The sequence below is a fragment of the Pituophis catenifer genome, unplaced genomic scaffold (assembly GCF_029215685.1).
Source record: "Pituophis catenifer annectens isolate HBS135680 unplaced genomic scaffold, rPitCat1.0.hap2 SCAF_7, whole genome shotgun sequence".
Classification (NCBI taxonomy): domain Eukaryota; kingdom Metazoa; phylum Chordata; class Lepidosauria; order Squamata; family Colubridae; genus Pituophis; species Pituophis catenifer.
Genome location: NW_027256887.1, coordinates 44,115,623 through 44,259,801, shown reverse-complemented (window position 1 = coordinate 44,259,801; position 144,179 = coordinate 44,115,623). Strand labels below are relative to the sequence as shown.

The 144,179-nt window shown below is 39.3% G+C and overlaps 3 protein-coding genes across 6 annotated transcripts; all 3 read right to left on the bottom strand.

Annotated features, from left to right (window-relative positions):
* Window positions 1–21,663: 21,663 nt before the first annotated feature.
* SLC35E3 (solute carrier family 35 member E3) lies at window positions 21,664–28,257 on the bottom strand. Its single transcript, XM_070947495.1, has 5 exons — window positions 27,709–28,257; window positions 26,624–26,734; window positions 24,348–24,506; window positions 23,161–23,243; window positions 21,664–22,099 (listed from the first exon to the last, which is right to left on the bottom strand). Exons 1-5 carry the CDS (start codon window positions 28,099–28,101, stop codon window positions 21,913–21,915), a joined length of 933 nt encoding a protein of 310 aa, XP_070803596.1. The 5' UTR covers window positions 28,102–28,257; the 3' UTR covers window positions 21,664–21,912.
* A 1,623-nt stretch (window positions 28,258–29,880) lies between these two features.
* Window positions 29,881–61,641, bottom strand: NUP107 (nucleoporin 107). The gene is made up of 28 exons (XM_070946676.1): window positions 61,584–61,641; window positions 60,116–60,192; window positions 59,420–59,506; window positions 59,091–59,206; window positions 57,035–57,167; window positions 56,178–56,281; window positions 55,169–55,296; window positions 54,122–54,170; window positions 53,624–53,695; window positions 47,040–47,128; window positions 44,980–45,058; window positions 44,043–44,156; window positions 42,314–42,404; window positions 41,477–41,553; window positions 36,520–36,579; window positions 35,749–35,894; window positions 35,617–35,665; window positions 34,940–35,009; window positions 34,264–34,382; window positions 33,919–33,957; window positions 33,455–33,605; window positions 32,925–33,031; window positions 32,350–32,452; window positions 32,099–32,259; window positions 31,548–31,673; window positions 31,229–31,342; window positions 30,615–30,782; window positions 29,881–30,227 (listed from the first exon to the last, which is right to left on the bottom strand). The coding sequence occupies exons 1-28, from the start codon at window positions 61,589–61,591 to the stop codon at window positions 30,120–30,122; spliced, it is 2,745 nt and encodes a 914-aa protein (XP_070802777.1). The 5' UTR covers window positions 61,592–61,641; the 3' UTR covers window positions 29,881–30,119.
* A 6,111-nt stretch (window positions 61,642–67,752) lies between these two features.
* RAP1B (RAP1B, member of RAS oncogene family) lies at window positions 67,753–107,237 on the bottom strand. 4 transcript variants are annotated; one of them, XM_070947121.1, is made up of 10 exons: window positions 106,869–107,050; window positions 98,090–98,136; window positions 96,930–96,983; window positions 89,945–90,027; window positions 79,143–79,211; window positions 78,648–78,704; window positions 76,842–76,982; window positions 74,508–74,651; window positions 73,376–73,491; window positions 67,753–69,061 (listed from the first exon to the last, which is right to left on the bottom strand). In XM_070947121.1, the coding sequence occupies exons 4-9, from the start codon at window positions 89,999–90,001 to the stop codon at window positions 73,405–73,407; spliced, it is 555 nt and encodes a 184-aa protein (XP_070803222.1). In that variant the 5' UTR covers window positions 90,002–90,027; window positions 96,930–96,983; window positions 98,090–98,136; window positions 106,869–107,050; the 3' UTR covers window positions 67,753–69,061; window positions 73,376–73,404. The 4 variants fall into 4 exon arrangements, with proteins under 4 accessions (XP_070803222.1, XP_070803223.1, XP_070803221.1 ...); XM_070947122.1 differs by lacking the exons at window positions 96,930–96,983; window positions 98,090–98,136; window positions 106,869–107,050 and adding an exon at window positions 107,187–107,237; XM_070947120.1 differs by lacking the exons at window positions 96,930–96,983; window positions 98,090–98,136 and having other exon boundaries at window positions 106,869–107,049.
* Between the last annotated feature and the right edge of the window lie 36,942 nt (window positions 107,238–144,179).

Below are 144,179 nucleotides of genomic sequence, written 5' to 3'. Positions count from 1 at the left end.
GGTCTCCCTCGCTGGGGTGGCGCAGACCAACCTCGCCGGAGTGTTGCAGGATTCCCTCCTCCGGGTGTCCCTAGTCTACTGTCAGGCGGTGTTGGAGGTCTCCCTCGCTGGGGTGGCGCAGGCCAACCCTGCCGGAACGTTGCAGGACTCCCTCTTCTGGATGTTCCCGGTCTACTGTCTTGTTGCGATGACGGTCTTCTTCGCTGGGGAGTCGCCGGCCAGTCTCGCTGTGGTGTTGCGGTTCACCCCCTTCAGGATGTCGCCGGTCTACTCCCAGGGAACATCGCTGGCTCGTCTCGCTGGATCGTTGTCAGCCTACCTTGACAGGGTGTTGCAGGCCTGCCTCGTCAGGGTGTTGCAGGCCTACCTCGATGGGGTGTTGCAGGTCTACCTCGATGGAGTGTTCAAGGTCTACCTCGTCGGGTTGGTTTCATCCTATTTCCCTCCACCTTTTCCGGAGCTGGTCGATGTGACGTCTACAGACCTGTCTGTCTTCCAGCTCCACTCTGTAGGACTTTGGGCCGGTTATGCTTTCTATCTTCCCCTTCAGCCATTTCGGAGAACCGTGAAAGTTGAGGGCAAATATCGGATCTCCTATGGCGAAGGCACAAAATGGGCGGCTGGCGGTTGTTGGCACCTCTGGGTTGTACTGGGGGTGCAGCCGGTCCAGGGGTGACCGTAGTCTTCTGCCCATCAATAGTTCTGCTGGGCTCCTGCAGGTGGTGGCGTGCGGCATGATGTGCTGGGTGAGGAGAAAGTTGTCGATTCTTTCTTGCCAGTCGCCCGTGCCCATTTTGGTGAGTGCCTCCTTGGTGAGCCTCACCATTCTCTTCACCTGTCCATTTCCAGCCAGTCTGTAGGGCGCTGAGAGGGCATGACGGATGCCCAGTCCAGCCAGGAACTCTTCCATGGGTTTGGACATAAGTTGGGGACCGTTGTCGGAGACCAGGATATCTGGCAGCCCATGGGTTGTGAACAGCCGCCGGAGTGCCCTGATTGTTGCTTCTGACGTGGTGGATGCCATGGGAACTATCTCTAGCCACTTTGAAAACGCGTCCACAACTATCAAGAGGTACTTCCCTTGCATCGGGCCCGCAAAGTCAATATGGATTCTTACCCAGGGGCTGCTTGGTATCTCCCACTCTGACGGTTGGGCATGGGGAGGCGCGGGACGTACCTCTTGGCACGGGTCACATCTGGAGACCCATTCTTCGATGTCCTTGTCCAGGGATGGCCACCAGACATAACTCCGTGCCAGCCCCTTCATCCGCACGATGCCCGGGTGCCCGTTGTGGAGGGTTTCCAGCATCTTCCGTTGCAGGGCACTGGGAATCAGCACTCTGTCTCCCCATAGAAGGCAGCCATTCATGGTGGACAGCTCCTGCTGCTTCCTGATGAATGGACTGAATTTCTCTGCCGTCTTCTCCGTTGGCCAGCCCCGCAGGACCCATGATTTAACTTGTTTGAGGTTGGGTCCTTTTGGGTATGGGCTGCCATGTCTGCAGAGGTTACTGGGCAGGCTTTGTGGTCATCAATGCGGAAGAGCCCAAGTGTGGGGGCTGGGTCTTCCACTGGTTCTTTAGATGGGCATCTGCTTAAGGCATCTGCGTTTCCTATGGACTTGCCGGGTTTGTGGACCAGTCTGTAGGAATATCTGGCTAGGAAAATCGCCCATCTCGTCATTCTGGGTGACATGAATGTCGGAGTCGGTCTATCACCCGCGAGTAGTCCCAGCAGAGGCTTGTGGTCCATGATGATGGTGAAGCTTCTGCCGTAGAGGTATTTGTGGAAGCACTTGATGCCTGCGACGATGGCCAAGGCTTCCTTGTCCAGCTGGCTGTAGTTTCTTTCTGCGCTGGACATTGTCTTTGAAAAATAGGCGATAGGTGCTTCAGAGCCATTCGGAAGTTCATGGCTAAGCACCGCTCCGACTCCATAGGGTGATGCGTCGCAGGTCAGCCTCAGGGGAAGCGTCTCATGGTACTGCATGAGTACGCTGTCCGAAGAGAGCAGTCTTTTAATGGCTCTGAATGCTGCTTCCTCTTCTTCCTCCCATTTCCAGGGAGCCGCTTTCCCCAGCAGGCGATGGAGTGGCTCAGCAGTCGTGGCTTTCTGTTTTAGGAAAACACTATAAAAGTTGAGTAATCCTAAGAAAGCCTGAAGCTCCGCTTTGTTTTTGGGGCTGGGAGCTTCATGAATGGCCTTAACTTTATTTTTGGTGGGGTGGATGCCTGTGCCATCAATGAGATAGCCCAGGAACTCAACCTCCTGGACTCCAATGATGCACTTGTCTCTCCTGACTCTTAAACCCTTCGCCTTGAACCGCTGCAGGACAAGCCTGAGCCGCTCAATTAGTTGGGCTTTCGAGTTCCCAGAGATCAAGACATTGTCGAAGTATGGCACCACCCCTGGAATGCCTTGGAGAAGGCGTTCCATCATTGATTGGAAGATGCCTGGGGCTGCGCTGACTCCAAATTGGAGGCGGTTACATTTAAATGCGCCCCTATGGGTGACAATTGTTTGAGCCTCAGCCATTTTTTCATCCACTGGCAGTTGCTGGTAAGCCTGGGCCAGGTCCAGTTTAGCGAATATTGACCCACTCCCAAGTGAATGCAACAGATGTTGCACCACTAGAACCGGGTATGCGCTCTGCTGCAACGCCTTATTTATTGAACATTTGTAGTTGGTGCAGATGCGCACAGATCCATCATGCTTCAGTGGGGTCACAATGGGGGTCTCCCATGTCACATGATCGATCAGTTCCAATACACCCTGGGCAATTAATTTGTCCAGCTGGGCATCTACCTTGGGCCGCAAGGCAAATGGAACCCGGCGAGGCTTGAGTCTAATTGGTGTGATTGTTTTGTCTAAATTGAAAGAGATGGGTTTTCCCACAAATTTTCCCAGCTTACCATCTAAGACTTCCTTGAACTCTTCGATGAGATTGTCGAGCTCATCCTGGCGAATTTGATGGATCCCTCCAATTGAGAGCCCTAGTGGCTTGAAGCACTCCTCAACCAACAGGTTCGGGCAGCTGTGCTCCACGATGGTGATGGGCAGGTTGCCATGGAACTTGTGATAGGAGATCTGAAGAGAGGTTCTTCCCAGGACTCCTATGGGATTCCCTCCAAAATCCATGAGCCTCGATCGCAGGGGTTTCAGATCCTTCTTGCTGAAGCCAGGTTTCAATTGCTTCAGCTGATGCCAGTCCATTATGGAGTAGATCGATCCCGAGTCTACCTCCATTGAGCATGGCGTCCCTTCCATGTGCACGGTCACATGGAATTTGGTGGCACTGTCATCGTTGGTGTGAGTGATGGTCATCTGATGGTCTGCCCCGCTCCTGAAGAATTCGTCTTCACCCCGTCTGGGTTGGAAAGAGGACCGTTTGGATGATCTTTGGTGATCTTTCCAAATTTCACGGTTCCAGTGCTTGGGCGGTTCTGGGGCCGGGTCTGCGGTTCTGCAGGCTTCTGTGATGTGCTCCCTCTTCAGGCAGTGTCTGCAGGTGGCATCTTTCCATCGGCAAGTGGCCCTTGCATGGTCTCTTCTGCAGCTGCCGCAGCGCTCTCCCCAGTCGCCATTTTGCACGGTTTCCTGCCTTGGGGGTCTGGAGACCTTGTGGATAGCCATTTCCTCATTGGACTCGGATGCAGCAGTGGAGTCATCAGTGGAACTTTGGGGAGCCTTCTCTATCTTGTGGACTGCTTTAGCTTTCATCATTGCGGCCTCCGCTTTTTCCAAAGTCTCTGCAGCCGTGGCTTCCTCAACGACTTCTTTGAGTGTTATTTCCTTTCTGCTCAGAAACTTCTTTTGCAGAGCCATGTCTTTCATGCCAAATACAATGCGGTCCCTAATGGCATTATCCACATTGTCAAATTCGCAATTGGCTGCGATTTGGCATAGGGCTGCCACAAAATCTTTGATCGGTTCTCCGTCCCACTGGTTCCTTTGTTGAAAGGTGAAGCGGTTGGTGATTGGGGTGCCCGTTGGGGCATAGTGTTCTTGGAGTACATCTTGCAGGTCGGTCCAAGACATTTCCTCAATGTCCCTTGGGGCCACGAGATCGATGGCCATCTCCAGTACCTCGGAGCCGCAGTGAGCCAGGAACAGGGCTCTTTTACAGTCGTCGTTCAGGTCCTGGTAGTTGTTACCCCTCAGGAATTGGCGAAAACGGACCATGTAGGATCTCCATTTCTCCTTCCCGAGGTTGAATGGGGCGAGTGATACAAGCGGAGCTTGCGGCGATGCCATGCTTCTGTTGGCTTCGGTTCAGTGACTTCAGCTCAATATTAGCTCTCTAATCGGTTGGCGCTGCGCCCCGAAAGTTGTCGCTGTGGTTCTTTTTGTGTCCTTCGTCGCCAGTGTTAGATCAGGCACAGGAAAAGAAGACACGACCAGTGTGGTCCATTCAGCACTTTTATTTAATGAGAACAAGACTGGCGGCTGAGTTGCCGGAGCTCTCCTTTTAAGCGCTCCCGACAAGTCGCACCACCCAGAGACAGCATTTTGAATTTCCTGCCAGAGGATTAGCCAATCCCCGGCGGATGTCCTTATAAGGACATAACATTAGTTCTTCTGCAAATTAAATATCTTTCACATATCTGCTGTGCTACTGTATAGATCCCTATACATCCATATTTTTGCAAAAAGGTGTCACATAGTGCTTGTGTTCCCCAATGACTTCCTTGATGTAGGATTGCCAGTAAAAACAAACAGTGATCTGTTTGTTTAACATCTGCCTGCCATCAGGTAACAACATCCATTCACCTTTCTCAGTTTGCTTATCTCCTATTTGTTCCAATTGTTCTTGTTCCTTAGTGTTAAACACTGGAACTTATTTTGGTTCTTCCAATTGAGGTACCAAACGCAGCATTTGAATAGCTCCTCAGTTAGCGGTGCTGCTTTGGCTTCTGAGTCAGCTAGAGAATTACCTCTTCCTTCATAAGAAGTCAATTTTTGATGTCCTTCTACATGAACTACTGCTATTGCTTCTGGTAATAACAAACTCTCGAGGGTTTCTACAATGAGTTCACTATGCACTAAATCTTTCTCTTTTGTATTGATAGAGTCCTCTTTCTGCCCAAATCTTTCCAAATATTTGCATGACTCCAAATGCATATTTTGAATCTGTGTAAATGGTGCCCTATTCATCCTTTAAGAGCTTTAAAGCTTGATTTAGAGCATAATGCTCAAAAGTGAGCTGACCAGACTACTGGTAGCCGCCTTGCTTCCACTAGAGAATTGTTATCCCCATCCACAATAGCATATCCATTAGGTCTTTTTCTTTCAATCACTCTAGATGACCGATTAATAAATAAATTGTATCCCTGATTAAGAGAAGTTTCTTTAAGGTCTTCTCATACCTTAGTTTGCAAGTCAATAATTTCAGCACATTGTTGTTCAGGTTCCACATTAGAATCAGTGTTTCCACTCAAAAACTGAGCTGGATTTACTGAGTTGTCTACTACTAAAACTAAATCATCTCTTTCCATCAGTATTGCTTCATAGCACAGGATTCTTGCATCTGTTAGCTACCTCCCTGCTCTCTGATTCAATTCTGACTGGACTTGGTATGGAATGCCAACTATAAAGGCTCCTTCAAAAGTCAATTTTCTGCTTTCTTCTACCAGTATTGCAGAGGCAGCTATTGACTGAATACAGTTTGGCCACCCACAACATATTGGATCTTACAATTTGGATAGATAAGCCAATTTTTTTCCTCCCCACTTGTGAGTCAACACTCCTAATGCTGTTCCTTTATCTACATTTACAAATAAATGGAAAGGCTTTTCTAGAGAGGGTAGGGCTAATACTGGAGCAGTAATTAGTTCCTGCTTAAGGGACTGTATTAGGCCCTTCTCTTGTTCTGTCCAATGTAAACTTTTCTGGCTCTTTATCAAATAATTTAGCATATAGGTCTTTAGTGAGGGTCGCATAGGAATTGATCCATGAATGGCAATATCCTACTAAACCCAAGAATTTTCTCAAGTCCTTTTTGGGTTTTGGCAAGGTTTGTGAAGTTATTCCTTGTATTCTTTTTGAACTGATTCTTCTTTTCCCTTCACTTACTAAATGACCTAAATATTTTACTTCCTTTTCTACATATTGCAATTTTGTTCTTGAAGACTCTAAGTCCTTGTTCTTCCAGAAAGTTCAATAGTTTATCCGTGGCTTTCTTAACCTCAAGTCTCTTTTTACCTGATATTAATAAATCATCCACATATTGTATCAATTTAGTTTCTACTTCAGGGTGGAACTGTTCAAGTACTTGTTCCAAAACTTGTCCAAATAAATTTGGTGATTCTGTAAAACCTTGGGGAACAACAGTCCATCTATATTGTTGTTTTCTATGTGTATCTCGATGCTCCCACTCAAATGCAAACATGTTTCTAGGTTCTTTATCTAAGTGGCAGATCAATAACACTAAACCAAGCATGGTCATGTGGTATGGTACTTAAAAGAGTATAGGGATTCAGAATCACAGGATGTCTGACTTCTACAATGGTATTTAGTTTTCTAAAGTCCAGAATCAATCTGAAAGAACCATCTGGTTTTCGGACTGGCAGTAGAGGCATATTAAATGGAGACATATAGGGTTCCAAAAGCCCATCCCTTAAGAGTCCATCTATCACTGGTTGTAACCTCTTCTTCCCTCTAGTGAGATATTGTACTGTCTTTGTCTAATGGTTTCTCCTTCCTTTTTCAATTTTATTTTCAAGGGGGGGATTTTTAATCCACCTGTATTTCCTTCACAAACTCATACTTGTGGATCTATATCTTTTTCATCTTCTGCTAATGTAACTATCTTGGCATTCCTATATGTACAAGGTGATGTGTTTTCTACTTTTATCTCCAATCCAAATAATATGATCGCATCTCTGCCTAACAGACAGGTATGAGCCTCAGGTACATACAGAGGCTTTACTTCTATAATGTCTTTCTCTGGTATTTTCATTTTAACTGGTTCAAATTCTTTTACTTGAAAACTTTCTCCTTTGACACCAGTTACAATAGTAGTTTGATCAGAAAATTTAAGCCCTTGAAGTATGCAACTTAGAGATGTTCTAGCTGCCCCTGTGTCTACTAAAAATGCTACAGATTTTTGATAAGATCCTACTTGTACATTTATCAAGAGCTCTTGGTGGGATTTTAAGGTCAACGGCCCCTAATCTTCTAGTTCTATGAGTGAGTAGACCTCATCCTCTTTCTTCAGTGTAGGACAATCTCTTTGAAAGTGTCCTCCAGCCCACAGGCATAACATTTGAGTCTTGGTCTAGGGAATTCTCCACCACAACCCATTCCCCAAGTGTATGGAATGCCTCTGCCTCTTGCTGCATTTCCCCTTACACTTTGTGTAAGAATGAATCCTCTTCCTTGTCCTACACTTTGGGAGGTCTCCTCTTTCTCTGTTTTCCTTGTTCCATTGTATTAACTATGATTTTTGCTTTCTGCTTCTTTCTCATCTTCCCTTCTCACATACACTTTTTGAGCTTCTTTTAAAAGGTCAGGTATGGACCTATCAGCCCGGCTTTCTGTTTTCTGTATCTTTTTCTATATGTCAGGCCATGACTTAGTTACAAAGTTAAATTGGGGTATTTTAAATTTTTGGGGTTTTAAACTGGCCAAATCTATTTAATTATTATTTTAAATTTTAATCATTGTTGTGTCTTGTGTTTTTAAATTGGCTGTACACCGCCCTGAGTCCTTTGGGAGAAGGGCGGTATAGAAATAAAATAATAATAATAATAATAATAATAATAATAATAATAATAATAATAATTATTATTATTATTATTATTATTATTATTATTATTAAATTTCAGGAATCCTTCTCCTGTGTGAGTGTCTGGGTCTATGCCTGTGTCAGCGTTCCAGAAAACCCCCAACTCCCAGTAAAGATACAGAAGCAGGCATTTTCCAAAGTTCTCTTTACTCGAATAGGTAAACTGGCAAATCTGGGAAATCCCGAATCTGAAAAGCCCGGGCTTTCCTTCAGTAATTAAAAACTCCCCAAACCATCCCCTTTCTCCCCAATCGATCACATGCTCCAATCAAACTCCATTCCCCCTCGACCCAGCTCCTGACCATTCCTCCTCCAGATGCTGGATCGCCCTGACCTTGACCGATAGGAAGAATGCTATTATGTCTACTAATTCCCCTCTCCTAAATCCCCCCTCCTACTTTCCCACACATGAGGAGGTGGCAGCATTGAAGCTTCCGGCCTAATATGGCTTCCAAGGCTGACAGCCTGAGTATTTTCTCATGATCTTTTAGTATCTGCAGGAATGCAGTTGGTGTTTCTTCCTTGCCTTGGTATATTTCGAAGGCTTTGCTCCAATTTTGGTTCTTAGGTACAGCCTCCTTTATTCCTTCAATTGTAATCTCTCTAAAGTCTTCCATGTGTTTCCTATCCTGCTCATTGTTACTCTGCCAATTAGGTTTCTAGAGAGGAAACTTCTGTTCTCCAGTAGGTTTATTAATATCCCCACCAGCAGGATGTTTCCGATCCCAATAACTCATGGCAGCCCTCCTAATTATAAATTAATTAATTAATTAATTAATACTCTCTCTTCTCTAATGAACAAGATATTCATAATAGAGTGTAACTCATGCCAATTATATATATATTGGGTCCTAGGAAAATGTCTAATTGTTCTGGTAAGTGGAGATTCCACATAAATTACGCAAGGTAATCCATGTCCATCTGATCCAATAGGTCTGTGATGGCGATCCTATGGCACACGTACCACAGGTGGCACGCAGACCCCTTTCTGTGGGCATAAGAGCTGTCGCTCCAGCTCAGCTACACTGCACATGCACATGCGCCCCCCCCCCAGCCAGCTGATTTTCAGGTCTCTGCCGCACATATGTGGGGTGCGGGGTGCATACAGGAGACTTGTACACATGCGCGCAGGGGAGGTGGGGGGGTCACAGACACATGTGCAGGGGGGAGTATGGGTGTGTGTGTGTGCAATGGCCCCCCATGACCTGTTTTTGATCCCAGGAGGCTGCAGGGAGGCCTGCTAGACCCAAAATGAGGCACGGAGGGTCTTGTGCACATGCCTAGGGGGCAGGAGGAGCCCGGGGGGTTGTGCATGTGTGCATAGGGGATGGTTGCACACCCATAGCACACAGGGAGGGGTATCACATGTGCATTACATTATGGGTGCTGGCACACATGCATGCCCGCTATCATGCACACCTGCACTTTCAGCATGCGATGACAAAAAGGTTAGCCATCACTGCAATAGCCACTTCCCTTAAGGGGAATATGGAGTCCTCTGTGACCACTTTCCTTTATCTGAAATCTCTATCTTCCCTTCCACAAGGGATAGGGAACTGGATTAGGTCTTTCTCACATTGTTCAATCTCTCTCTGCAACTTTGGATATAGTTTCTCCTGAGTGTCCCTTACAGGTTTTTCCACACTCTAGGCTTCCATTATCCTGTCCTGTTGCTGGACTTCTGCCTGTCCAAGACTCATGTTAGATTCCTGGTCTTGTCCCTCGGCATTTACCATCATGTCTAGGGGTACTTGTGGATTATATGGTGGTGGCAGATGATCCAGGGGGTCCCACTTCTTTAAAGTTACATAGTTTCCCTCTGTGTTACTATCTTTATTCTCTCTCACTACAAATGTGCTACCAGGAATCCAGCAAGACGCATAATCTGACTCTTCCTAAGAATGCATTCTGCCATTAACATATATATTTAAGGCTTGGGACAGCCAGTCTTCATAACTGCTATACTTTGGCCAGAAGACTGCACTCCCCTTAATGGGATACACTGGCCACTCGAAGTAGCAATATTGTATCATTCTTCTCTTATCCTTATTTCTGGTCCTGCAGTTGTATTTCCAGTTTTTTAACATTACCTCTAAAGCAGTAGTCACCAACCGGTGGTCCGTGGACCACTGGTGGTCCGTGAGAAAATTTTGGTGATCCGTGGTGCACCCAGGTGGAGGAGCTGCTCCAGGATGAGCAATGGCCAGTCCTGTGACTAGAACTCTGGAATATGGGACTGGCCAGGCATGGTGGGGCTGTAAATCTCCACTGTAGAGGGAGGTTCGTGCAACTTGCAACTTTGCAGTGCAGCCTTCGCCAGCCGGAATGAGGTAATGGTGCAAGGGGGGGCTGGAGGTGCTGGTGGGCCAAAGCAACGGGTGGCGGCAACCCAGGGCTGTTTCTTCCCCCTGCTGTAGCTTCCTGTCAGCTGAACCCAGCAGTGTCTGTCCCCACCCCTTGCCCTCCCTTCCCAGTCACTCCTCGCCTGGCCTGAGAAGGGAAGGGCGGGGATGGAAATTTGCTCCATATTCCAGAGCAGGAGCGAAGCTTCATCCCTTGCTGGATCTCGTGGCAGTTTCTTCCAGCCCTTGTTGATGCTCCACGCACTTTGGTTTCTCGGGGAGACGCTTGACTTCCTCTCAGCCCCAAGACACTGGCTGGCCCATGAGATGAGAGGGAGAAAGAGAATGAGAGAGAGAGAGAATGAAAGAGAGAAAATGAGAAAGAGTGGGAGAGAGAAAGCAAGCAAGCGGGAGAGAGATGAGAGAAAAAAGGGGAGACAGAATGAGAATGAGAGAGAGAGAGAGAGAATGAGAGAAAGTAGGAGAGAGAGAATTAGAATGAGAGAGAGAGAGAATGAGGGAGAATCAGAATCAGACAGAGAGCAAGAGACAGTCCAGGTGCTTCAGCAAGCAGTGCGCTGGATTCGTATTAGTGGTCCGTGGGATTTAAAATTATGAACTTGGTCCCTGAGGTCCAAAAGGTTGGGGACCCCTGCTGTAAAGGACTTTCTGGAGGAATGTTTGAATGGACTGGGAACTCGGTTCCCTTTTTGCTTTTGTCTGGTTTATTCCCTCTGTTTCCCATGTTAGACACCACACTTTCTCTGATTTTAATCTAAACATTTGCTTCTCTCGCGAGATAACAGAACTGCAGATCCGGACTTCATCTCACTTTGTACTTCAAGTACGTCTTATACAATCATCAATCAGGTCTCACAGACACAGAGAAATTTTCCAACTGCCAGGGTAAAACTTAAAAGCCCTCTGGTTCTTACCCTGGTCCATGCACGGAGTTTGCCCAGTTGAATTATAGGATTGTCTAGGTGTCCACCTCTTAGAGAATTTGTTGCCTTTGCTGCTTGAAAGTCTCATCTCTGTCACTCACAGGATACCACGGGCGAAGGTAACAGCGACCCCAGAGTTCCGAAGGACCGCTGAACTCAACGAAACATGTCTTCCTCACCTAATCCTGATGCCTCCTTGGATCCTAGTGCCATTTTTATCCCAGACAAGCCCCCAAGACTGTGATAAACAGTTCATGTTCGCATATGGAATTACCTGAGACAATAATTTGAAAGTATCAAAGAACTTTATTAACGTATTTGCAAACACGGGTGCACAGAAAATGGACATGTGTCATGGTACATGTTAGCCCTTTTATCCCCTTGCACAAACCCATTTTCTCCCCTCCCCTTTGCCTGTTTAAAACATGCAGCTTGTTTCTGTCCCCAAAGGCCCCCCAAACACCCCTTTGCTTTTTGTTTTTTAGCATTGCATTCCTGTTGAAGTGCTCATTCTATTTCCCCCCTTCGCTTTTCCTGTTCCTTCACAGTTTTAACCTACTTAAGCTATATTGCTCCTCTTGTTCCCTGCTTGCGGTTACAGCTGGCACTTTTGTGGTTTGACATTTAGCTTATTACCTATAATATATTTTTAAAAAGTTTACAGTTTTTCTGTTTACATGCATTTTATGCTAAACACTTTAGAAACAATACATACTCCATTTTGTTTTACATATAGTGATTATATGATTATATATTTATATATATATATATCAGAAGGAAAATATGTTAAAAAAACAAAAAGAAGAATTGAGGGAGATTTGGTCACAAATAAGGTAAAGTACTTGGGGATTCAACTAACAACAAGATGCAGTTCTCTTAAAGAAAATAATTACAATAAGCAACAGATAGGACAAGATTTGGTGAAACGGGGAAATTTGCAGTTATCTTTGATTGATAGAATTGCAACTATTAAGATGAATATTTTACCTAGACTCTTATATCTTTTTCAGACAATTCCTATAAAGCTGGGTAAGGAATTATTTGCAGATTTAAATAAAATGGTTTTGAAATATTTTTGGCAGAGAAAAAAGGCAAGGATAAAACTCAAACTGTTACAAGATGCTAAGATGAGGGGTGGTTTTGGTTTACCGAATTTTGCATTATACTATCAAGCGGTTTGTTTAATGTGGATTAAAGCATGGGTAACATTGAAAAACACTAGATTATTAAATTTGGAGGGACATGATTTGTTGATGGGATGGCATGCTTTCTTATGGTATAAAAGAACTAAAATTCAGGGGTATTTTAGAAGACATCAGATACATGAAGCTCTGTTTTTGACGTGGGAGAGGATTAAAAAATACCATTATTTGAAGATTCCAGTCTGGGTATCTACAATTGAAGCTTTTTCTTATCCAGTGGTATTTAGAGGGGAACAAATTGTTAGATATAGTGAATTATTGGATGAAAAGGGTGAACTTAAATTGAAGTAAGATTTAGAAGACTAGGGAATTAAGATGGATTGGTTCTCATACATGCAAATACTTTCCAGATATCGAGAAGATTTCAAACAAGAAGGTATTTGTAGTGTTTTGACTGGTTTAGACAAGATATTAATGGGTTCTGATGACCATGTAATTAAAAAGCTATATGGATATTTACTTGAAGTAAAATTGGAAGAAGAACAAGTTAAAGAATCAATGATACCATAGGGGAAAAATTTTGGTTATAGTATTGATTTAGAGAAATGGCAAAAATTGTGGTCACATAACTATAAAATGACAATGTCGACAGCATATAAAGAGAATTTGTATAAGATGTTTTACAGGTGGCATTCACCCCCGACGAGGATAGCCAGAATGTTCAAGAATAAATCAGAGAAATGTTGGAAGTGTCATCAAACTCCAGGATCTTATTACCAGATGTGGTGGACATGCGTGGAAGCAAGGAGATTTTGGACTAAGATACATACATAGTTAGAAAAAATGACAAAGAGACATATTGACTTTAAACCAGAGATATTTTTATTAGGGATTTTACCACAAACATTTAATAAAGAATTACAATACTTAATTGTGAACATTTTAACAGCAGCCAGAATTATATTTGCCAAAAACTGGAAAGGAGAGAAAATAATTACTGATGAAGAAATTATTAAGAAAATGTTGGATTGTGCTGAAATGAGTAGATTGACATTTGAAATAAGAGAACAGGAAGATAAACAATATTATTTGATATGGGAGATATTTTATCAATGGTTTGACAAAAAAGTATGGAGATGAGATAGCATATATGAAATGAAATTTTGATGAAATGTTTAAATATTTATCTTCTGTTCAAGTAAAGAATAATTGTTATATGATGAGATTTGGAAAATTGTAAGCACAAAATGATTTTAACCGATTGAGATGCTGTCTATAATTGTTTGAAAGGATGATATTTTTAAGTTGTTTCTTATTTTAATTTAAAATAGAACTTTTTTTCAAAAAAAGAAGAAGGAAAATGTTGGAAGAAACATCCTTCTAGGTTCTGCTCCAAGTGGGGAAAACAGACACTGGAAACATGGAGACTGCTTGGAAAGATGGTTTAATGGTGGACAGGATCAGGTGAACAGAAAAGGGCAGATACAGTAAATCCTCCGGTTTTTATGCTCTCTCTGGCTCTGCATTTCTTGGGGCCCCGAAAGAGTATCCTGATTGGTTGTCAGACTCCCAGGGGGTGGGGGCCTTGCTGGCTGATGGTCACATGTCCTTCCATGTCACATGTGGTGAGTTTCTGCTGCTATTGTGTGGGCTAATCCTATCTTTGGCAATTCCTACTATGGCTCTGCCTGAAGGAGGCAGATCTTTGTTATGTAGAATAGACTGGCCCAGGCCTTACTGGCCCATTGACAAAGGGTGGGGGGCAGGAAGGTGGGAGCTGCTTTGTCTGTAAAATATGCTTCTCATATTTCTCATCCAGGGAAATATAATATTCTGCCTTTTTCATCTTTCCTAAAATATTTCACTCTTCCAGGAAAGGGGTGGGTGCTAACTTCCTACAAAAATCCATCTGGAGAAAGGCACTGGAAACAAAATGGACACTGGAGGCTGATTGGAAAGAAAGGTTCTCTTTATTGATAAAGCAGAATCACCAACCACATGTGATTCTGGTTAGCTGACAAAATGCAGCTGAGAGTGGGTGGGTTCTATACCTTCTTTGGGCATACCTTCTTTAGTATTTGAGCATCCTGTTCTTGTGCAAGAACATGTCCTTTAATATTCTATTGATTGTTGTCAGATTCCTATGCGATCATGAATGGCTCTATAGGCAAAAGAGGAAATGCAAATCCTAGGTGCTTGTCTGACCTAATTTTGTCAAACTTTTATTTGTTGCTGTCTTGAGCCAGTCTTTCTGAATTGATTACCAAATCTGCATTTCTAAAAGCAAGCCTCCTCAGTTTCTGCCTGGGGCAGGGAAATTGGGGCTGGTTTCTGCCTCCCTTAAGGTTTTTCTGTTTCTCATTTAGGGAATTATTTTATCTTCCCTTTTTAATATTTTGCAAAATATTTCATTCTTCCGGTGAGAGGGGGGTTAGGTGAGACAGAGAGTGTGAGCGAGCAAGCAAGAGAACAATCCAATTGGGTCTAAAGCTCCGTAACTGTTGCTGCAGCAAGACAGAGAGAGAGAGGAGGGGGGCACACAAATTCTGTGTTTGTGTATGTGTGTATGAGAGAGCGTGTGATACTTGCTTTAGTCAGGGCACGCAAGCTCCTGGCAACAGGGAGGGGGGGAAAGCCAACTGAGCAGCCCTTTTTCTCTTCGTCTTTCCCACTCAAGAAGTGGCAGGCCCTGTGGGACAGCAGAGCCTCTCATTTCTTCTATAGTGCGGCAAACTCCAGCTTCAGTTGGGGCATTTAAGCTGCTGGCTTAAGCAGCAGCGGGCTCCACGGGACAGGGTCTCATTCCTGCCCCGGTGCAGCGAACTCTGGCAGGATGGATGTGAGTGTGAAGGGCCTGGCCCTGCAGTGCTTCCTTGCTCAATTGAAGGCTTCATTCAGCCTTCAAAAAGTAAGGCTGGGACATGCAAGCGAGCAGCATACCAGGACCACGGATGGCGTTGGCTCCTCCACCCGGCCACTTCCAATTCCATGGCCAGCTTTACTGTTTGAAGGCTGAATGAAGCCTTCAACTGAGCGAGGAAGCACTGCAGGGCCAGGCCCTTCACACTTCAACGCCACCAGCGGCACTGCTCAACTGAACGAGTAAAGAAGCTCAGGGCAATGGGAAAAGGGGGCTGGCCCTGCCAAACCTCGCACACCCACCCTGGGGATCAGGCTCAGAAAAAGCCAAAGAGCCCTCGCCAAAGACGTTTGTCCATCAGCTGTCAACCCATGCACCTTTGCTGCACTTTGGCTGAGCCCGGCCGCTTGCTTGAAGAGAATATCCCTGCTTGTGCGTGCCCTCCTGGCCCCACAACAGCTGGCCAGGGGGTTGTGTGAGAAGAAGAAAGCCGCCGCAGTTCGTGCTCACTCCTCAGCTGCGGGTCTGTCCCCCTTTCCATCGTACCCAGATCCCGGATCCCAGTCCCACCCTGCCAGCCCTAGTGTTAGCGAGGATGGTGTCAGCAACAGCCGTGTTGGGCCAATGTCTTGAGGTGTAGCAGTGTATGCCCACAAAGAAGGCTCTGTGTGCCATCTCTGGCACGCATGCCATAGGTTTGCTGTCATGGCACTAGACCAAACTGGCTCTCATAGACCAAACTAAACTGTGGAGGAATGGTATTTTGTTATTTATTCAGGATCTTTTTGCTTGCCTTTCCTAGAGTAAACCCTGTGCTTATATTCTACAAAGTAGCAATCTATAATTATATAACTGATATACTCTGATAAATTAAACTGGGACATCTTTGATAGGTTTTATGTAGAATGCTGTGTAATTTACAGTCCTATAGATATCAGATAGGAATACTACCTATAGCTGTCAAATCTTCCATTCTCCTTGCTGAGTTGACAGTAATTCCTATGAGGTCTATTTCCCACCAGTAATGTATACCAGCCATGACCCAACAACTAATCATAGAACACTTTCCCCCTGCATTCAAAGTTTATAGGAGGTAAAGAAAGTATCTAATGACAGAAGCAAGCATGTGTTAAATATAACCTGAAAATCCAGTGCATGTCCACTTTTTATCAAATATGCTCTCTGATATGGGATTGATTTCACAGTCCTTTATCTGAATAAAATAATCCAACTGAGATCTACATATGTGGGTCTGATCGGAATAAATTGTAGGGGTGACTCAAACATGATATTGCATTCCTTATTTATCCCTTTTTATTTGTTGTAACTTCACTTTTACAAGTTCTATTGTATCACATTTTATGTTTTCTTCTGTTTCCTTTTGTATTTTGATATGGCCTATTGGGCTAATCAGTAACAACAAAGCTTGGGAATGATTTAGGTAGAAATCCATCTGTGAACTGTTGAGTTTAACTTGGTTATGAAACAGAGGTTTCTTCCAAAGATAACATGGTCTGGACAGAACATACATCAGTGGCCCACAAGAGTAAACTTGGTTTCCCACCTTCTCCCTTATAGAGGTTATTGAGATATCAGGAATGCCATCTCCCATGTAAAATTTTTAATTTGGACCAGTACGATTAGTTAAAATGGAGAGATTTAAAACTGAAGTAGAGGTAGATTTTGGCTAGGGAAGGATGAGCTCTTTGAGGAACTCACGTACTTGTAGATGGTTTCAAAAGTTGGTATCTCTTGACTATCCAGGAAGAAAACTCCCAATGGTGCTAGTATTAAGGGAAATGGCCCATAATTGAAAGCTACTGTAAGGGAAGACACACCCATTCTTTTCATTTAAAATATTATTTTCATCATCCTAATATTTGGTCAGTAAAATTACTTTTAGTAACCACTGCCTTGAACAGTAATATTAAATATATAATTATCTATGTAAGGGTCAGACATAATTATGAAAGTGGACAATTGCAGGAATATTTGTATCAACACAATCATGTTTTCCTTAAATATGACCTTTTTTTCAGCATAACAGTATTCCATTGAAGTATTTTGAAAAATAAAGAGTATTAAAAATATATAACTTAATCTGCTGCATATTAGGGGGAGATATTCTAGATATTAAACAGGTGAAACTGTTTCAGTTTTCTAAAAAAAGCAAAGAAGAGTTCAGAGGCAAGACTAATAAAGAACTACTTTATTCATAAAAAACAAGTATCTTGCATTAAAAAACATTGCCATTCTGTTTTATACAAAGTCATAAATATATTTTATGATGATATATTCTATTTCTGACAATAAAAAGACTCCCACACAGTGCAGACTGCCATCTACACCATTCTACTAATACTTTGTACGTTTTTTGTGTATTATAATTACAGTATATTAATAAGCGGATTAAAAATTATTAAGTCTCTAGATATTAGTGGATTATAGCTCCAGTTATTCTTAAAACCCTGTAAGTCTAACAAGTGGTGGAATCCAATAGCATGTAGAGACCTACAAATTCCTCATCTATGATTATTTTACAAATGCAATAAATGTTACAGCTGAATGAGATGTGGAGTTACCATTTTGCTCTCTAAAAGACTTGAGGAAAGAATATATTGAGCTTGGATGGATAAAGATACTCTAAATTATTGTTACTCTCTTCAAGACATAGGATGCAAGGACTTGAAATTTTAAAATTGTATTTACATTTCAGAAAATACTCTGCAGAACACAAAATTGCTTTGTAATACACAATGACACTGTACTGGACATGTTGTTTTGAACATTACCTCTAGCAGGCTGTTTTGAAAAATAACTATAGCTATCAAATGTTGCATTTAAAGTATTCTTCAGTCTGAATAATAGCTAAGATCCAGCTAATCATTATATAAAATAGTCGAGCTTTCATAATGCTGAGAGAAAGTACAAGGATGATTTACTGAATAAATTTGGTTTTGAAGATATCAAATACTTTTAGAACAGCAAATGAAATTGAGGGCATGTTCTATGCTATTACTTTTGTGCATCTGGACAAATGCTCCCCTTTAAAAAAATGATCCACTTAAGGCAGCTTATAAAATATTTCTGAAAGCATATTAGATTTATATTCTTCATGACACTTCAGAGACATTTTATTGGAGGAGATAGATTCAGTTTTTTGCTCATTATCACAGCTTCCTAAAGTGATATGGACAAAAAATGTACAGATAATACATTAAAAGTTCTATTTTATAGCATATTTTATAAGAAAACAAAGCAAAAAGCAAACCCCAAAACACTGTAATGTCTTTATTCTAATATAATGATCAAATGTATTTTTGCAATAAAAGTGAACTCCCTTCCAAAATGAATACTTTTGAAAGCATACTGTAAAATGCCAACTTTGAATTTCAGGTTCATAGGAGCCAGTTTGATGTAGTGGTTAAGGCACCAGAACCAGGAAACTGGGAGTGAAAACCATCCAGGTGTCTTTAGGTCAGTCACACACTCTCAGCCCAACTTTCCTCATAGATTTGTTGTGGGAAAAATAGGAGAAGGAAAGAGTATTAGTTATATTTATCAGCTTCAGTTATTTATAGAAACAATAAAGATGGGATAAAAACAAACCTAAATCTTTTACTGGAGCTAGGTATCTACTTGTAACAGAAGAGCAAAGACACTGTTCCTCATCTGCTTTTAGGTTTGTTCTTTGTAAAAATAGAAATTGCCAGGGGGCGAATAGATGGTATGTACACAAGGACGTAATACAGACAAACATGCCCAATAGAGTCAGTAAGAGATTAAGGTGCTGGACTAGGACTGATCCAGCATGACCTTCAATGGACAAGCAAATTGATTCAGACTGATTTTTATATACACTCACAAAAGTAATATAAGCCTATAAGGTTAATTTCTAACATAAATGTATACAATTAAGAAACAACTACATCTTCCTGTAACAAACAGTACAAATGAATCAAAAGTGCAAAATACAGACTATGCTTGCATTTTCAGAAATTTAGAAGTCGTTACATTAGTGTATAGTATGGTGAGGTTTTAATAATTTTTGCAGCTTTGGATTCCAAAAAGTACATTAATCAGACAATAAGTTTAATGAGTACATAAAACCAGCTACGGATCTTGAATCATAGTGTAAATATATTGGTCCAGTTCATCTCACATTTTGCATTCCCTTCTAGAATTTGGCCAAACAGTAAATTATTACAGTTGATCAATTCTGTACTGGGTACTTTCAATTAGAACTACAGTTAATATTTGGAATATTCAGATAACTATTTTAAAATTAAAGATTCATTAGGAAAGTGACTTCTGTTCCTTTCCTTAGAAAAGTCTTTTCCCTAATACATTTTTAAAGATTTATATATACCCCCTCACACACGCACGCACGCGCACACACACACACACACACACACACACACACACACACACACACACACACACATTCAAGGCAGCAAACATACCTAATTCTCAGGTCTCCATTTTCCCCACAACAAGGGAGAATGAGTTCCAAAGTCACCCAGCTGACCTTCATGCCTAAGGCAAAACCAGGGATATTAGTCTTGTGGTTTCTAGCCTCAGGCCTTAACCACTACATAGTTCTTGACTTATGACCACAACTGAGCCCAAAATTTCCATTGCTAAACAAGACAGTTGTTAAGTGAGTTTTCCCCTTTTTATGACTCTTTTAGCCACAGTTGCTAAGCGAATCATTGTAGCTGTTAAGTGAATCACATGGTTGTTAAGTGAACCCAGTTTTTCGCAATAATTTTGCTTGTTGGATGCCAGCTGGGAAGTTTACAAACAGTGACCCCAGGACAGTGCAACTGTTAAAAAGTCATTTTTTTCACTGTTGTTGTAACTTCAAACGGTCATTAAATGAATGGTTGTAAGTCAAGGACTACCTGTAGATGAGACTGGCTCTCAAAAATAGAACATAACACGTTTCAATATATAAAGCAATAACAACAAGATTGTCCCAGACTACACTTTTATTATAGCATTGTTATCTTTTTGTTAAACTTCTGCTGTTCCATTACAGTACTTTGCCCTTAGGGCTGGTCGCAGAGACCTTGTAGTATCCCCCTGCCTGTTTCCAACCCTCATTTCCTTCCTTGGATTTCTGCTGGTCAAGGGCCTGCTTCCCATCCTGCCGGGCCCTATATCCTCCTCCTTACTTACCTTTTACGAGGTAAGTAGCCCTGCAGAACGTGATGGAATACTGCAGAACTTGGGGAGCACAGCAGGCTGCTCTGTTGCTGGGCCACGCAGTGCCATCCTGGAAGCAGCCTGTCCTCTTTCCCTAACCTAAGATCAGAGATCTTTGAAAAGTGTGTGATGGTGACATGAAGTGGGAAGGAAGGTGTGGCACTTGATGGGATGGGAAGCAGGCCCAAGGCCTGCAGAGACGCTGAGAGGAGGAAACAGAGTTCAGGATGTCTTGGGGGCCCGGGGGGGGGGGAGGACCTGTACTAGGCCTTCCAGAGCCTCCCCTGCCACCCCGAGGGACATCATGATCTATTGAACAACCACATCTGGGAAAGCAAGGATGAAGGGGTTGTAAGTGAGTCACTTCCTTTAACTGCTGTTATGACTTCCAACCATAATAAGCAGTCTCTATTATGGTCAAGAGTACAGAAGTATTCTATACAGTGCTGATAGCATAGAATCTGGTAACATGACAAAGCCATAGCTAATCATAATCCAACTAAATTGAACTAATCGATAATTTCAAGTTGATATAACTACAGTTTAAAACATAAGGATACATTTGGGTGAGGCTGATTAATACCCTATCTTGGTATAACCATGGTTATCTTTACATCCAAGTTAATATTCAGTTAGAATTTATTCTTAACTAGGGGTTAAGGGGATGATGTTGATTTTAAAAAATCCCCATAATGCTTTGGAAGTTCTGTCCTAAATATGTTTAAATCATAGCAGAAATATATACGAGTTGCAAGAAAGTTTACAAATCAAGTTGCAAGTAACACTACATCTGCACTGGCCAAAATAATTAGAAAAGAAACCTCTTGTATAAATTACTGAATCTTGAACAAAGTAAAAAGAAAACACTTTCAAACTACAGGAGCCAGCCTGCACCGAGTTAGGTAATACTTATAAACTTAGAAAACTTAACAACTTGTAAAATTCTCAGTCTTAATAATTTTGGAGTACCAGTATTTTGCTCAACTGTGAATGTTAATTATAATTAAATATACATTAAAATTTAAAATATGCAGAAAAAATATAACAATGCATGTGGCTATTAGAAATTAAAAATCCAGAAAAAACAATTTGGTTTCTCAGTATTTACCAGATCAAGAAACTTCAATGTTCACTTGATTACAACATAGGAGTCTCTTTTAATACTGACATAATCATAAGGACGATTAATTTTCTAGCAAAAAACACTGTATCTGTCTGAATGAGTCCATTTGGTATAAATAGGACAGTTCACAATGATTGCACTGTAATTACAAACAGCCCTTTAAAGAAACAAATTGTGCATACATACATGTGTATACACACACACACACAGAGAGAGAGAGAGAGAGAGAGAATCTGGGTATGTCAACATGAACAGACACCAATCATCTACCAGTCTTCTTTACTGTGTTTTTTTTCTACTGAGTCCTGTGACCCCCCCCCCCCTCAATGTAATCCAATCCATACCCCAACTGGGCAGAGTAGAAGGAGGCAGTGCATGGCAGCTATAGGAGAGAATACCTGCTCTGCTGGGAGATGGACAATTTTAGATTCCTCCATAGACAGTGCATTGCTTTTGGAATCAGTGCATATTAAAGCAATTCATTTGTTACCAATAAAAATACTTAATTTACGGACGTTGAACCAGCTTGCTTTTGTTCCCATCTTGCTCACTAAGTTTGAAGTGTGTGTAAGCTAGAATGCCAAACAATGTGCATGTAATTCCAAGGCCTTGATTAATTGATAAAGGATCCTTAAATAAGAGATATCCTCCCATGAGGGTGATGCAGAATTTGAAGTGTCCAAACATATTGTATCTATATAACCGTGTTAAGGAACATCATAATTAATCCAAATTCAATAATTAATCCAAAATAAACAAACACTAAATCCTATGCCAGGTTTGGCTTCTTAAGTCCTACTCTTGTAAATGTAAGCTAGGTCACATCCCTCAAGAATAATTGGAACTCTGCTTCATTAATACAGGTTATAGTAATAGAATCTTGAAAGCCCAATAGCATTTTCCTTCCTCTTTCTTATTCTCAAGCAAGTTAAAAGTGGAATCAGTTTCATTTAAGTTTTCCTCTTCTCCTGAGCTTAAATAATATTTTTGTTACTGCTAGTGTATACTTTTGCTAGGCTCATGTCCATAGTTCCTTATTGTGTACAATGGTTCTTAAAATTGCCTAAAACTGAAAGCGAGGTTTTCTCTTGTATTTGTTAATTCATTTTTGGCTTTAAGGAAAACTTCTCTCACTGTTAACAATACAGGTAGTCCTTGACTTAATGACCACAATTTCGAGTCCAAAATTTATGTTGTTAAGTAAGAGGTTTATACAACCTCTCCTGCCATAGTTGTTAAGTGAATCCACTGCAGCTGTTAAGTTAGTAACATGGTTATTAAGTGACTCTGGTTTCCCAACTGTCTTTGCTTGTCAGAAAGTTACATAAGGGGTTCACATCACCCCGAGACATTGCTGAGAATTGAGAAATTTTGATCATATGATTATGGGGATGCTGCAATGATCATAAGTATGAAAAATGGTCATAAGTCACTTTTTCACAGTAACTTTGAACAGTCACTAAACGAACTGTTGTAAGTCGAGGACTGCCTGTGTTCATTTTATATATTTTTTCAATAAAAGATTCATCATTATTTTACTGCTACTATAGAAAGTAAATCCAAAAATTGGAGATGAGTTATTCTCTCATAAAATGATGCAAACAGACTTGTTGAAAGATCCTAAAACATAGTGTTTAAGTCCAATACAATATGATTCTACAGTTTCTGAAAATTTTACCTAAAAGATTTTATTTTTGACTAACCTGATGTTTCTGATTTGTACAGTTTATTACCAGTGTAATACAGTAAGGATACGTCACTGGTGAAGTATTCCCAATAATCCAATAAATAGACAAGTTCACCATAAATGCTATTATTCCAGAGACCAGTACCATAGACTGTGAATTAGAAAAAAAAAAGCACTTACAAATCACTGCAAATGATTTTTAATAGACAATATCCTCTATAAAGTGACAGATGGTTGCAAATGGTATCCTGTTCATTGCCTTTCTGAACATTTTACATTCACAGTAAGAACTACAGCCTGTGTTTATAAACACAATTGGATCTGATTTCTTATCCTTAGCTTTTTCTACTTTGAATTATTATTCCCTTTGATAAATGTTAAAAATCTGGAAGCATTTTTCCTTGATCATTTAATTGCAAGCTGAAATATGGAGCATAAACTTAACAAAACTATATAAAAAGGGTTTATTAGATTTACATTTCACAATACCTATTTCCAGCAATATCTCAAGTACCATCTCCTAAGCAGTTTTATTTATGATTGAAATGTGTTTGAATATTAGTAGCTTGGCTTGGTGGTTAGGCTGTTGGTTAGAGCTCCGAGCTTGGCAATTTGGTTGCAAATATTTTGTCACCATTTAAGGAGGCATCATCAGTGTATTTTGAATTATTTATCATTTACTGAATTTATAAACTATGCCTTTTGATTACATCATGCATGGAGTGATATATAATAAAAGCACGAATTAAAAGTTATGCTCCCAAAACTTTTATTATGAAGCTGGCAAAGAGTCAAAAATAATCAAAATTCAGGGCAAGAGAAGAACCAAGGAATACCCCAAGCCAACCTCTCTAACCAAGACAATGTAAATGAATCACTCAAGACTGGCTTGTTTGATTTCAGCAAGATTATTTCATTGTCTGCCTTCAGACAAATACCTGAAGAAGTTTGAAAAGCAATATACTGTATGCAGTTATTATTAGTCGGACTAATTTATGTTATGTTATGTCTATAAAGTGAAGATTATTTTAAAAAATAATTCAGTATTGGGTTGACCTTTTCATGCAGTCCTTCAGTTGTAATATCTCACATTTGAAAATTCAGTGGCTAGCAACTAAATAACGGGAAACACTGATTCAATAAAGAACTTCCAAATTTAGGATTATATTTGCCTATATTTGAATAGGAATGTTGTTTGTTAAATTTTAAGAGCATTTAGAAGAAATAGAATGAAGAAGAAAAATAAACAATTTACCACAGCAGAGACTGTCCAGGGGCCAAAAATTCCACCTTCTCCAAAGACTGGTTCAAAGAAGGGTACAACGCACAGCAACATGCCACATGACATTGGTGCTTGATAGTATAGTAGCTGCATAGAATTTACCTGTAGTTCATGTTGTTTTGTTCCTACCCACTGAAACAAAGAAAAATATATTAATAGCCCACATGTCTAACCTTGACATAAATAAATTACAATATGCCTACTAAAATACTGCATTGGTATGTACTTTAAGAAAAGCATGTATAGCTCAACCCTTTTTATTCCAATTGCACAAGGCAGCTGAAGAATCTGAAAGAAAAGACAATCAGTTTCTTCTGTTTATCCTGATACAATGGCATAAATATCAGTGTCTAGATCACAGATTCCTTAAAATACCCAAAAAAAATAAAAAATAAAAAAATGAAACAGAATAAAATATTTCAAAAGCAGAGACGCATCTTAATATGCAAGCTTGCTAGCAGTTACATATTATGGAGAAAACATGAGCTAAAACTTTTGAACTTGAAGTTGATACAAGCTAAAAACTGCACAGTATGGGTAAATTGAGGAAGCAAGTAAATATTCCAGCTATGAACTTCATGGATAGTTCTAGAGTAAATTTCCCCAGTGTGGGCATCTTCTATATAAGGATTTCAGCTGCCAATATTTTTAATAATAATCATGCTGGCTGAACAACTCTAGGAGTTATATCAGCTTGGGAGGAAGCAGGGCAGTGGTACAGGTGGAAGACTCCCAGGTTACATTGTCAATGTAAGGACCAATAGCCTGAAGACCATGGAATGTGCAGCGAAAAAGGACCGTGAGGCATAGCATGTTTTGTTGCTGGATGACACAGAACAGGCACCGGTGGCTCCCTGGGCGAAGGTGGTAGCTGTTCAGGAGGCATTGTTCAGTGTGGTGCAAAATGGGAGGAAGTGGAAGAATGAGAGCTTGCCAGAGATGCAGTGCATGCCCTGCAGCTTGTGTTGGACACGCTCCTGGAAAATCAAGCTTGCAAGGTTGCATTGGAAGCTGTTGGCCTGTTGCTGGGTGGAGAAAGCAGCGGCCTATGGGTACTACCTGTAGTCTTATTGCTCCCAAAGTCAATAGAAAGTCAACAATAAGACAAGTAAAAACTTCTAAAAACAATCACTTACTGTTTTGCTTAATTATCTTTAATTAAAACATTTTAAACTTTAAAATATCAGTTATTTGTATTTGCCTTGAGAAAACTCAATTTAAAATGTATGTTTAGTGATAAAACTTCTACTTACTCTTTGAGAAGTCTTTTCAACTCCCTTCCCATTCTAAAAAGAAGAAATGTCACCTATCTCTCACCAAAAAATTATTATGGGAAAAATAATGCATATAAACTTGGATGAATGCCTGCTCACCCAATCACTACAACAGAACCAACACAAGCTATGAAATGGAACTACCAACCATCAAGTAGTAAACAACAGCCTAATCAAGGAATTCCCAAGGAGAAAACACCACCACTATCAACACTGACAGGGCAAGCTACTATATATAAACAGAGAGCAAACCCCATTTCCTCCTAGCTTTGGTGATGTTACCTAATTGGGTAACGAAAGGTTTGGAAGCAAATAACCAAACTCAGAGAATACCAAGGACTCCATAGTTCATCTCTGAGCTACCTATATTCTTTTCTATTGAAACTGGGATGAACCACTATCAAGACTGTTCAAAACTGTTCAAATGATTAATAGGCTATTCACAGACAAAATAATTGATATTACAATGCAGTAGCTTCATGCAAGAAAATTTTTTCATTCCTATGCACAGTTTATTGTTGAGTACAAAACAGAATAAGCAAGTTTCTCATCGCTGTAGATCAATACACAATCCTACAATATTTTTAAAAAACTGGCCATTCTTCATGAATTAACTCTTCAAATAACTATTTAAAATATTAATAATATTACAAGTATTTTGAACAAAACTCCTTATTAATCTAAGACAGCATCATCCATGGTCAAAAGCCATGGCCAAAAACAACTTGGCACCAGGTTGGGACGCCAAGAGTGCATATGGCAGCCTTCTGCAAATACGATTTATATATTTGTGCATAGAGTTTTTCCAACAGAAAATAGCTTTTCCTACAGTTAAATGAGACGAAACTACAGTTTAAATAACAAGAAACTATGTAGAACAAATATGTTCTACTCAGAAGACTGGAAATTAATACAGAATAGATTACATAAAATATTATTCTGAGTTTGCATTTAAAAAAACCATATTTAACTTACCACTTGATAAAGAGATGTTACTATAACACCAAGAGCAGCAAATATCATCCCAAGTAAACTAAATTTCACATCATAATAAGAATTTAAAAAAACACCTAAAGTGATAGGAATCTGTGAAAGAAAGAAAGAAAAAAACATTTGATGCCTAAGTATTTCAGTATTATTTCTTAGTACTGAAACAATCTTCATAAACTTTTTGGTTTCCGAATGATTAGAATTTCTACAGCCTCTAACCTGTACAAATAAGACCGGAGGCTAGCAGGCGCTATATCCCTAGCTTTTCATAACATCTTGTCTGACAAATTTTAAAACAGCATATATTTTTTGGTTTTGTGATTGAACCTGATATATATCTTGCAATTTTAGGATGAAAAGGGGGCATTTACATTTTATAGTTTTGAGTCAAAGCCCCTAAACAGCTAGTCACAATCAACTCTGGACATTCATTATTTTACATTTTTATATATACATTAATGTACAATACAATGAACTCAGCCAGTACAGCAGCCTTCACCAATTCTTTACCTTTGGGCACGTTGGCTTTCATAATAATAAGCACCCTGTTATTAAGACCAGCTGCCTGCAATTACTGCAGGTTCGAATCTTGCCAGGCTCAAGGTTGACTCAGCCTTCCATCCTTTCTAAGGTAGGTAAATTGAGGACCCAGTTGTGGGGGCAATAAGCTGACTTTGTATAAATATACAAAAGGATGAAGGCTATTGCTTAACGCATTGTAAGCCGCCCTGAGTCTCTGGAGAAGGGTGGCATATAAATCAAATAAAAAAAAAAATCCCTACTCAGCACATCCATACTATCTAGAAATTATAGAGACACTAATCCATCAAATCTAGGAGCCATCATACCTGGAAAAGCAATTGCCTAAATCAATTATTTTTAACCAGCCTTCATAATCAACCAAAAAGGCCATTCTGTCTACAGTGGACGCTATTTCTGACAATGCTTCACTTCCAGCTCAATTTCTCCTTGCTCAAAGATTGCAGCCCATTGCTTCGGGAACCGTCAGCACGCGCAAGGGAGCTTCCTTTGGCTTCGGCCCACCCGTCACACCCTGCCCTGCTTCTCACCAAAGTGAGCTTGATGCGGGTGGCAAAGGTCTTGCCGTAGGCCACACTCTGGATGAGCACGATGACCGGCGTGGTCATGGCCTTGGCCAGCTGGTAAGTGCCGACCGTGTTGTTCTGCAGAGAGAGGTTGGTGAAGACCACGAAGCCACAGAAGCTGAGCGCAAGGGAGAGGATCTGGCGCGGCCTCAGGCTTTTGGGGGCGAAGACGCCCAGCGACTGGCACACATACAGCCCCAGCCAGGTGACGGCAAAATGCACCAGCGTGAGGCTGAGGTTGGGGAAGCCCATTCGCACGTACAGCCATTTGTTCAGGAAGACGATGCAAATAGACGCCGCCAAGTTTACTAGCAGCCCCGCCGCCAACCGGCCGCGCTCTGGAAGCCACCCCTCCATGCTCGAGCTTCTTCCCAGTTCCACGTCCACTTCCTGGGGAGCAGCAGCAGAAGCAGCCGCCGCTCCCGGGCAAACAGCTGGCACAACGGCCGCCACGGCCTCTTCCTTGCCCGCCCACGTGACTCGGGCGCAGGAACTTCCGCTGCCGCGGGAGCCCGGTCCTTCCCCGGCAGAAACCCACCCGGGAAGGGTCCCCTCGCCTTTCTGGGCCGGCTGCCCGCTCTGGGCTCCTTGTTGGGCGGGCTGATGTCATCGTGGCTCAGCGTGAGCTGCCGGCAAATGCAGGCCAGTCTCGACGCCGGTTGGCTTCTTCGGCTTCTTCGGGTGTTTTGGGAATGGTGAGAAGTTCAGTCCAACCCGGCGCCGGGTGAGAGAAGTCTGCCTGTAGGGTGTAGGAGAGAGGATGTTTTTCGGAGCCACTGTAATGGCAGCGGCGCAAGTCCACCCAAAAGCCTGGAACCGGCTAGTTGGAAGGGATCTTGGAGGTCATCTAGTCCAACCCCCTTGCTCACGTAGACGTCCTGTACTAGGGAATCGAACCGCCGACCTTTCTGATCGACAAGCACAATGTCTTAGCCACTGAGCCACCTAGGATAATTCTATCTCCTTTTGCGCTGAATTGACACGTGTTTTGTGACTGAGCCAGTGGTGCAAACACAGCCAGAAAGAATCAGCCCAACGATTTCAGAGACATGGCACAAGGCAAGATAGGTTCAGTTCCTGGGGACTTTATGAATACATAAAACTTCTTTCAGAAATATTTCCTCACCTGGGGGAAAAAAAAGATTGACCATAGGCAAGTAAAAAAGCAGTTGGAGCAGGAGTGACTTTGGACTTCCCCAGTGACTTTCTTTTGGGGAGTTGGCAAGGAATGAAACGAGTTTGTCAAATTTCAATCCCAAGAGAGTAATAGGACCCAGCCATAACTATGCTAAATTAAACTCCTGACCAGCCAATTGGGTATATTGATCAGAGTGGCAAGAAAGGTATCAGGGATATCAGTTCTTATCGTATTCTTGGGCAGATGGAGAACAAATGTACACACTCTTTCCTGTGACAACACACAAAATATTGGAAGATAGCTATCGTGTCTCACCTTAGTCTACTATTCTTTAAACTAAATATATTCAGTTCTTTTAATTGTTCTTCAAAGGATTTAGCCTTCAAGCCATTTGTTGCTCTTGTCTGTAGTCTTTCCAATTCCTCAGCATCCTTTTTATTTGTTTTTTATTTTTTATTTGTTTATTTATTTGTTATTTTTATTTGTTGCAACCAAACATGCTTTGTCAATGATTGCAAACCCAGTTCCCTGGGTCGTTAAGCAGGTAGGGTGAAAAAGCTGCCTGTTGAAGATTCAGTTCCATTCCTGCAGAAGGCTACTGAAGGGATTCCCCTACCCTCCACACAGGGAGGGAAAATTCTTCAGGGGACTGCTGGAAATCTTCAGGATTCAACTCTGTTCCTGCAGCCAAAAGGGATATCCTTTGTGGGACTGCAGACAATTGGTGATAAATGTTTGCCAAATGCCCAAAATGTGGTCATATGACTGCAGAGGGCCCCCTGTGGTATGATGTTTTAGAAAGTTCAGAAATGTTTTATAGGCCGTACAGCACTTTTCTGATGCTGTTGTTAACTTTGGTAATTAAACAACAAGCTCTAAATTGAGGACTATCTATAATACTTCTTTGTTACATCTATTGGCCACTTCACAGTCTGGCAGGTTTACTGATGCAAACTACTTCCAACATTTAAGCAATATAAACCTCATTACAAATTAAATTGTTGTTTACAATTTTATTGAGAAAAATACAAAGTTTTATCCATGCAATTCTTTATTTTATATGTTTAAAAAAAAAATCCAAACTGCTGTACGCCTATGCCAATAAAATATTTAAATATTTCCATATAAAACAATGGAGGTTGAATCCCAATATTCTCTATTTCATGGAGGCCAAGAATCTGGGATCCAAACCTTATATTTGTTTGTATCACTAGTTTTATTTGAATTAAGACTGCAATTAAGACTGAATTTCATATCCAAGGGGATCAAGACCTTGATCCAGAAGCATGAGGGAAGACTCTCTCAACTTCTGTAAGAGCTTCTGGAGTTCCTCCTTGGAAAATATCTGCAGGATAGGAAATAAAAATGAAAGCAAAATCACAATCTGAGATAGAATATCCAATCTTCTTTGCCTGGAAAGCTGGTGACCAAAGAGAAATTTATTTTAATGAAGTATTCATTCCGCTTCTTAATTCTCTGGATTCTGTAACAACCAGCATGGTAATTAAATTCATTTTTGTGGTTAGCCTACCAATATCCTAAGTATTCAATTGCTTAATTATATTTCACATTTTATTAAAAATTGGAAAAGCTAGCTTATTCATACTTTTTAATAGTTTGACTCCAATCTTTGGAATTTTCTATGCAATACCATAGTGAAATTAAAGAAATGTAAACTACCGCATTTTAGAGACAAACAGAACATTAAAAAACAATCCAAAGAGTATATTACCATATATAGTTTGTGCCTATCTGAAGCAATCAAGTCAGCAAGTCTTAAGTCTTCCTGATACTGTCCAGTGCTGTACAAGACTGTATGAAGGAGGAAGCACAACACTGGCAAGCAGAGTTTTCGCAGCATGATCATCTGATGAGAACGCTCAGGGTCATCTTCAGCATCCTTGATTAAAAAGTATAGACATGTATTAAGTCAAAGTCCTATATACAATCTTAACTCTCTTTACTCCAACCTTTGAAAACCCACCACTCTCAAATAGAGAAAAAGTGGGTAAATGTTGTGCAATTCTTCCAATTCTAACCCACAAAAACTAACCTTGCTAAAGGGCTATTAAATTTGGCCCTTCATTATAATGTAAGATAGTAGAAGATAATTTTAAACCAGAGTATATGTGATCTTGCAATTTCATTTCTGTTTAAGTGTAGGCACTATTTACATGGTTAGTTTGTGTAATTATGTAATTATGATTAGAATCTAGGAGTCAGTCCAGAAGAAGTAAACTCTGAACACTACATAGCAGCATTCTAGTGCTTTTATTCTATTATTATGTAGGACTAGCTTTAAATGTTTATTTAAAGCTAAGTTATAGCTTAATTATATTAACCAACCTCTCTGACATCAACCATCCATCCTCCATCGATAAACAATAAGACATTATACATTTTTTCTTTTACATCAGCTGTAAGAGCATCTAAAAGACCTTTCCAGATGCCATAATCTATCTGAAAAAAGATAACAAGAAAAAAAGGTATGAGCCAAAACAGCATCCACACAAAAAAGTCAAAATCCTAATATAAATTTCTAGCTATGGCTAGCCTGAAATATATTGATAAATTATTCACACTTTATTTGTATGGCTAAGGTATTTATGAGTAAGATTTACACTTCAATATATTATGAACAAGTCATTTTTTCATATATATTTACCTCATATTTTTTCTCTTTAAGTTCATGGGCAACTTTTTCTGTGAAACTTGCTTGTGAAAGCTGACTTGGCTTCTGTGGAACTGAATTCATGTGTTTAAACCACTCATTAAAAGCTTCATGGGCTTCCTATATTGAGTTGGAAGTATATAGTTATTATCAAATGCATAAATCTAGAAATATGTAGGTTATGCATTTATGAATTCTCTGTCCTTGAATATATTTAAACAAATATTTTGAGCATCTAGCTAGCTCAGAGACCCTTTGCTCCCTCTTCATTAGTTGATAAGAATAGAGAACTAAACCTATCTAACTGTTCAACTTATTTTTTTAAAAAAGAGCAGAAATGACTCAGTTTGGCTTAATCTGAAATAAGATTCAATCTCAGAATGTAATAAGGTTTTACTACTGCCTCTGACCTCTGGATTAGCTTGTTTGTTAAAATAAACTATATGTTTAACACTGTATATTTTTCACACCTAATATTAGAGCACTGACATATTTTTGGAATTAGGAGACAGGGTGCCCTCTTTCGAACTTCGTCACATTCTTACCAAGTATGCTCTAATACATAAATGCTCTCTAATAGCATTGTCATCTTCAGCCGGAAGTGGACTCTCCATTCCTTGTTCTTCCCATTGATTGTATATTTCAGCTATAGAGTCTTGTGGAATCTTTATAAATACTTCTGTGGCTGCTTCATGCTTCTTAGATGCTATAAAATATTATTTAAGAACATAAATTGCTTTCAGATTCAATATGCTTTATCTATTTATTTATTTCAAAATCATGAATACTGCAGTACCCAAGAATTTCCTCATTATAGCATTGCTTTGCTTAAGTGCTTCAGCTCTCTGAGCAGGATCAAATACTAGCCAATCAATGACATCAATCTTCAAGCGATCATCCTGGGGGGAAAAAATCCTGTGTTAATATCTAGGGTAATCAAATTAGCTTTTAAGACTAGAAAAGATTTGCTGGTTACAGTCTACAGATTTTAATTGCGCATTATTGGAGAATCACAAGTTTCTGGCATATTTAGAGTTAACTACAATTTATATTAAATTATATATTTGAGTTTTCAGCATTTTTTGAATTTTCAAGAACAGTGTATAACTGTAGAATTAGGATTGCTATTTTGAGCCATTCAAACATTTAAAAGAAGTACTTGCCAATAGATTGGAACACAGACATGCAAAGAATTCCAATGAATTATTATAGCAATTGTAACTTTTGCAATTATTTTTATTGACCAGAAGCTGTTGGAAGAAAAATAAAACAAAGTACTTTTCATATAGGAACAGCTTCTGCAGCTGATAAAAGTAGGCAGAATATGCTGGTTAGTGTTAGAGGCAGAGCACATGAAATACCACCACTCACCTCTGTTGTGCCTGTCTCTATTGCAAGATCATGGTGGAAGAACTCACTAGTGTCTTTTTTGCAAATATTTTCAACCACTGTTTTTGTTATAGTTGCAATGTCCAAACCTATTTTGGAAAAAAAAATCCCAAGGATTATATACCAAGAGGAGGAGATATTTATAACATCTGTATGGATAAGAAATGGCATTAAACAAAAACATTGAAACTGGCTGAGTAGCAGTTTTCTACGAGGTGAAACTAAAATAACTTTAAATGGAAATATTGTCTTTATTGCATTTACCCTGGTAATTTCTTGAAGGCAAAATTTCATTGCGGATCTTTTAACCAAGTAGGCATTATGGCACATTAAATAAGTAATATTATAAAAATCATATCCACTATTAACATTTCAAGCTACGACTAGCTAAATTTTGCATACTCTGTTTAGACCTATTATAATCATACACATCCACTTACAAATAGTTGCCAACCAGGGAAAGAGTTAAATGTTCCCTAAGAACATATCCAATTCAGCACATTTTTTCTAACCTGCTTCCTTGGCAAGCTCCAGACAGTGGTGCCGTTGTTCAGTGTCTATGACATCTTCCAAGAATGCAGCATACTGAGCAACAGCTACCTCTTGAGGCAGGTGGCTGACATAAAATGCTATGAGAGCAGTGTGCTTCTCACATACTAACCACTGGAAAAGAAAACAAATGGCATTTTGGGAGACAATATAAATATTGCTATAATATCTACTATAAAATATGATGATATAACAACACAATACAGATAGACACACATGCATATGTATTTACACTTACTTGAGAGGGAGAGTTCATAGCAATGCATCAATATACCTGTGCCATTAAAATCTAATAATGCCTTCTTTCAACTAATTTGATGATATCCTCTATATGTAAAAAGGGTAATAAATGTGCAATTATACAAAAGAGGTAACATCTTTGCTCTTTATTAATGTTTCCATTTGTGCAAGTAATGAAATAATTTACCTGAATGTAGGCCTTTAAAACATCAATTGATATTTCCTCCTATATGGAAAAACAAATGTTTTAATAAAATTGCCTAATTATTTTAAAATATAACCTTAACCTTAATATATTATAATAATATGTAATTAATATTAAAACTCTCATTTTGCTACCTTTTTAATGGATCTGAATGTACTTTTTGCAACCAGTTCTCATATTTTAAGACACATCACTGGGACAGGAATAGTAACTTTTCATGATCACATTTAACATTTAGAAAGTTCTGTTTGTTAGCTGTGATTCTCTAGTTCTAATTTTTTTGATAATTTGTATACTTATTAAAGCTGAATAAATAAATTCATTTACTTTGGTTTGAAGCCCCAAAGTACGGAAAAATAAAATGAGATGAGTCATGAACCGAAGCAGATGCCCAGGAAGCATATTTCTGCCTTTGGAAAGCCATTTGTAAAATTCATTCATAAGACCTGAAAAATAAAAGCAATAAATATAAAATAATTACACTTGCCCATCACAGAACTAAATAAGCTAAGTTTTCCCCATTAGCTCCTTTATTTCTCTGGGATATATCCCACAGTATTCTCAGCCAAGTTTATCTTTGGAGAACAGGAAAATGTATTTCCAAAAAAAGCAGAAGGCTGAAGCCCTCTGCATTTTTATTTTCTCTGTGCTTTAGTTAAGCAGTTAAATAAAGATGTTGGTGATTGGCACTTTAAAATATGCAAACTAATTTTAATTTTAAAAAATCTTATGGGCGCCCAGGATGTCTGGAAGCACCAAGTTACATATCTTTGCTGTAAAGGCAACACAGTCACAAGTGACCCTCTTATGTATCAACTGCATCCCACTCCCCACCCAGCTATAAACATTTGAAATTACAGACTTTTCTTTCTCACCCAACTTTTTTGAAGAGAATAAGTAACTAAATTCTTAAAGCCTTGTAAGTATGGTTATTCTATAAAAAAGTAGCACTACTAAAACACAGAGAACTGAGGAATGAAAAAAGACCTAGTGCAAAACTTACCATCCACATCTCCTAGGATAACAAACTTTTGAATCATGTGATAGTGCTCTTGAGTCTCTTCCAAAACTCTCTGAAAAACAATTTTTGTATTTATGAAGTCATTAACATATAATCATAGAAAATTATTTGTAATCAGGATATTTAGGCATATTTGAAAAAGATTATTATTTTGCAGCATACTTATGCTGAAGGGCATTTCTGTGCAGTAATAAGGTACATTTACTGGCTGATTCATATTTCATTATAAATTCATCAGTTGATTTACTTGTTCTTTTTTAATGATGTGTAATAATCTATATGATCAAATTTGATGTGCAAGCTTACTCAAAACACAGTTTAAATATCCTGGTTTAAAAGTATATGTGAACACATCCATTGCATAAATGATAATAGATAAAACAATATGGTGTGGTCACTGCATCAGATTTTTTTAAAATTAGTGTAATTTTTTTGACTAATAAAATTATGCTATTGCAAATTAAGACTAGGACAATCCAATGTGTTTGTTCATGGTTCAGTAAACTGTGTCCAGTCTTTTTCCCAAGTAAATGAATACATCATTACAACTTTATCTTGAAGCTTGCCCCTAAGAACCCTACAGGACTTGGTTATGAGAAAATACATATAAGAGTAAGCTATAATATACTCCTTTAATTTTGAAAAAGCCTCAGATTTACCTTTTTGTCTGTTGCTTGAAGTTCTTCAAATACTTTTTCTAAAGTCCAACTTCAAATAATGAAGAAAAAATGGCAGTTAGCATCGCCTTCAAAATTTCATAGCAGCTATTGAACAAACAAAAAGCAACTCACTTTGTTTCCAAATATTCTCTGGGGAGTTCTTCCTTCTCCTCTGTATACATTACAGATGAACGAATTTCCTGTTCAACAAGTGTGTCTACCATGACCCTGAAGTATGCCCAAACAGCATCTTCCCAGGTATCGCAAACTGGAAGAAGCTTTAAAGTCACAAAGAAAGCAAAACAAAAGCCCCAACAAATTAAAGTTTTGGAGAAAATATAATATTAAAACAACCCAAGCTAGCCCTACTTTAGCTATGAATTACTGACACACACACAATGAGAATGAATTGCAGCTAACTTTGATTTTAACATCTTTCTACATAAGCATGACTAGAGAGAAGCACCTGGAAATTCTTGGCAACTACAGTTAATTTTTTTAAGTAGGCTCCATTTTTCTGTAGTTTATGGGGGTGTGAGTAGTCTTGGGAGGCCTAGAGCAGGCAATCCTGAGCCTGTGTAGGCTTCTCAGAGACCCGCCCCCCCCTGCACCCTGTTCTTTGTTAAATGACTCTCCTGTTTGCTTAATATTTTCATCAGAGAGAGCAAGGACTGGGGTCATTAAGTGAGGAGGTTTTGCTTAATGACTGTCATGACATGCAACTGCAATGGGCAGGCTCCATCTTGAGGACTACTTGTATGGGCTTACTTATAAGCTTCAGAAGCTACAACTATGCTAATTTTTATTTGTAGAATCTCTGGCTTGCAATTCCATTATATGCCTCAGAATGATAGCAAAATGTTCAACACTTCCAACAGTTACTGAAAAAAACCCGTGTCATACCTGTTTGAGATTCCCACTAAGTGCCGCATAGATTGCTCTCTCATACTTGTCAAACTGTTCCTAAAAATATTCAATTCAGAAATATTTTTGATGTAATTATATTTAAGAAATGTAATATATATTATTACTAAAGCATGACATTCAGACACATCTGAAGCAATCAAAACAATAAAATACCATAAGCTGTTTCTGCGGGTAAGACAGCATAAGAGGATGCATTTGTCCTGCCAAAATATGAAACCCCTAAGATTGGGGCTTGCATGAAAAAAAAATGAAGCAAGACCAAGTAAAGACTGAAATTCAAGGCAATATGCATAAATTCTATTCCATCCACTTGTCTTGTGAAAACTTAGATGGTTAAATTAATTAAAATTAAATTTAATTAAATTTAATTTAAATTAATTAATTTGATTAAAGTTAATCCCCCTCAACTGTCCCTCTCTCCTTTATCAGATCTAGGTCTATTACGACCACTCAGCGTTAACTTGCAATCTTAGATCGACCTGCAGCTTTATTTACCACCTATTCCCCAAGATTACCCTGATTATTTAACCCTAAATACTTTGTCCAGTGGCTCTGCCTTACTTTTTTGATCTAATCCTCGGCCATTGCTGGTATCAGGACTGGAGGAGATACAGACATCGAGAGTCTTGGATTATGGGGAGATAGACCACCTTCTCTTTGTTTGTTTCAAATGGTTTGGTCGCTGTGAGAGGATGACCCTTTGAAACCTCTACCCACACTTCCTTTGGATGGACTTACTACAACCACAAGACTTCCCATCGTCGTGAGAGGGCGATGATGTTCCGATGTATTGACATTTGTAACATACTGGTCTTCCTTTAACATCTATTTCCTCCCTTATTTTAAATTACCTGTCTTAACCATCTCTAACACTCTTAGAAGAAAATGATCCTTCATCTCCTTCAACTCGCTCCTATCTTTGATGTATTCAACTGCGGAGCTCCTTTCACTGCGAGATTCCCCCCTCTCGCATGTCTGGCCCTCTCAGTTATCAAGGGCCGCCCTTGAGGACGGGTTTTGGAGCCCCAAGAGGTGGTTTGCAAAAAACCGACGGCTTTAGGGGTTTTTAGATAAATCTTTAAGTTCTATTTTAAGGGGTTCTGGGAGGGATTGTGGGAATGGATCTGGGGGGATCCATATATCCACTGAAAGGGGTAATGGGTCTGATGATCACGGTGGGGAGGATGGGGACAGAAATCTGACAAGGATGCAGGGGGATGAAGCGATGGGCATTTGTATAGTAAGTGGGAGGGGCAGATATGACGGCTGCAGGGGGCCATATTATGTTTCGGGAGTGCGCACTCGATGTTTATGAGCGATTGCCCACTCCGACCCCCAAAGCACTGCTCGTTTCCCGGGTTGTTCAGAGTCTCAGACCCTGGGTCTACGGCTGATGTTGTGTAATGCCAGGTCAGTGGTAAATAAAGCCCCCCTCATTCATGATCTTATTTCAGAGGGGGGTGCTGACCTGGCAGGGATTACGGAGACCTGGTTAGGCCAGGAGGGAGGAGTTCTCGTGGAAATGTGCCCGCCAGGTTTCCGTGCATTCCATCAGCCAAGGACTCAGGGAAGGGGTGGGGGAGTGGCATCAATCATTAGAGAAAGTCTTTGCCTGAGGGAGGCCACTGTTCCTCAGATAGCCGGATGTGAGTCCCTCCTTGTGAAGTGGGGTCAGGGGATTCAGATGGGCCTACTGATTGCGTACCTGGCTCCCTGCCACGTAACAGCGGTCCTGCCTGAGCTGCTCGACATTATAGCCGGGTTGGCGGTGGAAACCCCCAGACTTATTGTTATAGGGGATTTTAACCTGCCATCCGCTGGTGAGATGTCGGAGACGGCTCGGGAGTTCATGGCTTCCATGACGGCCATGGACCTGACCCAGGTAGTTCAAGGCCCCACCCACTTGGGGAATCACACTCTGGACTTGATTTTTGTCTCTGATCAGTGGCTAAATGATCTAAGAATAGGGGATATAGACATCAAGCCCTTGTCATGGTCTGATCATTCTCTCCTTCACATGGACTTTCAAGTCACTTCCACCCACCACAGGGAGACGGAACCAACCAAATGGTTCCGTCCGTCCCAGGCATCTGATGGACCCCGAAAGGAGGAGCTTGGGCCATTTCCTGAGACTCTGGCTCACGACTCAACTGAGGACCTGGTGGTCGCCTGGGACAGGGCGGCTACTGGGGCCTTGGACCGCGTCGTGCCTTTGCGGCCTCTGACCCGATGCCGATCTCGTCTAGCTCCTTGGTTTTCTGAGGAGCTGAAAGAGATGAAGTGTCGGAAAAGATGCCTGGAGAGCGATTGGAGGACAAGCCGATCTGAATCTGACCGAACACAGGTGAGATCTTATATTAAGACCTACCTAGTGGCGATAAGAGTGGCGAAGTCTAGCTACTTCTCCGCTCTTATTGCATCTGCAGAGAACCGCCCAGCTGCGCTGTTTAGGGTGACCCGCTCCCTACTTCAGGTGGGGGTACAGGAAGATCCCTTAAAAGGTCGAGCTGAGGATTTTGTACAATTCCTGCATGATAAAGTCGCTCAGATTCAGGAAGGCCTGGACTCCGATTGGGTAGATCCAGGGGAGGAGATGGGGGCAGGTCTTGAGAGTGTTATCTGGGAAGAGTTTGACTCTGTGACTCCTGAGGACATGGACAGGATTCTGGGCAAGCTTAACGTTGCCACATGTTTATTGGACCCGTATCCCTCCTGGTTGGTATTGGCCTCCTGGGAGGTTACACGAGGCTGGCTCCAGGGGATTATAAATGCTTCTCTGAGTGAGGGTGTCTTTCCCGTTGCCTTGAAAGAGGCGGTTGTGAAGCCCCTCCTCAAGAAGCCTTCCTTGGACCCGGCTATATTATCAAATTATCGTCCAGTCTCCAATCTTCGCTTTGTTGCGAAGGTTGTTGAGAGTGTGGTGGCGCGACAATTACCCCGATACCTGGATGAAGTTGTCTATCTGGATCCGTTCCAGTCGGGCTTCAGGTCACGATACAGCACGGAAATGGCATTGGTCGTGTTGGTGGATGATCTCTGGAGGGCTCGGGACAGAGGTTGCTCCTCTATCCTGGTCCTATTAGATCTCTCAGCGGCTTTTGATACCATCGACCATGGTATCTTACTACACCGGCTGGAGGGGTTAGGAATAGGGGGCACCGTGCTTCGGTGGTTCTTCTCTTTCCTCTCTGACCGTTCGCAGTTTGTGTTGGCAGGGGGGCAGAGGTCGACCTCGAGGCACCTTATTTGTGGGGTGCCGCAAGGGTCAGTCCTCTCACCCCTTCTGTTCAACATTTATGTAAAACCGCTAGGCGAGATCATCCGTGGTTTCGGGGTGAGTGTTCATCAGTATGCCGATGACACACAGCTATACATCTCCACCCCAGACCACCCCAATGATGCCTTTGCTGTGATGTCCCGTTGCCTGGAGGCCGTGCGGATCTGGATGGGGAGAAACAAGCTCAGACTCAACCCCTCCAAGACCGAGTGGCTGTGGCTTCCGGCGTCCCAGTATAGTCAGCTGGTACCATCACTGACAATAAGGGATGAGATCTTGCTCCCCACAGAGAGGGCCCGCAACTTGGGTGTCCTCCTGGATTCACGGCTATCTTTAGAAGATCATTTGACGGCTGTGGCCAGGGGTGCCTTTTATCAGGTTCGCCTGATCCGCCAGTTGCGTCCCTTTCTGGATCGGGACGCCTTGCGCACAGTCACTCATGCCCTAGTTACCTCCCGTATGGACTACTGTAATGCTCTCTACATGGGGCTCCCCTTGAAAAGCACCCGGAGGCTCCAACTGGTCCAGAAAATAGCTGCGCGGGTGATTATGGGCGCAGCTCATTACGCCCATGTAACACCTCTCCTACGCGAGCTGCACTGGCTCCCGGTGGTCTTCCGGGTGCGATTCAAGGTGTTAGTTATCACCTTTAAAGCGCTCCATGGCTTAGGACCTGGGTACCTACGAGACCGTCTTTTGCCACCAATAGCCTCCCACCGACCAGTTCGTTCTCACAGGGAGGACTACTGAGGGTACCGTCAGTCAAATTATGCCGACTGGCGACTCCCAGGGGGAGGGCCTTCTCTGTGAGGGCTCCAACCCTTTGGAATGAACTGCCCCCGGAGATACGGAATATCCCTGATCTCCGTGCTTTCCGCCGTGCCCTCAAGACCCTGATGTTTCAACAGGTGGGGCTAAACATATGAACATGTGAATGATTTTTTTTTTTTAAATGTTATCTAATTCTGGGTTTTATTTAATTGACCAAACTAAGTAATAATTTTAATTAGCAATTTTATGATGTTTGTGTGTCTATATTTTTCTTGACTGTACACCGCCTTGAGTCCTACGGGAGAAAGGCGGTATAGAAATTAAATAAATAAATAAATAAATAAATAAATAAACAAACAATTACTGTGCCAATGCCAATGTAGTGAATTAACATTGTACTGATATTGAAGAGAATGGAGCTGATGCTCAGGCTGATGCTCATTAGTGAAATATTGCAATGGATTAAAGCTTCATCTAGTCATTAGGTTTCCCCAAAATGGAGAGAACTACCAATCTCCAAGAGAAGTTGCATACATCTATGTACTCTGCCATCACCTGCTGCTCTCCATCCTAGGAAACCAGCACGCATAATAAACCATACAATTCCTTATTAAGATTATATTTAATTTTGCAGTATTTTATTCAGAGTTCCGGGAGCTGCATACAACTGGGGAAAAATGATTGGAAGAAGATACTCCACAGGAGGAGAACATGCAACATTTAGTTAATAGAATGTTTGAATCCTGGGTTGAGATGTTCCAAGTATTGCAGAAGGCATGCTAAAAATACTCTTACGTTCACATAATTATAAAAGACATACTGATAATATGCTTATGCTGCTACTGGCAATATTAGAAATGAATAGTAGATTTGTAAGTTTCTTACCTTTTCTGCAAGTCGCCAGCAACTGATTTTCCAAATGCATCTGTATGGGTTTCCTTCTACTGGCTCTAGCTCTTGCCCTATTTGTAAGAGGTAATTTTATGAAGTGATGTAGCATGAAGCAGGGATAAGAAGGAGTGCATTCTGAAAAAGCAAGTTGTCTCCATCACCGAAAAATTCATGTCATTTCATATAAGAAAGCTCCGGGACAATACAGCTGTAATAGTTCTCTAGTCAAATCATCTCAGTTTTTGCACTGAAATCTCTCTACTAGTAGAACATTTAATTTAACAGGTAATCTGGTAGTATGATTAAATCATAGTCTATGGTTACATTCCAATTCTTAGTTAAATGAGCCTACCTCTTAATTTTTATTCTTTAAAATCACAGATTTTCATTTTAGATGCAATAACAAAGTGAGGTTTCACCAAACTAGGAAAGTGTTCCCTAAATTAAATGTAAAAGGAGGGAACTAGAAGGTGTATAGCTAATTATGGATCCTTCAAATTGTTACTATTAAATTTGAAGCAGGCAGTTCCTGGAAATTGTGATAAATCTTTTAAGAAACATTGCAAATAAGAAATCTGGACCCTTTATATCAAATTCGGAGATAAATATAGATTGACTCTTATTTCTATTATAATTAAGGACTTAACTTTATATTTGTTAACTATATTTTATGAATATGTACTTGGATGAACTGAAATAAATACTTTTTTCCTTTCCAAGTGCACAGTTGTAGAAACAGCTAAGGGCAAACATGTTAAAATAAAGAAACAAAACAGTGAACCTTGTCATTCTTTGTTCTATATGTGCTTAAGTCATTTTTCATTTCAATACCTCCATTCATGTTAGGATCATGGTACAGTTTCCATCCTTCAAGTGTTGCAGCTCTCCAGGCCTGGCCACACCTTTTGCAGAGTCTTTGGGCCTGCCAATGACATAAAATTATTCAATTCTACAGATAATTCTGTTGTATTGCAAAGTGATCTCGACTATATGTCTGAATGGTCATCTATTTGGCAACTTCAAATTTCGATTAATAAATGCTCTGTCTTACATATTGGTAAACATAATCAGAATATCAAGTATAAGCTAGGTGGCAATGATCTAGCAGATAGCCCTCACTTTGTTAAGGACCTAGGTGTACTTATCTCTGACTATTTATGCTCCAAAGCTCACTCTAACAGCGTTGCTAAAAAAGCATTAAGAGTTGTAAATTTAATTTTGCAAAGCTTTTTTTATGGAAACATTGTATTGCTAATTAGAGCTTATAAAACTTATGCTAGACCAATTTTAGAGTATTGTTCAACTGTTTGGAATCCCCACCATATATCTATTATCAGTACAATCAAGCGGGTTCAGAAGTACTTCACGAGAAAAGTCTTGCACTCTTCTGAACACAATAGAATTCGTTAAACTACTAGGCTTGAAATTCTCTGTTTGGATAACTCAGAACTGCGTCGCTTGCGGTCAGACCTAGGTATTGCATATACAATTATATGTTGTAATGTTTTACCTGTAAATGACTTTTTCTGTTTTAATCACAATAATATTTGACTGTAAAAAAATATGATTTCTGTAATAGTAGTCAAAGTCTGGAATGCTCTACCTGATTCAGTTGTCTCAGCTACAAATCAGTCACAAATGGACTTCCCTGGACCTTACTTCATACTTAAGTGGTCAGTAGAAGTGCACAAGTGCAGTAACGTGCCTATCGTCCCTGTCATTGTATTTTTATTCTCTTATTCTTGTTTGCTTTTTGTTTGACAAATTCCAATAAAATAAATAAATAAATAAAAGAATCCAGGAGAGAGAGAAAGATAATTTTTGCTAGAAATCTGGTTAATCTGTACCAAAATATAACAGTAGAGCTTCATCTTTTAAAAACTTTTGTTTGGACATTTACTCTAAAATTTTAACGGTTAACATCTACTCAATCAAAGATACAAGTCTTATTATTCAAAGTTCCGCTCGATGCACCAAGCAGAGTTAAAAAATATGACAATTTATTCCAAGCTTACGTTGACAAAAATATATGATTTTGCCAATCCTAGCTGCTTAAGGAATTGAATATTGTTAATTTTTATATATTTATTTATTAAATTTCTATGCCATCCATTTCCCTTACAAGGTGACTCTGGGTGGCTTATAAATTAGTTAATAGTATTGTTAAGCAACAAAATATTTTTATTACTTCATGGATACTGTTTATGACACAAATTCACAATTCCACAGAAGAAATAATGCTAGTTCAGCGGTTCAGATTCTATAGCTATTTGCATAACTTTGTATGTGAGCCAATTTTATATTTCTGTATGAGTTGTAAAAATTTTTATTCCACCTTTATTATTTTTATAAACAACTCAAAGCGAACATACCTAATACTCCTTCCTCCTCCCATTTTCCCCACAATAACATCCCTATGACATGGGTTGGGCTGAGAGAGAGTGTTTGGAGCAAAGCTATCCAGCCATCTTTCATGCCTAAGGCAGGACTAGAACTCACAGTCTCCTGATTTCCAGCCTGGTCTTTAACCATTTAACCCAACTAGCTTCCACTGGCTTACCTCATCTGTCATTCCTGCTCTAATGAGAGTAAAAAGGAACTTAAGCAATCGTGCATCATCTTCACGATCTAAATCTTCAAGTGGCATTTTCTGCCTTACTGGAGCATCTGGGTCCTAAATACAGAAATCAAACAGTCTTCTATATACAGATTTTAAGGTAAAGTAACAGTAGGCAATTCTATATAGTAATTTCCTCTGGATTACTTTACAATTCTACTCTTTAAGAAATTAGACAAGATATTTAAAAACCTTTTCCTCAATTTACTTATCAATCACAATGCCTGCTTCTCTCCATTCTCTAAAATACCAATACATGTATGAAAAATTCAGTTGTATCACTACTTTCTTTCAAGTCTTCTCTATCCTAAAAATGTTTTTCTTTTAGAGATAATGCTTAGCCTCTCCCTTTTAAACTTTTTAAAGTATTCAGGAAAAAGCCTCATATATATTTCTAAGGATTCTCCTCAAATACAAATTGTGATTAATTATTCAATTAATATTTAAATACTATTAGTTAAGATATTTGTTAATGGAGCATAAAATTCACAAAAAATTTTAAAGGTAACTGATTTCCTTTATATATATGTATCTATGACTAAGTTTTAGTTATAAAACCTTCAGATCCTATTGTTTCCTTATTTTTAGTTGCTCCAATTAACCATTTTTTTCTAACTCAAGTCTTATTCTTTTAAATTAACTTTCTGTCCACCTTCCATTCCAGCCTATGCTGTAATTTTCCTTTCATTTCCTTATTATTTCTGAATACTAATACATTTAATTATTCCTCATAATAAGTAATCTATTTGAATGTATATTAAAGCTGAAAATAAAATATTGTCTATTGTAATGGTACTTTAACAAATTGATTTTTATGTAAGAATGTTTGTCCATATTTAATTTAGATATTTAAGGCCTGGAATTGGTATGTTATACTTACTACTTCAGTCACTAATGGACGTAAACTCCCACTGAATGTGTTTGATTGCCACTGCTTCAAAATGTGTAATGTATTCTCCCTAAAAACAACAGCAAAAACATTTCATCAACAGCATTTACTGAATTAAATATTCTAATGTTATAGTTATGTAGCGATATATTTAAATAGTTCATATCTCTTCTCATATACCAGGTAATTTCTCACTCAACCATGGTTTATTACTATCACCTACTTTCTGGCAATAGCAACTATCTCCTCCTCCTCCTCCTCTTCCTTCTTCTATATCCATCATCAGACGTTGGCGATAATGTTGGTGATCCTATTTTTATCAACAGCCACACAAAAAAGTGCTGCTGAGTTTTGTCCAAACCAGTCCCTTAGATTTTGAAGCCATGATGTTCTCCTTCTGTCTGAACCTCGTTTGCCTTCAATCTTTCCCTGGAGGATTACTATATTTTTCGGAGTATAAGATGTACTTTTTCCCTCCTAAAAGAGGCTGAAAATTTGGGTGCGTCTTATACTCCAAATGTAGCCCCGCCCATCCGCCAGCTTCGGCCTCTGCGCGTCCTCTTCCTGGCTGCAGAGATTGCCACAGACAATGGCTTGCGTTTTTGGGCTCCGCGTCTCTCATTTTCAGCCTCCAAATGTTCCGTTTGAGAGTCATTCAAGGCTGCTCAGATCACCAAAGCACATCACCACCGATCACCGCCTCCGCCCATTGTGTTTTTGGCCTCCGCATGCCCCGTTTTTGGCTCTGTGCATCACGCTTTTGGCCGGCAATCAGCAGTGATGTGCTTTGGCAATCCTCGCAGCCTTGAACGGCTCTCAGAGAGTTTGGAGGCTAAAAATGCGAGGCGCAGAGCCCAAGATGGCAACCTGGAACAGCTGCTGCCTTGTCTTACCGCTTCCGCACTTCGCCTGCTATACTCACTAGAGCTGCTTCCAACGATCAGCTGTGCTATTGAAGCTGCTTATCAGCCCCAACGAAACACGTGCAGTCTCACAATCAGCGAACTAATGTGCTGAAGCTGACCAGGCTAAGGACACTAGCCATAGGAATACCTGGTAGGTAGAGGCAGAAATTCCTCACTTTTCCTCCCCAAAAACTAAGGTGTGTCTTATACTCCGGAGCGTTTTATATTCCGAAAAATATGGGTAAGTGAAGTATGCCGTATAGCCCCACTTGTTTCAGGATTTGTAATAGTTTGTTGTATCTTATTATATCAAATGCTTTTTCAAAATCAATGAAGCACATGTAAACTCTGTGATTGACATCTCTATAACGCTGTACAAAAATGTGTATGCTGAATAGGGCATCTCGTGTACCAAGATTGTTTCTGAAACCAAATTGTGTTACTTTGACGGTCCTCAATTTTGTTGTATATTCTTGTGTGAATTATTCTCAGGAATATTTCAGGGCATGACTCATTAAGCTTATTGTTCTGTATTCGGTACATTTCTGTATTTGGTATACTTCCTCTTATATTGGCAAATAAAATCAACTTGTAGGATCCTCTTAGGTCTACATCCTCATATGACATGTAGATCATAGGATCTGGATAGATGGAAGACGACTTGTCTCCAATTGTTTCTGCCTTTCTAGTATCTTCCAGCAGAGTGAGTGCACTCTAGGTCCCCTTCATTAAATTTTGCAATTTGTGGAACCTAGGAAACATTCCTACATTGTTGCAGCCCTCATCCTCTGAAACAGCATCCTCCCAAAGGTAAGAATGGGGCTCTTTCTCTTGGGTTCCAGAAGACTTTGAAATAAAAGTAAAAGCAAGCTTCTTGTAGCTGCTTTTTCTGTAGCAAAAGGTAAATCCAAACAAGGGAATTGTGATGTATCTCAATAATGTGAAATACATCACACTATTTAATATTTCATGAACCTTTATCAGTTTGATATATAGTGTTTTAATATGTGCTATAAATTAAAATCCAATATATCATGGAAAATAGAGGTTATCACAACATTTGGCACAGAGGACATGGTTTTTAAATGCTTGTAATATATGGATTATAAATGCTCATGAATGCTCAATAGTAGATCAATAACTTACCAGTATACAGACTTTGCATAAAATTCAATATTATCAGAGAAATCTCCAATTTCATCCTTTGCAATGCTCTCTAACCAGTCTACCACCAACTGAAAATTTAAAAAGAATTACAAAAATAGGATGAGTAATTTATTTCCCACCACATTCCCACTATCGGATAGTGTGTGTGTGTGTGTGTGTGTGTGTGTGTGTGTGTGTGTGTACAGTTAATATTTCGGGTTTCTTCCCCTGTAATTGTGAACATATCCCTAAAAGGGTAGAAGCGACGTTTCGACAGAATCCCATCTGCCATCATCAAGCTTGTGTGAGGGGTCTTTTGCAGTAACTGCCGTTACTATTTCAAATCTGGTGCTGATAGTCTGGGATGGCTCCACCTTTTCATTCTGATTGGTTGGGAGTCCCAGTATGTGTTTATTGGCTTGGCTTCGGGTGTATGGTCGGTTTTTCTCCACTAGGTGGCAGGGCTTCATCTTTCTGGCTGGTTTGAATATGATTTGGTTGGGATTTGTTTTTTGATTAATGTATGGTCTATGTTTTATATTTGGTGTTAAGATTCGTCTATCTATGAGAGCAGGTTTCCAAATAGTAGGCAGACGTGAAGTGTCATCCCGTTTATTCATGCAATATGGTCTTTTTTCTATTTCAATTGCTTCTCTGATTATCCTGCCATTGAGATGTTCTATTTTTGCAACTGTTTTTGTTTTATTAAAATTAATATTGTGTCCTGTTGTATTTATGTGTTGAACTAATGATGATGTGTGTTCTTGCTTTTGTATTGAGTTTTTGTGTTCCTCGATGCGCACACTCATTCTTCTGTTGGTCTGTCCAATGTATGTTGATGGGCAGGAAGCACACGGGATTTCGTATATGCCTTGATCTTCTAATTTTATTTTGTCTTTGGGGTTTCTCAGAATGGACGATATCTTTCTATCTGTGCAAAATATGGTTTTGATGTTGTGTTTATGTAGTACTTTGCTAATTTTATCTGTTGTTCCCCTTATATAGGGCAAGATGGCTTTCCCATTGTTTTGTTCCTCTTATTGTTTTTTATTCTGTCTTGGTGTTGTATGTTTGATCATATTGATGACTTTATTTCTACAGAACCCAGATATTTAGCAAAACATCTTCAACCTTACGCAGAATCTGCTGCTTCATATGTACAGAACTCATACCATTTCATACAAATAATAAAAAAGCAACACATAAAAGAAAATGACCTTCTTGTAAGCTTCGATGTTGTATCACTATTCACACAAATACCTGTCAAAGAAGCCCTGTCATCAATTAAAAACAAATATCAACTACCAAAACATATCACAGACTTAACAGAACATTGTTTATCCAACACATATTTCATACACAGAGGACAGAGATATAAACAAGTAGAAGGTGCACCAATGGGATCACCATTATCACCAGTCATCGCTAATCTTTTCATGGAAGAATTCGAATCCAATGCCTTAGAAAAAACTGTTAACAAACCAAAATTATGGCTCAGATACGTTGATGACACTTTTGTGATCTGGCCACATGGAAGAGATAAATTGGAAAACTTCTTAGTATATTTGAACAGCCTCCATCCCAAAATAAAGTTCACCATGGAGATAGAATCAGAAAACCAGTTACCTTTCCTCGATGTATTAATTTATAAAAAATCTGATGGCACCTTAGGACATACCATCTATCAAAAGAAGACACATACGATGCTCCCAACCAACAACAGGATTATTTTTATAAAATGTTACATACTAAAATACTACAACGGGACTATAGATCTATTTTAATCATGGGAGACTGGAATGGAGTAATAGACTCTAAATTAGACAAAAGGAGTTCAGCGAAATCTAGGATTAGGTTACCTCAGACCTTTTTTGATATAAAAGAAGATTTGGAACTAAAAGATATTTGGAGAATACATAACCCAAAAGAACTGGACTATACTTTTTTTTCAGATAGACATAGATCCTTCTCTAGGATTGATTTCATTTTGTTGTCAGATGATTTACTTGTCAAGACAAAAAGAACAAAGATTTTTCCAAGAACTTTGACTGACCATAGCCCAGTATGGATAGAAATTGAGATGGACAAGATTGAGAGACGTTCTTGGAGATTAAATGAGAACTTGTTCAGATATGAAAAAAACACAACAGAATTTAAAAAGCACTTGAAAGAATTTTTTGAAATAAATTTGAATAAAGGTACCCCAATAGAAATTGTGTGGGATGCAAGTAAAGCTTATATGAGAGGGGTGCTTATCTACATGAACTCTAAACATAGACTGATTCGACAAAAGAAAAGATTTGAATTGGAAATAGAAATAAAGAATAAAGAACAGTTACTTATTAAAAATCCAACAGATGAAAGAATATGCGGTGCTATAAAACTTTTGAAAGATCAATTTCAAATGCTTATGGCGGAACAAGTTGCAACAAACATACAATATGCGAAGCACAATACATTTTGTAACGCTAATAAACCGGGCAGATGGTTGGCTTACACATTGAGGAAAAAACAGAGTATACGGACTATTGATAGTATTGATATTGGAGGGAAAGAAATTTTTCAACAAAAATTAATTAAAGAAGCTTTTGTGGACTATTATACCAAACTATACGCCAAAGAGGAGGTGCAGAATGGACTTATAGAAAAATATTTAAACGATAAAAGAGTTACAAAAATTACTGATCAACAAAAGGAAAGAATGAATTATCCTATAACAGAGGAAGAGATAATAGTAGCAATCAAACAGTTAAAAACAGCCAAAGCTCCTGGCACGGATGGTTTGACTGCAGTGTATTACAAAACTTTGCAAGCTGAAATGGTGGAACAACTTAGAGATTTATTCTGCAATATTCAACAAGGGGGTAAAATACCCCCATCATGGACAACAGCTTATATATCTTTGATACCAAAAGAACAAGTCGGTCCTAAAAAACCAGAGAATTACAGACCAATATCTCTTTTGAATACAGACTATAAAATTTATGCGAAAGTATTAGCCAACAGGTTGATGCCAGTAATTCAAAAGGTGATTCATGATGATCAAGCGGGATTTATCGAGGGCAGATACATGAAGGATAATGTAAGGCAAGTAATAGATTTATTGGAATATCTTGAGAAGAATAAACAGATTCCTGCAGTGCTGGTCTTTTTGGATGCAGAGAAGGCCTTTGATAGAGTGGATTGGAATTTTCTACTAAAGACTTTAAAAAAGATGGACTTTGGGGACCAATTTATACAGGCGATTTCAGCAATTTACCAAGAGCAAAAGGCACAGATCATTATTAATGGAAGTTTGACAACAGAGTTCAAAATTGAAAAAGGAACAAGACAGGGATGTCCGCTGTCCCCACTTTTATTTATCTTAACACTAGAAGTCTTGCTAAATACAATACGGGACTCTAATATCTTGAAAGGGATAATGATTAGGCAAGAGGATTACAGAATAAAGGCATTTGCAGATGATCTGGTTGTTACCCTATCACAGCCAATGGAATCAATAATCCTGATGAAGGACATTATACAAGACTATGGTAAAGTTTCAGGTTTTAGATTGAATCCAAAAAAGACTAAAATGATAGCTAAAAACATGACACAAGATCGTAAACATGAGCTTGAAAGGAGGGCAGGTTTTGAGATTGTACCAAAGGTAAAATATCTAGGAGTTCAGGTTGCAGAATCAAACATGAAATTGTTTCAAAATAATTATGAGGTGTTGTGGCGAGAGGTGCAGAAAGACATGGAGACTTGGAAAAAACTGCAGCTGTCTCTACTTAGAAGAATAGCAGCAGTTAAGATGAACATTTTGCCAAGATTTCTTTTTTTGTTTCAAATGATTCCGGTGCTCAAAAGTGATAAACAATTGAAAGTTTGGCAAACTGGAGTGAATAAGTTCGTCTGGAACGAGAAAAAGCCGAGAGTGAAATTGAAAATTATGCAAGATGTTCCAGAAAGAGGAGGTCTTAAACTTCCAAACTTACAGTTATATTATGATGCAGCAGCTTTAACTTTAACAAGTGATTGGTTTGGAAGGAAAAAGGCTGGAATATTGAATGCAGAAAGTTTTGATCTTGAATTTGGATGGCATGCCTACTTATTTTATGATGACAAAGTTGATAAAGTATTTAAAAGCCACATACTTAGAGACTCTCTGATGAGAGTTTGGAAGAAGCACCGATCCAAATGGGATTATAAAATACCGCTATGGCTGGATCTTGGTCATATTTTGTGGAATACAAATATAATGTCACTCGGGGGGGTTTTTATATAAAGAGGTTCTTTTTACAGATGCGGGCAGATGGCAGCTGAAGACATTGCAGACACTGTTGGACGAAGGGATTAATCTAACTTGGTTACAATATAATCAATTACAATTGAGATGGAAGGAGGACCAAAAAACTGGTATTATGTTGCACGAGGAAGAATTGGTTAGACATATAAAAGAGAAAGGTCCAATGCATATCAAAAGGCTTTATAATGTTTTGTTAGAAAGGGATTCAGAAACTGAATTAGTTAAAGATTGTATGATTAAGTGGGCACAAAATTTTGAAGATCCAGTGATGTTGGAAACATGGGAAAAAATTTGGGTCCAGAATGTTAAATTTACACAGTCGCAGAATTTGAGGGAAAATTTCTATAAAATGTTTTATAGATGGCATTTAGATCCCAAAAAGTTGTCATGTATGTACCCTAATGTTCAGCCAAAATGTTGGAGATGTGAATGTTTGGATGCTACGTATTATCATGTTTGGTGGACCTGTAGGAAAGTTAAGGCTTTTTGGATAAAAATTTGGTGGGTCATGCAGAATGTTTTGAAGAAAAAAATTCAATTCTCTCCACAATTGTTTTTATTGGGTATAGTTAAGGGTTTTACATTGGGTGAAACAAAACTGATATTGTATATGATAACAGCAGCAAGATTGTTGATAGGTAAATACTGGAAAAATGAAGCCTTGCCCACTATTGAGGAATGGACTTTGAAGATGGCCAGTTTTGCAGAGATGGCGAAGATTTCAGCATACTTAAAAGATTGTTCATAAGAGACTTATGAATGGGAATGGAAAAAGTGGATAGAATATGTTCAGAACAAATATCAAACTAGAAAGTATCAAATAGCTTTTATTTGAAAATAATGTATTAGAAATATTTTAATGTAATGAGGGTAAAAAGAATAATTATAAAGGGGAGGGAGGGGTTCAAGTTTTTACACAAGTTTTATATTAAGGGTTTTTTTTATTTTTTTTATCAGATATGAGTACAATATAGGGAAGTCTGGGGGGAGGGGAGGGTTAGGGAGGGTTAGGGAGGTTGGGAAGTTTGGGGAGAGTGGTGGGGGGGGGAAAAGGGGTGAAAATGTAATTGTAAAACTTTTGCAATAAAAAAAAAAAAAAAAAAAGAAGACACATACGAACCGCTATCTCAACGCCAAATCACACCACCATCCAGCACAAATAAACTCTGTTGCCAAAACATTAACCACAAGAACTAAACGTCTGGTTGATGAAGCACATTTACAAACAGAATTATATACACTAACTAATGTACTGACATCAAATGGGTTCTGTAGAAATAAAGTCATCAATATGATCAAACATACAACACCAAGACAGAATAAAAAACAACAAGAGGAACAAAACAATGGGAAAGCCATCTTGCCCTATATAAGGGGAACAACAGATAAAATTAGCAAAGTACTACATAAACACAACATCAAAACCATATTTTGCACAGATAGAAAGATATCGTCCATTCTGAGAAACCCCAAAGACAAAATAGAATTAGAAGATCAAGGCATATACGAAATCCCGTGTGCTTCCTGCCCATCAACATACATTGGACAGACCAACAGAAGAATGAGTGTGCGCATCGAGGAACACAAAAACTCAATACAAAAGCAAGAACACACATCATCATTAGTTCAACACATAAATACAACAGGACACAATATTAATTTTAATAAAACAAAAACAGTTGCAAAAATAGAACATCTCAATGGCAGGATAATCAGAGAAGCAATTGAAATAGAAAAAAGACCATATTGCATGAATAAACGGGATGACACTTCACGTCTGCCTACTATTTGGAAACCTGCTCTCATAGATAGATGAATCTTAACACCAAATATAAAACATAGACCATACATTAATCAAAAAACAAATCCCAACCAAATCATATTCAAACCAGCCACAAAGATGAAGCCCTGCCACTTAGTGGAGAAAAACCGACCATACACCCGAAGCCAAGCCAATAAACACATACTGGGACTCCCAACCAATCAGAATGAAAAGGTGGAACCATCCCAGAATACCAGCACCAGATTTGAAATAGCAACGGCAGTTACTGCAAAAGACTGCTGACATAAGCCTGATGATGGCAGATGGGATTCTGTCGAAACGTCGCTTCTACCCTTTTAGGGATATATCCACAATTACACGGGAAGAAACTCGAAATATTAACTATACACACATACATACCCGTGAAAATTTACATAAACAAATATATATATATATATCCAATTCAGTTCCAAGTGTTGTGAAGGCACGCAACATTTCAGCACTTCACTACTTTATCTTATTTTGTCATACCTGGCTTTGTCGCACCAATGAGTCTCTCTGGAATAGGTTGTTCACAACAGTCTTTTCACTGGCATTTATAACCTAGAGAAAAATAAGTCCATTTTCAAATGACTGAAACACTATTCATATAATATTTTAATATCTTCCATGTTCATTCAGTAGAATCCATCTATCAGAACAATGGCCCTCTACAACAACTCTAATACTCTTATAGCACCTTTCAAATCTGCTTGTGGAAATTAAATTCTGAAGTGCAGATTAGGCAAGAGGGAAGTGAAAGTTCTGTTTCAGAAACAGAACTATACAGTAGTGCTGGAAGCTATCATTTGCACTTTTTGGCTTTTTAAGGCAACATCTGAAAAAAATTATTGCTGTTTTAATTATTTACTTCCATAGTTTTGCCTAGTTGTATTAGACATTTTGAAGAGAGTAATATTTTGCTAAACAATAATATACTTTAGACTTGTATGTTGTTTTGCAAAACAAAATGAGTTAGACAAAACTTACTGCAAGATCAAACATAGTTTCATCTTCCAAAGCAGACTGTATTCTGTCTCTAGGTTCAAAAGACAAAGCAAATTATCATATATGATAAACTAATATTTACTTATATATATATATGCAAGTTTTGGTGTATTTGGGTCTTTTCCCGTGTAAGATTGAGTGTATCTTGGCAACATTTTGACGAGGTCCCACTCGTCATCTTCAGGCTGGTGCCTTCGGCTTTGTGTCTGTGCAAGCAAAGACATGAAGCCGAAGGCACCAGCCTGAAGATGACGAGTGGGACCTCGTCGAAACGTCGCCAAGATACTCTCAATCTTACATGGGAAAAGACCCGAATACACCAAAACTTGCATACCTCTACCCGTGAAATTTTATGTGCTCTTGACTTTTTATTTATTTGTTTTATCTAGCTTTAATCAAGTAGTCTTAGTCCTTTTTTGTTTTCATTAAACACACACCTCTTACTACAAATTAAAACATATAGGCTAACAGTTATATGAAATCTAGGTGCAGTTTTCATGAGAACTTTGCAATTCTATTTCTGACTCTTACAGAGAGTGTTGCAGAAATTACATGTATCTTTGATTTTCCCACGTGGTCTTGCTTTTGATGCCTTACTAGTAGTTTGTGCTATATGTTCCACAGAGGGCTTTAAAACAGTATTGTTGAAACCTCCAAGAAGTTTATTTAATTTTTTTTCATGTTTTTTAAATGATGTGACACAAAATCTTATTCCTCTACTATATTCTGCATTGAATTATCTATTACTCAATCATCAAGATAAATAAATACACTTTAGACTGAAAACATACTTCCTAAGTAATAAATGCAATAGGACTGCAGACAGGATTGCGCTGCAAATTTATGAATAATATACATTTCATGAATAATGTTCTTTCTGAGACTGAACAAAATGAAAGTTTTCTTAGTGTTTCTTATAAATTGTTTGTTTACTTCATATAAGAAATATTTCTTTTTTATTCAATTATGGATTGTAACACAGGAAGGTAACATGTTGAGGAAAGAGTTGAGTGGCTTTTAGAGAGTTACCTGTAAATTGATGACAAGAGTCTCCATGTTACCATTTCTTGCTTTAGAAGCCACAAAATACTAGCAGTTTTGGAAAATTTCTGTTGTCCAGGAGTTGCTCGATACACGATTTTTTGAAGAATGTTTAGCTGATGTTTGAAAAACAATGAAGAGCTACTTTATTTTATTTTATTCATTATAATTAATACATTGTGTAGCATAAAGTAACCATTTATCATTTTACATCTTGAGTATGTGAATATATTCTTAGATGGTAGAATGCAAAGAACAGTTTTCAGGCTTGCAGGATAGGTTTTAGAAGAAAGTTCCTTGCTTACACAGATTAGTACAAACAAGCTTGGACTATAATTGGGCTTTGATTCTGTAGGAGTGTATTGGCCAAAGGGACTGACAATGCTATTCTTATCATTAGCAGAGAATACTACATGTGGTATGAACACTACTAAGACTATTAATCTAGTCTATATCGTCTCTGTGTCATCATTTACTTTATCTTACTATTTTCACATAATTATGTAAAAGCATTTTGATTGATCAAACTTTAGATAATACAAATAAGTATCTATAAGCCCATCTAGTTACAATCATAATCTATGGAAAACTCTTGGATTGTAAAAAGTGTAACTGAAGGTCCCAAGAACTGGATATTTCCTCATTTCTGCTTTGCAACATAAACCCCAAAGAAAAAAGAGTGAGCAAGCAAGCTTCCTTTCAAAACAAGTTTACAATAAAAAATCTGATAGGAAAAGTACAGGCAAAGGGGAAGAACATAGATAATAAAGTTGAAATGATGGTGACTAACTCTTCTTTTAAACCAGATATTTCAAGTTACCAGTTCTACCTTTACCCAATGACAACTGGCAAAGTGGCTGTTGTGACTACTTACAAAGAGTCCTTCCATGTCATACAACATTTGATGAAGGACAAACTTACTATTCAAGCTTATTCTAAATAAAATATTTTTGATTAAGCAAGAAATCACTGAATAACATAATAGAATTCTATATACCTGATTACTGCAAGTATCTTCATACTCATCTATAAGTTCAAAAACAGTATTTGAACTGTGCTTTAACAGGGAATGGAGAAAGTCAGGATACATGCTCCTCGCAGCTAAAATCACAGAAAAAAATGTATCATTAGTTTGATTTGCTTCATGCAATCATTTCTTGCTATGGGTTTACATTTAGACTTCCAATCATAATACAGATCGTCCTCAATTTATGACAATTGAGGTTGGAATCTCATTCATTAAGTGAAGCAGTCATCAAGGAAGATGCTCATCTGACTGCTTTGCTCAATGACTGTAATCCCAACTCTCCCAGTTGCAGTCATTAAGCGCAAAGGGGTTGGGAGGGATGAGGCCCTGAGGCCAGGACCCACTAGCATGTGGAAACACGTCATAGGCCAGGAGGCTTCGACTGGCTATAGAGACCACTGGCATGCAGAAACTTGTCACAGGCCGGGAGGGTAGGGCCCTCTCCCCACTTGGGTCTACTTACTTTACCTTTTTCTACAACTGCTGAAAGAACCTTTCTAGCCTTCAAAATGATCATCTTTGCTAGATTTCACCTTTGCTGGCCAGAAACATCCTCACTTTGCTAGCAAAGGCAATTATTCTGAAGGCTAGAAAGAATCTTTTCCAGCCAGAAAGCTAGAAAGTTTCCTTTCTTTTCCAAGAAATTGATGCCCTATTCTTGGGTTATTACCCAAGAAAATTCATGAAGAAAAGCTTGTTCAGTTCTCTTCTGTTCACTGTACATTAAACAACTCACAAAATATCTATTTTATCTGCTTTTTTCACAGGCTCATTAGTCAATATTGTTAAACTATTATTCAAATAAAACAGGAACATATTCCTCTTACCAGATTCCCCTGGGTCATCCTCATTCAAGAGGACAGCACTCTTTGTGACTTCTTCTGCTGCACTATAATCTAAGTTTGCAAACATGACTGAATGTGGAGGTGTAAGTGCAGCTGTCCAGTCACTGTCATCTAACTAAGATACAAAGCATTTTATCAGTATGAAGGCAGATTTGTTTTCTAACTGTAGTCTACTTTAAGATACACTGATAATAATAGTACACCATAATTGCAATGATAAGTTGGAGAAATGTGAGGTAGCCATTAGCTTTCAAAGAAATGATTTTTAGCAGAGCACTAAAATATATTTTATTTACACTCAGAACAACCTAAATAGCCATTATGAGTTTAGAATTTCATTCCTATTATCCATGTATTAAAATGTAATCTAAAAATTCCTTTTATTAGCCGTAAAAACTTTATTTCAACCAATATAACTATCCCATTATTTTTAAAGGGGTTATATATCAACAAGGTTTTGTGATAAAAAATAAATAAATTCATAAAGGATAATATACCTTCCAAAATAGTAAAGAGAGAATACCAACTCTCTTCCCATCAAGTTAAGGACTGACATAATTTTGTAGCTTTCAAAATAACAGAAGGAAATAAATTGATGCATTTATTTACTTATTCAATTTTTATGGCCTCCACTTCAAAAAATTGCTATGGATGGTAACCAATCATAAAATCAATTAAAAACAAATACAAACAGAATATAAAAATAATATATATATATCAACTGAAAAAAAATCATAACCCTGTATGTTAATATAACCAGGAAACAGGGTGTTTCACACACTTGAAATCCTAGGCCTGGACACATAACCAGTCTTCAAGGTCTTATGAAAAGCCAACAGAGTCAGGGCCAGTGAGAAGCCAGGCACTTGGCAGAGAAGGCATGTCTCCTGGTTCTGCTAGGTGATATTCCTTGGCTGACAGGACCCTGAACATGCGTATCCTGCTAGACCAAATTGGATGGTTAGAAACAACTGAGAGAAGACATCTCAGGTAACCCAGTTCCAAACCACAAAGGTCTTTAAACATGATATAACCAGCACCTTGAATTTCATCCAGAAACACACTGGCAACCAATGCATGAAGCAGTGGTCTTACATAGGATGTATGACTGACACCATTTACAGCTGTGCAGCTTCATTCTAGACCAGTTAAAGCTTCTGGATGCTCTTTAAGGGCAACCCCATATACAGTGTACTGCAGGAATTCAGATGGGCGGTCACAAGGCATGAATGTCTGTGAGCAGATACTTTCGTTTAATAGTAATATACTTATTAGCAGTAACTAGAATCATCCTATCTGGGCTGCAGAAATTCAGACAACCAGGAGATACAGAATAGCCACGGGAATAAACTATAGCAACCAATTATATTCCTCTATGTCATAACCACTTAATGGGGAAGGGAGGGGCTTTCTTGAATATTTTCAATCTCTCTAAATCCCAGACAAATACTGCAGCATAATTCATAAAACCCATAGCAACTACAATGGTAATTATTTCTTTACTTACCAATCAAATAACTCATTCATAAAAATCACAAAATATTCTTACACTGCTATATCTTACATTGGGAAATAGTTAAGATCCAACAAGTTCTTACAAAGTTTTTCATATTAACTTAAAGACACATTGGAAAGGAGAAACTGCACTTTATACACTTTAGCCAGAAAGCATGGCATATCGCTTGGAGAAAAGAATGTGGTGAATGTCCTACTTGGATGAAATAAAAAACAGGTGTCACAAACTGATTGGTTTTGGAGGTGGAAGGACACAGTGCACAACTTATTGCAGGTCCCATTTGTACTATTTTTTTTTTTTAACTATATACTAGCAATCTTTCCAAAACTGCTTACAGGAAGAAAATTAAAAGGAAGACTCACACTCTGCTACTTTATGCATAGCTCCATGAACATGTTAAATGTAGGTGGATCAATTTCTGAGACTGCCATTTTGTGATAATAGTGGGTTATTACAAAGTATAACTAGAGGTTCAACTATGTTATGCACCAGTCTGTTCATTTCTGTTTAGTATGCTCTTACCACAGACAAATTACCAAGGTGCCCAGGAATCTTCACAAAGTAAGGCGATTTCCTCTCTGTGCCTAGGTTGGTAGATATATTTGACTGCTTTGTGGCACTTCGGCTCCGTGGAGTAACTGGAAAAAAATATTTTTGATTTTTTTTTTCCTGAAAAACAGATACTCTTGTGTTTAAAATTTTTAATTTTATTTTGAAAAAATGAATTCTGGATGACAAGTAGAATACAGAAAATGTAAAGGACTATTTTCTTAAAGGAATTTTACTGTATGTTAGCTGTAATTTTTAATTTTTAATATATATAAGTAGACATTAAATAAAAAGAATCTTACCAGATTGAGAAAACAGCCCTGGAGTCCTGGGAATTGCTAATCCTCTTGTTGACATGGCACTTAAACTGTCATCTAGGGTAGCCAAGACTAAGAAAGGAAGCTAAGCTAAGAAAATGTATATCAGATTTTGCCTCATCATATAGAAAATTCTTCTATCAAAATTTGGTAAACTGAGCCCTCTTTCATCAGGTCCTGCAAATGAAATTTTTTTCCTAGTTGGTTAGTTACTGACAACCAAGCCAGATGATGCTATGCACAAAATTTATTTTTTAAATAAAAACCTTGTCTTATTCCATTAACTGGGAATAGGGACACTTGAAAAATCAAATTCAAGTGTTCACATTTTACACAATACCACAATCAAGAAAGCCACATTATAATTAGTGTAGTAAAACAACAGGCATTCTATGATTTTTTTCATTACAAATTGTGTGTGGTAGTTTGTGTATTAGATTAAATCAGTGAGAAATGTTTGCTATCTAATTCATTTTAAAATACATTCCAAACAAGGAGAAACACTGAAAAATTTTAAAGATTGAAACCATGTGGAATGTTGCACCTATTTTTAATACGAGTGTATTTTTTTCATTTTCAAGAAAAAGATGCTATTTTTGCAGCACACAAAAATAATGGGGATCTCCCAAATTACACCATTTATGGGATACAAGTTATGTTAACTACTATAATAAAGGATACTAGAAACTTTTTTTTGAGTATTTTGCTTTTGAACTGGCTGAATCATTTCTTGTGAAGACGTATTCTGAAAATCATTCCTGAAAAGGTAAGAATGAAAATTATTTTGAACCTGGCTCCATATTTTGTCTTCACAGACATAGGATGTATAGCTTTGCCTCCTTTTGATTGAAAAAATATATATTTTGGAAATTTAGACTTAAATGTATTCCTCAGCAAGTCTTCTCTTCTTCATTCACACAAGCAGTTTTCATGATCAATCACATGTCTATGTGAAGATTTATACAGACAATGAGGTGTGAGAGCTTGTTTTATGCATATGTATACCTGTGCGGATCTGTGCACACACATGCACACACCTACACACTGCACACACATACACACACACTGCTCCCTTCAGGGCTATAATTTTGAATTAGAAAAGGGTGAAAAAAGCATCATCATCATCAATTGATGTACGCTCCCACAGAGAGGGGCTCCTCAGGGTGCTGTCGGTCAAACAATGTCGACTGGCGGCCCCCAGGGGGAGAGCCTTCTCTGTGGGGGCACCTGCCCTTTGGAACGAGCTCCCCACGGAGATACAGAGGATCCCGGATTTACGCACTTTCCACCGTGCCCTCAAGACTTTTTTATTCCAACAAGCTGGGCTGGCCTAACTCTTTTTAATTGCTTAATTTTAATTTGCTTTTTAAAAAAGGGATGTTTTAATTAGTATGGGCCAAATTTGTTTAATATGTTTTAAATTGTTTTTTTAAACTTTATATTGTATGTGTTTTATCTTTGGCTGTTCACCACCCTGAGTCCTTCGGGAGAAGGGCGGTATATAAATCCAAATAAACCTTAAACCTTAATTCTATGAAATAATCCTGGAATAGGTTTTAATCACTTTAATCACTACAGTAAAATAGATATAATCACTGTGGAATTACATTTTTCTTAAGTTAAAAACATTAATTGTTCTTAGATCCCTGCCAAAGTGCACACAGCATGATCTAACAAATGTGAAATTCCACAGAAGGCACTTCAACCAGACAAAAGCCCCCCTTCTGGCCAGTTATCAAAGAGCAAAGCATCTAAGGAATAACTCCAATGATGTGGGAGGAGGTCCAGCACTTTTGGTGCCTATGCCGTATATCGTTTTGGGGTGAGGGGCAAGACTTCAATTTCCTGTTTTTTATAAAACCTGGTGCTACACATACCACCCGGGACACTAAAAGTATGCCATTAATTGAGAATAAAAATGAATCCCAGCCACTAATTTTAATGTGTTTAATATAAAAAGGTAAAAAAAAACCCTTTTTATCAAGGGTTTTAAATAATAAAAACCCAGTAATAACAACAATAAATCTGCTACTGTTCCTCCATTATGCAAAATCATCGTTGAATAAATGTATGCGATAATAGAGACGTCCATTTTTAAGGTACCCACAGAAACCTTCATCATCATCTGCCTAGGGCCAAAATAGCTCACCGGTCCATTTCGGCATTTGAGGCCAGCGGACCTCCCGTCAAAGTCGCTACTTGAGAGTTCCCGCTTCCGGAAATTAGGTAACGGGGACCGGAAGGGAAGCACACTTGAGAGGCAAGGATGGAGTTGGAGCCGCGAAACGACGATGTCTTTGGTCCTAGACTAACCGCCTGGTGAAAAGCCCGTTGATCTTTTTTTTTTTCCCTAACGTTTTTTCTAACGTTAGAATGCTAATATGCCTCCGGACTTCAGAATGGAAAAGAAATCTATAAATCCGTTAACTGCCTTGACAAAGGCAGGTTAAATCGAGTTCCTGTCCTCAGATCAGCAAGTAGGGCGCCCTCTACCGCTTTGGAGGATTACATCCCCATCGATGTTCAGAGACCTGCTTGTTTCCTGTTGCTGCGATAGGCGATAATTTGACGCCCGCTAGATTTAAACTGTTTGGGGAAACAGCATTCGGAAGCCGAAACAGTGGTTATCTCTGGAGTCTGTGTGCAGATAGATTATTTATTATAATAGGAAAATTTACTATGAGAGAGTGGATTTTATCAGCAGTAATCCGGATTAAATATCCTGCCTTTATTACTTTTATAAATGATTCAAAACTGCGAACATAGATAATATTCTTCATCCTTATTTCCCCAAAACTACAACCCTATGAGGTGGGTTGGGCTGAAAGAGAGTAACTGGACCAAAGTCACCCAGCAGGCTTTCATACCTGAGACTCGCAGTCTTCCAGTTTCTGGCCTGATATTTTAATCACTAAACCAAACTGGCATTTTATTCAAAAGTAAATCACTGGAGATCAGATTTGGCTGAAAATATCCAGCTGATAGGATAGCATAAGTAATATTATTTCCTATAAAGCCATGTAATTAACAGATTTCTGCCATCCAGATTAGGTAGGTACTGGGAAACAAACCCAATGAACTAGGTACCGTTTGGATACTCTTATGCTAACAGGTTGAAAATTGTGTGTGTATGATATTTTTATTTAATTAATTTTAACTTAATTAATTTTAAGATGTATCTATTTTACTGTTTTTAGATTTTTCCAAATAAAATGCCTACTTGTAAGCCCAAGCAAAACTTGTGTGGGTGGGTGGGGGATGAGTTATAAATAAAATCATGTTACTTAAAATTTATATACAGGTAGTCTCGACTTACAACCACAATTGAACCCAAAATTTCTGTTTCTAAGGGAGACATTTGTTAAGTGAATTTTGTCCCATTTTACAATGTTTCTTGCCACATTTGTTAAGTGAATCATGGCAGATTAGATTAGTAACACGGTTGTTAAGTGAATCTGGCTTCCCCATTGACTTTCCTGATCAGAAGATCACAAAAGGGAATCACATGGCCCTGGGACATTGCAGCCATCATAATGTGAGCCAGTTGCCAAGTGTCTGAATTTTGATCACATGATCATGGGGATGCTGTAATGGTTGTAAGTGTGAAAAACGGTCGTAACTCATTTTTTTCAGTGCCGTTGTAACTTTGAACAATCACTATTGAACTGTTGTAAGTTGAGGACTACCTGTACATGCTCCTTATTTATTAGTCTTGCTTCAGATATCACAGTTCAAATAATTCTCTAAATGAATAAATTGCTTAAAGGTTAACAGGAAGACAAAAATAAAATAATCGAATTTAAAATATAGCAGCTTTTAATAGTAACAGAGTTGGAAGGAACTTTGGAGGTCATCTAGTCCAGCCCCCTGCTCACACAGGAGACCTGTAGTACGGATTCGAATTGCCGAACTTTCTGATCGACAAGCTCAGCTTGCATATGGAAATATGGTAATAGGTATAATAGTACCAGTATGTAGCAAGTCTTTCATAGAAATTGTGTATATAGCCTATTAAAAAGATCATTTCAGCCTTTTTCCAGGGGAAAGCAATAAATAGCACTTTTTTTTGCTAACACTTGTCATTTGAAACTAGCAGTATTAGTTACATTTACCATCCAAAATAATGCTTTTTAAAAAACGCTGCTTATAAATTTCACAGAATAAATAGATCAACTAGGAATGCTCCCTCCTGCTTTAATAAAACATGGAATACACAAAACATTTTGTAAAATCCAAATGGCAAAAATAGATGGCAGAGTTTATAAGATATCCTTCTACAATGTAATTTAATTCTAATTGTGATACACATATACTTCTATTCAGATTAAAATAATTGCTGAATCCACAGCACAAGTTTGATGTTTTGAACAGATTGTTGTTCAAGTGTTTTAAGGGCAGATACATTGTAACAAATTAAATAGAATTGATATTGTTAAATTAGAAATGATAATTGTTTAAGTCTAAAAGAAAGTTTCGTTGTCCAGAATTCAGAAGCATTGTGAAATTTTACATATAATAAATCACACACACACACACACGATTTTTTGTTAGTCAAAATTGGAGATACTAACCTTGTGATAACATTACAAAAGAGAATGCAAACATTGTTCTGTTTCTTAGTGCTATATTTTGTGGCAAAGGTAAAATATTGATATAGTTAATAATTGGATTATTGAGATCCTTCTGTATTGCAAGGTACAAATGTTCAAACATTGTGATACCACAATTTCCTAAATAACTTAAGATATGCTACTAAATACCATGCTGTAAATTTCTGAGTAGATACCATCTAGCAGTGGATAGATGTATAGTTTTATACATCCTATAACTACATATAGCTATCACTCAACCCTCTCCCAGGACTTTACTTCCTGCTTTGCCTGCAATGGTGCTTTGCCTCTGTCTGATCAGCTGTACAAAATCCTGTAATTCCTCCAGCTGCTAGCATTTGAAAGCCCCCAGTAAATTATAGATTTATGAACTATGTAAAATCTGCCTCAGAGCATTTTTGTGTGCTATTACACATTACTTCCTAAAATGATTACAACTCAATTAAGCTAGTATTTATACAATAGTAGAAAGTTAATGTAACTTTCTCTCCCTCCTTGCAGCTAGATTAGAAGCAATTCCTCCAAAGAATAAAAACTCTTGATTAACAGTATTCAATAAAAGGTTAAGATTACAAGACAGGATTCCAGTGAGTATTCTACTTTTAAATGGTGTGTGAGTGAGATTTATGGCAGGAAAACTGTTTTTTCTATTTTTCCAAGACAGTGGGTGAAGGCTTGTCTCTTTTGTGAAGGAGATGCTGTCTGAATCTTCTGGTTGCTCTGGTCCTGCTCATCTTTATTATTATAAGAACCAATTACATTTCAGTATTTTATCTTAAGATTTCTTTTAAATTCATGATTGCAAAGAATGAAAAAGCTATTTTTTTCAATGCAGAGGAAATCTTCAATATTTCGTCTTCCTAATTCAATGCAGAGGAAAGTATCAATATTAGGGCAAAGAAAGTAGAGAAATATGCCAAAGCTTGAATTATGTTCTAGATTCTAGAACAGTGATGGCTAACCTTTTCTGAACCAAGTGCCCAAAGCGTGCACGTGTGAATATGCGCGTGAACCCCCCCAAATGCAATGCGCCCCCGTATGCACCCCCCACATGTGACACCCCCCCCATGCACAGCAGAGACCTGAAGACCAGCTGGCCAGTGAGAGGCAAGCACACATGCGCAGCAGAGATGAGCTGGGGCGACGGCTTGCATGCCCACAAGGAGGGCACTGCGTGCCACTTCTGGCACGCGTACCATAGGTTCGCCATCATGGTTCAAGAGCATAATTCAAGCTTTGGCATATTTCTCTACTTTCTTTGTCCTAAATATTGATAATAACTTTTCCATTTTTGACATTCTAACATGGGAAGGCAATATTGGAAAAGAAAAATAGCCTGATTATGAAAGATGCTTCCTATTTGTGTGAAAGAAGCATCCACACAATAAATTAATTTCCCAATACAGAAAAATGCATTTTTATTTTATGTCAGTCAGGCTTCTCATTCCTTCCAGTCCTTTTATGGCACAGTTGCAACTAATATGACAATAAAAGAATCCCTAATCACAGTATGAAAAAAACAGAATAAAAATTACCAGTCCTGATAAGATCTAAGATTTTTCTAGATGAGGTATGGATATTCTTCAAACAGGAAGTAGTAGTCACTGAACATATTTAGTGTTCCTTTCTCAGCTACATGTGCAGAAGGCAACTACTGTACATAACCAAAAGGGATGATGGGTTAGAAACATGAATAATTCAAATTGAAATTGAAAGGCCTTTTTTGGAGCCAGTGGAATTCAATAAGAAACCACCTGCTTTAAACCTTTATTTGAAAGAAGCTACATATTAATCTCACTACCTTATAAATGTAGACATTGAGTCTCCTTCACACTTCTAAAGGGGAACAACAATCCCCCATTCTAAAGGGAATATTAAAAAGTATTGAAGTACTGATATTGTGGATGCTATAGTGTATACATTGCAATTCAAATTGGAATATAGGCTGGATCTTGTGAATTCAAATTCAAAATGATGGGTAGAATATTAGATCATGTGCTAATATCATTTCCAAAAATCATGATCACCCTGATAAGGAACTAGTGCGTGTTCATCTACTGTTTCTGTCTTTGAAGATTGGTGACAGGAAAGGAATTGGGAGAAAAGCATAAAACCCTTCCCCCTTGGCCAAGAAGTAATACAACAATCTCGTTTTGGACTCTTAAAAATGTATTTTGTTGTGGCAATTTGTTTTAGGTTTTGGAAATAAAGTTTGAAATTTCATGTTCTCAGGTCTAGGTGACTCTCAAGGAACCAAACTTCACATTTGATTCCCTCCAAATGTATTGTTTTAAAGGATATATTATATTTTGTCCTGGAAGAATGAATTGTCCATGATCATGTCCTGCTTTGATTTGCTTGATGGATATTTTTGGTATCACATTCATTCAGAAGTTCCCAAGTGTATTATGTAAAGCCCCAGTGTCGGGTTAAGTGATTCTGACAGTGAACATAGCATTATTGATAACAATTATTCTCTACAGTGCTTGAACGGAAACCTGCTTTCTCATCATAGTAACTTTTTGATTTGAAAGTACCGTAGTGTTTTGAGTTGTCATCTATAAACATGGAAAAGTCAATTTATCAGGGAACTGATGAACCATGGTCTATACCTTACCTTTCCCCCCCCCCCCCCAATTGTATCAGATTCTTGCAGTTTGCCTTGACAAGTTCCTGCAGTTTTCTTGTCAAGATTTTTCAGGTTTGCCACTGCCTCTTTCCTAGGGCTCAGAGAAAGTGACTAGTCCAGTCACCTAGTTGGCTTTGTGACTAAGGTAGGACTAGAACTCAGTATCTCTTGAGTTCTTTCTAGCCTGATGTCTTAACCACTGTACTAACTCTCACCCAGGTCCTGAGCAAGAAATCAACGCACCTGGGATTTGTGCCAAAATTATGAAAGTTGTTCACTTCTATAGAGCTAGATTAAATCTTGTCTCTACAGGTTAGCAATTAAAGTTTTTTCAAATTTCTAAGTGTTTTTGTACTGTATAGATTTCTAGTACTGCATCTAAATATATGCATGCATGAGTCAAAAAAAGGTAATTTTTCTTGCAATTCTGTAGAAAACCATATATAGAAATGTGATGTTTCCCATGGAAAAAAGTGGGTGGATACAGAAGCAGATAATCAGAATTCTGATAAACATGAATGTCTTACACTCACAGATGTGCTACCTTCTTAATCCATTAGATTCAAAAAAGCCTGAGAGCTAAGGATAGTCCAAGAAAACAAAGCAGTTAGATAAGGCACAAAAGAAACAGTTAAGAGAAACAGAAAGTTATCTAGAATGAAAGAAGGGAAATGACCGGAAGGAATGAGGAGCCAAATATGATAAAGCTCTAGTTATGCATTCTCTCCTTTCTGGGGCAAGAGAGAAAATCAATCTATTATGTTGATTTCTTCAGTGCACCAGCCATGGAATATTCACATTTCTCAGTGGATACAGATCAAACTACAGAATTTCTATTGAAATAAATCAGAGATACCTTTAGTAATATAAAGCCATGATCATCCTAGATATATAGGCAATGGGAGATCCTTCAAATATTTACACTACTGTTCCTACAACGTTTCACCACTGGCTATACTGGCTTGTGCTTATGGAGCTGAGATACTAGTTGCGGGCTACCAATTGGGTCAATGGTAAAAGAGGTTGGAGATGTATAAATGTGACTTAGGCTTTTTATAGAACAAATTCTGCTCTTTGGATCAAGTTAACATTTCATTAATGAGATTAAAACATTACACAAAACAATCTGTTACAGAACAGGTAGTTGTAATGCAAGCCCTTGCATGGCAATCCAAATTTATTGAACTACTGATGCTAAGTCATACAAAATTGCACCACTTTTAATTAAGGCTTTTAGTTTACATTTGGCCACCTCAAAGCAGTTGTAACATTAGGTTGTCAATTTAAATACTGTGGCTCCCTGTTGGATTTTACACGCAATCTTTACACCCAAACAATGCATACAAAGCAACAAGGCATTGTTAAATAAATCTGCAAAAAGGTAATTACTGCAACTTAGGCCTTGGGACCAATTACACATGATTAAAATTACTTCCCACATTCACATCCACAGTACTCGTCCACCATTTAACATCTCAACCAAAACGTTACACATGTAAAACAATCACTAACAGGCAAAAGTACTAAACCTGTATATTTGGTATTGCAAATACACTTATGCATGAGCAAGCAAGGGAATTCACAGTGAGAATCTACAGCTGCAGAAGCCCAAAAATGATTTACAAAAAATTGTTAAATCATTAAAAAATTGTTTTAAAATATACACTTCTTGTTGTAGACCCCCACTGTACACACAACTATAAACATTGTTCCCTATGTAAACAAGGAAAAGGAAACATACGATAAAAGGTTGAAAAATCTGGACATTTCCTTCCCAACAGATATTAAAGGCAATGTCTTTAGACAGACATTATACTGAAAGGACTCATTTTAAAGACACTAGTTCACTGTCTCCACAGGTTTTTTTTTATCCTAAAATTAAAAAACTATATAGCTGTTGTGTTAATCAAAGCGCTTTTGTACAATACAATGATGATCCTGTATTTTTTTTAAAAAAGTTACAATAAGCTACAAATACCAATGAAGCAAAGTTATCTGGAGTAGTCTATATAGGAGCTCTTTGGACTTTCTTTTATTATGCTAAAATAGTGGTGCTTTTATGATTTACATTATTGTACTCTCCAATAGGAAGTATGGGGTTTGTTGCAGTATACAGTACAGGTTTCATACATGTACAACATTGGTAGATGAACAATGTCTCTCACTGGTAATACTGGATGTAGGCTCTGGTTTTACCAGTTGCATACACTTAGATTATGTATACGTAAAAATCTCTTGTGACACTGGAAAGTGATTAGAATGTGCAAACTGATGTAGCTGTCATCCATTTTATAAGGGTACCACCACAGGAAAGTCCATTTAAGATGTTGGTAGTTTTAATAAAGTTGGAATGCTGGCACTGTTGTAGTCGGCAACAGTTCTTCAGACCTGCGGCAAAGGCAAACAGAGAATTAGCTGCTATATTTACCTAAATAGTTAAAGAGAACTCCTGCTCTTAAATTTTCAAAAGCATTAGTTTTATCTTCAATTAAACCCAATTCAATCACTCAAGCATGTGATCCACAATAATCATGAACTTGCAGGAGCTCCTTGCAGGCAACAGATTTTATGAAAAAGTGCACTTAAAATTCTTTTTATTTACATTATCCTTTTTATTTAAATTAAGCAGATGGATATTTTACCAAGTCAAACTGAAGGACTACATCTAATATCGCATTCACCCTCTATAGGATTCTCTGTCCCCTACCCCCCTCTTTTTTAGACCCCCAAATCTTTTAACATATATCTATATATTCAGGAAATGAGGATTCCATTCTTCTATTGGCTGGTGGACACCAACAGATAAAAGTTCAAACACTACAAATACCAACCTAAGCAAATGAACAGGAAGATAGTATGAAGTTTATTTAACTAATAGAAGAATAAAAGTGCATAGAATGTAAGCACTTCCAAGTTTAATAGGCCCAGATAAAGAACTGAACACCAAATGAGAACATTGTTTTGGGTTGTGCTGTAACTATAAGAGCAAACAACTGCTGATTAAATTAGAAGTTATTATTTCAAGATAATGTAGCAAGCATGGTACAATAATATTTATTCAACTTTGAAAACTTCAGGAGATAATTATAAAACCTAGGAATTGTGAGCTGATTTTAAATATTTAACTGCTAGGTAAACTATGATTTAAAATAAAATGCTGCTCTACTTCAATCAACAAAAATAATTTGTCAAATGAGGCAGGAAGGGGGATTCTTCTCCACATTACAACACATCTTACATTATTAATATCTGTTCTAGAGAGTTTGTTTGGGGGGGGAGGGCAGAAAGACAGGAGAGAAAGTACAGTACTTCTGTTCCAGTGAAGTCCACTAGTATGATACTAGATATTACCCAGTTAAGTGTTTTAATTCTTTTACAGCTGCTAAATTTTTTAGTAATAAGAAACTAATCTCATTTTCTGAGCATTAGTCTCTGCTCATCTTACTGAAGCCTAATTTCAAAATGGTATCTCTCTCATATAAGTCCTCACAAAGGTAAGCAAATTATTTTAGTGAAAATGCTTATAGTTCATTGAACATCAAATAGATGGATTTTTTTAAAAAAGGATGAAATTAAAGAAACAGGCCCAGGAAAATTCCCAAAGTATTTAAATCCAAGTGGTTTTACCATTAGAGGTGTGTAAAATGGAAATAACATCAATGTGAGATTCACTTCAAATTATACTTTTTAGTACTGTATTTTCACCAAGCTTTAGTATACTTTGAAGCATTCAAAACAGGTAGCACATTTTGAAAATTAAGTAATTCTTAGGATGTACTTTATTCATTATGAGCAATAAAAATGAACTGATCAATAAAAATGAATTAATTAGAAATGAATGTTTTAAACTAATTTAATTATGAAAAAAAATCAGCTTGGTCCCACAGTATAGAAACCCACAGTTTATAAGTATTACTTGAGGTTTGATATAACTTTGGTGGAGTGTTCCTTAATGGATTATTCCAGCACTAAAATGGGACATTCTGAAGATTCTGAGTTTATAACAGGCCTGTTTCCAAACCAGAGTGTTTCTAGAAGGCTAATCTGTGAGCCAAAACCTTTTATGATTATGAGATTATCCTTATTTTGGAGGTGCCTTTATTCACTGGGGAAAACTAGTAGTACCCACAAGTTTTCAATGGTCCAGCATTTGGAATATGGAACAATAACCTGATTTAGAGAATACTGAAATGAATGACAAGACAAGAATATCTTTAAAATCTTGTAGCTCAATACACTTCTTTTGTGCTAGCTTGCCAACATAAGGAAATAGGACAGGTTCTGAGGGTTCATATAACTTAATCTACTGAAGTGTGCTTAGCTCACTTAGTGCTGGAATTTTTTAAAACAAAAATATATATTTAATATATTTTATATTTTAAAGTATACATGTATACAAATACAATCAATTTGGCTGATGAAAGAAATTGGCATACAAAAAGTTACCCTCCTTGTTCTTACCAGGACCTACCATTTTTCAAACATGGCCTTCTGAATACCACACAATGTGAGATTCTACTCAAAAGTGATTCCTATATTTTTTTTGTTTTTAATTTACTTAAATATTTATTTATACTGATAGACAATATCTGTACTGGTATTTAAACATTTATGGTTATAGATATGGTGATTCTGCGAATGCATTCCAAAACAGATTTTATTTTTCACTGTTCTTGATTATTAGATACTAGAAAACAAGATGTGCCATCTTGCTAATTCTACGTATTAGTTTACATGGTTTGTGCAGGTAGCCAAATGTTCATATTGGATTTGGCATTTTCATCCACCTATCAAATCCTTCCTAAGGACATGAGATAGGCAGAGGTTCATGTCCGATGAAGTTAGAGGTACCATTGCAATGTAAGCTGTTCCGAGTAAAGCTCCCTTGACTGATGGTGAATTTGTCAATGCCGGTGGTATTGAAGTGATGTTCCAGCTGCTTTGGAATTGCAATGAAGTTGCCTATTATTACAGGTACTACCTTTGCTTTCTTTTGCCATAGTTGTTCTATTTCTGGTTTTTGTATTAACTTCTCCAGTTCTTTCTCTTTATTCTGCTGTCTCCAGGTACTGCCATGACCTCTATCCAGATTTATCATATTTTTCAGAGTATAAGATGCACTCCCCCCCCAAAGAGGCTGAAAATTTGGGGGTGTCTTATACTCCGAATGTAGCTTTTTCGAAGCTTTTTTTCAGCCCTAACGATGCGCTAGCAAGTGAAGCAAGTATTTTGCCTGCTTTTCTCATTGCTGCTTCTTCTCAGCTGTGCTTTAGCTGTTTTTCAGCCCTAACGAGGCGCTAGCGAGTGACGCGATCTTCTGAACTTCACCTGCTTTTCTCATTTCTTCTCTCTCCAAAGATCAGCTGTGCTTTAGAAGCTGTTTTTTATCCCCAAGCAGGGGATAAAAAGTGTGCGCGCTCAAAACCAGCAAACTAATGTGAAGCTGAAGCTGACCAGACTAGCCAGATGAATACCTGGTAGGCAGATTTTTTTTTTCCTATTTTCCTCCCCAAAAACTAAGCTGCATCATATACTCCGGTGTGTCTTATACTCTGAAAAATGCGGTATTTGTCCTTCTTATCAACAATTGTTAAGTCGGGGGTATTATGTGGCAGTTGCCTGTCGATTTGAATTCTAAAGTCCCAGAGCACTTTAGCTTCATCTTCTCTGACTGTTTGTATTTTATTTCGTACCAGTTCTTGCTTGCAAGCAAATGGTATTTCTTACAGATCTTCAAATGCCCTATAATTGCTACTTTGTTATAAATTTTATTTATTGTCATTGTACGTATATACACAGTATACCCATACAACGAAATTCACATAACACCCAGAGACCAAGCCCAACACACATAACAATCTCCATGCACATCCCCACCCACCAAAAATTCCCCACCCCTAAACCACCCAAGCATCCACACAGCAGACCAAGTAATGCTGTTCAACAGCTCACTGATGGTGGCCCTTTAGTTCATTGTTGAGTGCAATTATAGCTCGTTATGCTGTTGTTTGTAATAAGTCTGTGCAATCTTCTTGCAGCAACTAACCAGGTTATTATTATTATTTCAGTTCTCTTTTTAGACAGTTATTGGAATGTAATAAGACTTTTATAGCCCACATATCAAAGCATAATTCTCTATTATTGAAAAACTGCTCCAAGGACCTAATGGAACAGCATGGAGCTCTACCAAGTTTCTGTTGCATGAAGGACATTATATTAATTAAAGCTTTTCTTTTGCATTTGAATGGCGGGACATTTGGATCCAAGATCTTCTATAAACAGTGTACAATTTCCATTATATGTAAGGGATTCATATTATTTAAATGATCACAAATACTTCAAGAAGGGCCTGGTGGCTCAGCAGACTGATAGCATTGTGATTAACACCAGCTATCTGCAATTAAAGTAAGATCGAATCTCGCCACGCTCAAGGTTGACTCAGCCTTCCATCCTTTCTAAGGTAGGTAAATTGAGGACCCAGTTTGTGGGGGCAATAAGCTGACTTTGTATAAATTTACAAAAGTATGAAGGCTATTGCTTAACGCATTGTAAGCTGCCCTGAGTCTCCGGAGAAGGGCGGCATATAAATCAAAAAAAAAAAAAAAAAAAAAAAAGAAGCACTTAAAGAAATCAATAGACTATTTTATAATTTACCACTAGAAGTAACTTTTATAGTAGGCTATGCTCCACTTGCAATCTTACCTGGCTCAGTGCTACAGTACATACATGTATTAAAGTAACTGACATGATGACTTTTTGCGTGCTTTTCCAGGCACAGGAGTTTTTCTGTTAATTTGTCGCACAAGGTCATAAAAGATCTGTAAAGAAGAATTCATTTCATTTAATATAGAAGTTAAATCCTGCTATACATATCTTGTAATGCAGGGGTCCCCAATCTGTGGGCCACGGTTCTCTACTGGGCTATGGCCTATTCACAACCAGGCCATGTTAGTGGTAGGTTGGTGTGCGCGCAAACAGCCTGACTCATGCAAATAGCAGGAACCGGCACTTACAGCCCCACTTGTGCGGGCGGTGGGTGCTGGTGTTCACAGCCTCACTCACCCGAGTAGTGTGTGTGCCCACTGCTCACACAAATAAAACTGTATGTGCACGCGTGCCTGCCTCTCACACATAACCATCACCTCTCCCCCCTTCCCGCCCCCATACCGGGCTACCAACCATGAAAGGTTGGGGAACGCTGTTGTAATGCATTAAACTGAATCCTGATTAGCCTTAGCAGCAGTCCCATTTTACTTATGTAATATTTTAAAATTTCTGTTATAGTGAAATAGGGACATACTGTCTTCCTCATTTATTCTCCTTATTTACTATGAAAATACACTGCAATGCACCACTTGCACAACTATGAAATCCCATGTGCTGCACAAAGGAATAAACCTACTATAAAATTATATAGCACTGTATTACGATAATACTTATTTGAGAAATTTATTTTCAAGATATTTAGTCATCAATTGTATTCTTTTCAAATATTCATTCCAGCTAAAACAGACTAGGCAAAAGTGATTTCTCTCTCATTCATTCATAAACACAAGTCTTTATTTTAAACTTCTAAAAAGGGCATGGACTAAAAGCACAGTATTAAATATCTACTTCATTGTGCTGTTTAACCAAATTCCCAGTCTTCACTTATTGTAAGTATTACTAAATTTAATGATTAACAAAGCTCACTGAATTAGCCATCATTTTGAAAGAAAAAAATCTTACATTTTAAATTAGAAAGGAATATATGGCCATTAACACTCACAAATACTGTTAATAATGAAGAGATGGGCCTTGGACAAATAAAAATATTATACTTTATTCTCTTTACCTCATTAACATTTATCTTTGATTTTGCAGAAGATTCTAAAAATGCACAATTATTCCACTGCCTTGCTAAATTTTGTCCTTGTTCCTTTCCCACAACTCGTTCATCTTCCAAGTCGCACTTATTGCCAACCAGAATCATTGGAACCTAAAATGGTAAAAAACAATGTATATGCATTAAAATGATACATGATTTACTGAATGGCTATTAGAAATGGGCATTATAAAGCAATTAAATACATTTTAAAAATAAACTATTTGAGAATTAAACGGTAAAGATTATAGATGATGTTAGGTTCTTGAACTGTTACAGTGATGCTCACAGTAATGACAATTAAAGTTATCTCTTATTTTTCTTTCAATGAAGTTGAAAAGTTTTCATAAGAAAATTGTGTTTTCAATTTTCTTGATTTTAATGTATGTCATTGGACATATTTATTAACTGTAGCAATGGAAAGATTATGAGTGAATATATCCTATTGTGACCTAAATTTGATTGTTATTATTTAATACCTCCTGGCAAATTTGTGCTTTTACTGCAATAGGAATCTTTTGACATTTCAAGGAATTTAAGGCATTTTGACATATTTCGATCTTAACGGGGAAAGAATTTAAAGTTTGATTATCCAAATCATGAGAAATTTGGAATAATTTCTTATTTAAAAATGGTGGGAAATCATGGGTTGAAAGGAGGATATAAACAAGAGTCAAGAATGAATGAAGCTGGATGGGGCCTGAACACATAAGTGAGCAACTAGTACAAAAGGAGGAGGCTGAGTTGGTCTATTCAGACAGAATGGATAACAACTGAATCTCAAAACAAACAAACATACGTTATGCAAGTTAGTTTATGTAAACCTAAATTTACTCAGCAACCATTTTGTGCATGTAATCAGAGATGCAGAAAAAAGCATACATGCAGGATTTTGGAACTACTTGCACAACCCAGGATGATTATGAAGGGTTGCAAGGAAAGAAATACAAGAAATATTGATGGAGTGGATGAGATTCTCAAAATAGATTAGAATTATAAAGAACAAAAGAAAAATTATGAAGTGATAAATGCTCGTGCTGGAAGCAAAGATAAAAAATTGTAGTTAAATATTTGAATTAGGTATAAATACAATATTTCCCTTTTTTATTTGCTTTTAATTTCTTGCTATTTCTTATTCACTTTCTGTGCTTTGCATATGGATATGTATTTATGCATGCGTACTTCACCAAATTACAAGTCAAATATATTACAGAACTTTCCACTGTAGTTTTCAAGTTTTAGATTTTGTTTTCTGTTCTTATGGTAATTAATGTTCCAGATAAATAGATGCATTTGTTCAATGAATAGTGTTACAGAAAAATGCAATTTGCTACAATTATTCCATTTTTATGTATATTCTAGGCTATTTTAGTCATTTTAAAATTCATTTGAAATTTCTGATGCAATGTAATTTTAAAACATTGTAATATCTTTCTGCAAAGAATGTTAATTGTTAATATGGAGAAGGTTTTAATAACCCAGCATATAATTTTTGGTAATCTGCTGACACAAGATTGAAGACTACCTGCAAACTAAAACAGGTAGCAGTGAGCAGTTCTGAGTGTCCCACTGTTTATCTAGGTTACACCATTGCTGTGCAAGCTGTCCTGACTTTTAGTTGCTTTCTGAGTACAATTCAAGGTGCATATTTAAAGCATCACATGGCACAAAATCACTGCCTCTCCCTGAGGATGCCCACTCCAACACGTTAGATAGGGTGAGAATGCTCAGGTCTCTTCCCTGATATGCTGTTATTTGGTGGGATCTCTAAGGTGTTCCTATAGCTGTCCCTACTTTCAAACAGCCTCCCATTCAAGAACTGGAGGGAGCACTACACTTTTAATTTTCTTGAATGCCTTGAAGACCTTGTTCTTCCCCAAGAATTAGGTTAGATGAGGATGAGCCAGTGAGTAGGGAGTATGGGTTATCAGTTATAATGGCACAATGTTTTATTGATCGTGTTATGAGCCAACTAAGATTACTGAATAAGACTGCTATAAGATGTCTTATAAATAATAGATAAGACATTAAATAAAATAGAATACCAGCTAATAGCCTGAATCTGCAAGAATAAAGTCAGAAAAAAAAAATAAGATTCAGAATGAACTAAGACTTGCAACAAATGCCAAAGATAGTTTTAAAAGTTTCTTTCCACATATATAAAACAAGAAAAAAGTCAAGGAAACAATCAGTCCACCAATGGGAGAAATCAGCAAGGTGACAGGTAGCAGGGAAAAAAGGGAACTACTTAATACATTCTTTACATCCATCTTCATGCAAAAGGAAAAAAAATAAGTTACTTACATCATCAGTGTCTTTGACTCGAAGAATTTGTTCTCGTAGATCCTGCAAATCATTAAATGTGGATTGTGCTGTGATGGAATAAACTAAAGCAAATCCTTGACCATTTTTCATGTAGAGGTCTCTCATTGCTGTAAATTGTTCCTGTAATACAAAGAGAAATGGAGAATTCAAAACTGGCCTGTTTGGAAAGTCAAACTGACTTGTTATAAGTATTTTCCTTTTATATCAATATTACAAACATAAGCAACTATTGTTCATATACTTTTTATAGGTAACCCTTGTCTAAATTCATTTAGTGACTGTTCAAAGTTACAACAACTGAAAAGGTAACTTATGACCATTTTTCACACTTACAACCACTGCACAAACTACTGGTTTGGGCGAACCGGTAGTTTAAAAATGCTTTAAAAAGTTTAAAAAAAGGTTCCAACGTTCACAGCTGTGCCGTGCGATCGTCGGAACCTTTTTTTTTTTTTTAACTGTTTTAAAGCATTTTTTTACAACCAGTTTGGGCAAATAGGTAGTAAAAAAATGCTTTAAAAAAGTAAAAAAAAAAGGTTCAGACGATCGTGTGGCACAGCTGTGATTGTCGGAACCTTTTTTAAAAAACTTTTTTAAAGTATTTTTTTACTACCGGTTCGGGCGAATAGGTAGTAAACAATGTTTTATTTTAAAAAAAAAAGGGCTGGCCACGCCCACCCAGTCACATGACCCCACCACCAAGCCACACCCATCAAGCCACACCCACAGAATCAATAGCAAAAAATTTTTTGCATTTCACCACTGACTGCAACGTAAATAGTCATTCCAGGAAGCCCTAGGCCTGCAGCATGAAAGGCAGTTGCTCCGGGAGCCTGGTGCAAACCTGCAGTCACCTTAGGAAGCCCAGCCCTGCAGGATGAAGCATAGTCACCCAGGAGTGTGGGGCAAAGTTGCAGCTGCCCTAGAAAGTCCCAGCCCAGGTCCTTAGCATGAAACGCAGCCATCCCAGGAAACCCTAGCAGCACAGTACAAAGCTGCAATTGCCTCAGGAAGCCCCAGTCTGGCACTGTAGTTATCCTAGATGACCTTCACTGTCTCTTCTTCCTCCCGCTGCTGCTGATGTGTGATCGGCCTGGCTTTTCATGAGTCACCTGCTGGCTGCACCTGGCCTTCTTCCTGAGGCTGCACCTGCCCCTTGTTCAAACTGCACATGGCATTTCTTTCAAATCATTCAACTTTTGAATGCTTTTTCTTCAAAGATAATTATTTCTTAAGAACTCTAGTTGCCTAACTAGGTAGAAACAATACCAAATTTAACATCATTGCTGTACTTTACATAGATAACACTTATATGTACCCAGGAATACAGAAATAATATATTAAGCTGTTGCCAGTGTACCAAGGATTTCTCCAATTCCTTGGACCAGTCTGGGAAACGTGACTGATGCAAAGGATAGTAGTCAAATGCTAACATTCTATGTAATATCTGAACTCTTTTTAAATGGGTATCAAATATCAAAATACTAGTGCAACTGAAATTTTAAATGTCAATCCAATCACCTTTCTAAACTGAAAATATAATTTGCTATACTTTACACCTCACATTTTCTCTTTCCTCTTGAAATTAGTCTTATTTTACAGGAATGCTTGTATGTAGCATACAATGCTTGTATTGTTTGTATGCTTCTAACTAAATAACGGATAATAATAATTTGTGTTTTCTTAAGTTACATGCTATCTGAAATCAGAAAAAGTGGCAAAATCTTATTATGAAAGTCTCCCATTTTATTTCATAAAGTTGTACAGTAGCATCATTTTACATACCGTTCCCGCTGTGTCTAGGATTTCAAGCATACATTGTTGTGCGTCTACTTCAACTTGCTGTCAAAAGAACAGAAGTAAATTTTTACTGAAGCATAAATAGTTGCTTGATGCCTTATTAAATATATCCACAATGCATGGAGGTTTGCTCTTGGCATGTTCAAAGAAGTTGGCAAATTGTTAACATGTAAAGGTTTATGTAATATGACAGCAAAATTACTGCTACTGTAATCAAGTCCATTCGTCTTGTTGCAGATTGTCTTATTCTTTTCTTTTCTTATACTTTGTCCAGCATTATGAATTTCTAATAGCAATTTTCTAGTTTTTCTTGAACTCCCATTTTTTTACACCCAATTCTTTCGATCAAAAGCCTTTGAACTCCACATGCCTCTTTATTACTCCATCATGCTTACTTCTTTTAAGTACTAAGACTATTTAAGTACTAAGACTATTTTTCTTAATAGTAAGTAAATTTATAATTTAAAAAAACGCACATACCTTTCTGTAGGAATCTTCTATCGTTGGATCATATTTTTCAACAAATATTCCTTGAACGAACTGTACAGTCTACAATAAAAGGCAGTGTGTACACAGATACACAGAGTTTGTTTGAAATTTCTTAAACAATACTTCAAAGACTGGAAAGTTCATAAACATTTCAGGACAAATAAAGCCATAAGTTACTGTCATTTGTTTTAAGCAGTTGACTTAGAACATTGGGTCACTAATTTATACTCATACTGAATTATAAGCAATGCTTCAAAGGACTCCTCATCTTTAAATAATTTGTCCTGCTAAAATCACCTTTATTATAATCATATTTCTATTTAAAATTCAGGGAATACCAAAATTCACATACCTACAAATTACACATACCTACAAATTATAAAATTAACATATTCATAAAGATACTGAACCTGAAGCCATATTCTTTATTCAAGCATTGTAAAAAAGGAAGAAAATCTAAGCAAATGTTAATATTTAAGTAGGTGAAAAGAAAATTCAGAATTTCAGTTATGTCATTTATGCTTTTACCGCACACACTTCTAAGTCAGTGAATTTCCAGTGTTGCAGTTGTTTGTACATTCAGTTTTACAAATGTTCCACCATTTTACATATGGTGGACCTCCTGTTAAAGCCACCATTTATTCAAAGCTGTCATAACTTCAGTCAATGAATGGTAATTAAACAAGAAGTACTTATACAGTGGTTATAGAAGATCTATATGCCCCTGTAAAAATGCCAGGTTTTTGAGATGTAAAAAAATCAGACCAAGATAAATCACTTCAGAATTTTTTCCACCTTTAATGTCACTTTTAAGCTGTACAATTCAATTGAAAAATAAACTGAATTCTTTTAGGGGTTAAAATAAGAATCAAAAACATATAATAACATGGTTGCATAATTGTCCACACCCTCGTATAAGAATGTGCTGTGTTCAGAATTAACCAATCACATTCAAACTGATGTTAAATAGTACTCAGTACACATTTGCCATCAATTAAAGTAACTGTGATCAAGCCCATATAAAGTCCAGCTATTGTAGTGACATTTATAGCAAAAGCCATGGTCTGCAAAGAAACATCAAAGGGATCTCATTATTGGAAGATATCAGTCAGGAGAAGGGTACAAAAATTTTCCAGGGCATTGGATATATCATGGAACACAATGAAGACAGTCATTAAGAAGTGGAGAAAATATGGCACAACAGTGACATTATCAAGAACTAGATGTACCTCTAAAAACTAGAAGAAAACTGGTCTCAGAGGTTGCCAAGAGGCCTACGTCAACATTAAAGTAGTTGCAGGAATTTCTGGTTATATACTACATGGGACAACAATCTCCTGTATTCTTCATGTGTCTGGGCTGTGGGATAGAGTGGCAAGATGGAAGCCTTTTCTTACAAAGAAAAACATCCAAGCATTTTACAAAACCTACATCAATTCTGACAAAACAATGTGGGAAAGCGTGTTATGGTTTGATGAGACCAAGGTTGAACTTTTTGGTCATTAATTGCAAAAAATATGTTTGCTGCAAAAACAAGACTACACATCACCAAAGGTATACCACAGGGAAGTATGGTAGTGGCAGGATTATGCTTTGAGTCTGCTTTTCTTCAGCTGGAACTGAGGCTTTAGTCAAGGTGAAGGGAATTATGAACAGTGTCAAATATTAGTGAATTTTGACACAAAACCTTCAGACCTCTGCTAAAATGCTGAAGAGGAATTTCACATTTCAACACAATGACCAAAAGCATACCTCCAAATCAACAAAAAAATGGTTTCATCAGAAGATCAATGTTTTGGAATGGTCCAGCCAGAGACTGGACCCAAATCCAATTGAAAATCTGTGGGGTGACCTGAAGAGAGCTGTGCACAGGAAATGCCCTTGACAGATTTAGAGTGCTTTTGCAAGGAAAAGATTCCCAAGGCAAAATGTGCTACGCTGATAGGCTCCTACTCCAAAAAACTGAATGCTCTCATAGAATGGACGTTGTCTTACCTGAACGTCCCTTTTCTGGGCGCTGCGTACACTATCCAGGAATGGGTTAATGCTTCAGCCTTTGGCAAACAACTGAGTGTAAAAAAGTACTAAAACAAAGGACTTCCCCTTTCCCCTCTGCCTAGCCACACCCCCACTCCCATGATACCCCAGTCTGAGCGAAGGTGTGGCAAAAAACAACCAGTGACAAGACCATGATGAAGTAATAACCATAACTTTATTAACAAACCAGATTCAACATGTTCAAACTGTATAACGGGAAAATTCCCACCGGGCAGGAAGCCCAAATATGTGGGCGGGACTGGATAGTGTACGCAGCGCCCAGAAAAGGGACGTTCAGGTAAGACAACGTCCATTTTCCTGTGCGCTGCTCCCACTATCCAGGAATGGGATATACCCAAGCTTAAATCCCCTGGGCGGGGGGCTGACTGCCCGCAGGGTCCACTCCAGTCGCGACCCGCTAGAGCACCCGGCGACCGAACGCCGCCTCAGCTGAATCGTAATCGTCGATCTTGTAGTGCCGAATGAAAGGCGACACGGAGGACCAGGTCGCTGCTCTGCAGATATCAGCAACAGAGGCCTGGGTAGCCCAGGCTGCCGACGTAGCCGCGCTTCTAGTTGAGTGGGGGAGAATGTTGCCCGGTAGCGGCCTGGAGTTCAAGTCGTAAGCTAGTTCAATGCAGGCCCTGATCCATCTGCTGGCCGAGATCTTCTGGCCCATGGACGCCGGGTTGAAGGAGACCAAGAGGGCTTCTGTGCGACGGAAGGCCGCCGTTCTGTGTATGTATGTCTGAATTGCCCACCGGACATCAAGGGTGTGCCAGCGTTTCTCCCTGTGGTCCTTTGGTGACGGGTAGAAGTCCGGCAGAATGAGTTCCTGGGCTCGGTGGAACCAGGAGTTCAGTTTTGGGATGAAGGTCGGGTCCAGCCGGAGGACCACCGAGGAGGCTTTGAAAATGCAGAGGTCTTTACGCATGGAAAGCGCTGCTAATTCTGAGACTCGCCTCGCTGAGGTGATCGCTAGGAGGAAAACCACCTTGAGAGTCAAGTGCTTGAGGGTGGCTGAGTCTAGCGGTTCGAAGGGAGAGTCTGTCAGGGCCTGTAAGACTAGAGATAGATCCCAAGTCGGGTAACGGTGCACTGCCGGTGGGCGTAAGTTCGTTCCCCTGTGAAGGAACCCTCTGATACGTGGATGATGTGATAGAGTCTGGTATGGAGCACAAGAGATGACCGTCGATAAGGCTGCGGTCTGACGCCTTAGGGTCACTGGGGCCAGCCCCTTGTCTAACCCTGCTTGTAGAAACAGTAAAATGCCTTGAATCGTTGCCGTGGTGGGATCCACATGGTGCCCCGAACTCCAGCTGCAGAAGGCCTTCCAGGATGCCTCATAGATACGAGTTGTTGACGGGCGTCTGGCCGCCTGAATAGTGCAGACAACGCTATCAGGTAAGTTGTCCTTCTTCAGGATGACCCGCTCAAGTGCCAGACGGCTAATTGGAGCCACTGAAGTTCTGGGTGGTTGACCTCGCCCTGGCACAGAGCCACCTGGTGTGGCGGGATCACCCACGGTTGCTCCACCGACAGGGCCACCAGGTCGGCGAACCACGGCCTTCGAGGCCAATTTGGGGCCACCAGGAGTAGATCAGCCTTCTCTGCCAGCAATTTCCGAACCAGGCGAGGGATCAAAGGGACTGGTGGAAATGCATACAGGAGGCCTGCTGGCCACTTGCAGTGAAGGGCGTCGTGGTCTTCTGCTTGTGGCGTCGGGTAGCGTGATACGAATCGAGGGAGCTGGGCGTTGGTTGGAGACGCAAACAGGTCCACCACTGGTCTCCCGAACCTGGAGGCGAGCTTTCTGAAGAGCCGAGTTGTCATTCCGCCTGGTCAATCGTTGTTCGACTGAGCCAGTCTGCTCTTGCGTTGGCTGACCCTGAAATGTGGTCTGCCTTGATCGAGAGATGTTTTTCCGCCCACTCGAATAGGACCTCGGATTCCAGCATCAGGGTGCGAGACCTCGTGCCTCCCTCTCTGTTCACGTGCGCCTTGGCCGAGATGTTGTCCATCAGGACCAGCACGTGTCGGCCCTGAACCGTGGCCTGGAAGTGACGCAGGGCTAATCTGATCGCCTGGAGTTCCAGCAGGTTTATGCTGTTGCGTTGTTCGCCTGTGGACCACTGGCCCTGAGCCACCCCGTTGAATAGGTGGGCTCCCCACCCTCGAAGACTTGCGTCCGTGGTGAGGACCAGTCTGTCTGGGTCCAGGAACTCTGAGCCCTTGAGGAGTGAAGTGGATGTCCACCATCTGAGGGAGAGGCGCACCTTGGGGGTGAGGTGAACTTTGCGTTTCGAGTTGACCCTCCCCAAGCATTGGAAGGGGAGTAGGAACCACTGGAGGGCCCTCGAGTGTTTGCGTGCCCATGGCACGATGCCGAAGCAGGAGACCATTTTCCCCAGAAGGCATGATAGTTGCAGAAGGGAGGACTTCCTCCCTGACAGAATCTGAAGGGTCAGTTGCTGAAGGCTCTGGACCCTGTCTGGGGATAGGAAGACCTGCCCTTTGGAGGAGTCTATTACAGCGCCTAGGTGGAGAATCCGAGAGGAAGGTTGAAGGTGACTTTTCTCGAGGTTGATTGTAAACCCGTGGTTTCGAAACATATCGAGGACTAGGTGCAAGTCCCTGACTGCTTGGTCATGAGTCGACGAGAGTATCAAGATGTCATCTAAGTAGCAGAGGGTTCGGACCAGGATGGCTTGAAGCTTGGCTGCCACCACCACCACCAGTTTGGTGAAGGTGCGGGGTGTTGACGATAGACCGAAGGGCATGGCTCAGTACTGAAGATGCTGGCCCCCGTATTCGAACCTCAGGAACTGTCTGTGGTCCGGGTGAATGGGGACGTGGAGGTAGGCCTCTCGAAGGTCGACTGACTGGAGAAGGTCCCCCCGTCTCACCCCCACTAGAATCGATTGAAGCGAGTGCATTTTGAACCTGTGATAACGCACAGATAGGTTCAGCTTCTTTAGGTTCAGAATGGCCCTCCAGCCCCCCGAGTTCTTGGGGACTAGGAACAGGCTTGAATAGAACCCGGAGCCCTGGTGGGCTGGTGGTACTGTCTCCATGGCTCTGATCTCCCGAAGGTGGATCAGTTCCTGGGCCATTAGGGCCTGTAGTTCGGAGGACTGTGGGACCGGGCACCTCACGAAGCGCTGAGGCGGCAGACCTGCAAATTCTATTGATAGTCCAAATGAGATGGTGCGCCTTACCCACGAGTCCGATGTCGACCGGGCCCATTGCTGGCGAAAGAGACGCAGTCTTCCCCCTATGGGCCCCTCGGTCTTGGAGTCACTTCCCTCTTCTGGCGGGTTTGGAGCCTGCCCCCCAGATGGGTCTTCTGGATTGCTGGTTCCTGCCCCGGTCTCGGAACTGATGCCTGTCATGTGATCTGTCGCCTCCCATGTAATTGGAGCGGTGTGAGAAGGACCCCCTGGGCCCTGGGCCAGGCCGAAAGGGCTCTTGAACTGGGTATGGGGAGTACCTCCGTTCTTGGCGGCGGTAAGCCGATGGCAGTACCTTCCTCTTATCCTTGTCCTCCACTAGGACTGGATCCAGGGCTGCTCCAAATAGATTCGGTGCTTTGTAGGGAGCTGCGGCCAGCTTCCATTTAGCCTTAAGGTCCGCTTTCCAGGGGCGGAGCCAGAACAGCCTCCTAGTCGTGACAGTGGAGGCTAGGGCCCTTGATGCGAACTTTGCCGAGTTTAAGGAGGCATCAGAGGCGTACTTGGTGGCTGCAATGATCTTGTTGATATCTTGCTGCAGTCTGGTGTCCTCCGGAGGGAGTCTCTCTTGCATCTGGCGTAGCCAAATGAGGGCCGCTCTATTGAAAAAGGACGTAGCTGTGGATGTTCTGATCGCCCAGGCCACTGCTTGGTGTGTTTTACGAAAGGCCTGTTCCGTTTCTTCTCCTCCGCTTTGAGCCCATCCAGAGCCTCTGTGGAGACTAGCGATGGAGATGAGAGCGCTGCGACCGGTTGGTCCACAGTCGGGAGGAGTAGAAGGTCCTCCAGTTCCGGAGCCGAGCAGTAGAGTTTCTTGTCCAGACTGCTCGGTGTAGTTTGAGATGCTGGTTGCCCCCAGGCGTTTTGGATGACATCGGAAAACAGCTGTGGACAGGGGATGCTGTCCTTTTCCTGTTTGGACGATTTGAAGAGGGCATCGTGGGGCCCCGCTGTGGAAGGTGGGACTGAGTTTACGTCCCCCGGAACACCCAGGTTAGTCGTGAGTCGTGCCTTGTGAAGGAGCGACCTAAAGAGTGCTGGACGGAATAGTCTGGTAAAGGCGGGTGTGTCCGGGTTTAGCCCTCTGAGAATTCGATGTCTTCTGGGGCGTCGTCTGCTTGATCTGACTCCTCGGAGGATTCTTGTGCTAAGGGGGCAGTTGTCTTGTTCCCGACTTGTTGATGAGACCCCTGGACTTGTGCTGGCTGTGGTGGTACTGCCTGCTGGCAACTGACGGCCAAGAAAGATGAAAGAGCCGTGGAGAACATGGCTTGAAAGTCTAATTGTGATGGTGGTGGAGGGCCCGCCTGTGCTCCTGCGCCCGGGGCTGTGTGAAGAACCCGTAGGTGAGAAGGGTGCCGCCTCATTCCGGGCCGGGGCGGGAGTTCCGTCCCCCTGGGGCCCCTTCTCTGTCAGGATCGGGGTCGCCAGGGTCTGTGTTAAATCTGTCCAGATGGCCATTGCTGAGTCTGATCCCCTAGGTATGGGCGGAGCAGCGCCTTCTGGTCTTAGCCCCCTGGTGGGTGACATCGCCAGCGCCTTTTGGGCCTTGGCGCACTGCCTCTCTAGCGCCTGATGGCGTCTTTGAGCATCTTTCTCTTGAAAAGTCAGCCCCGTCCCAGATTTGGACCTGTGGCCAGACGCATCAGACCGCTTCCTGGTACTCTTCTTGGACGATTTAGCCCCCTTGCGAGGTGGGCTCAATTCCAGCTCAGGGTCTGATGAGAAAGGGGAGTCAGACATGGTGGGCTGTTGCGAGGAAGGCCGCCCCTCTCCTCTTGTGTGATTCTGCAGAGACTTGCCCAATCCGCTCCGCAAGGTGAGATAAGCGCAGCTGAGAGCCCGAAGGTCTCACCAGCTAACCCTTATTACAAAAGGCACCCCACTTGGGAGATGGCTCAGCTGAGCCTTGGTAGTAAATTTAGGCCCAAAATGGCGGCCCACGTGGTCTACAAGATGGCAGGCGCCACATGGTGCGGGCCGGGTGCCTTTTGTTGGCTACGGTCTTATGCTGGAGGCCCGAGGGTCCAACCAGCTGCTGTGCCTAATCGCCGCTTGAAAAGATCGTTTTCTGTAGCGCAGCGGCGGCTGGCAGGGATAGCCGGGCGAACCGCGGCTGCACGCTGCTCTCCGGCGCGATCGGCACGAATTCGGGCCGATCGCTCTCCTCTTCGCCCCACGCAGCAGCTGCTGCTTCTTCCTGGGGCTTGGAGCAGTTTTGAAATTGGCGCCGGCTGCTAGGAGCGAAAACAAAGTGCTGTGTGGGCGGCTCGGCTTTCCGAATCCGACGCCCAGCTGATTAGCGCTGCCGCTGCAAGCGGCAATAAAAAGGAAGGCAGAGAACTTAAAGAAACCCCGGGAAAGGAAATATTCAAAAATAAAATAAAGTCCTATGCGTCCCTGAGGCAGGGAAAAAGAAAAAAAGACAGAAAAAAACAAGGAAGCAGGAGAACAAATACCTTAGAACCAGGAGCTCCTGAGAAACACGTCAGCGTTTGCCAAACAACTGAGTGAAGACTGGGGTATCATGGGAGTGGCGGGGTGGCTAGGCAGAGGGGAAAGGGGAAGTCCTTTGTTTTAGTACTTTTTTACACTCAGTTGTTTGCCAAAGGCTGAAGCATTAACCCATTCCTGGATAGTGGGAGCAGCGCACAGGAAAATCAAAAGGTACTTCAACAAATCATTAGTTTATGGGTGGGCACTCTTAGACAATCACATTGATTGTTTTTTGTTATTTCCCCCCTAAAAGATTACAATTTGTTTTTTAACTAAATTGTACCGCTTATATGTTATATTAAAAGTTGAAAAAAATATGAAGTGATTTAACTTGGTCTGACTTTTTTACATCTCACAAACATGGCATTTTAAAGGGGACATATAGACCTTCTATAACCAATTTATAGGTACTTGTTTCTTAATGACCATTCATTGACTGAAGTAATGACAGCATTGAACAAATGGTACTTACGACAAGTCCTCAAAGTTATGGCTACTGCAGTGCCCCCAGTCTTGGGATCAAAATTTGGGCATTGGTAACCTGCCTTCATTTACAATTGCAGGAATATGCTTCAACTCTCCCACCCACCTACCTCCTCCCATCTTTACTCTTTTTGTTCTCTCTGCCCACCTCCACCCTCTGCCACCTTGCCTTCCACTAACTTTCACTATCATCTTCTTCCCAGTGCTGATGAAGCAAGCCCAGCTTGGTCTTTCATGAGAAAGTTGCTGGCCATACCAGGTCTTCTGCATAGGGCAGGAGAAGCGTGAGGTCCTTGCCTAAAAATAATGTGGGTGTAGTTCCACAAGCAAGACTAACAAAGCTGCCATCACTAAGTGTGCAGTTATATTTTGCCTATCAACAGTACAATTTAGCAATGGAAATTCTGGTCCCAATTAGTGTCATTAAGGAAGGACTACCTGTATATAGCAATGGCAATAGCACTTAGACTTATATACTGCTTCATACCGTGTTTCCCTGAAAATAAGACCCTGTCTTATATTTTTTTGAACCCTGAAATAAGCAGTTGGCCTTATTTTCGGGGAGGTCTTATTATTTTGGGGTGCATGGAGGAAAGCAGAGGAAATGGTGGGGACCAGCTGCACATGCATTTAAATATTTTCGGGAGGGCTTATTTTCAGGGGGGGCTTATTTTAGTGCATGCACTCAAAAACCCAATTGGGCTTATTATCAGGGGATGTCTTATTTTAGGGGAAACAGGGTAGTGCTTTACAGCCCTCTCTAAGCGGTTTACAGAGTCAGCATATTACCACCAACAATCTGGGTCCTCATTTTACCAACCTCAGAAGGATGGAAGGCTGAGTCAACCTTGAGCCTAGTGAGATTCCATCTGCCAAACTGCTGGCAGCCGATGATCAGCAGAAGTAGCCTGCAGTACTGCACACTAACCACTGTGCCACTGCAGCTCGTATATCCCTTGCTGCATTCTAATAGACAATGTAACTCACATTGCTTTAGTCTAGGGCATTTTAAATTTCTGCATACACTCCTCTCCTTCAACCACTATTGAGCCCAAAATTTACATTGCTAAGCAAGACAATTTTTATTTTCTGCAACACCAAATGGCATGATCACTGATAGTGTACATTGTGAAATATTAAGCCCCATTTTGCAACACATAAAAAACTACCAGATTTCCACTGACTTCATCAGCCCATTACAATCTAAGGTGACCTTCCAAACTAATTAAACAAGGCAACAGGTGACTTTATACTCCTAAGAGAATCCATCATCAACAGCCAAAGTTCTTTCTGTTGTTTGTTTGATTTTTAAACAAAGTAATCTTTAAATTTACAAAGTTAATATTACTCTATGTTCTTTCATCATCCTCTGACACTAAGTTTTCTTTCACTCTATAGAAGATATTTTTAAAAAGTTCTCCGAATCAAATGCTAGTTTCATTCTTTGTGTGCATACCTCCAAGGTTTTTTTTTACTTCAATTGACTGCCTGGATAGTCCTGTACTTTTCTTGGCAAGATTTTTAAGTGGTTTGCCACTACCTACTTCCTAGGATTGAGTGTGTGTGATTGGTCCAAGGCCACTCTATTGGCTTCATCCCTAAAATGGTACTAAAACTCATGACCTCCCAGTTTCTTCCCTGATGCATTAACCACTAACAAAACGGAATCTTTACTCTGCCTTTAGATCAGTTTAAATTCTTCCAAAGATCTGATTTTTAGGAAGTAACTACTAAATGCTTGCAGTAGCTCAGATGACTAGATTTTTAAAATGCAAGATAAGTAGGCATTTCCAATCAATACAGAGTTTGACAAAGAATATGTGCACCAAAAGAGGGCCCCAGCACTCCTTTCACTTGATCTTACTATGTGCATGCTCATAGGATTAAAGTACTGATAGCCATTTATTTATAGTATCATTCTAGGGTTCTCAAAGATCTAAATCAAGTTTGGGGGGGGGAAATTTTTTAATTGTTTGCGTTCTAAACAAGTGGCAAGCTTCTGAAGCCTTCAAATTTTTCATTTGCTTGGAAGGAACTTAAGAATTCCTATACTCCCTTGCTGACAATACTTGAGTTCTTTCAGCACTAAATGTAAGAATAAAAGTATTTTAGATCATTTTGTTGCAAGGTAATCCAAACAAGAAGCACACCCACAAGTATTAACTTTACCTTTACTGTAAGGCCACATTGCAAGTCTGAAAGTACCGTACATCTCTTCTCCCTGTCTTTACAGTCCAAAACACTATAAAGGGTCCCTTCTGAGACATCTTCCATGCCCCCATGGCTTCTTTGGACTATGTTGCTTTTTAACTGACTGCTATCCAGCTCTTTCTCCTGTCTGCCAAGGTCATTCCCACATATCTTCACTTCGCTTTGTTGTGTTATGTTTTCTAGAAATCAATTCGATTCTAGAAATTGAATTTCACAATAGAATACAATATTCTTCTGCACAGAAGTCATCTGAAATTTAGTGACCCTAAACTGTAGATGCAACTTATTAATTTCCTATGCTTATAAATCAATAAGATGGATGTGAATAATACTTACCAATGCAGACTTCCCAACACCTCCCGAACCAAGAACTACTAGTTTATATTCGCGCATGATGTAAATCTTAAATCACCTAAAACCTGTAATTCAAAGAAATAGGTTGCAAATATACATGTGTCAAGTCAAAGGCAAGTCAAATTTGGGGGGGGGGGGAAACTATTTTACTGTACAAGCTGAACACTAGAGATAATTCTTAGGAACTCATGCAACATACTCACTGAATTTTTAAAGTTTGCTGTGAAGATGCATGATATACACGTATCATCTGCTAAGTGCTACTCTCTCTGAGATAGCAGCTCTTGAGTGAGATGCATTGAAGAGCAAGGAGATGCAGAATCAACCCCTCACAGAAACACTAGTCAAATACTGGTGTTTAGCAAACTCTTAAACAGTTTTGTAATAACTATTACAAAATATATATATTTTGTAAATATATATATATTGTAAATATATATTAGAATATATATATTTAAACTACCACTTAAGCAATCCAAGACATAAAAGATACATGTTCCCTTAGCCATACTATTAAAAAAAACTAAATATTTTAGTACTAGTGTATTTACGTGCACATTTACACACCGTAAATTAATGCTATGGATTGTTTTAGATAATTCTAGAAAATAGACTAATTTTCCAAAATGTACAGTGAATAAGAACTCTGAGGTTGAGTCACCTGCTATCTGTTAATCTTATTAAACAAGGAAAGGAAGAACGAATTAGACTTTTCACATTTTAAAACTGCATATTGTACATTGACATTAATCCATTGACATTAATCAGTCAAAATGTATGCATATATACAATCCAGGAAAGTTGCTTGTTAATATTTTGCTTCCGCTACATATGGTTACTAGCAATTGGATTCATAGTAATCATTTTATTCTCATAGGATATTGAGCTGTCAACAGAAAAATCAGTTATGATGAAATACTATGATGAAATATCTTTTTATTTCCAGCATACTATATTAATGGGCCAAAGTAATGGCCATATATGCTAAGGTTTTTCTTAATTTACCTCAGCTTGAATGATCTAAACAAAATGGAAGTAATCGTATTGGAATTCATGTCTGCCTTTTATTTTAGCTTATCGTTTATTCAAACATTTGAAAAAATTACTATATTTCAAAATTTGATTGACTTCTAAAACTCAAATATCGAAAGCTATTCTAGTAAATGGCAGGAAAACTGTAATAACTGCTTAAGTGAGCAACAGAACAGTTTTTGTATAAAAACAGTTGTGTGATAAGAAAAATAAAAAATGACAAGTTGAAAGAGGACTCAGATAAACTTCACAAAATGTTCACTTGTGATTCCACTATATGTTTAGACTTACATAAATATAAAAAATATCATATTATCAGGAAGTATAGATTATATGTTCATGCATATTAACATACACAGATTTTTATTCCTTCCAACCCAATAGAATATTGGAAAAATATGTAAAGGAGTCTATTCATCCCACAGTAGCTCTCCAAAAATAATAGTTTGGTGGTAGTAGTGGGGAGCCAACAAAATAAAGAGATGAGTTTAAAATGAACTAAGATCCAGTTGGGGGCTAGAGAATACAAATTCAAAAAGCTTCCCACTCTCTATCGCAGAGAGAGAGAGTTGGCCAGTAGCTCAGAATGTTGCTATGTCCATTCTAAACTCGTTTTTGCCTCCTTCCAATCACATAAGCCTGAAAAAGTGGGCAGAAAAAGTGCTCATTGCTCTTTATAATGTTCACTATTTTTCTCCTGCAAATAACCAGTGGAGAAAAAGTACAACTAGATCTAGATAATATCCAGAATGCAAAGATTCTTAGAAGCACGTAGGGGTGTGCAAATTATCCCAAGGTTAAAATCTTCCACCCTCATTGCAGAGTAATACCATCATCTAATTCTGTATTTTTAAACCATTTTTTTAAAAAAAGTTTTTATTAAACAAACATTTAAACCATTTTGATGTCCTGCAATCATCTTTTTTTTTTAACCATAGAAACTTGGAAAGTGCTTTTATAAATAAAAGCTTGGGTAGATCCATCATACTTGTCTTTGGCTAAAGGTAGTTAAAGAGAGGCAAAAGAATCAATAAAACACATGTTCAGAGATTAAGGAGCATTACTGGCTTCCAGTGAGGATTCATAATGAACTAGACACCCCTGAAGCAAATTCTGGGCAGGAGTCTCTCCAAAAGAGCAGAGATTGTGAGATTAAGGACTACATTGAACATAGGAAAATGAACTGATAATCCCAGAGGCTCATACCTCTGTACTTTTACCACAAACTATGCAATTTTGGATCATTTTCCTCAGTGAATAAATGAACAGGTACAATGTTTTTGACTCATTTAATTCGGTTCTCTTTATCTAGTTTTAAGGATTTGTGTGGAGAACAGATCATGTTTTAGATCATATTTATATAGAAATAAAATTATTATTATTATTATTATTATTATTATTATTATTATTATATTATATTTATGCACAAATATTGAAAATTCAATTTTTTAAAAAACTTTTAAGCACCACTGTATTGTACACTGCATTGAAAAGTCTCCTTAAATTCCTGCTGCTCCTTTGCTGGGCTCAGAATTTTGTGGCTGTTTATGCAAACACTGATGCATTTATTTCTTACATTGCTTTGTTTTAAATCATTTTAGTGGTCAATTTTATGTGTGCTGAGTTGTAGATAGCACTCACAGTGAACTACCATTTATATTGACAAGAAAGCAAAGATCTCATGGTAGTACATTTTAAAAGTTTCAAGTTCTGCTTTAATACAGAACACTAATATTCCATTGGAATATCCTAGATCTGGTCATTTTGTACTGAGTGCCAAAACAAGACACATATATTCTAGTAACAAGCCATTAGATTCAGTACGTAAAGTTTGTGTGAACAGAATTCTATTCAGTTATATTGTTAGATAGTATAGGTGTGATTTCATAAAGACATAACCCAAAATCTTCATTCCTCTAACAAAGGACAATGTAGAAATGAACAAAAGATACCAACTGAATCTATCATCATAAAGGCTGAACAGGAATGACACAACAGAACTGACTATGCCATTTTGATTACAGTGGGAGAATAACGTATTTGTTTCTCATCAAGAACATATCCCACGTGTCCAGTTATATGCTCCAGTTGAAGCATGTTATATTTGTCTATAGTATATAGTATTGTTACTGCAGGACCCAGGCATTGGTGAATAACCTTATGCACCTTTATACAAAAATGTGTACTAATCAGTGGTGGAATTTAATTTTTTTTACTACCGGTTCTGTGGGCGTGGCTTGGTGGGCATGGTGTGGCTTGATGGTGTGGCAGGGGAAGGACACTGCAAAATCTTCATTCCCACTCCATTCCAGGTGAAGGATATTGCAAAATTTCCATTCCCACCCCACTCTGGGGCCAGCCAGAGGTGGTATTTGCCGGTTCTCTGAACTACTCAAAATTTCCGCTACTGGTTCTCCAGAACCTGTCAGAACCTGTCAGAACCTGCTGAATAGCACCCCTGGTACTCATCCACACTGCAGGCTAATACACATAGTTCATAGTTCAAGAGAAAAATCCCAAAATCAATACTCCTCTAAGTGTGTTATTTTGGTGTGGGGTTTTTTTGTCATGTTCAGTATTAAAATATAAATACAGACAGGTGAGCCGGAGGGACAGAATGTACTGTGTTTTTTTCCCCTCTACAACTGAATTGGCAATGGAACATTCAGGTTGTTTTGATTTTTGTTCCATCAGAATGCAGCCTACTTAAAACCAACATTTTTATTTGGAGTTTTAAATAAAATATATTTTATATTTTGTCCATACTGATAAACCTGAACGGAGGGAGGAGAGAAAAAAGAACACACTCACAGGATATTAGTTTTGTAAAGAAAAACAAAAAAACGGATGCACACAAGTTTACAGACTCTTTATCCTACAAAACTGCCAAAAGGCCTACTTTCAATAGTCCCTTCTCTTTTTACCAAAACCTTATATCTAAGGCAAAAAAGGTTCTGCACCTCTGTGTGGGTGAGCTATTTAGGAAAAATACATTTACCATTTTAGAATACCGATAGGTGCTCATTCAGTCAATCATCCAAAAATCTTTCAAAGCAAAGTTGTGCAGATACAAATAAAACATTTGAATGCCAAGGTCATGATTTGGTCATTCAGCGAAGTGCTTTTTAAGCAAGATGCCCACATGACTTCACCCAACGAATGCAATCCCATTTCTCCATTATGGTTGCTACATAATCACATGGGTCATCAAGTGGATGGAGCGAAAAAGCTGCCTGCCAATGAGGGTAGGCAGCTTCCCTCCATGCATGGAAGGGAACTCCTTTGGTGGAGTGTATGAATGGAACTCTAATCTTCAGGATCCCCACTTAAGTTTCTCCAGCCCAGTGCAAGAATTTCCCAAGCCTGTATATGCACAGAAGGAAACTCTTATGCTGGCTGGCAAAAATGAAGCATAGATCCTGAAGAGCCAAGCTTCATTTTGGCAGCCCAATGAAGGATTTCTGCCTCTCCATGCATGGAGAGAAGGGGAAATCCTTTGGCAGGCAGCAGCAGCTTGTAACCTTCTTTGCCAGCTTCCCCACTGACCTTCTGGGGAATAGGATAGGATAGGATAGGATAGGATAGGATAGAATAGAATAGAATAGAATAGAATAGAATAGAATAGAATAGAATAGCAGAGTTGGAAGGGACTTTGGAGGTCTTCTAGTCCAACTCACTGCCTAGGCAGGAAATCCTACACCACTTCAGACAAATGGTTATCCAACATCATCTTAAAAACTTCCAGTGTTGAGCATTCACAATTTCTGGAGGCAAATTGTTACACTGATTACTTGTTCTAACTGTCAGGAAATTTCTCCTTAGTTCTAAGTTGCTTCTCTCCTTGATTAGTTTCCATCCACTGCTTCTTGTCCTACCCTCAGGTGTTTTGGAGAATAGTTTCGCTCCCTCATTTGTGGCAGCCACTGAAATATTGGAACACTGCTATCATGTCTGCCCTAGTCCTTCTTTTCATTAAACTAGATATACCCAGTTCCTGCAACCGTTCTTCATATGTTTTAGCCTCCAGTCCTCTAATCATCTTTGTTGCTCTTCTCTGCACTCTTTCCAGTCTCAACATCTTTTTTACATAGTGGCGACTAAAACTTAATGCAGTATTCCAAGTGTGGCCTTACCAAGGCATTATAAAGTGGCATTAACACTTCACGTGATCTTGATTCTATCCCCCTGTTTATGCAGCCTAGAACTGTGTTGGCTTTTTTGGCAGCTGCTGTACACTGCTGGATCATATTTAAACAGTTGTCCACTAGGACTCCAAGATTCCTCTCACAATTACTACTATTGAACAAGGTACCACATATACTGTATCTGTGCATTTTGTTTTTCTTGCCTAAATATAGAACCTTGCTTTTTTCACTGTTGAATTTCATTTTGTTAGATAGCGCCCAATGTTCAAGTCTGTCAAGATCCTTCTGTATCTTGAGCTTATCTTCTGGAGTGTTGGCTATTCCTGCCAGTTTGGTGTCACCTGCAAATTTGATGAGTTCCCCATATATCCCCTCATCCAAGTCATTGATGAAGATGTTGAATAGTACTGGGCCTAAAACAGAGTCTTGTGGTACTCCACTGCATACTTCCCTCCATGTAGATGCAGTTCCATTGAGGACTACACGTTGAGTGCGGTTGGTCAGCTAGTTACAAATCCATCTGGTGGTGATACTTTATCTAGTAGTAGGTTATGGTCTACTTTATCAAATGCCTTACTGAAGTCCAAGTAAATTATATCAACAGTATTCCTCTGGTCCACTAATTTTGTCCCTTTGTCAAAGAATGCTATAAGATTAGTCTGGCATGATCTTTTTGAGAAACCCATGTTGGCTTCTGGTTATTACTTTGTTTGCTTCTAGGTGTTTGCTGATTCGTTGCTTATCTTTTCCAGAATCTTCCCTGGTATTAAGGCCAGGCTGATAGGTGTGTAGTTTCCTGGATCTATTTTTTTTCCTTTTTTGAAGATGGGAACTACATCAGCTCTTTTCCAGTCCTCTGGCAGTTCCCCGGTGCTCCAGGAACTTTGAAATATATAGTTAAGTGGTTCTGAGATCTCGTCTGCCAGTTCCTTCAGAACCTTGGGGTGTAATCCATCCCGTCCTGGTGATTTGAACCTGTCTAGGGTAGACAGGTGTTTACTTTTCTTCCCTATTTTAACTTGGGTTCCTAATCTGTTTTTTGTGGTGCTGTTTTTGATAGGTTGGACTGTTTTTTCCCTTTGTGTAAAGACAGGTGCAAAAAACGAGTTAAATAGTTCTGCTTTCTCCCTGTTGCTTATCACCTTCTTGCCACTTTCTCCCAGCAATGGACCAATTGTTTCCTTCCCACTTCAGGGAAGCAATGTTTTATGATGACCAGAAGTGCTTTACAGAGTGTAAAGGAGGGTAGGTAGCTCTCCTCCATGCATGGAAGGGAACTCCTGAGGTGGGTACAGAGTTGTAAAGAACTCTTCTGAGCTGTTGTAACTTCAAACTGTCGTTAAAGGACCAGATGTAAGGCAAAAATTACTACTGGAAATGTTAATTCAGATCCCTGTTAATTTAGGATACAAAAATATGTGCCTCTTTAGAGAAATTTTAATATATAACTAATTATATTGTCTACATATTCTGAACAAAGATTATTTTTCCTACTTTTAAGGAGAATAGTACTCTACTGCCTCACCAAGATATTTCTGTTGTAATTATCAATAGTCATTCTCAGGGATATTGATATTTATAACATGCTGCTGAAGCACCATAAGAGGGAAAGGGTGCCTGTTATAGCAGAATGCCTGTGAAATTTAAACAAAATGTTATGAAGTTATATTTTATAAAATGTATATATCCATATAACAGGAATAAAATTTTATGCATTTGAATTTTATTATGAATTAATAAATGCAACTTTACATATGTGTAGAAAATATATGGATAACTACTAGACTTACTGTATTTTGCATATGTGCTCAGATGTAGGAGTTTGAAGCTGCATAACTCTGAGTCTTGAGAACAAAAGACATAAATTGCTTTTTTCATCTGCATCCTTTATCTAGAGAGGTCAGAACTCTGTTGTTTCTTCACTAACATTTGCATAAGAACTTGTGATCATCTACCTATAATTTGTCAGGGGTCACCAACCTTTCAGACCTCAGGGACCACTAAATTCATAATTTTAAATCCTGCGGACCACTAATACGAATCCAGCACGCTGCTCACTGAAGCGCTTGGACTCACAATGACGGGATGGGATCCTTCAGGCACTTAGTTTGGTTGCCTGTTTCTGCAACCTTAAACACTCAAAGAGCCATTTGGACCTGTTTCCCACAGAAAACAAAACACCGGGATCTCTCCCTCCCTACCCTGTCTCTGTCTGTCTCTCTCCCCTCTCTGCCTCTTTCTCTCATCTCTCTGTCCCCCTCTGTCTCTCTCATCTCTTTCTCTCTCATCTCTCCCTCTCCCCCCTGTCTCTCTCATCTCTTTCTCTCTCCCCCCTCTCTCTCTTTCATTCTGATTCTCCGGTGCTCTCTGGGTCCCACAGGTGCTTCTTCGGACTTTGTTGGTGCTGGGTGCACCTTGGTCGCTCGGGAAAATGCATGACCTACTCTCTGCCATGAGACACTCACCGTCCAGGCTGCAGCCATTGCTCCATGTCGTAATGGGCTCGAGGAGGAGAACGGGATGCCGTCTCCCCCATTGTGAAGCATAGTAAATTTAACTGTGCTGCAAGAGCTGCGGGCAGACCATGGAGGCACCAACGGCGGCAGCAGAGAGAAATGGCCAGGCCAGTGTTTCAGGGCTGAGAGGAAGTCGCGCATCTCCCCGAGAGACTGAGGTGCGCGGAGCACCAACAAGGGTTGGAAGAAATGCCCACAGCGCCATGCAAGAGATGAAACTTTGCTCCCGCTCTGGAATATAGAGCGAATCTTCATCCCCCACCCTTCCCTTCTCAGGCCAGGCGAGGAGTAATGGGGAGGAGAGGGTGATGGGTGGGGCCAGCCATTGGTAGGTTCAGCCAACAGGAAGCCACAGCGGAGGGAAGAAAGACCCGCAGGTTGCTGCCACCTGTTGCTTCGGTCCGCCTGCACCACCACCCCCCATGCACCATTACCTCATTCCACCGGCGAGGGCTGCACTACTCCTTGCACGTTGCACCACCTGCAAAGTTGCAAGTTGCATTTATTTATTTATTTTATTTAATTTATATCCCGCCCTTCTCCCCGAAGGGACTCAGGGCGGTGAACAGCCAAGAATTAAAATAACATGCAATATAAAAGTTAAAATAATTAAGAATAAATTAAATTAAACGGCCACCCCAATTTAAAACCCCTAGCAATACAATTAAAAAACCCTTAAAACCTATTCAGGCCAGGCCGGCTTGCTGAAATAAAAACGTTTTCAGTGCCTTACGGAAAGTGCGGAGATCTGGAATCAGCCGTATTCGGGAGGTAGCTCGTTCCAGAGGGCAGGTGTTCCCACAGAGAAGGTCCTCCCCCTGGGGGCCGCCAGCCGACATTGCTTGACCGACGGCACTCTGAGGAGGCCCTCTCTGTGAGAGCGTATTGGCCGGTGGGAGGTTATCGGTAGCAGCAGGCGGTCTCGTAAATACCCTGGCCCTAAGCCATGGAGCGCTTTAAAGGTGAGAACCAACACCTTGAAGCACACCCGGAAGACGTACCTCCCTCTGCGGCAGAGATTTCCAGCCCCACCATGAGCTGCCTGGCCGGTCCCATATTCCAGAGCTCTAGTCACAGGACTGGTCATCGGTCATCCCGGAGCAGCTCCTCCACCCGGGTGTGCTGCGGACCACCAGAATTTTCTCGTGGATTATAAGTGGTCTGCTGACCACCAGTTGGTGACCTCTGATTTAAGTAATTATTTTGCTTTAATGTACCCTGCTATGTTCAAATATAATATAGCTTTGTTGGATGTAAATATATCCTTTAAATAAAGTATAACAGCTATTTTTTCAACAAAACAAATTTGAAGTCATCCAAAGTCTATAAGCAAAATATGTATTTTTAAGAATTGGCTTGGATGTTTTTGATGAACTGTTGATTATTTAACCCTAATGCTTTTATATATAAACCCACATTTGGAAATATAAATTATATCCAACTGCCATAAGGAAAGCTGAGCTACATCAAAAACTAACAATAACTAGATCCTTTAATGCAAATTTCACATAAGTCATGGAATTTGCTAAATAGGCTTTAATAACATAATCAGTATGAAAGAAACAGGCATGATTTTTAAGAAAAGCGGATCAGTTTAGTCTTTTCCTAAAGAAAATGTGCACGCTTAGTATTGTCTGCTGAAACAAACAAGGTCTCTTCTCTAAATCAAGCATGCTGCTTCATTTAATTGCCTGTTCTAGCTTGTGATATTGATTCTCTGCTTTGGAAGAAAGCTTTTGTGTTCAATTCCCTTGATGTGGCCTTTATTGACATTAGATGATGCTCCATTCAGTTTAGGAATTCTGATGGTATTTTATTTTATTTTTATTTTTTAAAATGTATGCAAAATAATCAGATGTCATTTACTGCCAAGCACTACTGTGCTTCCCTACCCAACAATGAGCTAACAATCTGCCATCCCATGTATTTCCTCTTATTTCTAACTATATATCATAGTCCAATATTATAAATGACTCTGTCAACTATAAGTCTTAACAGCAAAGCCTTGAATCAGTGTGTTATCTATAGAAAGGCCTATTGAAACAGAAAAGCCTACACCTTCAACATTAAATATGGAAGAATCCAATTCTTGAAGCAGACTAGTTGTGGGCCAATTACCGTAGGTTTTTAAAAGCTAGACATTATGGTTGAACTGAATCTATAGGCAAACTGATTCCCAAAGTTAATGTCATCCAAGCTGCAAAATTCAGGAAAAAACCAAGCAGCTTTATATTAAAAAAACTTGCAGTTTTTCTCAGGTCTTCCAATTAGCTCCAGGGTGCTTTATTGTAACTATTTTATTAAAGTACATTAAAATAAAAATATTTTATCCTGAAAAATAAATTTAACACATTTTATAAGAAAATGCACAATGAAGCAAGTACAAATGCCCACCTGTCAACTTTAGTTACTCCCAATATCTCCAAATTGTAAAGATCACAAAATGATAAAAACATTTATATATAGAAGCATTTAAATAGTACTGTCTCTTTCTAATAGCTGATTTAGTAATACTATTGGCCTGGTTTCAAAATTGAGTAACAGGAGCAGAATTGGCAATATCTATTATTTGTTACTTGGTTCCACAATGTACAAGCTACTTTCTCCATGATTTGGTATAATCAAATTATTCACTGACCCTGGGATACAAATACTACATAAGATTTCCTATAGTTTATAACCAGTATGATTTTCCCTAAAAGATATACTATCTGTTAATTTTACACATTTAAAGTTTGGGCTTAAAACTGTCAAGCTTTGCCTTATGTAAAGGTAAAATATATATGACTGAAGAACAATATGCTAGACTAATCTCTGGATTAGAAACTATTGTAAGAAACCCCTTGATTTTAAAACTGATATGTATTTGAGTCAAAATGTATTCTTTAAAAAAAAAGATATTTGTCTTTGGGAAAGACTTAAAGATAAATTATTGTGTGTCTTTATGACTGCAGAAGACATAGTATGTTGCAAAAAAGTTTTGACAAGCATTTTTCAAAATATCAATGTGACTAGTAAGCCAATGGCATAGCTAAGAGTGGCATTATGAATTTTTTAATATTGATTACTAGATCAAGCAATGGTGCAATCAACAGTGTCAGGCATAAATCACAATCATACCGTGTTTTCTGTAAAATAAGACCCAGTCTTATTTTCTTTTGGGCTTGAAAATAAGCACTCGGACTTAGTTTTGGAGAGGCCTTATATTTTTAAGTGCAGGAGGCGGCGAGTGAGGGGGCCGACGGGAGTGGGAGCGTAGCTACGCTGGCCCTGCCCTCTCTGTCCTATTGTCTGTTTGTCCGTGGCTGCAACGGGCCAAGGTCTTGGCATGCCCTGGCCTCCACCTGCCCTGCTTGCTGGCTCAGCTGTTGCCGGGACACTTCTTGGCCATGGTGGGTGCTGTGCTGGCTGCCAAGTGGCTGCCCATGCTGCTGATGACCTCACAAGGGTTCTTCATCTTCCTGGCAGGGCAGGTGGAGGCCAAGGTGTGCTGAGAGCTTGGCCCCAATTGAGGTCACGGGCAAGCAGACAGTGGGATAGAGAGGGCGGGCCGGTGGTAGCTGCCCAAATGCTTTTCCCCCAGAGGGAGACGAAGTTTTGTCTGCTTGCAAAGGGAACAGACTGAAACAAAGCTAGCGGTAATCGCTCCGTTTCAAACCGCTCCCTTTGCAAGCAGACAAAGCTTTGTCTCCCTCTGGGTGAAAAGTGCGCAGCAGAGCCAGGTGGAGGCAATCCCAACCCTGTCAACCCACCCTGTCCCACTGTCTCTCGGCTTGTCAGCAGCCGTGCCAAAAAACTACAGGGCATCGGGATCACCTGCCTTCCCCATTCCCCATGCCTCTGCCTGCTGCAGCCATGCAAGCCTCCTGCGAGTCAGGCAGCCGCGCAACATATCCAGATTGCCTGTCTTCTCCCCCGCCTCTGCCTCCATGCTCAGACTTATCGGTATTTGCGCTGCGCCAAGAGGCTGCTGGGCTGTGTCTGCTGCCAGACATAGTCAGCCCCCATGCGCTCGCCACCTCTCATGCTGGCCCGGCCCCCTCTGTGCTTATTTTTGAGGTAGGGCTAGGCAAGGCTTACATTAGGCCACCCCAAAGAATTAGGCTAGAGCTTGTTTTTGAGTGGATCTTATTTTCAGGAAAACACAGTATTTACTAGGAATAGGATGTAATAATTGTATTATTTACTTACAATGGTCTAACCTAAACAGTATTCCAGACAGTTAACAAATAGACATTATTCTAAAATGCAAGAATATTAAAACTTTAAAAATATCAAAAAAATATACTGAAAAATATGGGAAAAGGATCTATTGCAGCCTGACTTTTCATGATACTTATGAAAATAACAATAAAAATGTACAGTATTAATAAACAATTCCTTATTTTAGCAATATGATTAGCATACTGAATATTTGACCCAAGAAAATGAAACCAATGTGATTAAATATTAAGAGAATGTGTTAGATAGCATTATAAGAAAAACTGACAGCACTTTACATTTTTATTCCTTTGGGAACATTTACAGTAACAAAATTTTGCATATGCAGGACCCTTACCTACCAAGTCAGCTTTCTTTAAAAAAAAAAACACCTACATGCACTATAGAAATTTTTTCTGAGTGAAATAAAATGCATTCTTCTAAAAATTACATTCCACTACAAAATTCCAAGACAGAAGCTCCCCAAATTGCATGCATTAAGATAATAAAGCCATGCTTAAAAAAGAAACCATTCTATATTCTGAATAACATATAAGCCAACCAAATTTATTGAACTGTTTTCCCAATGTACTGAATTCAATGGCTCTGTTTAATGTCCATTCTGCAATTGTCACAAAATTTATGCACCATTCACCTTCTCATTCCATTCTAGTACATAGTTTCACTCTTTCTTTCCTCCTACTGTACACACTTCACTTGAAGCACTCCTTTAATTTTAATGTCCTCCCACCTCTAAATCATTATTTCCACGTTGTTTTTATTCAAGTATCTTTCTGCAATACATCAGATCTATTTCCCAGGTTTTGCTTGTTCTTCTCCCAGTTACAGGCAGACAACAATGTTAAGCACTTCAAAAAGTCTAATCTATTTCAAGGATTTTTTCCTAATGTAAAAGTGTTTGAAGGCAAGACTAAGATGCGCTCCTAGTAACCATGTTAAAAAATAAAAATGAAAAGATTAGTTACTTTTTAAAAAGTTTGCAGATGAAGATTATTTGAATTACAAATCAATATTCCAGAGGTCTTTTTTCACAGACCAGTTTATTTAGATAGTTAAAAACTACAGAACAGATAAGGATAGAGGTAGCTGGTGGTTAATTTTTTCTAATTGTAAAATAGAAACATTTTAACCAGATCCAATTATCTGAATAACTTAACAAAAACAGCTTTTCCACTGAATTAGAAAAGAAGTAGGTTTTAAAATGATAGTTCATTTAGTTCAGCATGTGTCCTCCAATACTGTTTGATTACACTAGTTTTAAATTCTATTTAAGAAACTGTGCTGGGGAGTATTACTGAAGAGTTTGAGAACCTGCAAAATATAAAACTATTCCCAAATTATGGTAACAACAGCATATTATTGCTAACATTAGCAATTGTGTTGCTGCCTTTTCCCAATTACCTATAATTTTAAACAAATATATCCAGTTGTATTTCATTATCTTATGTTTATGGCATTTATTAAATAGTAAATGCATTCTAACATAATTGCCACTAATTATCTCTAAAAAGTTTTTTTGTTTCCAAACAGGTTTCATTTAAGTGTTCACTGTATGAACAGTTCAGTTTCTAATTTATATTAATAAGATGCCTTAACTGCAAGAATTTGGCTAGCTGAAATATAGAAATCTCAAAATCACGAAAGCATGATAAATCATAAATGGTTATGTACAAAATAGTCAACTCTAACCTTAAAATATAATCACTACAGATAGCGTGCAGCCATAGTTCCTATCAATCTGTTCTCCGAAAACTGGAAGAAAGAGGATGGTTTTGACTTATTTGGAGCCAAAAATAAATGATATTATATAAAATAGTCATCACGTATTGATTACAGGTGGTTTTATAATCCTTTCAAATTATATAGTTTTTAGATATACAAGTATTTTATTTTTCTATATTTTTAAAACTTAAATAACACATTTAAACTTGGAAATATTCCAAGCTACTGCAGTACAACAAAGCAAAACATGTAGAATAGACACACATAAAAAATTGACAACTGTTTAGAAAATATTTTTCTATGCTGCAACTATGTGCTGAAGCAAAAATTCTTGAGTAGATATTCAATGAATCAATTCATTAGGGTACCATCCAAATTAAAAAAGAGATAGCTAAATGTAGCCTGTTCATCAAAAGCAACAGATTGCATTGTTGTTAGTTTTTTCCCTTTGAACATTAGATGACCAGTCTTTCTTTAGCTTCTCATTACTTCAGCTCCAAATCTGTTCTAGCATCAGAACTGGTTTCAATAAAATATGATGAAGCATGAAATGTCAAGGGGGATTCACACATCTATGCAACAATTCATTTTCACTTATTGCCAATACAGGTATTCCTTGACTTACCACAACTGAGCCCCAAATTTCCATTACTAAGCAAGACAGTTACAACATTTTACAACCTTTTTGCCTGTTAAGCAAATCATTCAATTGTTAAGTGAATCTGATTTCCCTCATTGACTTTGCTTGTTGGAAGTCAAATGAGGGGTTTACAAAAATGATCACATGACCCTGGGACACTGCAACTGTCATAAATACATGCCAGTTGCCAAAAGTCCAAAATTTGATCATGTGACTATGGGAATGCTGCAACAGTTCTAAGTGTGAAAACTGGCCAGTAGTCTTTTTTCAGTGCTGTTGTAACTTTGAATGGTCACTAAATGAATGGTTGTACCATGTTTCCCCAAAAATAAGACCCTGTCTTATATTTTTTTGAACCTTGAAATAAGCACTTCATCTTATTGCCATGTGCTCAAAAGCCCAATTGGGCTTATTATCAGGGGGTGTCTTATTTTGGGGAAAACAGGGTAAGTCAAGGACTACCCGTATATATAGACAGATCAGACACAGATAGGCAAATTTTTAATGATATATAAAAAACAAATTTATGTCAACATATGCCAAAAAAAAAACAACCATGCATATTATTTCAAAGCTTACAAACTATATTTGAAAAGCAAAGGAGTAGTCAAAGTACTTTTTCTAGGGAAAAACAAGGACATTTAAATATTATATTTCCATAATTAAAATTAGCAATGTTAATAATAAACTATATTTTGTAATTAACTTCATTCCCTGCTCAATTCTCTTGCTTCAAGATAGTTCATATTCACAGTATAATAAAAAAGTTACTTTAGTGACTTAATTACATTACAGCATTTTTAATGTTCTACATTCATTTTAATCTTTTTGGAGTTTATACTTTTCAAAGTCTGTTCCCATAATACTTTAGCATTACAGTACTTAAAAACTGGTTGAGAGAAGTTGGCATTAATTCACGACTATTTTGTTTTTATCACATTATAACTAAGCAAGGCCAACCTAGGCAGTACATCCAGAAAGATAAGTAAAGTCTATCTGCTAAACAACCCCTAACTAAATGTGTTGCATATGTGCAAAGACTTCCAACAAGCTGGCAGGAAATTATGAGAGTTGTAATTCAACTCATCTGTAGGGTGCTACACTGAAGATGATTGATAATATCTTTAGTTATATTTGTACTGGAAAAAAGGTTTCTAACGCCTCTACATTTTATACCAGCTGATTTTACAGAAAGAACTAGTTACTCAGCATTTTAGCAATTAAGCATCAAAACTAATATTTGGACACCAAAATGAATGGCATTTCCACTACAACCTACTTTTAGACTTTGACAGATGTTAGATTCAAGAGCATCTCCAGGCCACAATATTATTCACAGAATCACTCTGACATGAGGTTAAGCAATCATTACTTCAGCCATATCTAGATTTAGTTCAAGACCATGAATTACTTAAATAATGAATTGGTTCAAGCTGATTAGAAACCATCATTCAATTAACTAAGAAATATGGAGAACTTGAAAGTTTTACTATACTATTTCTAAAACAGCATTTAAAAATAATTATTTAGAAAAATGTAGTATATTGAGACATTTTTAAAAACCCAAAACTAAATACACCATTCACTTTGTCTGCATTCTTAAATATAATTAAAATAAATGTCAACTGATTTAATGTTTCTAGAAAGCATTGTTTATAGAACTAAGGCATGAGCTAGCTAATCAAAATTAGGAATATCATAAAGCAGAGTACCACAGGTTGCCGTCATCTTTCTATCCAAATGTCTCTACCCCAGTCGATTTTGTAATGGCGAAAATAGCACTAATAGAATTATAGCCAATACAGCATTCTCTAATTCTCTTTCTTCGTGCGGGCGCTGTTTCTCCCTATCTTTAAGAATCTGAATTCAACCCAGCTCTTAAAGAACAAGGATCGGTCAGGAAACAGCTCTTCTTTAAACTGAGGATCTGGTTGAATATGATCTCCGCTGCTGCTGCTGCTGCAATCCACCCTTTAAAAGCTGAAAACGGATTCTGGCAAGAGAATGGGAAGCGGAAGAAGCTTATCGCAGCCTGAGGAGCGGCCGCCCAGCTTCCCGCTGGGGTAGAGAATGGAAACAGTGAGCTGCTTCAGCTCAGCCGGACTAGGCGGGGCTGCGGCTCCCAGCTGAGGCCGCTGCCGCCGTCGCCATCCAAGTCCGGCCGGCAAGAACTTTTTTTTCCCCCGCAGCGACAAGTAAGGCGCGAGTTACTTCCTCCTCCGAGCCCACGTCGCCTTCTTCGCCCAACAGTCCCAAGTAGGGCTGGCCTCAGACGAGGGGCTCTAACTTTCCCCTTCCGCTCGAACTTATCTTGGCGAGGCAGCCATAACCGAGAGAGGGAAGAGTGAGGACCGGAGCAGCGTTTGCCTTGCTTCTCCACCCCCCCCTGCAGGGAGCGGCGGGGTCGGTTCCGCCTCCGCCATGTTCTCTCTCAAGAGCCTTGTCCCGCCCGTAAAGCGCCGCCGCCGCCGCCCCCTTCCTAGCCAGCCCTCAGCCGCTTCGCAAGCACTCGTTGCCGGCCCACTTGAATCAGACCCGCGCGGCGCCGCACATACCGCGTCCACACAGCCCCCCGTACTTCCCCCGCGCGTCCCTTCTCCCGCCTCCCTCCCATAACGGCCTCTACCTACCGGACGGCGTTCCAGCTCCCCGCGTCCGCCGCCGCCTCCCTGACCAAACCCTCTCTGCCTGCGCGCGCCCTCCCTCCTCTGTCTCTAGCTGGGCGAGGCTTCCAGCCGTCGCCGTGACGCTGCACGCCCAGCTTCTCTCTGATTTCCCTGGCCCAGTCCAGTGATGCTTAAGAGGGGGGGGGGGAAACGGCGCGGGGAGGGGGATCGAGAATGACCTCTCAGCTCTACTGGGAGCGCGCACGCGCATAGCTCAGCCTGGAAACACTGCAACCCTCCCCCGTCCTTCCTTTCTCTCCTCCCTCTTCCCCATAACCTTACGCAGGGCCCCATCCTGTCGCAGCTTCTGAGATAGAGAAGTCGTTCGAAGCGCGTGTCCTGTAGACACGGAGCTGAGAGACGAGAGGAATAACTTCCTCCCCCCGCCCCCCACATCGCCTACATAACTCCCCTCACTACAAAGCTCCTAAAGGTGTGGGAGGAAGTGATGTGCAAGGAACAAACGCAGCCACCGTGTGCTGGGCGAGGCGAGGGCAGGTTCGGTCGGCCAGCCTTTTTAGGCAAGGAGAAGAGCTAGAAAAACTCCCTAATACTAAGTACGTTCAACTTGGCAGAGGCAACTTCCGAGAAATCGTATACCAAACGGTCAGTTTTTCATCATGGCCGCTTAAATAATCGCAATTAATATAAAGACCGTTCCTGATAGAGAGCCATGCTGTTCTTGAATCCCCGCCCAGTTTGGTAACCATGTCAGTTTCCGTTTTGCGGCTGAAATTACTTCTATAAGCTTCAACGTGAGACAGCAGCCCAGTTGCAGGCAGAAATAGTTGGTGAAGTCTTCTTAAAGTGGATGAAAAAAGATCTGCCTGCATGGTAGTTAAAGAACGATGTGCTTCTTAGTGCCTCAGAATCTGAGTGAACCGATATCTGACACATGGGGATGGCTATTAAGAACTACTTTCCCTTCCTTTGCAAGAAGTCACTTTTGTTCCTCCTCTCTTAATGCAACAAAAATTAACTACGAGTAATATCACTGACTTATGCATGTTACTGAAAAGTAAATCTGCTATAAGACTTACTGCCAGGTAAATATGCATACAGTGCTGCTAGTTGGAATTAATTATATACAATTTAACTGGGCATTTCTGAATAGCAAGGCATATGAGAAAACTGTAAAGATTGTCACAACTAATTTATTGTTATTAATAGAACTGAATCATGGGAAACTTTCAGTAGATTAGATCTTATATCAGAAAACGGAATATAGTGGAAAAAATTACTACCATAGGAGAAGGCAAATTGTATGCATCTTCAGTGTGTGCATCTTCAAAATATATTCCTATTTTTAATATTTTAGATATATGATTGTTTTAATTAGCCCTAATCAAGTGTATTCTGAAGGATGCTAGACTTGGCAAAGGAATTTACTAATATTTTTGATTAGGATTGTTGATACTTAAAGCCATTTTACATGTGTTGATTTATATTTGCTAACAATTCTGTGCAAAAGAATACACATAAATGTATAATTTGCAGAGACTGTTCTACAATAATGACAGCTGGTTCAAAATAAGACAGGTAGCATCTTTTCAAACCAACAAGTATTGTAAGGCTTAAACCTTCATAGTTTTTAGTAAATTGACATGCCTCTCCTCCTACTAGATTTCAAATTCTAGTACCCAGATGTTTGAAGTCCCAACTCTTTTACACATGTTCAGTTGAATGTGTTTAGATTATGTTCTTAATGCCTTACATGCAGACATCATCTGGGTAAACAGGAAAGTTGGAAGCCCCTTGAGTAAGGCTTATATTTAGGATTCCATATCTTTCTACAAGCAGTTGCAAAAGAAGTCTAAAGAGGATTGGCTTTATTGTACAGAGCAATAGTGACAATAATTCTGCATTTACAGTACTGTGATAAGATACATTAATATTGCATCCAATGCAGGGGTGGGTTCTACTTACCTTTATTACCGGTTCGCAATGGGATCGCACGCACGTGCTTCTGCACATGCACAGATCGCTGATGATGACATCTGGGGTGGTGGGCGGGGCCTCCCGCCGGTTTTACTACCGGTTCTTGTGAACCGGTCCAAACCGGGGGCAACCCACTACTGATCCAATGTGTGGAAATGATGAATTATGCCATGAATAACAACAAAAACAAAAAACAGAACAAAATTTAAAACCTGTAGAAACAAAAAAATATGGGGAACATTTTGGAAAATCCCTAGTGCTTATCAACCAGCCTTATACAGGCAGAAAATATCTTCATGCTTGCCCTCATGCAAGTGAGACAGCGTACTCTGATGATGAGAACATGGCCTCAATTCATCCTATTGCATTATAAACCAGATGATGTTGCCACAATCTTTGAGTCCCAATGTCACAGCCGACAACTCCATTACAATTCCTACTCAGCATTTCATGCAAGTGTTTTACTACCTTTCATTCAGAATAGCTTCCTTGCAGAACAGCTGAAGAGATTGTACAAAGCTGTCATAAGAAAATGGTTCCAAAGTCAGTCAGCCCAGGAAATGAAAAAATCAAAGCAAGGGAGAATCCCAGCCAAGCAGTGGAGTTACCTCTGTTATGATCTCCCATCAGCAACTTAGAAAAGCTCATTGCAAAAGTTAGGAAGCAGGAGATAAAAATCCCATTTGACAAAGTTTTTTTTTAAAAACCTGTCCAAGAAAACCCCTTTGTTATACAGGTGAAACTCAAAAAATTAGAATATCGTGCAAAAGTTCATTTATTTCAGTAATGCAACTTAAAAGGCAAAACTAATATATGAGATAGACTCATAACAAGCAAAGCGAGATAGTTCAAGCCTTGATTTGTCATATTTTGATGATTATGGCTTACAGCTCATGAAAACCCCAAATTCACAATCTCAGAAAATTAGAATATTGTGAAAAGGTTCAATATTCTAGGCTCAAAGTGTCCCACTCTAATCAGCTAATTAAGCCATAACACCTGCAAAGGGTTCCTGGGCTTTTAAATGGTCTCTCAGTTCAGTAGGAATCACAATCATGGGAAAGACTGCTGACCTGACAGTTGTGCAGAAAACCATAATTGACACCCACCATAAGGAGGGAAAGCCTCAAAAGATAATTGCAAAAGAAGTTGGATGTTCCCAAAGTGCTGTATCAAAGCACATTAATAGAAAGTTATGTGGAAGGGAAAAGTGTGGAAGAAAAAGGTGCACAAGCAGCAGGGATGACCGCAGCCTGGAGAGGATTGTCAGGAAAAGGCCATTCAAAAATGTTGGGGACTTTCACAAGGAGTGGACTGAGGCTGGAGTCAGTGCATCAAGAGCCACCACACACAAACAGATCCTGGACACGGGCTTCAAATGTTGTATTCCTCTTGTCAAGCTGCTCCTGAACAACAAACAATGTCAGAAGCGTCTTACCTGGGCTAAAGAAAAAAAGAACTGGTCTTGCTCAGTGGTCTAAAGTCCTCCTTTCTGATGAGAGCAACTTTTGCATCTCATTTGGAAACCAAGGACCCAGAGTCTGGAGGAAGAATGGAGAGGCACACACTGCAAGATGCTTGAAGTCCAGTGTGAAGTTTCCACAGTCTGTGTTGATTTGGGGAGCATTGTCATCTGCTGGTGTTGGTCCACTGTGCTTCATTAAGTCCAGGGTCAACGCAGCCGTCTACCAGGAGATTTTGGAGCACTTCATGCTTCCTTCCGCAGAGGAGCTTTATGGGGATGCTGACTTGATTTTCCAGCAGGACTTGGCACCTGCCCATACTGCCAAAAGTACCAAAACCTGGTTCAATGACCATGGGATTACTGTGCTTGATTGGCCAGCAAACTTGCCTGACCTGAACCCCATAGAGAATTTATGGGGCATTACCAAGAGAAAGATGAGAGACATGAGACCGAACAATGCAGAAGAGCTGAAGGCCGCTATTGAAGCATCCTGGCCTTCCATAACACCTCAGCAGTGCCACAGGCTGATAGCATCCATGCCACGCCGCATTGAGGCAGTAATTGATGCAAAAGGGGCCCAAACCAAGTACTGAGTACATATGCATGCTTATACTTTTCAGAGGTCCAGTATTGTTCTATGTAAAATCCTTGTTTTATTGATTTCATATAATATTCTAATTTTCTGAGATTGTGAATTTCATGAGCTGTAAGCCATAATCATCAACATTATGACAAATCAAGGCTTGAACTATCACGCTTTGCATGTAATGAGTATATCTCATATATTAGTTTCACCTTTTAAGTTGCATTACTGAAATAAATGAACTTTTGCACGTTATTCTAATTTTTCGAGTTTCACCTGTATATGCCTGACTGAAAAATGTCAGATTGAACAAGAAGCTTCAAGAACTTGGATCCATCTTTCAGTTTTGGTAGAGCTATTGCCGGCTAGCATTTCCCAAAGATTCTCAGGTTTGAAGCAGGGAACTTGTTGCTTTTCTTTCTCCACTTAGATACCTTGCTCTGAAAGTCTTTCATCATAGCAAAATTTTGCAAGGGCTGAAGCTAGAAGAGTGACTCTGAGACCAGTCAGAACCATTATGCAAATACTGAGCAGATGTGGGAGGAAAAAGCATAATATTTAAACCCCAAAACAGATTATGTAGATACTGATTTCCATACTCTGCAGTTGGCAGATTTTATGCATATGTATAAGTTATTTTCTGCCCAAAAGTGTAACTTATTCAGTCATATCCTGATAGTGACTCTTCTGCTAAGGATAAATTTTGTTACAATTTAGTGTCTGGAGGGTTGAAATGTACTGCTGTGCCTGGTGTGAAGCCTGACACCATACATGCTGCCGTAACACCTGTAATGCCTCATTTCGAAGCTACCGGTAATCTCTTGGTGCAGCTCCAGAAGTATTGGCAGATGATATGGCTCTTGGCCGAACTGATTCATCCTTAGACTTTCTCAAAATGATAAGTCAGGTTAGCCATGCTGAAAGTTCCTATATCTGGCATTATAGGACTTCAATCTACTTTGATCTACAGTAGTTCTCCCTGGTGTTCAGTCCATCAAAATAATACATTAAGCTGAGCAGGCCTCCCGGAGATAGACATGAAGATAAATGAACCAATTTCCACCTCTCTGAATCTTACCTGATTTTACTTTACCTCATACTAGAATCAGTCCTATACTTTTTAAAAAAATGTTTTATTTGTTTTATTTATATAACATTCAATTTTCATCAAACTCTGTGTGGTCTGGGTACAGTTATTTTTAAACAATCATGATACACATCATGATATACATCAGTCCTGTACTTAAGCACTCATCTGTAGTTACAAAATAAGCAACATAAGGCAGTGATTTTCTTCTAAATCTAGCTCCAATCCTCATTCCTGGATACTAGGAACACTGGGAATGATAAGAGAACTAAAAAAAACACACCAGGCTACAGAATGGAGTACATTTTAAAAAACTTATTTTTTAATACATAATAACTAACATTATATAACAGATGGTGTGATGGGGGAAACTGCATGTGTTGAGAGTATGCATAGCCTAGCTTTAAAGGCTTTAGATAGCTATTAGAAATGGCTTAAACTGTCTTATGAAATTTTAAATTCCTTGTTGTATTGCTTCAAAAGACTAATATTATTAGTTTTCCCCTTTGGAATATTTCTTCAGAAATATATAAAGTTATACAATATAAATATGTACAATTGGTTCCATCCAGATTAAATTAATTTGTGTGTATACTCTAATGGTTAGAACACGCCCATTGTTTGCCTCAAATACTTGATTTTTCTGAATGATAAAAATTTATTAATATAGTAGGTGAGCTTTATTAGGGATGGGCAAAGATCTGGAGTCAAAAGATTGGATTGTGATTCAGAGAAAACTTGCCATAGATATATCACCTGTTGGGACCAGGTGAAAAGCAACTCCAGCTTTTCAGAAGATTATAGCTGTTTTCTGCAGCTGGCATGCAATTCTGGAAAAAGACACCATAGGTTTAACATATTCTTAACAGATGTTCATATGTACCCACATGTGCTCCAAATCACATTTTGCCCTTGAATCTGGATCATGCTGCAGTTTTAATGTTTACCATTCTTTATTGCTGACAATGACTATCAGTTGTTCGTTTCAAGTATTTATGCAATTTTATGAAATCAGAATATGTAAACATCAACATATGCCATAGATTTTATGGACAAAAGATATTTATTCATTACTGCTCTATCCATGAACTGCCACGGTATTTTATTTCTTAGTCTCTGTCGTATCTCCCTGAGGTACTAGTAATGAGAATACAAGTCTAAAGGAAAGGTGTACCTGTAAATCAAATATAAGAAGAATTTTCTTTTAAATGCTCCAGGTTATTCTTGGATTCAAAGAAAGGAGTTTTCATTTGAAGTCATAATCCATTTTTCAAGTAGTGAGGAAGAATTGAAATAAGGAAGAGTTAAAAATTTGAGTTTTTATATTAGTTTTGAATAATATTGAAACTGCATGAAATTAAGTCCTGAACAAATCTCACACAGCCTTATGGTTGCAAAAATATATTCTGGGTCCAATATTAAAAAGATCCCAATAATTCACAGTTAAAGCATTAATTATGGCCTTAGAAAATTGCAGAAATAGACGACTAGTAGTAAACGTTTTTCCAAGAAAGAATCTTTTTATTTCAATTATGAATTGATATTTTATGTATTAGAATTTATCCTATACATTTGGAAGATTGAAATACATTGTTGATGAGTAGTGTGCTCACAAAATACATTTTGAAAGGACATTTCCTGGATATTTCTGTTTTAAAATAAAGTTCTGGTTTTTTTTAAAAAAAAAATCATCCCAGCTCAATGTTTTTATGTTCTGTTCTGCTATGTCATGCCATGCTATTTAGAGTCCCCTAACTCACAAAAAAGGGGGAAGGTATTGGTTTGGAATTGCAGAGTGGAGGAGGGGTGGGAAAACAGTACTGCACACAAGCAGCCTTCCTCTTGCAAAAGCCTGGATATAAGCCAAGGACATTCAAGTCTTTGATTCTCAAATATAGAAAAAAATCTTTTAAAGATACACTTCTCTGTTTTGTATCCTTTTTTGGATATCATTACAGTTCATTTGCTTTCACTGTTGAGCAGGAAATAAATAGTGCCAGTATGTGTAATATCTCGTTTCCAAGGCAGATTTCAACAGAATCTGGACAGATCCAGTTTTCCTTATACCTGAGATTGCGAATGAAAATGATAATTTTGATATTCGGGTGGTTTAGAAAGGTGTGCAGAATTTTTTTGGATAGAGTAAGATTTCAGTTGGTCATGGACTAATATATTGGTGGTTACACTTCAAAAACTAATTGAGAAGACAGAATAAACATTTAAATTCATGGTATTTAATTTATAGTAAATATAGTTAATATATTTTTCTGCTAGTTACGTACTTACTCTTTTTTAATGGCATGTTGTTACCATTATGCATTAATTCACGAAGGTCTTCTATAACTCTACAAAAGTCTTGCAGAATTGAGTAACTACATGAGGCTCTTGGCCTCAAGTTTTTATGTAGTCCTGATTTAGAATGGAAAATCTTTCCCAGACGAATCCCTCCAGAAGTTTGGGAGTACTGTCAGTTTTCATAATCTCTACCTGTTCATCTTGCTATCTGGAGCTGATTTAAAATACATAAAGGATAAAAAGTTGTCCGCGCTTGCTAGAGAACAATGTTGTAATTTCATTCCTACAGAAATTGTGATTGTTTAATACAATTTAATGCCTAGTCTACTATTGCAATCAAACACACTCTCTTTATTTTGTATTTATGCCTGATAATAAAATGACAGATGTTGCTTGTATGTCAGTCTTATAAATAATATTGGGAAACAAAAGGACTCTGAATTTAAAATGACACCCCTCCAAGAAAACAGCAGATATAAAAAGAATGATAAACACAGAACATAGAATAATAGGGTTCCTGCAAAGTTCCCACAACTTCAATTCTATCATTTCATCTCTGTTACTAAAATTTAATCCATTATAGCTGATCCTATAGTTCCCTACTCTAAAAGTTGTCAGCTAGGCCCATTGGGAACCTGTTTGACCTCCCACTTGCTGTAGAGTTTGCTTCCCAGTTGATGTTGAGGTAATTAAAGTCCTCTATTACTGCTGTGATACATTTCCTGCATACCTTAGCTCAGTGGTCCCCAACCCCCGGTCCGCGGACCGGTGCCGGGCCGTGGAGTACCTGGCACCGGGCCGCGCAGCGGCCGGGGGACATAAACGCTGCAGCGCAAAGGCTCCTGGGCCGTGCGCAATGGGCCGTGCGCAAAAGCTCCTGGGCCGTGCCCCCACCCCTGCGCGCGCTCAGCGGGCCGCGGCGATAAAAAGGTTGGGGACCACTGCCTTAGCTAACTGATTAGCAAAATGTTCTTCCTCTGCATAGCCTATAGCCGTGATGGCGAATCTATGGCATGCGTGCCAGAGGTGGCATACAGAGCCTTCTCTGGGCACACATGCCAGCTGGCCTTCATGGGTGCCAGAGCACCGAAAAACGCCCCAAAAGCAGGCCATTTTTTGGGCTGTTTTCAGGCCAGTTTTTGGGCTGGAAAAGGGCTGAAAACGGTCTGAAAAATGGCCTGAAAATGACCCAAAAAACGGCCCCAAAAAGCTGGTTTCAGGTTTCTGGTGCACAAACATGCACACGCATTCCAGTTTGGGCACGCAGTACCAAAAAGGTTCGCCATCACTGGCCTATAGTATACACCTATGGCAATGTCATTCTTTTTTTCTTTTTATAGTAACCCATATGCATTCAGGGCTTTCATTCTTGGTTTTATGCATTTCTGTAGAGGTGCAGTGATTTCTTACATATAAAGCAACTTCATTTCCTTTTAGGCCTGTTTATAGCCTTCCAGCAGTACATTCCAGTCATGAATTTCATTCTACTAAGTTTCGGTAATGGCAACAATATTGTACTCACCCTTGTGTAATATCCTCTCTGCATGCTCCAAGATGACAGCCTCCAGCTGATCCTCCGTTGCCGAGGGGGTAATTTTCGGCATTTTCGGGGGTTTGTATGGGCCAAGCTTCTTTTCTTTGGCCCGGCCCAGCTAGATGAATATGTTCCAGTCCCATAGACAGCTTTTAAGAGCCTGTGCTCTCTGGAACATCTTGGGGACTGAGAAGAGCCGAGAGGAGTTGATGTGAGGGCGGATGCCACTGGGAGGCCTCGGTGACGACGATCAGGGCAGCGGCTGCAGCTGCGGCTACTTGGCGTGTTGCTGGGGGCGGCTATACCAGTGATGGTAGCCAAAATAGCGGCGGCAGTGTTTGCAGCGGTGGCGGCGATGCGGCGGCCTTTCTGGGATCCCCGGGGGCTCATGGAGGACTCGGGGGATGATTTGGCTGCTGGTGGTGGCGTGGGCGGCTATGATGGCGGCCGTTGGGACAGCACCGAGAGAAGTCAGCCTTGTCAAATCAACTGCGGTGGAGAGTGAGAGGAGCTCACTGGTGGCTTACCATCTTGGAATTGCTCTGGATAGGAACTTTGTAAAGATCTGGGAACCTGGGAGCAACTATATGAATTATAGGATTGCTGGAAGATCTGAAGGAGACTTGGAAGGGCTGGATGGCCACGGACTAGTGACTGGTTTGTTGCCCTATTCGGTCTCAGGTTTCAGGCATTATTTGGTCATATGCCATCCGGACTATTTCCATCCGCCGTGAAGAACTCTCCCCTGGCCTTGTAGAACCCTCCCTGGATCCATCTTATCCTCTCTTTGTTACCATCTTTAGTCTGCCCCCCTCATCTTGGCTCTATATTCCATCTCATACCTTTTAGCCATAAGGAGAGTTCTTGGCCTTTGGATTGTGGGTACTGAGGGAGCCTGGTTCACTGTTGCCATTCTATTACCGGAGGTGATAGTCCATCTTTTTAATGCCAGCCATCGTGAGAGGGTGGTTTTGGCGTTTTTATCCTCCGGTTTCTTTTGAACAGCTGAGACTCTTTTTCACTGCCGTGAGAGGGCAGTGGATTCCAGATGACCCATACCAAAGGCTCTGTATTTTCTCTCCGGGATCATTTTACTTGTAGATCATGATTGAATCCCCAGCCATATATCATCTTACCCCAGGCTGTTTTCGGATGTATTCAGCAGCTGAACTTTTGGTGTTGCGAGACTCCCCACTCTCGCAGATCTGGCCCTCCACACTATCGAGGGCCTACCTTGATGATGGGTTTTGGAATCCTGAGAGGTGGCATGCAGCGAAAAGGAGGCTGAGGAGTTTTCTATCTACTTTTTTAATTAAATTTTTAAGGGGTTCTGGGGGGGAGGGTTGGATTGGAACTAGGGTTGTGGGTTTGGGGGATAACCCACTAAGGGAGGAACCAGGCCCGGCTGGGGGGCATGGCATGGGAGGCGCAGGGTCCCGGGTCGATGAGGGGGCTAGAGTGTGTAACGATGAGGGCCAGTACATCAGTACTGTGAGTGGGAGGGGCAGATATGGCGGGAGCTGGGGGCCAAACCTGGTTCTGGGAGTGCGCGCCCACTGTCTTCAAGCGGTGGCGTGCTCCGGTCCCCAAGGCTCCTCTCGTTCCCCAGGTAGTCCAGATTCTCAGGGCCCAGACCTTCGGCTGATGTTATGCAATGCCAGATCCGTAGTAAATAAAGCCCCCCTCATTTGTGATCTAGTTCAGGACGGGGGAGCCGATCTGGCAGGAATTACGGAGACCTGGTTGGGCCAAGAGGGGGGTCCCCCTCATTGAAATATGCCCTCCTGGTTTCCGCGCATTTCATCAACCGAGGTCACAGGGTAGGGGCGGGGGGGTGGCGGTTGTTATAAAAAGGTCTTGGTCCGAGGGAGACCATTGTTCCTCAGATTGCCAGTTGTGAGTCCCTCCTGGTGAAGTGGGGTCATGGGGTACAGGTGGGCTTGCTGATCATGTACCTGGCTCCCTGCCACGTGGCAGCAACCCTGCCCAAACTGCTCAACGTTATAGCCGGGGTGGCGGTTGATACCCCGAGGCTTATGGTCATGGGGGATTTTAACCTGCCAGCCATCGGTGAAGCATCTGAGGCAGCGTGGGAGTTCATGGCTTCCATGACGGCTATGAACCTGACCCAGTTAGTGCATGGCCCTACTCACACAGGGGGAAACACTCTGGACTTGGTTTTTGTCTCTGGACAGTGGTTGAATGATCTCGATATTGGGGATATAGTGACTGAACCCTTGTCATGGTCGGATCATTCCCTCCTTCGCCTTGACCTTTGAACCACTACACCCCGCTGCAGGGAAGCGCAACCGATGAGGTGGTTCTGCCCCAGGCGCCTGATGGACCCGGATCGGTTCCAGATGGAGCTTGGGCCGTTTCCTGAGGCTCTGGATCACGGCTCGACTGAAGACCTGGTGGCCGCCTGGGATAGGGCGGCCGCTGGAGCTTTGGACCGGGTCGTGCCTTTGCGGCCCCTGACTCGGTGCCGATCTCGCTTGGCTCCTTGGTTCACTGAGGAGCTGAGGGAGATGAAGTGCCGAAAAAGACGCCTGGAGAGTGGTTGGAGGGCCAGCCGGTCTGAATCTGACTGAACACTGGTAAGGTCTCATATTAAGACTTACCTTGTGGCGATAAAAGTGGCAAAATGTAACTATTTTTCCGCTCTTATTGCGTCATCAAATAACTGCCCAGCCGCCCTGTTTAGGGTGAGCCACTCCCTGCTCCTTCAGGAAGCGCGGGAGGACCCCTTGGAGGGTAGAGCCGAGGACTTCGTACAGTATCTGTATGATAAAATCACTCAGATGCAGGAACACCTGGACTCCAACGGGGTAGATCCAGGGGGGAGGATGGAGGCAGGTCTTGAGAATATTATCTGGGAAGAGTTCGATTCTGTGACTCCCGAAGACTTGGACAGGATACTGAGTAGACTGAATGCTGCCACATGTTTATTGGACCCGTATCCCTCCTGGTTGGTGCTGGCCTCTCGGGAGGTTACACGAGGCTGGCTCCAGGGGATTATAAATGCTTCTTTGAGTGCGGGTGTCTTTCCTGCCGCCTTGAAAGAGGCGGTGGTAAGACCTCTCCTCAAGAAGCCTTCCCTGGACCCGGCAGTATTAGCAAATTACCGTCCAGTCTCCAACCTTCACTTTGTTGCGAAGGTTGTTGAGAGTGTGGTAGCACAACAGCTCCCTCAGTACCTGGATGAATCGGCTTATCTGGATCCATTCCAGTTGGGCTTCAGGCCTGGGTACAGCATGGAAACGGCATTGGTCGCATTGGTTGATGATCTCTGGAGGGCTCGGGACAGGGGTTGCTCCTCTGTCCTGGTCCTATTAGACCTCTCAGCGGCTTTCAATACCATCGACCATGGTATCATGCTGCACCGGCTGGAAGAGCTCGGGGTGGGAGGCACCATGTTGCGGTGGTTCTCCTCCTTCCTCTCCGACCGGTCTCAGTCAGTGTTGGTAGGGGGGCAGAGGTTGACCCCGAGGCCCCTTGTATGTGGGGTGCCACAAGGGTCGGTCCTCTCGCCCCTCCTGTTCAACATTTATGTGAAGCCGCTGGGTGAGATAATCCGTGGTTTTGGGATGAAGTACCACCAGTACGCTGATGAAACCCAGCTATACATCTCCACCCTGGACCACCCCAATGATGCCCTTGAAGTGATATCCTGGTGCCTGGAGGCCGTACGGATCTGGATGGAGAGGAACAGACTCAGGCTCAACCCATCCAAGACCGAGTGGCTGTGGTTTCCGACATCCCGATATAATCAGTTGATGCCATCACTGACTATTGGGGGCGAGTCATTGGCCCCCACGGAGAGGGCTCACAACTTGGGGGTCCTCCTGGACTCACAGCTGTCTTTAGAAGAGCACTTGACGGCTGTGGCCGGGAGGGCATTTTATCAGGTTCGCCTGATTCACCAGTTGCATCCCTTTCTGGATCGGGACTCGTTAAATATGGTCACTCATGCCCTCATCACTGCCCCCCTGGACTACTGCAATGCTCTCTACATGGGGCTCCCCTTGAGGAGCACCCGGAGGCTCCAGCTGGTCCAGAATGTGGCTGCATGGGTGGTTATGGGGGCGACGGGGCGCTCCCATGTGACCCCCCTCCTGCGCGACCTGCACGGGCTCCCGGTGGTCTTCTGGGTCCGCTTCAAGGTTTTGGTTACCACATTTAGAGTGCTCCATGGCTTAGGACCGGGGTATTTACAAGACCGCCTTCTGCCACCAGTAGCCTCTCACCGACTAGTATGCTCCCATAGAGAGGGGCTCCTCAGGGTGCCATCGGCCAAACAATGTCGACTGGCGGCCCCCAGGGGGAGAGCCTTCTCTGTGGGGGCACCCGCCATCTGGAACGAGCTCCCCCCGGAGATACGGAGGATCCCGGACCTGCGTGCTTTCTGCCGTGCCATCAAAACATTTCTTTCCCAGCAGGCCGGCCTGGCCTAACCTCTCCTTTAAACTTTTTAACATTTTTAAAATTCTTCAATTTTAAATTTGTCTTATGAATTTTGGGTGTTTTAAATTTTGTTTTCTGGGCCAATTATTTAATTGTATTTTAATGGTTTTTTAACATTTGTATTATATGTATTTTATTTGGCTGTTCACCGGCCCGAGTCCTTCGGGAGTAGGGCGGTATACAAATTCAATAAATAATAATAATAATAATAATAATAATAATAATAATAATAATAATAATAATAATAATAATAATAATTCAAATTTGCTCTGTTTGTTCCTCACACTATGAGCATTAGTATAGAGGCATCAGAGTTCTTTATGGTTCTCCCTGCTTTTGCTTCCTATGTCTCCTGTTTTATATCTGAGTTCTCCTTCCTTCTCACCACTCCCTACCAGGGGTGGGTTCTAAATTTTTTTACTACCGGTTCTGTGGGCGTGGCTTATTTTGTGGGTGTGGCTTGGAGGTCATGTTACTAGGTGGGCGTGGCTAGCTGGTCAGAGTCATTTCTGGAAGGTCCTCACACTTATGACCACTCCTCGCACTTACGACCCGACTCATTTGTTTGCTTTTAACACTGATCAGCTGTAGGACGGCCCTTTGAAGCCCCGCGGCAAGAGTTTAAACAGTTTTTTTCCTTCTAGTCATCAGCTGGGACTCAGGAGGCAGCAATAGATTGGGGGTGGGACCAAATAAAAGGTAAGAATAACGGGGATGGGAGGGCAGGGGGGGAGAACCAGTTCGGTGACGTCATATCGTCACCGCTACTGGCTCGGCCGAACCGGACCGAACCGGGAGGAACCCACCACTGCTCCCTACCTCATTGGTTGGTTGGTTGTCTTGGGGCTGATGCTTGGGATTAGGTCTTAAAGATCCTAAAGATTGGTCATCCTCCTCTTCCAGTTTTAGTTTGAAGCCCTTTGGATAAGACGAGTCAGTTGTTTTCTAAACACATTCTTCCCAGTTCTTGTGAGCTGAAGCCATCCCCTGCCAGAAGCCCTTCATAAAGGTAATGTAGACCATGGTCTAGGAATCAGAAATTTTCTCAACCTCACCATCCTTTAAGCCAGTGATTTATTTCTAAACTTCTCCGTTCCCTCATTGGTTGTTGACCAATTGGAAATACAGATGAAAATACCACCTGTTCTCCTTAACCTTTGGCTTTCATTCTGAGCTGCTAATAGTCTATTGATATCGTTTTTAGGCTCTTTGTTGCATCATTTGTGTGGGCTTGATTATTTTAATAAGGTTCTCAGTCACATCTTTGGTTTTTCTTCCTGGGAGACAAAATATTCCATGAATTGATTGTCCAGTTTACAAATTGCTGATTCCATTCCCCTGAGAAGTAAGTCTCCTTTGCCACCATTGGGAAGCTATTTTTCTTCCTGTCAATGATGTCCCTTCTCCAGATGTCTGCATGCTTTCTTCCAGGAAGAGGATATAAAATCAATTGCTCAGCTCCAATGGGGCTTTACTGTATTAGACAGCCGAAACATTGTTCTTGGTTGTTGTTTATTTCTATGAGTGACATGTTGCCATTGGCCTGTATCGAAGTTCATCTAAAGCAGGGGTGTCAAACTGACAGTTCCCAGGCTGGATGCATCACATGCAGGCCATGCTCACCCCAACTTCGTGAATGGGAAAAACATCAAAAAAGGTCACATGATGGCAGTGTGATGCCACAAGTTTGACACCCATGATCCAGTGGTGGGTTGCCCCTGGTTCGGACCGGATCTATAGAACCAGTAGTAAAACCGGCAGGAGGCTCCACCCACTGACCCTGATGTCATCAGAAGCGATCTGCGCATGCGCCAAAGCAAGGTGCACGAGTGAAGTGGTTGCGTGCGATCCCGTTGCAAACCGATATTAAAGGTAAGTAGAACCAACCCCTGCTGTGATCTAAAAGTTCATTTGCGGGGGTTGGGTAGTTGTTTGTTCCTTGCTGTGTTCAGTTTGGATGTAATCTCTGGTTGAATGTGTTGGTTGAGTCTCAATGATCAGTCTTGCCTCTAGACAATTTAAACATTTATTTATTTTTTATTTTGTAAACTGCAGTTCTTGCACTTCATCAGGGGCAAGAATGGTTAGATCTAATTTAAAGACTGCATCAGTCTATTAGTTTTCCAGATTATTGTCAATTTACCTCTGCAACTTTAGAAACTAGGCTGGTGAAGTACCCCAAAACCAGTCAAGCACATCTTGGCTAGAGATACTTCTCCATTCTCACCCAGACAGATGTCCGTGATGTGAGCCAGGATCATCCTATCTGCCACAATTAAATTGTGCATTTGGACCTCTGAAAAATAAGGAATTGTGTCTATACATTTCATTAACATTTATAAAACACATACAAATACACAAATTCTGAAAAAATATTAGACAAAAAAGGATACATTGGCTGATAATATATTGTAGATTACTGAATAATGGGCAAGGAAAATCTTGAGTCTATAAAATAAAGTAGGAAACTGAAACAATTATTATGTTATCTACCAAGTGGGCAGTATTTTTACTGGTTAATTTTATTTTATTTTTTATTTTTTTTATTTTAAATTTTTTATTGTAAACAAACATACACATATAGACATAAACATTAAAACAAACTAGACATAAACTAACTATACAATGAAATCAAGTCGCATGACTTGAACTTTGAAAGTAGAGCTACTTCGGTAATTATGTATCAATATATCTATATATATTATCTTTCATCTTGTATCAATGTTTATATAACGATATTTCCTGTTATTTACTTATTTTTGTAGTATTGGGTGGTAATCTCTTATTTCGTGTCTTTTTTATCTAACCATTTGTACCATTCTTGCCAAATTAAGTAAAAGTCTGTATCTTCTTTTCCTTGTATTTCTTTGGTCAATTTGTCCATTTCTGCACATTCCATAATTTTTTGTATTATTTTTTCTTCTGGTGGCGTGTTTTCCAATTTCCACATTTGTGCGAAGACAATTCTAGCTGCAGTTAGGATATGTATTATCAAATATTGTGTCTCTTTTTTATAGTCCTTTGTCAGTATACCTAATAGATAAGTTTCTGGTCTGAGGGGTACTTTTTGGGCGGTAATTTCTTCCAGCTGACTTTGAATTGTTTTCCAAAATTTTTTGACTTTGGGGCATGACCACCACATGTGGTAGTAGGTCCCCTTCTGTATTTTACACTTCCAACAGTTCTGATTAGTATTGGGAAACATCCTTGCCAACCGTGCAGGGGGGAGATGCCACCTATAAAACATCTTGTACGTATTTTCTTTGTAGGGCACGGACATTGTCAGCTTAGTATTTACTTTCCATATTTTTTCCCAATTCTCTAGGTTAATATTATATCCAAAATTTTTGGCCCAAATAATCATATTTTCCTTCACCACTTCTTCTTCCAATTTGTATTTTAATAGATAGTTATATATTTTAGTTATTAATTTGTCATCTGATTGCATTATAATTTTATCTAATTCATTTCTTTCTTTTTGGATTCCAAATTTTTCCATATCACTTTTATATCTTGATTTTATCTGTAAATACGGCCACCAATCAATATCCGTGCCTTGTTGTCTCAGTTCCTCTCTTGTTTTCATATCTCCCTCTGTGTTCAACAATTCGTCATAGGTTTTCATCCTGTCTGTGTCCATTGTGTTCGGGTAGATTTGGGCCTCCATGGTTGATAGCCATCTTGGGATTTTGTCGTAGTGTTTTCTCCTTATTTCAGTCCAAGTTTTTGCCAGTGCTCCTCTGATATAATGTCTCCTGAAGTGTTCATGTTGTCTGGGCTTTTCTTCCCATAGAAATGCGTGCCAACCTTTTGACAGGTCAAATCCTTCTAGTGCTAGTGTTCTTTTATCTTTAAGTGTCATCCAATCCTTAATCCAAGTTAAAGCTGTTGCAATGTAATAGGTTTGCCAATCTGGTAGTCCCAGACCACCCCTTTCTTTAGTGTCCTGCAAGTGTTTCAGTTTAATCCTGGCTCTTTTTCCATGCCATAAATACTTTAATATCATTTTGTCAAGGTCTTTGAAGTATGATTTTCCTGGGTTTATCGGTATTGTTCTAAATAGATATAGTATTTTTGGTAGAATTGTCATTTTAATTGAAGCAATTTTGCCTAGTAGTGATAATTTCAACTTACTCCATACCTCTAAGTCCTTCTGGATTTGTTTGGCCAATTTGATGTAATTGTCTTCTTTGAGGGATGATATCTTATTGGTGAGCCAAATTCCTAGATATTTTATTTTGGTTGTTGTTTGTATTCCTAATGTCTCTTCCAATTCTTTCTCCTGGGTTTTTGTCAAATTTTTGGTTAGTAGTTTTGTTTTTTGCCTATTAATTCTCAATCCTGCCACTTCGCCATATTGATCTATCTTCCTTAGTAAATTCAGTCCTGATTGTTTTGGTCGTTCTAAAATGAATACTACATCGTCTGCGAATGCTTGTAATTTATACTCCTGGTTTTTTGTTCTTAATCCTTTTATTTCATTGTCGTTCCTGATTTCATTCAACAGTGGTTCCAATGCTAATATATATAATATAGGAGAGAGGGGACATCCTTGTCTCACTCCCTTAGATATTTTAAATTGGTCTGTTGTCTCTCCGTTTATCCATATTTTTGCAATTTGGTCTGAGTATATTGTTTTAATCATATTTAAAAATTTGTCGCCGGTTCCCATTTTTTCTAATTGTAGTATTAAGAATCCCCAGTTAAGATTGTCGAACGCCTTTTGTGCGTCAAGGAAGAGTAGAGCCATCTTTTCATTCGATTTTTGCTCATAATATTCCAGTATATTTATTATTGTTCTTGTGTTCTTGTTAATTTGCCTGTTTGGAATGAATCCATTTTGATCAGGATGGATGTAATTCACGATAATTTTCTTCATTCTCTGGGCCATGATTGATGTAAATAGTTTATAGTCTACGTTTAGAAGTGATATAGGTCTGTAGTTTTTGGTTTGGGTGAGATCTGAGTCTTCTTTGGGTATCAGAGTGATGATTGTTTCAATCCATGATTTGGGAATTTTGGCTTCTAAGATTGCTTCATTTAGGACTTGTAATAAAATATCATCTATTGGCTGGTATTCAATTTTGTAAAATTCCGTTGGGATGCCGTCTGGACCTGGTGTTTTATTGTTGTTCAGCTTCTTCTTTGCTTCCATTAATTCTGACATCGATATTGGTTTGTTCAAGAGTTCTCTTTGAGTTTCCTTTATTTCTTGAATGTTGGATTTATTTATATATTCTTTCACTTTTTCCAATTGAATTTCTTCCTGTGCATATAGTTCCTGATAAAAATTTCTTACGATTCGCTTTTTTTCTTCGTCCATGTGCTGTAATTGCCCTTGTTCGTCTTGTAGTTGGTGTATTATTTTTTTTTCCTTTTCTTTCTTTAGTTTATAAGCCAACCAACGTCCTGTTTTATTTGCGAATTCAAATTGGTTTTGTTTTGCCATTTTGATTTTCCTAGCTATTTCTGTTGTTGTTATTAAATTTATTTCATGTTTGATGAGATTTATTTTCCCCTTGATCTCTTTCTTGTCAGGTCTGTTCTGTAATTCTGCTTCCTGTTTTCTGAGCTCCGTCAATAAATCGTTTCTTCTTTGCTGTTTCTCTCTGTTTTTCTTCGCCTTAAATGAGATTGTTAATCCTCTTATATATGCCTTTGTAGTGTCCCATAGGACTTGCAATGATGTTTGTTCCCTGTTATTTATTTGGAAAAATATCTCCATCTCTTTCTTTATCATCTCTATGTATTCTTTATCTTTAATGATCTCTCTATCCATCATCCATCGTCCCCTTTTTGGTTGGCCTTTCCAGACTATTGTTATAGGACTATGGTCCGCCCATATATTCGGTGTGATTTCAATTTCTTTTATATTTTCTCTTAATTCTGCGGTCATCCAGGCCATGTCTAGTCTGGACCAGGACTGATGGGGGTTTGAATAATAAGTATACTGTTTTTTAGTTTTATTCAGTTCTCTCCAGGCATCTTTCAATTGTAACTCTTGAGTCATGTCCTTAAAAGAATCAGGTAGTGTCTTTTTCCTAGAGTTATTTTTTTTATTACTTTGGTAGTCATATTCCATATCAACGATTGCATTATAGTCCCCTATTATACATAGATGTTCGTAGTCTAATTCTTTAATTTTATCGTGTATCTTTTTAAAGTATTCTTTTTGGCTCCCATTCGGGGCATATATTGATATCAATAACATATTTCGGGTCTCCATCTTAATATCTATCATTAGTATCCTGCCATCTTCATCTGTGTAGATTTGTTTTGCCTGGATGTGGCTTTTAATGTATACTGCGATACCTCTTTTTTTTTGATCTGATAGTGAGGTGAATAGTGTTCCAAGTTTTCCGTTTTCTAGTAACTGTTGATGTTGTTTTTTGATATGTACTTCTTGTAGGTTGATAATATCTATGTCTAATTTTTGAAGTTTTCTGAAAGTGTGTGTTCTTTTGGTTGGTAGATTAAGGCCGTTTATATTAATTGAGATTAATTTCAACTCTCGTCCCATTTCCTTTAGTTTTTCTTTATTAGTTTAAGTTTACTTGTGTTTCTTGTTACCATATGCGTTTTCTCCCTAGCCCCTTCTCTCTCCATCTTCTCCCTTTCCCTAGGCTCCTTCTCTTCCTTCCCTTTTTTTGTTTCCCCCGTGGGGTATTCCTGGTTTACATTATCTGAATCACGTCTAGTTTCCTGTTCCTCTTCTATTATAAAGTGAGTATCAAAGAATTCTTGTGCCTTCTCTATCGTATCGATTTTATATTTTTTGTCGTCCCAGGATATTAAGATTCCCTCTGGCACCAGCCAGCGGAACATTATTTTGTGTTGAATCAGTAGGGTTGTCAAAAAGTTGTAGTTTTTTCTGTATTCTCTTATTCTTCTTGGAACTTGTTTTAAGGTTATTATTTCTTTCCCTTGGTAGCAGGGTTTTCCCTCTCTCATGGACATGTAGATCTCTTCTTTTACAGTTTTACGTGCGAATCTAACATGTATTTCTTTAGGTAGTTTGTTCCTATGAGCATAGTTCGTATGGACTCTATATATTTCGTCAATTTCCCTACTAATTTCGGTTTTTTCCTTTTGGGTAGCCTCTACTAATATATCTGTCATCAGGTCTCTTAGATCTTCTCCTTTTGTTTCTGCAATATTTTGAAATCGTAAGAAGAATGATGCTTTTTCTAATTCTAAATGGGTAATTGACTCTTCGAGTTCTCTAGTTGACTCCATTTGATTTTGTTCGATATTGTCCATCTTTTTCTCCATTAGAATCATTTTGGCTTCCATGTTTTGGATTCGTTCTTCGTTTTTAACTATGTTTTGTTGTATTCTCTCAATCTTATCGTCCATTTTTTTAATATTATCATTTATTTGTCCTACTTCTGATTTCAATTCCTCATGGTTCTTTTTTGTTTCTTCGTGGTTATTTGCAATTGTTTCTTGGGTTTTGTTCATCCCCTCCTGAATCATAGCTAGTATAGACTGTATATTCTGTATGCTGTGTGCACTAGCAGCTTTTTCTTTGTCTGTCGTTAACATCGTGTCTATAGTTTTTTGTTGTGCGGGTGAAGATTGTGTAGGTATTGGGTTTGTTGTTAATTTTTTCCCTGATTTAGTTATTGTTAGTGAAGATGTTGCCATCGTTGTCTTTTGTATTAATTTTCCCCAAATTTTCATATACTAATTAATTGGGGGTGGGTGAAATATCGTTATATAAGGATCAGGGTAATTAATTCGAAGGGGTTAGGGAGAAAAAACAATATTTTAACAATTCATTCTTCTATTCTTGTCCCTAAACAGTATAATGCAATTAATACTCAAATACTAAATAATCACAATACTTAAATTCACTTTAAAATTAAACAATCTCTATATAACCTTTCTATAATAGATCAATGGGATTAAAGTTCTCTATAAATCATCTAAAGTATTCTATTGAGTTGTATCACCGTTACCAATATATGCTACCTATATTAATTATTACAATTATTATTCCTTAATGATATCTATAACAATCTCTATGCAATGTCTATATTAATATCTAACTTTCTAGTCAATATGCAATATAATTCCACTTAATCAATATATTATTTTGCAATCTATATAGTTGTTTCAATAGGGTAGGAAATAGTAAGACAATAAGAGAAAAAAAAAATAATAATAATAATAGTAATGTTAAATCAATTCCTTATTATGTATTATAATAATTTCAAATTGGATATTAATATTCTTTAAGCAAAGTTAAGTAAGTTTTAAAATAGATGAAATTTAGTAGTTTAATATTTAAAGTTCTCAAGTATATCACTCTCAAACCAATTGGGGTTGCTTCCTTCTCCTTTCCTTCTTCCTTCGTTCTTCAGTTCGCCCTCTTTTCACTCAGCTGTCCCAGTTCTGTTTCAATATCCTCTATTAAATCCATAAGTAAATCAAGTAAATCAATTGTTCCAATATTCCTGTGTAGCAGGTTGTATCTCCTTTGGCAACAGCGTCAATGTATCTAATGTCTCACTACACGTCTCGTGTCTGTAGTTGAATTTACTATTGTCGCTGGATACAAAGTGAAAGTTCCCTTCTCCAAATCCTCAGTCCGCCATTCGCTACTGTTCAGTTGGTTTCCTTCCGCTCACAACGGTCTTAAAAAAGTCTCAGTTCTTTAGGTTTACTTTCTACAATCTTTCTCTTAAATAATCCTTTTTTCCTCTGTTAAGTCAAATTGTGTTATTTTAAGGTTATAATCCACCGCTTACTTATAATCCTCTTTGTCTGTCACTCGTTCCTTTCGCCTGTCAGATCTGCGTTGTCATTGTGTGTATTGAGCTTCGCTCCGATCACTGTCTCTCGCCGCTTGCTTGACGATCTTGCCGCCGCTTTTTGGAGTCCTATTCTCGCCAATGTATTTAGGTCCTTATGATTATACCTTTATATCTCAATCTACTTAGTCTTTACCGATGTTTCTCTTGAATCTTCGCTTCCACACTTATCGGTTGACAGCGCTCCGGCCAGCCAAAATGGCTGGTTTTTTCCCTGGCTGGAATTAGGAGGGTTTCCTCTGAACCTTCAGGGTGATTGCTGTCGCCCCCGAGGTCCTAGAGAGTCCTCCTTTTTCTGTCGACCTCTCCGTGGTCGATAGTGCCAAAAACGGCTTCCAATCAAGAAAATTGAAGCTTCGGGGACGGAGCCTCGTTCCCCTCGCTCCTTACACGCTGACGTCACCGCAGGAAGTCCTTTACTGGTTAATTTTAATTATAGTTTTAATTTCTTCTGCTTACAGGAGGAAGATAAACAGGGCCAGGAGATTACTCTAGTTTAAAAATCCAGGAAGCCCAATTTTTAAAGTGTGTTACCTGAATCATATTGAAAGAAATCCCAGTTCTTTGAGTGTTTCAGGATAGTGACTCACAATCAATTTTGGGTGGGAGGCAGCACTGCCAAATTTTAGCAGCAAACCATGCGCTAACTTGTAGTAGTAAAATATACTACTAAACTTTGATGGTTACTGATTATCCACCTTTGTTGTGAATGTGAGCCTCTTATTAAGGATTTCCAAAAGAAAAGGGATTTTGAAAGCAGTATAGTGACCATGTTGTTTTTCTGAGACTAAAGAGTTGAATTATAAATCATTTTTAGGTCATGTTAATTAAAATTCCAGTTGGAAAATGAAGCTGTGCTCATTTGATTTCAGAAAAGATGCTTTAGAGCCGTCCAAGACATGAACATACTTGAGAGCCAGTTTGGTCTAGTGGTTAAGGCAACAGGCTGAAGATCAGAAGACTGTGGGTTCTAGTCCCACATTAGGCATGAAACCTATCTCACAGGGCTGTTGTTATGGGAAAAATAGGAAGAGAAAAGGAATATTATATACAGTGGAGCAAAAAAGTATTTAGTCAGCCACCAATTGTGCAAGTTCTCCCACTTAAAAAGATGAGAGAGGCCTGTAATTGACATCATAGGTAGACCTCAACTATGAGAGACAAAATGAGAAAACAAATCCAGACAATCACATTGTCTGATTTGGAAAGAATTTATTTGCAAATTATGGTGGAAAATAAGTATTTGGTCACCTACAAACAAGCAAGATTTCTGGCTCTCACAGACCTGTAACTTCTTTAAGAGGCTCCTCTGTTCTCCACTCATTACCTGTATTAATGGCACCTGTTTGAACTTGTTATCAGTATAAAAGACACCTGTCCACAACCTCAAATAGTCACACTCCAAACTCCACTATGGTGAAGACCAAAGAGCTGTCGAAGGACACCAGAAACAAAATTGTAGACCTGCACCAGGCTGGGAAGACTGAATCTGCAATAGAAGATTTTAGAATCTAGAATTTAGAATCTGTGAAGAAATCAACTGTGAGAGCAATAATTAGAAAATGGAAGACATACAAGACCACTGATAATCTCCCTCGATCTGGGGCTCCACGCAAGATCTCACCCCGTGGGGTCAAAATGATCACAAGAACGGTGAGCAAAAATCCCAGAACCACACGGGGGGACCTAGTGAATGACCTGCAGAGAGCTGGGTCCAACGTAACGAAGGCTACCATCAATAACACACTACGCCTCCAGGGACTCAGATCCTGCAGTGCCAGACGTGTCCCCCTGCTTAAGCCAGTACATGTCCGGGCCCATCTGAAGTTTGCTAGAGAGAATTTGGATGATCCAGAAGAGGATTGGGAGAATGTCATATGGTCAAATGAAACCAAAGTAGAACTGCTTGGTAGAAACACAACTCGTCATGTTTGGAGGAGAGAGAATGCTGAGTTGCATCCAAAGAACACCATAGCTACTGTGAAGCATGGGGGTGGCAACATCATGCTTTGGGGCTGTTTCTCTGCAAAGGGACCAGGATGACTGATCTGTGTACAGGAAAGAATGAATGGGGCCATGTATTGTGAGATTTTGAATGCAAACCTCCTTCTATCAGCAAGGGCATTGAAGATGAAACATGGCTGGGTCTTTCAGCATGACAATGATCCCAAACACACCGCCGGGCAACAAAGGAGTGCCTTCGTAAGAAGCATTTCAAGGTCCTGGAGTGGCCTAGCCAGTCTCCAGATCTCAACCCCATAGAAAACCTTTGGAGGGAGTTGAAAGTCCGTGTTTCCCAGCGACAGCCCCAAAACATCACTGCTCTAGAGGAGATCTGCATGGAGGAATGAGCCAACATACCAGCAACAGTGTGTGCCAACCTTGTGAAGACATACAGAAAACGTTTGACCTCTGTCATTGCCAACAAAGGATATATAACAAAGTATTGAGATGAACTTTTTTTTTTTTAATCTGATTTATATGCCGCCCTTCTCCGGAGACTCAGGGTGACTTACAATGTGTTAAGCAATAGTCTTCATACTTTTGTATATTTATACAAAGTCAGCTTATTGCCCCCACAAACTGAGTCCTCAATTTACCTACCTTAGAAAGGATGGAAGGCTGAGTCAACTTTTGATATTGACCAAATACTTATTTTCCACCATAAATTGCAAATAAATTCTTTCCAAATCAGACAATGTGATTGTCTGGATTTATTTTCTCATTTTGTCTCTCATAGTTGAGGTCTACCTATGATAACAATTAGAGGCCTCTCTCATCTTTTTAAGTGGGAGAACTTGCACAATTGGTGGCTGACTAAATATTTTTTTGCCCCACTGTATGTTCACTGGCTTGAACCAATAAAGCCATAAAGTAATAAAAGCAGGATAAAAAAATCTAATAAAATAATAAATAATACCTCTCTGCAACTCGTTAAGGCAGCTGTGTCTTTTCTAAAGACTGTACACTAACAGAAAAGTGATTGGAACACCAGAATTTTACCCAGGTATAATTGCTTAGTGTCACCAATGAGTACATTATATAATGATATATAATTCACATTTGTGAATACTGCCACTGATGGAGATAAGGAACCTTATGTCATGAACCATGTTTCAGATCAAGAAATAGTGGTAAAGATGAAAGTGAAAGTTAATGAAGGTGATTTAGCTAAAATGATAAATTGAGAACAAAGTGAAAAAGAGAACTAAAAAGATTCTTCCCAAGGCAGAGATTTTATTATATATTTACTAAGATGGCTCTAATATGTTTTGAAAATGAAATGTGAAATCTTAGATTTTGTTAAACAGTTGATAGGTATTTTACTTTTGTTCCAGCTTTACAACTATTTGTTTAGAAAACATGTCCAGATAAATGTCACAAAGTAAAATAGACAAGGAAACAAGGAAAATTAAAATGTGATCTGCTAATTGCTTAGTCTCTATGTGCTTATGTAATATCCATAGGAAGTTGCTTCCTATAAAACTCCCCCAGTGTTTTATTTGTGAGATTTGCTCTGGGTATTCCTTAAATCAGAGGTCTTCAAACTTGACAGCTTTAAGACTTGTGGACTTCAACTCCCAGAATTCTCCAGCCAGCTATACTGGCTGGAGAATTCTGGGAGTTGAAGTCCACAAGTCTTAAAGCTGCCAAGTTTGAAGACCTCTGCCTTAAACAGACAGGTCTGGCCCATGCGCCAAATAATTGCAGATGAGTGAATCATTCAGTCTGGATTCATATAATACATTCAGCCATAATGTGATTAATTTGTTTTGAGTTTAATATATTGAGAACCCAGGCATGATCTTGAAACGTCAGCATAATTCTTAGCAATATTATTCTTCAGCATAATTCAGCCAGTGTGTGTTTTATGACATATATCATCTTTGAACTTTTGTGTCTTCAGACCTTGGAGAGGGTGTTCCACTGTCAACAAGTGCTCTCCATCTTGTGGAAGACTTTGAAATGCACACATGTATGAAATATATGTTCTAATTTGGGGACTTCCTTTTATCATCTATATTTTTAGTAATATCTTGTCATATTCTTCTTAATGGGATTATAGCATTAAAACTCAGGATTTAGGGAGTTCTCTGGACTGCCATCCCAATTCAGGGCAATAGTGTAGGGATCTAGTTTATTAAATTAAACCTTATGATTATTGGTAGTATAATCATAAGCCTTTTTAATGCTTCAGAGTGTATTTGGACCTTCAGATGTTATCTCTTCTGTCCATAATTCCTTGCTGTCCCATTGGTGTCCCAATTCATTCCTTGCTTGACTTTTGCTGTTATAAAATCTATAGTAAAATGATTTATGATAATCTTATGAGCAGCCTTTAAGTGACTTGGAATGATTACAACCTCAGCTTCTATCTTGGGGAACAAACAGAATGTTCTTTCTCACGTAATGAAATTGAAACTGTCCTGCTTTCATATTGGTTGGTTCTCTGGCCTCACTGATGGGTGGAAGGAATGGAGTTATCTGATCATGTCCTTGAAAGCTCCAGGTGGTGGTGGTTCCTCCTCGTCCTCCTCTTCTTCCTTCCTCTTCTTGGGGAAAACTGTGTAGTCCTGAAGCTGTAGCTGTGGTCAGGGTTCTGGGAAAGTAGTGACTATAAAATGAAGGTTGTCTACTGCAATGATCCTTTCCTTGCCATTCACTAATGCCTTACAATCTATGGAAGAGCTTTGTAAAATAGACCAGAGATTTTGAATGGCTATGGCAGTAGCTTTGGCAAAGTGTACTGTAGTTAAGTCTAGAAGGATCACAAAAGGCATCTACAAACTGGTAGGGTTTGTAGTTTTTCCATTGTCAGAAATGGAATTATTAGGAAAATATAGTCTCAATAGTAAGTGAAACCCAGGTCTGAATGTCTGCTGAATTTTTCTAAGAACAACTGTCAGCCATTGAGCAAATGTAATCATATCAATCATAATAGAATCATGGTTCTTTAAAAGTGCTATACAGGTAGTCCTCAACTTATGAGCACAATTAAGCCCAAATTTTATCTTGCTAATTAGTAACATGGTTGTTAAATAAATCTGGCTTCCCCATTGATTGTCAGAAGATCTCAAAAGGGGATCATATGACTCCGGGACATTGCAACCATCATAAATGTGAGTCAGTTGTGAAGCATTCAAATGTAAATCGCGTGAACATAGGGATGCTGCAATGGTCATAAGTGTGAAAAATGGTCCTAAGTCCCTTTTCTCAGTGCTATTGTAACTTCAAATGGTCACTAAGTAAACTGTTGTAAGCTGAGGACTACCTGTACTATACTACCTTTTCAGCACCCCAGGCTCAGTCCACTTATTATAATAATCAATATAATTTAAAAAATCTAACATTCACATCAAAAAGCTCTTTCAGTAAGTTTAAATGTTATTCAAAATGCATATCAAGTTGTTTTGTATCATAGGGTAAGCAGAATATAACAAAATACTATAGTAAGCTTTATTGCGTAGAAGAGCCAGCCCTATTATTGTCAGTGTATACAGATGAATTTCTGAGACAAGATTGATGTGCTAACCTGGCTGAATGAGGACAAAACAATTCCTTTTATTTAATAGTACAAACGAATCTTGGATAAGATTTCATGTGCATTTATACTTTGAGGAAAAATATTAAACTATCTGTTCATTGCAAACAGCGTAAGTGCATTTCAAGACTCAAAGCACAAACCTTCATTAAAGGGTACATCATTGGTCATCACACAACAACTGAAGAATGATCTCGATGTCAGATACATATTTGTTCCTCATTTTTTTTAAATTGTTACAGAAATCCTTCCATTTGTGGCATAAGCTAGTGTTACTGGATAAAATACACTTCATCGTTGACAATTATGTCAGCAAAACAGAATTCTATGCTCTATCTTCTATCTTCTTGGGTGATAGAAATTTTAAGATAGGTCTGGCTGGACAAAGCAGGGAATACTTTGATATTCAACTGTCAAAATTCCATTTTTTACAAATGTACAGAATAAATGATGCGGATGCTAATCAACATCAGTATGAGGTATTTCACCGAAACCCCAGAGACCACCTCTCACTGCACCAGTGATGAGACAAATTGATAAACTCGCCAATTTTTTCTTATATCCCAATTCCTTATTCACCTTAGGTCTTCGCATATTAGGAGCCAAATTGTGCGTGCAAGTTGTTCTTCCATTTATAAATAGTCTTTGCTAAATTTTGCTCCCCCAACAAGACTAGCACCACCAGAGGCATAAATGAAAGCACTCTGGATGGAGAAAAACGGCAGTTTCCTAAGTGTTAGATTTCTGCCTGAACCTTAATTAAAGCCACAATTATTCAGGGAGAAGGTGGATTCAAGGTGATTTCCCGGGTCATAGATTTCAGTTCTAATCTAATGCTTTATTACTACAGATAGTCCTCAATTTACGACCACAACTGAACCTAAAATGGATGTTACTGAGAAATTTGTTAAGTGAGTCCTGCCCCATTTTATTACTTTTATTACCTGCATTCTGTGATGGAATTTTAGCAACTTGTATTTCTTCTGTCTTTAATTTTATGTGTCTTAATATATACTGCTCAAAAAAATAAAGGGAACACAAGCAGAAGATATCCGAGATCTGAATGAATGAAATAGCCTTATTAAATACTTTGTTCTTTACATACAGTAGTTTATACACTGCTCAAACAACTAAAGGGAACACAAAACTACTGTACGTAACTAACAAACTATTTAATAAGTTTATTTCATTCATTCAGATCTCGGATGTCTTCTGCTTGTGTTCCCTTTATTTTTTTGAGCAGTGTAGTTTTTCCCAGCTTGTGTCCTCTAGACATGTTGGACTACAACTCCCATGATCCCCAACAAATATAGCCATTAAATCCAATGTATGGGGAGGACATCAAAATAGAGATAGTTCTGTTAGCTTTCATTTATAGCCTTCTTATTTGTCTAATGCAATAATTCTGAGATGGCACCCACCTGTGAGAGTTTAACAAATGTGAGAGGATACATTCAGAAATATGTGGACTATTGGGGCATTCGAATATTATTTATTTATTATTTTATTTATTACAAAAAATTATATGACCTTCTAACTCACTCATGGTGTCTCTGGATGGCTTATTTAATAAATACAAACTCAGTACAAATACAAATCCCTTAATCCCCCCACCCCACTGGCAACAACAATCAAACCACCACTTGATGGGCTCCCTATCGCTTTAGGATCCCTAGGCCCATTGGCAAAACAATGACTTCAGGGCCTTTTGAACGAGTGTCAAAATGGACCCAATATTATTTTTGAAGGGATGATGTTCCACAGGGAGGAAATCTTGGTCCCACCAGATAGACCACCTTAAGAAAGGGGACCCAAAACATATCCTGCCTCCTCCCTCTGGTGGGTCTGGTAGATATAACTGGGAATGGTACATGCTCTCTTCTCACTTCTGATTGTTGAAAGCTAACATATAAGTTCTGTTTAATGTTGCTCACTCTAATCCCAGATCTTACACTGTTTTTCTCTCCAGACTCTTAAAAAAGAAAAAAAAAAAAACAGAAAAAAACAGTTTATTTGAAAATAATGGATCTCGCTTTAACGGTACCTGAAATATACTATATCAAAGTAGAATCTCCTTTTGAGTCTAGCTCAGCTTGATGGACTGTTTGCTTGTTAGATTTGTATGGCTGCCCAATCCCCCCGCCTCCCCCCTGCAATACTCTGAGTGATTTAAAATTATAAAATAAAATAAAATATACAATAAACACCAGAATTAGCAGAGGCCAATCAATGCATTTTAGATATTTCATTCTAGATGGCTCACCCCTCATTCTCCTGCTGAAGAAGAGCCTGGTTGTTAATGCCTTACAGAAAAACAAAGAATTGGGGCCATTCAAATATCAGGAGGAATGTTGTTCCATTGGGCACATACTGCAATATCGAAGGCACACATCCATGCTTTTTCCTTAGCAATAATACAGGAATGGTTCAGAGTAGTCTTGACTTCTCCATCTAACCTACAATCGTGATGTTCCCTGCAGGTCTCCTATTCAACTACTAGCCAGGACTGACCTTTTACTTTTAAATGCAAGTAGGGTCAGAAAGTTTTACATATTTTAACATGTCATATATTAGAAACATATATCTGTATGTAAAAATATAGGTTTGGGATAGTGGGGGATTTTTGGTCTCTTTTTTTTTAATTTTCATTTAATGAGGATGTTTCTGGGGAGTCCTTGGTGTTCTCTGAGTTTGGTTGTTTCCTGCAGATGTGTCATTACCAAACTAGGTACCGTATTTTCCGGCGTATAAGACGACTGGGCGTATAAGACAACCCCCGACTTTTGAGAAGATTTTCATGTGTTAAAAAGTCGTCTTATACGCCGGAAAATATGGTACTGTAATATCAGTGCTAGAAAGGGGTGGGGTTTGCTTTCTTCTTATATACCAGTGGCTTGCCCTGTCAGTGTTGGTGGGAGTGTTCTTGGTGGTTCCTTGATTAGGCCGTAAGACATTTCATTTATTCAGGATGTATAGGACATTTTATAGCAACATTTTAAATGTGTTGATTGTTACTAAATTAGAAGAATCACTGATTTAACATAAAACCGCCAATGTAAAAGTCACAGTTAGTTTTATTTGTAACTGCTATTATAACTTTCAAAAAAGTTGCATGATTTTTAAGTAGCCCATCAATCAACCAGGACTGAAGAGATTCTTTGCCTCAAGTAAAGTTTTAGGGCCTTTGTGACCCTCCTCAGACTGGGAGACCAGAAATAGGCACCTTTCAAGCCTGTGTTTTATGTCAAATGAACACAAATGGCTTTGCTTTATTTATTAATATGTATATACCACCCAGTGATATAGACTTCAGGCAATTTCCATATAAAGTAAAAATGGCATCATAAATCAAAAAGTTCCCCAGATCATAACTCCACCCCTTAGCTAAAATAACAACAAAACCAAATTCTAAATTGCTATCTGGACATTATTAGTTTAGCAATCAAAAGCATACTCAGCAGCTTTTGGAATGGCAGAAGTGAGAGAGGGCAGATGCATCTCTGGGGCATCATAACTGATAAGACGTAGACTTAAAATACTTTACTGTAACTTTAAATGTACACTAATTGGCAAATATTAAAATCAAATTTCATTGCATACAGCTCTCAAAGGGTCACCACTTCCAATATACACTACATAAACATGACAAAAAATTATGCATATACCCACATATATATTATGACATAGAAAAACAACATATTCTAATTCAGGTATATACATGTACATGGCGAGAAAAACAAATCTTACCAGTTTATCAGATGGATGGCATAGGGAACAAAGCTGTTACTAAATCTGGTAGTCCTGCTAGAAATACTTCAAAACCTTTTCCCAGAGGAGAACAATAGAAACAGACCGTACAAATCGTTAGATATAGTGAACTATTGAATGAAAAGGGTGAACTTAAATCGAAGTAAGAATTGGAGGAACAAGGTTTAAAGATTAATTGGTTTTCTTATATGCAAATACATTCTAGATATGACAAAGATTGTAATACAGAAGGTTTTTATAATAATTTGACTAACTTAGATAAAATTTTAACAGGTTCTGATGACTATGTAATTAAAAAATTGTATGGCTACTTGTTAGAGGTAAAATTGGAAGAAGAACAAGTTAAAGAAACGATTGCATGGGAGAAAAATTTTGGTTATGGAATTAATTTAGAGAAATGGCAAAAATTGTGGTTGGAAAATTATAAAATGACAATGTCAATATCATATAAGGAAAATTTGTATAAGATGTTTTACAGGTGGCATCTACCCCCTATGAGAATAGCCAGAATGTTCAAGAATAAATCTGAAAAGTGTTGGAAATGTCATCAGACACCGGGCTCATATTACCATATGTGGTGGACATGTGTAGAAGCTAAAAGATACTGGACTAAAATCCACACATGGTTGGAAAAAATGACGAAAAAACATATATAGACTTTAAACCAGAGATTTTTTTATTACAGATTGTGCCAGAAACATACAATAGAGAATTGAGAAACTTGATTGTGAATGTTTTAACAGCAGCTAGAATTGTGTTTGCTAAAAACTGGAAAATTGAGAAAGTACCAACACAAGATGAAGTTATTAAGAAAATCATAGAATGTGCTGAGATGAGTAAATTGACATTTGAAATGAGAGAACAAGAAGATAAACTTCTTGTTCTCTAATTATAAGATTAATAATTATAATATTCTCTAATATTATAAGATACGGGATTTATTTTATCAATGACTAGATAATAAAACATGGAAATATGAAATATGAAATTAATGTTATAATATAATATTTGAAAATAATTTTTCTGAAACAATAAAGCCATAGTTAAATAAATGATAAATGAGGATATTTATATGTTTCATATATAAGAAATTAGATAATTAGTAAATTTTGAATATGAGGAAACACAAAAGACTTGTAACCGATCGACACACTGTTTGCAATTGTAATGAATGATGGAGTTATATTTTATGTTTTGTTCAAAAAAAAAAAATCCAAAAAAAAAAAAAAAGGAAAGAAACAGACCATACAGTAAGTATGTGGGATCTCTAACAATTCTTCAACCTCTAAGCATATAGTGCTTATAAGCAGTATCCTGAATAACGGGAATAATCTTCTTGGCTATCCTTACCACTCTGTATGGATCTTCTATCTGAGGCACTGCTACCACCAAACCAAGCTGTGATGCAGTTTGTTAAAAACTCTCAATTATGCCTCTGTAAAAAGTGGCTAGGATAGAAGGAGAAAGATGTGCTGTCCTCATCCGATGCAGGAAATGGAGACGCTGGTGTGCATGCTTCACTAAGGATGACGTGTGGAGAAACCAGTTCAGATTGTTAGTTATCTGCCCCCCCAGATACTTAATACTGTTGACCACCTCTACAGCTGCATCCTTGATACTGAGTGGAGTATGACTATGCTGGCTCTTTCTAAAATCTACAATGATCTCCTTTGTTTTATTAACATTTAGAACCAGGTTATTTTTATTGCACCAGTCCACCAGAGTCTTCAACTCTTCCCTATAAGAGTTGAAGGCTCTGTTGTCCTGGATAAGATCTACCACTACCATGCTATCCGCATAGTTCACAATATGATTTGTAGCAAATTTAGGATGCCTCCATTGTGAAAAAAAAGGGCTGCTTTTGATCCAGGCTGTTCTCACTACTTGACAGGATGGGAGCTAAGCAGACTGTCTCTGGTGACTTAATAGATAGAATACTTTTCAATAAGGTGGTTCCTAATATAGCCCAATACTGCAGCAAATAGAGTGTATAATAACCAGCACTTTGCATTTGATCCAGAAACCTACTGGCAGCAATATAGGATAGGTGTTATATTGAAGTAAAGGATTCCACCCACTAGCAGTCTGGTTGCTGAGTCTTAGAGAAGGTGTGATTTCAGAGCTATCTTCAAAAGCAATCCCACATAGAGTGAATTGTGGTAATCAAGATGCATGGTGATAAGGATATGAATCACCATTAACAAAGCTTTCTAGATAGGACTGTAACTGGCATACCATCAGAAGCTGAGCAGCAGTTTCCCTGATCATGGCCTCCACTTGCTGTTGAAACAAGATGTACTGTAAATCCAGGAAAACCCATAAGTCTTCAGCCTGTACTTTCAAGGGGAGCACAACTCTCATCTAGAGCAGGGGTGAAATCCAGCAGGTTCTGACAGGTTCTGGAGAACCGGTAGCGGAAATTTTGAGCAGTTCGGAGAACTGGTAGCGGAAATTTTGAGTAGTTTGGAGAACTGGCAAATACCACCATGACTGGTCCCAGAGTGGGGTGGGAATGGAGATTTTGCAATATCCTTCCCCCAGGAGTGGGAGGGAATAGGGATTTTGCAGTATCCTTCTCCTGCAGTGGGGTGGGAATGGAGATTTTGCAGTATCCTTTTGCCATGCCCACCAAGCCACGCCCACCAAGCCACACCATGCCCACCAAGTCACGCCCACAGAACAGGTAGTAAAATAATTTAGATTTTACCACTGATCTAGACCTACAATTGAAACCTATGTTTCGGAAAGCCAAGATGTTTATTTATGAATAGCTCTATTCTGTGATGGTTATGTCTAAATTTTTTCTTCCCATCCAGTCCTGCACAATCTACCATTAGTTCAAAATCTCCAAAGTATCTTCATGTTCTATAGGGTTGACAATATATAAATTAACAACATGATACCTCACTGTAAACCAATGGAGGAAAGTTTCCCAGGGGTTTCATACAGACATTGAATAATGTGGAGTAGAGGGTCGAGCCTTGTTTTACTACAGATTGAGCAACCATGGACTTAATTGTTCCTTCCCTATGATTACCAACTAGAAATGCATATTCAGGTAACAGCATCTGTATTCCATACTGTCTATATACAAGAATCTGCTCTACTAATGATCAATGGAAATTGGTGCCAGATAAGAGTCAAAATACTTCAAGGGGGGAGTGGATTTAGGTCTCTTGGAGGTGTAGGAGCTGCAGACTGATAATGTGTTTGACCCCACCCTAGGGCTCACCCTGTTCATCCTTTTGGATGAATGGTTGGCAATGGCTTGAGAGGAACTCTCCCAACTGAGTTACCCTCTAATCCATCCAACTTGTGTAAACGAGGGCTTTCTTTTCCTGGCAGCTTGAGTATATCTTGTCTGCTCATACTCCCCTTTGGGTTATAGGCATATTGATAGGCAAGCAGTTGATTTAATATTATAGGGTTTCAAGAGAAACAAATGGGGGAAACAAAAATATATTTAAGCACTTGTTTTCAATGTTTCTGACTTGTGCTGCCAATCTTGTATTTTGCCACCAGTGTTACTGGGGAGAAATGCAAATGTCTGATGTGGAAGAATTCAGGGTCTGCAGAAATGGAGTTACAGATACTATGCAAATTGCCCAGTCTTCATGGAGTACAGCATATATTCCAGATATAGTTTGTTGAAAAATACTTTTAAGGACACAGCAAGTGAACCCACAGTTAAATATTAAAAGTAGAAAGTAGAAGAATTAGGCAAAGTGTTAAATAGTAAATGCCTCATTGCTTTTATTTTTCAATAGCAGTAGGAACAATAGATGTGAACTGATTCTCATAGACATCTTCATCATGTAACCCTAGCAGCAAGTGACAACTTCTGCACTGAAACAGTTAGAAAAATGTTAATTAATTTACTTTTATTGTGAACTGCTTATACTGAGTACAAAAACCAGGACATAATGATGCTTCAGCCTCATTTATGTCTTGATATAAATGTTCACTTATAATACACTTCTATCACTAATGCAGAGTGCAGCCAAAAGTTCCTGTAGTCTTCCTTGTCGGTGGGACAAAAAAAATTATGATAAGAAAAGTAATGAAGCCCAGAACATGTTACAATTAACTCCGTCTTGCTAAACTCTTTGGTATATCTTCCTAAACTAGAGTTTAGCAGTGCTTCTTGTTTGCCTTTGACTGGGTAAGTCATGAGTTATGATTCAGTAGCTTATTGGATGAGCCAATGCTTGGGAACGGTGTGCAAAGGTTGCCAGTGTGAAACAGAAACATTTTTCTATAACTATCATACCTATGCAAACCAACCTACTATATAAATATTGCAATTAGGGCTGTGCAAGGCAACCAGATAGATATTCATGAAATACTCTCAAAGAAGGTGCAACTCTCAAAGCAATAATACTGTGGCTGCTTCAAAGGCCTTTCTTAGTTTTCTGATCTTATGTGTACATTCATGGAAGGCATTTATCTGGATTTCCTTCCAAAGGGAAATGAAATGCCTTCTATGCATGTATAATATGTATGCTTAGAAAATAGGATCCTTGAAGTAACTTCACCAAAAGATGTAGCCACTTGACTTTCCAAGCAGAAGGTTCAGGGGAGTGGTTTCTTTGTTTCCTAAAGCCCTGCTCTGAATTGTTTGCAGAGCTCAAAATGGCTATCTTTACCCAAAAAGATCCATTAAAAATCCAGTAATTTTATCCTTTCAGTGTATAGCTTTTTAATGAAGTTTCCAGTTTATCACATTTTTTGAACCTGAAATATTTTCATCTTGGATTATGTTAACCCACTTTGTCTTATTTACAATCAATTTAAAGTATAACATTCCAATTAAAAAGATATAAGGTGGCAAATAGTTTAGGTTTGAAAAATCATGGTAAATGTGAAACATCAGTTAAAAAGCACCATGAGGAAACTATGTTAGGTTTTTAGTAAAGAATATGACAAGACATACATTTTGGTTATGTACTGTAATGAATGTTTGATAATGAAACATTGACTTATGTGCACAAGCTACAATATGATTTGGAATCCAAGATTAGAAGTAGTTGCTTGTTTGAATTTAAACCTAGACTATTCCACTTTTTTTTTTTTGTCCAGGCACAAAATGATGGATTTTAAGTTCTACAGGCAAAAAATATTTCTCCACTGATCAGGCCAAGTTAAGAATCCATGTAGGGCTATTTATTGCTATCATGGTATGGGCCTATCTTCGAAAAATCTCTGGTTTTACTGTTACTAATTTAATATTTTAAAGAGTGGTCTGCAGAACAAGGCCTCAGAGGCTAAAAGCCTGCTATAGTTTTGAAATAGATAATTTAAAAAAAAAATGCAGGATGTTATCTCAGTGGCAGTTCAGGATGATGCAATTATGTTAGTTCAGCTGTATAGTGCTAATAATTTATACAAAATATAAGACAGTTTTTATAACTTTTCAGGCCCAGATTAGATCATTTAAAGATCTCAAGTTTCATGAACTGCTGAAGAAATGAAAATGGTGAGATTTCAGTTGTGCTGAAGGTAAACTATTTTACAATAAAGCAATAATACAGTTCTGTATAGTTAGTACAAGAAAGCAAGTCATCCTGTGACTTGTGGACTCCATTCCAGTGGAGTGGACACTGTTTAAACAAGTACTCTGCAACTGATTGTGGTAGAGCAATTTAAACATTTTATCCAATTTATATCCTATTGCATTTTATTCACATTTAAATTTTATTACAATTAAAAACCAGTATTGTATTGCACTGCCTTTCTCTCTGTACATATATAGTAGTGGCCAAAATTGTGGAAACCTTTTGGGT

Bases quoted from the DNA above. Each gene is read 5' to 3' on its own strand.
- NUP107 (XM_070946676.1), bottom strand. The intron at 33,606-33,918 runs GTAAATTATTTC...TTTCTTTTCCAG, and splicing joins TTTTAAAGGCCTACATTCAG to TGGTTAGTATGTGAGAAGCA. The intron at 30,228-30,614 runs GTAATATACTCT...CCTATCCTGCAG, and splicing joins ATAGGCACAAACTATATATG to ATATTTTCCAAGGAGGAACT.
- SLC35E3 (XM_070947495.1), bottom strand. From the start codon at position 28,101: ATGGAGGGGTGGCTTCCAGAGCGCGGCCGGTTGGCGGCGGGGCTGCTA. The intron at 23,244-24,347 runs GTAAATTGTTTA...TCTAATTCACAG, and splicing joins CCTGGACAGTCTCTGCTGTG to TCTATGGTACTGGTCTCTGG. The intron at 22,100-23,160 runs GTATCCTTACTG...ACGGTTATATAG, and splicing joins GGGAATACTTCACCAGTGAC to ATACAATATGTTTGGACACT.
- RAP1B (XM_070947122.1), bottom strand. From the start codon at position 90,001: ATGCGCGAATATAAACTAGTAGTTCTTGGTTCGGGAGGTGTTGGGAAG. The intron at 74,652-76,841 runs GTAAGTAACTTA...TTACCATTTTAG, and splicing joins GAGTCAAAGACACTGATGAT to GTTCCAATGATTCTGGTTGG. The intron at 73,492-74,507 runs GTAAAGAGAATA...TCTTCTTTACAG, and splicing joins CAAAGATAAATGTTAATGAG to ATCTTTTATGACCTTGTGCG.